This window comes from Phascolarctos cinereus, unplaced genomic scaffold, assembly GCF_003287225.1.
Source record: "Phascolarctos cinereus isolate Bilbo 61053 unplaced genomic scaffold, phaCin_HiC Scaffold_7;HRSCAF=346, whole genome shotgun sequence".
Taxonomy (NCBI): Eukaryota; Metazoa; Chordata; class Mammalia; order Diprotodontia; family Phascolarctidae; genus Phascolarctos; species Phascolarctos cinereus.
In genome coordinates this window covers 97,100,869-97,245,047 of record NW_027556180.1, presented here as the reverse complement: position 1 = coordinate 97,245,047, position 144,179 = coordinate 97,100,869, and positions in this window count along the sequence as shown.

The following is a 144,179-nucleotide window of genomic DNA, read 5'->3' as shown; positions in this document are numbered from 1 at the left end:
CAATCCCCTATTAGAATGTTCTCCTTCTCATAAGGAGTTATTAGAAGTTAGAGTTCCACTAACTTCTGTTTTTCTCAGCAAGATTAGTATTATCCATGAAATCTTTCCATACCAACATCTATTTTTGCCCACTTATATTTAGAGTATTAATTAATTTAGGTTTGCAAAGCATGTATTATTTCATTTGAGCCTTATACCCCCCTGAGGTAGTTGTTATTAAAGTCCCCATTTTAGAGAAGAAGAAACTGAGGTTTGGAGAGTTAGCTTAGGGTCATACTTGGTGTCTGGAGTAGGAATTGAACTCAGGTCTTTCTGACCACAAATTTATGACTTTGTCCACTATGCCATCTAACTCATATGTGTGGCTCTGATGGCTGTGTATTAGAGGTCAAATACCTTTATGATGAAATAAGTCATATTCAAACATTATCCATGATAGTAATTTTAAACTTAAGCTCATGGTAGATGTTTCATATACTAGCTTGTATAATCATATTTTTGTATTATCTCTTTGAGTTAATTGTAATGGATTTCAATTCATATAATGATTTTTGCCTCTCCCACTAGATTTCTGATACACAGTTTTTTTTTTTATTAAAGACAAAAAAAAAAGAAGAAAGATTGTTTAATGTTTCAGTTGATCTTGAGTGCCCAGTACAACAGCAGGTACACAATGATGACTGATGTTGTTAAACAATATTTTTTTCAATATGTTCAGTTGACAAGGAGCCTATCATTTCTAAACTCAGAAAAATTAAAGAGAGAAAAGAGGAGGATTCACATTCACAAGACGAAGGAAAAGAACAAAGACTTCTAAAAGTGCTTGGTCCTTGTCATTCCAATGCTAATGAATGGGTGGGGCTGATAAGGTGATAATATTACTCTCCACTTACACTTCATCCCTAGGTTGACTGAGGAAGGATCAAGGCAGTTTAAGTCACCTCCATAGTGGATTAGGTTTCATTCCTTTCTAATCAAAAGAAATTTCGTCCCTGGTTTCACGCTTTTCCCTGAACAAATGCAACTCAGTCCGAAAGACAGTCATTAAGAAGTATAAGGTATTTTAGACACATATGATTTCTTAGTCAGTTTCTATGATTTAGTTTTTGTTGGTTGGTTGGTTAGCTGATTGTTTGGCTTTTCATTTGGATCTGCAATTCCATATGCACGTAGAACTTCAAAAAAGGAATTTCCTTTCAGGGATGCAGAAAAGCAATGAGTAGAGTCTTCATATAATACAAATTACTATCAGGAGACTTGCCAGACATCCAGAAATATAGGAACTATGCATCTGAAGTAGGACTTGAATACAGGTTTTCCATCTAAATCTGAAGCCAACTTCCTATATGTTCTCTTACTAGAGAACACGAAGTATTAGTACTAATACTATTATTGTTAGTAATAGCTTTAAGATATGGACTCTTTATTAACAATAGCAAGCTTGATATAATTGAAAATGCTATCCAATTTTCCAAACAGAACACACATGATTATTCTTCTTCTTGTTCAGTCATTTCAGTCATGTATAACCCTTCATGATACCATTTGGTGTTTTCTTGGCAAAGATGCTGGAATGCATTGCCATTTTCTTCTTCAGTTCCTTTTACAGATGAGAGAACTGAGACAAATAGGGTTAAGTGACTTGCCCAGGGTAACATAGCTGTTAAATGTCAAAAGTCAGATTTGAACTCAGGTCTTTCTGACTCCAGGCCCAGTGTTCCATTCATCCTCCCACTTAGCTACCCTATTCCCAGCAGCTCTCTTCCCCTCATCCTTAAGCCCCACTCACTTTCATATATGGTCACTTTCCCTAATTTTGGAGTTTTACTTAATTTATTAGCTCCCTTTTCTTTTTCCCTCTTTTATCAAGTTACTTAATCATTCCCCTCCTTTCTCCCTCTTAGTTAAGTTTTCAAGTAAAATTTTCTTATTTTCTTCCCCCTTTAAATTATTTTGTACTTTACTTTTTAAAATTTCAGTTTCTGTTCCTACTTAATGAACGTATATAATAATATACATATACTCATTAAAAAGAACAGAAATATATATACCTATATATTCATTGAAAAGGAACAGAAATACATATACATATATTTCTTTCATTCTATTCATTAGTTGCCTTATCTTTAAGTCTATGAATATTTGATTCATTGCTCTTATATTTATTTATTCCTTCTTTTCTCTCTGTATTTCTTATAGAATTACATTTTCTAAGGTAAATATTGTAGGATCACTTTTCTAAAGAGTTTCTATGTTATTGCATTGTAGATATCTTTCCCTCAGCTTGCTTTTTCCATTGTCCCTGACACTTAGTAATATCCATTTCTGCAGGTGTTAGAGAGAATATTATACCACAATATTAATTTTCTTTTATCTCTGGGCAGTTTATCATTAACTTTTATCTTCTCTATATTCATTTTTTCTCCATTTACCAAATCTACTCCTCACCTTTTCTTTTGTAGGTTTTCTTTTTTCTGTGAGGCTATAGGAATTATTTCCCCTTCCATGTTAAACTTTGACTTGATTAGAGAATCTCATACATCTATAATTTTCTTGCTTCCTTCTCCTATTTTATGCATCTTCCCATTGTATAGTTTAGTTCTACTAACACATTGATTTACTTATAGGCACCATGTTATGAGGTTTAGTCCATGATGATTCAGGATGGTTTCTCTACCACCACTTATTTTTTCTTTAATTTCTACTTTCACCTTTATCACTGTGTGTATTTTTAGAAAACAAAAAATCTTTAATTTTTTTCTTTGTTGTTGTTGTCATTGTTCTTAGTTGATTGATTTTCGTCCTTCCCTTTCATTTCTGTTTTCTGAAGTATTGAATGCTGCAAACAACACTTTGTAAGATATTATGTCCATTTTTTTTTAATAATGGTTACAATCCATTTTAATGGATATATCTCCTTTGGTTGCATCTTGAGTTCTTTTACTCTTTGGAAAACATTATTTTCCCTGTTACAATTTTTGATGTGTGCAAAAGTCATGTGATTTATAAATTTCCCTCTTTTTATATTTAAAATCTTTCTCATGGTCATTTGAATACTTTGTTGTTTGTCATTGGAATTATTATATTTAATGACTCTGTCTCATAGCTTTCAGCATAGGTTTTCTTTATTTGTATATTTTTCTGGAGGTGATCTGTAGATTCTTTCATTTGGCAATTTTCTGTGTTTTTTGTGTTCAGAAGCTCTAAATAGTTTTCTTTTTTTATTTTTTGAATTATGGTATTCAGATTTTCTGACTTGTCCCATCAGACCTACAGTTCTAGAGTTCTAATTATTAAGTTTTATCTTCACATATTGTCTTCAAGATAAATATATTTTGCTTTTATCCAGATTGTTTTCTTTTAGTATTATTTATTTATGCTTTTCTTCTTCCAGATTGTGCTTTTCTTAAGTGTATTGGCATTCCCAAATGGTTATTCTTTCTCTTTTTACCCACTTTGTTTAGAATTGGCACTTGATATTCATAGTTTTTTTTTTCTCTTCTGCCAATTATTTCTGCTGTATAGCCTAGAAAGCCTACTTTCAATATATTAGTTAATCCACTAAAACGTTCGGGAACATCATGTTTTTGTTTCATGCTTTCTTCGGAATCAGTTAAGTGCATTGTCTCACGAAGTGTTGATTTTTTTTTTGTTCTGCAATTCTCAATTCATAAATACCTGGCCTCATTTGATCTGAAGGCCAAATTCCTTTCACTTGTTAAAATCTTCCCAGTTGTTTTATCTGTTTATGCTCAAGGTATTTAATTGTATTTTCTTCCCCTGAGAGCATTGGTAATTTCAATATTGTTTTTTAAATTTCCCTGTTGCTTAGTTTTAGACTCCTTCCTTCTTAATTTTGCTTTCCTTATGAATTGGACCTCAAAGCCAACTCATACTTCCCCCAAACTGGGCAGTTTCACCTCTGTCTCTTAGTTAAATGACTTGAGAATGGATGAAAGAGGATATAACTGACATCAGCTGGCTGTTTTGCTCTTTATTTCAGGCTTTATTTCAGGTAGTGAACTTCTATACAGCTATACAGCTATGTCCTACTCTATTTACCTCTCTTCTTCACAACTAGCTCAAGTCCTATGCATCAGAGTATGTCCACACTGTAGTTGTAGTCAGAGCACGCTTCTGCTTTCTGTGGAAGAAGATTGGAGGGAAGAGTCAGTTAGAATAGATTTCTTTTGTAAATATCTCATTGTGTGATGTTTGATTGGGTAGGGGATGCTGGATGATCACATAAGGTGATATTCTCTATTGTTAGATCTTCAAAATGTTTGCTTTTCAAGGTTCTTGTTGTCCCAGACCATGGACACTTTGGAAATTGTTTAATGTGTAAGTATTTCCTATTTTGGAGAGGTGAGAAAGGTCACATGAATTTGAATAATACATAGTCCTCTATCTTATTGGTCATATGACTGAGAAGTCTTGGTAAAGATTTTATAAAGATTTTTTTCACTTTCCATATATTATATGTTCTAAGATTTTTTAAATACTTTTATGCCATTCCTCTTTCTGATATGCCTTAAAATTTTTCCCTCTGTGCCTTTAAAATTATATCCCCTTTAGCACAATCAAAAAATTATTCAGATCTATATACTTTTCTTAACTTCAAGGTCAAGCATGGTAGTTCCATCATCATTAATGAGAATAAGTCACCAGAGAAAAATGGACAATGTAGTAATTACCCTATCAATTCCATAAGCTGATTATACTAGTCAATTTGGCAGACTGATAAGAAGCAACATGGTGAGTTTCTATCCACAAACTCCCCCAAACAGATAGAAAATACTGCAGATGGAATTCTGATGGGGACATTTAGAAAATGTCACATTGAATCCTTTTTTTTCTGGCCCAGAACAGCATAGGTAAACAGATAGGGAGATGTTTGGACACTTAGGGATGGGGCAGGACCAGGATGACACTTCAGAACACTTCAGCAGCCAGGGAGAAGCTACATACCAGAGCAAGAGATAACACAAGACCCAGACCAGGGCACTGTGAGATCAATAGGTGCCATCTGGCAGCTTTGTTACCTATTACTCAGTTGCAAGTTACACAACAAGGGCTGACTGAGAAGGGGACCTACTATGATAAGTGGAGGCCAAGTTTTCAAGCAAGGGGTGCTGGAAATGGGGGAGAGATGTACTAAGAAAGGAAACCAGCAGCAGCATCAATATGGCTCAGAACCCATGTGAGGCAAAGTCTTATCTCCAGAGTCTAGCAAAGTTTGCAGAGGGATAACCAAGGCAGGATTCCCAAACAAAAAGAGAGTTTATAATTCTTTCTGAGCCAAGAGAGATTGCCAGCTTGCTGATAGGGGCAGAATCTAGCAAAAGTTCCTCTTGCTTAAATCCATACCTATGTCAGGAACTTGCTAACACCAGGATAGCAGCAATCTGATTTGCTATATATCACACTCCTGGGAAAGGGAAAATTAGTCATCCTAGAAAAAAAACACAACACAACATAATACCTAATGAAATCATCCACATGTCCAGCACAGACTTCTCCAAATTACCTGCCTAGCCCACCCCTGACTTCAGGAATGAAGTAATAAAGTAGCTTGGAAGAGTGGGGAAAAAAAAAGATCCCACCATAACGAGCTATTATGATGGTAGAAATGCTTAAAACAAAATCCTAGTAGAAGAGAATGACTGCAAAACATCTGCAAGCCACTCCATAGAGAAATATGCAAGTTGGGCACAACTGAAATAGAACTCCTGGGACAGATCATCAAAAGTTTTAAAAGAGTTTAAAATGTTTATCATCATCAAAATCATTAATGGAATGAGAGTGTTTGAGGAAAAAAGAATGCAAAACTTGTGAGAACTGCGGAATAAAGAATCAGAAGAGGAATTAATAGTTTGACACAAAAAGTACAAAATTTTGCCAAGCAACAAACTTCCTGAAAATCAGAACAGGCAAAATATTAGCCAATTATTTCATGAGGCAATAAAAAATAAAATTAAGACAAAATAAAAAAAGTGCTAGAATTAACAGGTATCTCATAACAAAAATCACTAACCTGGAAAATAGATAAGGAGAAAAAAATTGAAAATTATTGGACTATCTAAATACCGTAGCTTAAAAAAGAAGGTATTCTTATTTCAAGAAATCTTAAAAGAAAACTCTTCAGATCTCTTAGAATCGGAGGGCAAAATAGAAATAGAAAGAATTTACCTGTCACCTGAAGAAAAAAAATGTTTCTACAAACGTCATAGCCAAAAATCCAGATTTACTAGGCCAAAAATAATAAGAAAGAAATAATTCAAGTACCAAGGAAACACTGGATTACATAATTTAGTAGGCGTCAGTATAATAAAAAAAATAACTTGCAATATGAAATTTGAAAAGACAAAGGATATGGGTTTATAGAATATATTTATTATCTATCTATCTATCTATCTATCTATCTATCTATCTATCTATCTATCATCTATCTATCAATCTACCTATCTCTAATAACTTTAGACATGGCTAATGGTAAATTTTGTTTTGTGTGACTATACATATTTATAGCAAAAGTTTTGCTTCTCTTACTTTCTCAACGGGGCTGTGGGATAATGATGGGAAATGGGATAGAATTATATTTGTTCAAAAACATAATAAAATTTGTTCTTTAGATTTCCAGGTCATTTTACTTGACAAAGAAATCCATTGTTTTTGTTTGTTTTTAGCTAAGTCAATTTCTAGATGCTGCAGCCCTTTTCTTGTATTTTAAGATTTACATCATTTACATGTATGATTTAAACTTCTCTAAGAAAAAATATGAGATTCAATTTCTAGAGTTTTGTCTGTTTCACATTTTTAAGAGTCAATAGTATTATTAAGAAAGTTTGGTTGGAGCTGCTGTGATCATATGCTGTATGACTTTCTTATGTTTACTGAAGTAATTTGGCATTGATATTAATCATTGTTATCTAAATTACATTTGATGTCACTACACATAGACAAGTTATTGTTATTATTATCATTTTTTGCGGGGGTGAGGCGATTGGGTTAAGTGACTTGCTCAGGGTCACACAGCTAGTGAGTATCATATGTCTAACGCTGGATTTGAACTCAAGTCCTCCTGACTCCAGGGCCTGTGTTCTATTCACTTTACCATCTAGCTGCCCCAACAAGTTATTTTTAAATAACTCATCCATTGCTTATACAATCATTACTTATCTCATAAAATATGAAGAATAGGATTTCAATTATACTCTATGCTCACAATATCTAGTACCTTCAAATTCATTTCTTAAGCTTTTGGTCTGTACAATGAATAAAGTATTAGGCCCAAAGTCAGAAAAAAAAAAAACTTTCATTCAAATCAGGCCTCAAACACTTACTAGCTTTGTAACCTTGAGTATATCACTTAAACAATGTTTGCCTCAGTTTCCTCACCTATAAAATGGAGATAATATTGTGCTTACCTCACATGGTTGCTGTGATGATTAATTGAAAGATATTTATGAAGTGCTTAGTGCAATTCCTGGCATATAATGGATGTTATATAATTATAATTATTAGTAGTAGTAGTTTCTATTGTATGGAGACATGAAGCTTATGAGTAACCTAAGGTTTTTGGTCATTTTCATTTCTGGATCTTGATTGATATTTCTCATGTAATACTGTATTGTCTTGTTCTGTGCTCATTTTTTTCACTGAAGTCAATATATATAACAATTTGTTGTGAATGTCTTGTTTTCCATGTTTTTACTTCTTCATCCTCTTCTACCACGCTTTCTTTTTTTAAAATTTTAGTTAATTTATTTTAAACTTAGATACGAAAACTTAGATACACAATAAGAAAAGAAAAAAGAAACGTACAAACTTAAATACAAAATTAGGAAAAAAGTATTGTCCTGTCCACAACAGAACATAAGAGAGGATACAAAATATATAGCAATAAATTTCCATTTCAAGAAAGCCTAGTCTAAATATTACACATTGACTTTAGAGCTGTCCATCTTTTTTTTTCTTCCTTGTAAATTTTCTTTTGTTCTCTGCTCTTCACTTTTTACTTTATTCTTTTTTCCTCCCTTTCTCCCTTGACCCCCTAAGAAGGTTACAATTAAGAATGGAGATATATATATATATATATATATATATATATATACACACACACACACACACACACACACACACACACACACACACGTACATATATATGTGTATGTTTATACACACATATACATATACTGACATATGTATGTATATATATGTATATATACATATATTTAGATATCTATAATCATATTCACATATAAACATATACAGTCATATTCATCTATGTAAGACCATACCATACTTGCTTGTTCTCTGTTTGTTTGAGGGTAGATAACATCTTCCTTAATAATTCCCAATTTTTACATGATTTTCTAAGTCCACCAAGTAATCGTTTCCTACCCCACACCAATATTCCAATCTTGTACTGCCTAATTATTTTAGATAGTCTAAAACAATATTAATTAATATTGGTTTCATATTGTGTAGTTTCCCTTTTTTTCCTCTTTTGATTAAATCCCTTTTAGCTTTAACTTTGTCTGAGATCATGATTACTAACCCTGCTTTTTTTTTCCCCTAATAAATTGTACTCCTAGATCTTTATTTTGTTTGTGTGTATCTCTTATTTTCCATCCCTCCTGGCTCCTCAACTTTACTTCTATGCTATACATTTTTCTCTTATTACTCAACCTACCCCCAAGATTCCTGCCACATCCTGTCCCTACACCCTTAGCCTCTTGTTTCTATCTGAATTCAGAAGACAGCCTTTTATTTTATTTTATTTTATTCCCTCTATCCCATTCCTGTTAATGTACACACCTTTCTGTACCTCCCAATCTTTTCCCTCACCTTCTTATTTCTTTATAAATTTGGAAGACTTTTATTCCTTTCTAAACGTATATATTGTGCTCTCCTTAACCCCAATCTGTTGTGAGTAGGTTTCCCTCTTAAAAAATCCCTCTCTTATCTTCTTCCCCCTCCCTATCCCCTTGGTCTTTTCTTTCTCTCTGGATTTAGAAGACTTTATACCCTTCTAGAAATACACACACACACACACATGCATATATATATATATATATATATATATATATATATATATGCATTGTTCCTTCTTTAACCTATTCCTAAAAAAATAGGGTTACTGAATTACCAGCCCTCCTCCCTCATTTAATTCTTCTATGTGAATTCTTCCTTTTGTACCTCATTTTTATAAGATAATTACTCTTTTTACCTTTTCCTATATAATTATTTTAATATTATCACATCATACTCAGGTCTACTCCAATCTTTCAAACTACGCAATTACTAATAACAATCTTAGATATATGTTTTATATTTCCTCAAATAAAAAGTAAACAATCTGTCCTTAACAAGGCCCTTGAAATTAGTGTTTGATATGTACCTTATATTTCTCTTGGATCTTGTATGTGGGCAGATGGGAGTGGGGTATCAGATAAATCTATCCAAAACCTATATTGCCTTATGGAAAGGAAGTAGGTGGTTTCTTCTACAATATCCATCTCTGTACATTTGAACTGCTATAATTCATCCAGGTATTTAAAGCCCTTAGACGTATGCTCAGTTTGTGTGTATGTGTGTAATTAAATTTACCATTTCTTTCTTGCCGATATCAGATGTTTCCTCAAAAAAGAATAACAGGGGATAGAATTTACTTGTTTATATATTAACACCTCATCTTGTATAACTATATTCCATGATTGCATTAATTGAGTAGGGGATCACAGCCTACTCCTTAGACTCCTTAGACTCCGTAGGCGTTCATATGCAGCCTTTGGTTATCTTCATGGTAGTATGTCTTTTAATGGACATTTTGATAACCAAAAGGCAAAATGTCCAGTTTTCTATGAAATGTTTCTTTTCTTTGTGTGCAAGATGAAAAATTACTTTAACTCCTTTATTCATTCATCTGAGATGAGCCTGGTACTTTTTTTTTCCCTATTAGCTATAATGTTATTATATTGTTTTACTTTCATTAATAATGAGAATATGAAAATGAATATGTATATGATTCTTATTCTTTGGACAAAACATTTATAGAGTACTGACCTTTTTTTTTGGCTAGGCAATGCATGAAAGTGACTTGCCTAGGGTCACACAATTCGTAAGTGCTATGTGCCTGAGGCCAGATTTGAACTCAGGTCCTCCTGAATCCAAGGCTGGTGCTCTATCCACTGCATGACCTAACCACTCCCAGAGTGCTGACATTTAAATTAATGTTTGTAAATGGTCTAAAACTGATTCTTATCACATTACATTTCCTTTTCTTGCTAGTTATTTGCATTTTTATGAGCATTGAAAGTTCAATAAGTTTAAGGGATATTTTTCTCATTTTTAAGTACTTCATAAGCCTTGTGGCTATTTCCCTTACCCCTCTCCTTATAGCTATTTAGATTTTGTCTTTATAATTCTGACTAGTAGCTTACTCTGCTGATGACTTGTAGCCTACCATTCTTAGGTAGATTAGTCCTTGATAATATTATTATTCTGATCCTTCACAGTGGTATGATGGTAGCACTATGTTCACAAAGGTTATAATAGCTAAATACAATGTCTGGTAATTACTAGACTAGAAAGTCTCCAGGTATGTACTCAATAGTAAACATGGCTGTTACTGTGTACAGTGTTCTCCTGGTTCTGCTTATTTTACTCCACATCAGACCATACAAGTCTTTCCAGGGTTTTCTGAAGTCAGCCTGTTCACCATTTCTTCCCCTTTACCTTTACTACCTCTTCTCTCCCTTCTGTCCCCCCTCCCTTCTACTGCCTATACGGCATGTTAGATTTCTATATCTAACTGATTATGTTATTCCCTTCTTGAGCCAAATCTGATGACAGTAAGTTTTAAACAATGCTCATCTCCCTCCTTTCTTTCCCTCTGCTGTAATAGGTTTTTGTGCTTTTTCTTGTAATGTAATTTACCCATATCTGTCTCCTCCTTTCCTTTTCTCTCAGTACAGATTAATCCACTTACTTGGATCCATTCAAAGCACTTCATTAGATTTTTTTCATCATTACATCAAAGTCAATTTATACCCACTCCCTTTATGTATACCCCTTTAACACAGCGTAATAACAATATAGTTCTCAAGAGTTGCAAGTGTCATCTTCCCTTGTAGGGATGTAAACAGTTTGACCTAATTAATAACATGCTGTTCCTCTCTGTCCTGTTTGTCTTTTTATGTCTCTCTTGAGTCTCGTATTTGAAGATCAAATTTTCTGTTGGGCTCTGGTCTTTTTATCAGGAAGGTATGGAAGTCCCCTATTTCATTGAATATCTGTCTCCTCCCTTGAAAGATCATGCTCATTTTTGCTGGGTTGTTGATCCTTGGTTGTAATCCAAGTTCCTTTGCCTTACAGAATATCATGTGGCATGCCCTATGCTCTTTTAATGTAGAAGCTGCAAGGTCTTGTGTAATCCTGATTGCAGTTCCATGATATTTAAATTGTTTCTTTCTGGCTGCTTGCAGTATTTTCTCTTTGACCTGGTAATTTTGGAATTTGGCTACTATATCCCTTGGTGTTTTCAATTTGGGATCTCTTTCAAGAGATGATCTGTGGATTCTTTCTATGGCTATTTTACCCTCTGGTTCTAAGACCTCAGGGCAGTTTTCCTTTCTGATTTCCTGAAAGATACTGCCCAGGCTCTTTTTTTCATTGTGATTTTCAGGTAGTTCAAATGACCTCTCCTGGATCAATTTTCCAGGTCAGTTGTTTTACCAGTGTTTTACATTTTTATCTATTTTTTCATTCTTTTGTTTTTGTCTGACTGATTCTTACCCTCTGATAGAGTCATTAGCTTCCATTGCCAAATTCTAATTTTTAACAAATTGTTTTCTTCTATTAGATGTTGTACCTCCTTCCCCATTTGGCCAATTGTATTTTTTAAGGTGTTTTTTTTTCTTCAGTACACTTTTTTTTTCCAGTTGGCCAATAATATTTTTTAAGGACATGTTTTCTACAGTTAATTTTTGTCCTTCCTTTTCCAAGCTATTGACTTTCTCTTGCATACCTCTCATTTCTTTTCCCATTTTTCTTCTACCTCTCTCATTTGACTTTTAAAAACCTTCTTGAGCTCTTCTAAGAAAGCTTTTTGGGCTTCAGACCAGTTTGTATTCCCTTTTGATGTTATGCATGTGGTTTTGTCAACAATGTTGTTCTCCGAATTTCTGCCTTGATCTTCACTCCTCCCATAAGAAGAATCTTTCATTTCTTTTTGCTCCTGGTGTGTGCTTATTTCCTGGCCTTCAAAGAGGCCAAGCTCTCCTAATGGGAAGCAGAGGGTACTGACCCAAGTTTTTTGTGGATCCTAGGGCCTGGTCACTATCTTTGTGTGCTGGGGCCTCCAATGCTGCAGTTGGAGGCTGTAGGATTCTGGCAGCTTACCTGGTATTGGGCTGGAATCAGCAATATTGGAACTCTAAGGATAGGATTGAGTAGTCTGGCCCCTGGAAGTTGCTTGCTTTTCCTTTCCTTTCACTTTCTTCAGCTCCTTTCTGATGAATGTCTAGGATATTTATCCACCTGGGGCCCCTTGAAGTGCTGCTTCCCTTAGTTTTACTGAGGTACTCAGAGAGCCGGTTGCTGTAGAATGCTCAGGCACCTGGTGGTTTTCCAAACTACTGCTTTCCACTGGTTTTCCACCCTTACTGAGGCATTTGGGGGTCCAGGTGTTGGTGTTTGCCTGCTTCACCAACTGGACTTCAGGATCTCTTCCTGGTATGCTGAGGTGGAGCTTTCTGCTAGCTTGCTGGGATTGCCTCCTGTTCTGTCCTGCTCCCCTTCCCCCAAGGTAAGAGGGGACTTTCCTGTTAATTCCGCAAGCTACCTCAAGCTACTGGACTGCTGCACCCCATATGTCTTGTGGTTCAGCTGTTACAGGGTTTTTCTTGGGGTGATATTTTCTGGGCTTTCAGAAGTTAATAAGGGAGGGAAGAATGACTCACCTCTTACTCCACCCGTAAACTGTATTTCCGGTTGAGCTAATATCTAGCCAAATTTTAGATTATTAAAATTCTGAACAATACTGAACACAGAACTCTAGTTTCAGGCTTACAAGATTATGTTATAATGGAATTAAACTTTTCTCATTTCAGATAAAATCTTGTTACTAATTTAGCCTCAGATCAGATTAGCTTTTTGTAGATTATCAATGCTTGCTTTTGTCTTGTTGCTTATATCCTACTAAAACCTCCAGACCACACACACACACACACACACACACACACACACACACACACACACACATATATATATAATACATAAATAAAATGGATATATTACATATATATCCATTTTAACAAAAACAATGAGCATTTATGTTCAAATATCCTCATTTTAAAATCTAAAGCCACTATAAAGTATAAATTAAAAAATATTGATTGCTAAAAGGAAAAAGGGAACAGTTGTATAACTGACTATATGGTGCCAATAATGACCATTGTTTGTAACTAGAGTTATATTTCTCCAAATTGGCTTTATTTGCATTGTAACAATTGTGTTTATTTTTCATTTGGCTATATTTTCTTCATTCTTTGTTATTTCCTGTAACACTTTTTAAGTTTGAGTTTTCACAACCACCGTTACTTACAAATTATTCCACTAAATTTATATTCAATAATTTGTCAAACTATTCTGTAAGTTTTTGCACATGGCTCATTGATTATTACTAGTTTTATTTTTTATTAGTATTATTATTTTGTTGTTAGTAGTTTTTATTATTACAAATAATGTTGCTATGAATAGTTTTGTACATATGGAACATTTTTGCTATCAGTAACATTATTGCCATACAATGTCAATCATAGGATTTCTGGGTTAAAGGGTATGCACTATTTAGTAACAATTTGACATAATATCAAATTCTTTTCCAGAGCAAATGAGTTAATTCACTCATCTACCAGCACCAGAGGATTAGTGTGCCAGTTTTCTTGCAACTCCTCAAATGATTAATTTTCCCATATTTTTGCATGTTTGCTTGGCAACCTGGAATAATATAGTACATTACAGTTGTTTTAATTTTCATTGCTCTTATTGGATATTTTGGAAACTTTTGGGGGGATTCATTATGAACATTTGAACTTCTGCTTTTGAAAACTGTATATTTGCCAGGTTACTTGGAAAATGATGATTTCTTACAAATTGATAGCAATTTATTGCACATTTTGGATGCTAGTTTTTTAATCTAGGTTATACATTTGCCCCCAATTTATATCTGGAGATTTTACTCCTTCCATTTATGGAATTCTATCCTGAGCTTCTGATATCCTGTTAATTGACTGGCTCAATTGGCCCACTATTCACTTCTTAATTTGTAGCCATATTTTCAACCAATTCACCTGCATACCCTTGCCCTAATCTAGTAATCATTCCTGTTCACAGACAGGATCACAGACTGGTTGCTCTTCTTTTCAAGATCTGCCAATGGCATTTCTGACCCTGGCTTAGTAGATGGGAACATCAAGAGAGTAAGGAGAGACACAACCTGAATAAATTCTTGAATCCTTGAATTGACTGAATTTCAAGGGTTTTTTTTTTTTTTGGCTAGGCAGTGGGGTTAAGTGACTTGCCCAGGGTCACACAGCTAGTAAGTGTAATAAGTGTTATGTGTCTGAGGCCGGATTTGAACTCAGGTCCTCCTGACTTCAGGGCCAATGCTCTATCCACTGTGCCACCTAGCTACCCCTTGAATTTCAAGTTTTTGAAAGGGCTTGAGTCCTTCCCCTGAAACTTTCTGGCTTTGTACCCAGTTAAATTCATTTTCACTGGACTTAAGTTTCCTCATCTGTAAATTTGGATGATTATATGAAACAAGGTAGGTAAGGCATGTAACAATCATTAAGTTACTGTATAAATATCTAATCTAATATATTTGCTGCAAATTGTCATATTTCTTAGCCTGTCATTCAAGGCCCTCCCCATTATAGAGCCATCAAACTTTTTTTAGTCCCTTCTCATACTTCTGCTAAAAATCTTATTCTATACTACAGGTAAATTGGATAACTCATTGTTCCTTGAAAATATGCTTCATTCCTTATTGTCTTTAATGCAAAGGGCTTCCTTGTAGTGATCCAAAGCTCAGTGAAGTCATCGTCATGTCATCTACAAACATAACAATCCTCAGTGAAGTGTTTTTTTCTCTTTCCAATAACTGATGATCTTTACCCTAGGAACTGAAAAATAGAGTGTATAACTTTTTTACGTTTTTATTATAATTTTTTGTGAATGTGGTGAACTTTCCTACTATACCACAAGTCTTATTAAGAATCATTTTGTCATGCCATTTTTTTAAATGCTAGCACAGTTGTCTGTCCATTGTAAATTCTTGACTGATATTTGTCAAATAAATGAATGAGTGAATAACTGGAGCAGCTTGAGGAATAGAAAAATATACAGTATTATTACTGTGGTTCATGGCTGAGGAAATGAATTGAAAGGACAGAGTATTAGAAAATTCATGAAGTTGCCAAACTGATGGTAGTGATTGGAAGGGAGATGGAAACTGTCTGATAGTTGCTAACATCTTTGAGGGAAATGATATGTCTATGGATAACAACCAAAAATATCTATATTAAAGGATATATTTCAGGTGGTCAATAAACATGTCATCTCTGTATCTGAGTCAGAGATAAACATATTGAATAAAATTTAGCCAGGCAGAGTCCTATGTTGGACCAGCAAATACTTCCTTCAATCTGGTATGGATTCATGAATTAATCCTATTTAAATCATATCTTTCACCCATTCCTCAACCTATGTAACTTGACTCCATATAACTATAACACTGAATCTTGGCCATGATCATATCATGAAAGACTTCTACCAAATAAATTACACGAATATTTGAAAAATCTACTAGTCCAGTAATACTATCATAGGAATCATATTTTCTAATCCATTGGAATAAAATTTAAAAATGAGCCTGTTATATATCATCTTAAAAACAGACTATGTGAATATCATTGGGCTTTTTTCCCTAAAAAGTTGTTGGCTTATGCATTAATTTCCAGGATATTATAGCAATCTACACTAAAGTTATGAAGAATAAAGTTTTTGGCACACTTCAGAAAGTGAAAGGACACTATAATCTCTAGGCATGTAACTGTCTTTGAATTTGAAAAATCTGGCAAGATTCAAAAGTGAGGAAATAAACATATGTTCAGGGGAAATTATATAACCACACTATTCACGTAATCATATTGAATTCCAGTTGACTGGATGTTGCATAGGATAAGTTTCTTCAACAAACTAGAATATTATGATAGTAAAATATCTTTTATCCCTTACTTTAAAGAAAGATAATTTCCTTACTTTCCAACTTTATAGAACAATGATTCTTAGAAGTGAGTAATATAGAAATTTATCAAAAGACAAAATGATTCATGAAAAAAACAACTACTTGATTATCATAGAATCACATAGAGTTGGAACTGATGACATCTAAAATACCATCTATTTTAATTTCCTTATATATAAAACATAAATTGTAAACCTCTATTGGTAAAATTCAAATACTTTTATCAATTTATTCAATACTATTACTAATAACTGTTATTTATGTGATACTTTAAGGATTGCAAAGCACTTTCATCATGCTCCATATATGGGCCATATTTCAAATATTGAACATCCCAGTTTTATATATGAGTTAACAAAAGATCTGAAATGTTAAGTGGCAGACCCACAGAGTGTCAGAAAAGTAGTTATGAGAAGTGTCAAGATGAGAGTATTGGAGTAATTTGCCATTTCTTTCTCCAGTGTGTCCCATTTGGAACAGATGAGAAACTGAGGCAAGTGGAGATTAAGTGGCTTGTGCAGGATCATCAGTTGGTAAGTATCTGAGGCAAAGTATAAACTCAGATCTCCCTGACTCCAAGCCCATTGTTCTATTTACTGTACCTTCTAGCTGCCCTAACCCATGCTTCCATGCTTTTTTTTTTATTTCTAATTTATTTATTTTTAGTTTTCAACATTCACTTCCACAAGATTTTGAGTTTCACATTTTCATCTTGTCCCCCCCACCCCAAGATGGCATGCATTCTGAATATCCCTTCCCCTAGTTTGCCCTCTCTTTTATCTCTCCCTCCTTCTCTTATCCCCTTCCCCTTCTACTTTCCCATAGGGCAGGATAGATTTCTGTACCCCATTTCATATATTTCTTATTTCCCAGTTGCATGTGAAAATATTTTTTTAATATGTACTTTTGAAACTTTGAGTTCCAAATTTTCTCCCTTCCTCCCTCCATACCCACCCTCATTGAAAAGGCAAGCAACTCAATATAGGTTATACATGTGCAGTTATGCAAAACACTTCCAAAATAGTCACATTGTGAAAAACTAACTGTTGCGACCCTATCCCACCCTCCCCGATTTAGACTATTATTTCTTTTGACCCTGTCCCTCTTCAGAAGTGTTTGCTTCTAATTATCCCCTTTCCCAATCTGCCCTCCTTTCTATCATTCCCTTGCCTCTCTTGTCCCCTTCTCCCCCATTTTCCTGTAGAGTAACACAGATTTCCGTAACCAAATGAGTGTGTATGTTATTCCATCCTTAAGCCAAATCCTATGAGAATAAGATTCATTCATTCCCTCTCACCTTCCAGTTTCCCCTCCACTGTAAGAGACTTTTTTCTGTTTTTTTTTTGTGAGATAATTTACCCTGTTCTACCTCTCCCTTTCTCCTTCTCCCAGTATAATCCTCTCTCACCCCTTAATTTTATTCTCCAGATATGAGCCCTTCATCTTCAACTCATCCTGTTTCCTCTATCTATCTACATATGCATACATATAATTTTTTTTCCTCCAACTACTCTAATACTGGCAAAGGTCTCATGAGTTATAAATATCATCTTTCCATGCAGGAATGTAAACAGTTCAACTTCAATAAGGCTGTTATGATTTATCTTTCCTATTTACCTCTTCATGTTCCACTTGACTCTTGTATTTGAAAGTTAAATTTTCTATTCAGCTCTGGTCTTTTCATCAAGAATATTTGAAAGTCCTCTATTTCACTGAATGACCATTTTTTCCCCTGAAGGGTTATACTCAGTTTTGCTGGGTAGGTGATTCTTGCTTCTAATCCTACCTGCTTTGCCCTCCAGGATGTTATATTCCATGTCCTGTGGTCCCTTAATGCAGAAGCTGCTAAATCTTGTGTTATCCTGATTGTGTTTCCACAATACTTGAATTGTTTCTTTCTGGCTCCCTGCAATATTTTCTCCTTGACCTGGGAACTCTGGAATTTGGCTACAATATTCCTAGGAGTTCTCCTTGGGGATCTCTTTCAGGAGGAGATCAGTGAATTCTTTAATCTTCTATTTTGCCCTCTGGTTCTAAAATCAGGGCAGTTTTCCTTGATAATTTCTTGAAAGATGATGTCCAGGCTTTTTTTTGATCATGGCTTTCAGATAGTCCAGTAACTTTAAAATTATCTCTCCTGGATCTATTTTCCAGGTCAGTTATTTTTCCAATGAGATATTTCACATTGTTTTCTATTTTTTCATTCTTTTGGATTTGTTTTACAGTGTCTTGATTTCTCATAAAATCATTAGCTTCTACTTGCTCCATTCTAATTTTTAAGAAAGTATTTTCTTCAGTAAACTTTTGTACTTCCCTTTCCATTTGGCCAATTTTGCTTTTTAGGGCATTCTTCCCTGCATTGGCTTTTTGGACCTCTTTTGCCATTTGGGTTAGGCTATTTTTTGAGGTGTTATTTTCTTCAGCCTTTTTTTGGGGTCTCCTTTAGCAAGCTGTTGACTTGTTTTTCATGATTTTCTTGCATCACTCTCATTTCTCTTCCCAGTTTTTCCTCTACTTCTTACTTGCTTCTTAAAATCCTTTTTGAGCTCTTCCAAGGCCTGGGCTGAGTCATTTTTTTCTTGGATGCTTTGGATGTAGGAACTTTGACTTTTTTATACTCTTTTGATTGTATGTTTTCATCTTCTTTTTTACTAAAAAAAGATTCTATGGTCTGACACTTCTTGCAAGGTTTGCTCATGATTCCAACCAATTACTTGAGTTATAAACTCTTTATTAAGGTAGTGGTCTGCTTCCAATATGGAGAATGTACTGTCCCAAGCTTTGGAGGTTTGTACAGCTGTTTTCAGAGATACTTCTGGGGACCTGTAAATTTTCAGTTCTTGCAAGGTGGTATAATAAGGGGTGAGGTGTTTACTCCTTTCCTGGCCTGTGCTCTGGTCTATGAGTGACCACAAACACTCTTTTCTACTTGGAACTGTGAGGAAGATTTTCTTTCCACAGCCACTACAAGTTCCACTAGGCCAGCGCTCCTCCTTTCCCTGGGACCTCCCCTCAAAACTGTGATCTAGATCCAAGCAAAGGCAAAGCAAGACATTTCTGCCTCAGCACTGGCAAAGAGATCCCTGCTATCCCCCTCTAATCAGCCACTGGATTCCCCCTCAGTCTGTGGGCCGAAAGCTCAGGAGGCAGCCACTGCCCCAGGGCCATGCTTGTGGGGAACTAAGGCTGAGACTTAGCTTCTCTCTCACCGCAGAAACAGACTTTTGTTACTGACTTTATAAGTTGTCTTTGGCATTCGCGGGTTGAGTGGTCTGGAAACCACCACAGCTGCCTGCAATTCAGTCCTCTGAAGCCTGCTCCAGGTTCTCTGAGGCCTGTGCTGCCTGAACGCCCATGCCAAACTGCACTTTTCTCCCAGCCCAGCATGATATACCTTTCTGATCAACCATCCCAGCTGTCTTGGGCTGGAAATTTGTTTCACTGTGTCTTTTTGTTGATTCTGCTGCTTTAGAATTTGTTTAGAGCCATTTTTTATGGGTATTTGGAAAGGTTTGGGGAAGAGCTCAAGCAAGTCATTGCTTTCATTCTGCCATCTTCGTTCCACCCCAATTCCCATGCTTTTTAACATGATGTTTTCAGCAATGTTGTCGGATACCTTTAAGGAGATGAAAATCAATATTTACGTCCATTACCATACTGAGGGTAAATTATTCAACTTGAAAAGGCTATAAGCAAAAAATTAAATTCGAGGAGAATTGGTATTTGATCTTTTTGTTTGCAGATGATTGTGTACTCAATGCAGCCTCTGTAGCTGAGATGCAGTAGAGTATGGATTGATTCTCTGTCATTTGTACTAATTTTGACCTGACCTTTAACACCAAAAAAAACCCAAAACAAAACACAGGTTCTTCAGCAGCCAGCACCATACCATCCATGAATGAAGCCGTTGGTTACAGAAAATGAAGAAATTTTGAATACTGTGAATAAGTTCATTTACCTTGGCAGTATACTTTCCAGAGATGTCCTCATAGATGATGAGGTTGACTCACACATTGCTAAGGCTAGCTCAGCATTTGGGAAGCTCCAAAGGAAAGTGTGGGAGAAGAGAGATATTAGATTGCCTATGATACCGAAGTTCTATTGAGATATTGTTGATTTCATTGTTGTATGCCTGTGAAACCTGGACAGTCTGCTAGTACCACGCCAAGAAACTGAATCACTTCCTTATTTCCTTGGGAAGATTGTAAAGATCACATGGTAAATTAATGTATCAGGCACGGAGGTCCTTTCTTAATTTGAACTGCCAAGCATTAAAACTCTTCTTCAGAAAGTGCAAGTCCAATAATATGGGCATGTTTTTCTAATGCCAAAAGTATCTTTGCCTAAAAGACTATCTTATGGAAAACTCACACAAAGCAATTGCTCACATGTAAGCAAGCAGAAGTGATATAAGGAAACTCTCTGAAGAACTTTGGAATAGATTGTGGTACATGGAAGACACTGGCACAGAGCCACTCAGCATGGCATGCCCACATCAAATAAGGTACTGTGTTCTATGTACAAAGCAGAATTGCAGTAGCTCAAAGGAAACATGGCATATGCAAATGTAGAGACATCTTCACTTCAAATGTTCATGTGGAATATTGTACCAAACCTATGATAGAGCCTTCTGAGCTCATATTGATCTGATCAGCCATACTTGTACACCCTGTACCTTGACCCAAACATCATGATTTCATTTTGATCTTCTTTAAGTACAAAGGACAACAACCAACCAACCAAGATCAGAAGGACCCATCTCTTGATTCAAGGTACATAGCTCTTTCCATTATGCTACCTGGGAACTTATGTCTTAATGTGCTTTTTTTTCTTCTCCTCCAAATGCATTCCAAAATTTAGTGTAATTTTGAAGTAGTGAAATTTAAGGTATGTAACAAATCAAAAGCAGATTGGGCTTATTTTCTTTTTCATTTTTGCTTTGTACAAATAACATTTTATCTCCTAATTCCAGAGCTTTGCATAAGATTTCCCTCATATACTTGTTATATACTCTTTCTTTACCTAAACTGCCTGGTCCCCTTTCCAAGGACAAATTGACCATAATATAAAATGTTTATGACCATTCTCTGCTCCTTTCTCATTTATCTACTTTTGAATACTTCTTAACTAACTAATTAATTTGTCTCCTTCCTTGTGCTGATTTTGAAATTAGACTAATCGTCCTTTTTTCACCTTTAATAGGTGTTTTTAGGAAAATTGGCAGTTAACATATTTTCCAAACTGAATTATACTCATTGGATATAATGTTACATTCTATAAAAAGCAGTACCAAGGATATTTTGTAAATGTCTCTCCTTTGCTTCATTCATCATTCCTTCCCAATATTCCTTCATTGCCTGTGTTTTCCTTTACATGAAAGTTTCTGGGTTCTCAACCTTTGGAAGCTGAACAATGTGGCATTTAGCTATCAAATCCATTTTTCTTATAAACTAGATCAATTCCTTTTGCTGCTCCCCAGATCCTTTCTTGATGGGAAAGGTGATGTGTTTGATTCTTATACATGCATTTCTGCAAAGGAGAGTCACAGAATGAATCTAAAACTTCAGGTCCAGCAGCTCAATACTGTACTATACTGGAGGATTCATTCTCCAGAAATATGAAATGGATTGCATAAAAAGGCACTTTTCATACTTCTTCTTTAACTCACACTTTCCTAATTTATATTTTACAATTGCATAATTCCATTAAGAAATATAATGTACACAATATTTATTGGACCCAGTCCCTCAATTCTAGGCCAAGTTCTAACTGCCTAGAATGGGCATTCATTCTAGGTCTAGGCTAACAGTCTACAATAGGATGATACATATTCCTAACAAATCTTCCCATCATTACTCTTTCTCTCCACAGATATGTCCTTCAAACTGCTACCAGGTTAATTTCAATTATTCAGTGATCTTGTAGTATTACTTATTTTCTCAGGAATCTTCAATGGTTCCATGTTCCTTACAGTTTTAAGTTCAAACCCCTTAACCTAGAATTCAAGGTATTTAAGAATGTGCATCTTTACCTTTGCACCTTTATTTATCACATGGCATTAACTTCAAAATATATTATGCCTCTCTAACTTTTCACCTGTGTTCTGTTATGTAAACTTGGAGAGCCCCCAGTCACTTCAATATTAGAACTGGGAATCAGAAACACATGTTGATAGGGATTATGAAATTAAAATTAGTAACTAATAAACTAGTAAATTAAAATTCTGAGAATAAAACCACTATCAAAAGTGTTTCTTTACAATTGAGTTAGGAAAAGATGAAAATACGGGACGTGGCAATGATGTCTGGGTGTGTATATGGATGGCCAAAAGTAAAGTTACACTATTATGTTTCCTAAAACTTATGTGTGTTAATAAAATAAATTGGTATTATTATCATTGTTAAAATATTATCTCACTGTTACTGATGATTTGCATTTATATGTCATGTTCTTTTCCAAAAGTATCTCTCACTCCTGTATCCAGGAAGATACTCAATGTAAAAATAATAATAAAAGAAGTAAAAAAACACATTGAATACATTGTTCTCTTGTTTCTAATTATTTCACTCTGCATTAGTTCATAAAAGTTTTCTAACTCTTCTCTGAATTCTTCATTCAGCCTTTCTCATGGCCCAGTAATATTGTATTACATTTTTGATGCATATTTGTTTAGCCATTCCACAAATGATAACTCACTTTCTTTGCCAATTTTCCACCACCACAAGAGATGTCATGAATATTTTTATGTTTATGGGATCTTTCCCTCTTTAAAATCCTTGTGGTATAGAGCTAACAGTGGGATATGTGGTTCAAAGGATATTGGCATTTTAGCCATTTTATTAACATAACATCAAATTGATTTCCATAATGATTGTACCAATGATTGTCCCATCAACCATGTATTTATATGCCTGTCTACTACCAACCCCTCCAATATTAGCATTTCCATTGTTTTTTCACTTTTGCTAATTTGCTGAATAGAAGGAAAAACTAGAGTTATTTTGATTTTCTTTTATTTATTAATGATTTAGAATAATCGGAGTGTTGAGATTCTCTTTTTAAGAACTATTTTCTTCATTTTTTTTTTACATTTTATAGTCTTTAAGTTCTTTAATATTCCACTGTAGGATTAAGGTTGAGTGGTGCATAGCAGGAAGAGTACTGGTTTTGGCATCAGGAAATTCAAGATTTTATCCTGTCTCAGACACTGGCTAGATTTGGCAGAGGTCAGACTTGAACCCAAGCCATCCTGGATTTGAGGCTTGCTCTTTCTCTACTAAATCAGACAGCTACTCTATGAAATAAGAGACAAAAAAGATAAATTAGATTTTTTTCCAGTGTACCTTAAATGGCATAACGAGGACCAATGTCTGAGTACTGTAAAGAAGTTAATTTAAGCTTGATATTAAGTTAAAAAATAAATATTCTTAAAAATTAGAACTTCCCTAAGCATAATGGGCTATCTAAGGATTTAGTTACTCCTTATTAGAGGTTTTCCATCAAAAGCTGAATGACTATGCACTCAGGGAAATTCAACAAGCATTTGTTAAGCAGTTTTTATGTAATAGGCATTATGCTAATGTCTGCACTTACTGTTTATGTATTACAGGCCATTCTGATTTACAGGTTAGATAAGATATATTCTGATTTCCAATTCTGAAATTCTATGAATAAGTATTAATGTGCTATTTAGCGCAAGGAACTCCTATTAAGTTTAAATATTTGATCAGAAATTCTTAGTTATTAATACTATAGTATAATGAATAACTGTAGAAAAATAATAGTAGAGAAAACAATGGCCCTGGAGTCAGGATGACCTGAGTTCAAATCCAGCCTCAGAAAATTACCAGCTGTGTGAAAGTGGACAAGTCACTGAACTCCAATTATCTCCAAAATAAATAAAATTTTGGTTGTTAAAAAAAAAGGTTTTTTGTACCACAGGTCAGTTCAAATGTGATGAACTTAATGAAGAAAATTCTCTTCTAACCTCACATGTTTGTGAACAAATATGGTCCAATTTCATTTTTTAAAATAAGTTGTAATCAGGTGAAGTAAACAGTATGTATTAATATATACTGGTTTCAGGTAGACTATTTAAAACCTATCTTTTAGTTTTAGTTTTGCATTCTAATTAGGATTTTTTGTTTAAAGCATAATTCATTATCTTGTGCTAGAATGTTGTATCTCTGAACAATGAGAAAATCATCAGAAAGTACCTTCTTTCCTTAATCCTCTAAAACTCTAAAAAAAGGAAAATCAAATCACTAATATAAAAAACGAAAAGGGTCACTACACCACCAATGATGCTAAAATTAAAGTATTTACCTAAAACTTGATGTTTCTTATACTTTATTTAAAAAGTATTATTACCCCAACATAATATGGAAATTTGTGACCAAAAGGTCACGGCCATATTATTTTAATAACTATAGGACTATTATCATTAGATTTTATATCATTAGAATAATAATCTTTATAATTTGCATGTTTTGCATATGTATTTATGAGAATGAACAGGACAGACAATTTATATAAGGTTAATTTACATAGCTAATGGACCTATTCAATTAAATGTCAATAACTGATCAAATAATTTTAGAGCAAATTGTGTTTGTAAGTTACTGATAAACATTATTTTTGTTCCCTGAAGGGGTTAAAAAAAAACTAAGCTAAAACAACTGGTGAAGAATTCAAAGTAGTACTTTTTATATGTAAATGGTTTGATGATTGAAAAGGCAGGAAAATAATTTTGGTTGAATAAAAACTAATGAAGTCAGTGTGTAAAGAAACAGGTTTTAGATAAGTGGTGAGTAGTTTCTTTGACAAAAGGGGAAGAAAATGACCTGCAACAAAAATGACAAGTTTTAAGAGGTAAACAGATTATGTATTATATTGGGCCTGGAAATAGGAAGGCCTTAATTCAAATACAGTCTCAGGCATTTACTAGATATGTGTCCCTGTACAAGTCATTTAACCTCTGCATACCTCAATTTCCTTATTGCTAAAGTGGAAATATTAATAACACTTAAATCCCAGGCTTGTCATGAGGATTAAAGGAGATAATTGTAAAATTCCTGGCACATAGTAGGCTCTTAATAAATTATTGTTTGCTTTAGTCATTCCTTAATAGCCTGAAAGATATTATCTACTGTCATTTTTATATAAAAATATTTTAATATTTGAAGAGGGACAGAAAAGGAAATTTTATGTACTAAAACTTATAAAATTCAGAAGACATGTTTTTTGCAGATGAAGATTGTGAAGAAGACTACTAAGAAAGCTCAGGATTGACTGAAGCTGCGTGAGATTGTGGTCCCTAAGCTCATTTTCATGTAACTATTCTTTTTTTTGTATTTAGTAGTACTTTTTTTCCCCCAATTACACATAAAGATAGTTTTCAACAATCATTTTTGTGAGATTTTGCATTCCAAATTTTTCTCCCTCCTTCCATTTTCTCTCATGTAGCTTACAGTCTAATGGGAGAGATATGATAACACTGACCAAAACAAGTTATATATAGGACAAATTGGAGAAAATAAATAGAACAAATACACTATTATTAATGAGTATTGGAAAGGATTCTCATAGATAACTGGCTTTTGTCAAGAATTCAAGGAAGCCATAGAAGCCAGGATGTAGAGATAAGAGTTTAGGGGAGTATTCCAGGCATGAGGATTATCCAATGAAAATGCCTGGGGACAGAGTGTCTTATGCAAGGAAGAGAGATATCACTGTATCAAAGATTCTATGGTGGGATATCAGTGGAGGAAGTAAGGTGTAAGATGTCTGGAAATTTAGGAGGGGAAGGGGTCAGGCTATAAAGGGCTTTGGATGCCACACAAAATATTTTCTATTTATTCATGGAAGTGACAAGGAACCAGTAGAGCTTATTGAATGGGGGAATGACATGGTAAAAACCATTCTTTATTTAGGAAGAATAATTTGACAGCTAATTGGGTGATAAGCTGGAGTGGAAAGAGACTAGAGGTATGGAGATCAATAAGCAGGTGTCCAGGCATGATGTGATGAAATCTGTATTACACCAACGACAGTGTCAGTGGAGAAAAGAGGACATATTGCAAAAATGCAAGGAGTATTAAGTGGAGAAGATTAGGTAACGGATTGAATATGGGGGAGGGGTGGATTGATACCTATGCTATAAGCCTATGTAGCTGTGAGTAAATGGCTCTATCCTTCCCAAAAATATAAGGAAAATGGGAGAATCTAGGGAAAAAGCAATGCATACAACTTGGGATATGTTTAGTTTAAGATATCTTCAGGGCATGTAATTTGAGATATTTAAAAAGCAGTTGGAGTTACAAAACTAGGGAGAGACATTAGGGATGGATAAGTAGATCTAACAGTCATCTGCATAGAGATGATAATCCAAACTATGGGAGATGATGAGATAAACAAGTGAAATAGTATAGCGGAAAAGAGAAGCCCCGGGAAGATGTTTTGGGTCACCCTTTCTGTAAATGGGTATGGCGTGGGTGAAAAACTAGCAAAAGAGACAGATAAGGAATAGTCAAGCAGGTAAGAGGGGAACCAGAAGAGAGGAGTGTCATGAAAAACTAAAGAAATGAGAGAAGATGATGAACAATTTCAAAGGCTGCAAGGAGGTCAAGAAAGATGAGGATGACAACAGACTAGTATATTTGCCAATTAAGAGGCTATTAATAACTTTGGAGAGAATGCTTCTGTTAAGTGATAAAGTTAGAAATCAGATCTTAAAAATTTATTGGATCACAGATTCCATAGGGGTAAGGTATAAGAAGACTAAACAGGTAGGAGGGGGGTTAGCCTACAAAGGGCTTTGAAATCACAGAGAAATTTTTCATATTTGATCTTAGAAATGATAGGAAGCTAATGAAATTTATTAGATAGTGGAGTAGTGGGAGGATGAGAACATGCCATATACTGTGCTTTAGGAATATCAATTTGACAGCTGAAGAGAGAATAGACTGGAATGGGCAGAGAATTGAAGCAGGGAGAACAACCAGAAGGCTATTGAAATGGTATACATATTAGGTGATGAAGGAAGCAGCTAGTATTTAAGAGAAAAAATAAAGATTAGTGAATGTAGGGACATTGAATGTGATATTTTTTTGAAAAAAATGGAAAGCAATATGATCACATGTACATGAAATGGAGTTTTTGTTGGCAAAGAGAAATGATCTGAATGTTTTGAGATAATGAGGATAAGAAAAAAAATAAGGTAAATATAAAAAAATTCCTAGGAATATTAGAGACAAATTCCAGAGCTCCCAGGTCAAAGAGGAAATACTTCAAGTAGTTAGAAAGAAACTATTTAACTATATTGTGGAGCCATAGTTGGTCCCATTCAGAACTTAGCAGCTACCACACTAAAGGAGTGGATGACTTTAAATATGATATCCTAGATGGCAAAAGAACCAAGATTGCAACCAAGAACACCCTACATAACTAAACTGAGTATAATGCTTCAAGGTGTGTGGGGCAGAGAGAATGGATTGGTAAAGAGGACTTTTGAGCATTCTTGATAAAAATACCAGAGCTATAATAATTTTTTTGACTTTCAAATGCAAGACTCAAGACAAGAATAAAAGGGTAAACATGAAATAAATCATAAGGGAATCAATAATTTTGGAGTGTTTATATTTCTCTATGAGGTGATATATGTAACTTCTAATAACTTCATGATTACTAGGATAGTTGGAAGTACTGTACAGACAGAGGACACGGGAGTGAGAAATGACTGAGCAACAGAGAGATGCACTAGGAGAAGAGGTAAAGGAGAAGGAGAATAGAGTAAAATTATGTCATTTAATAGACAAACAAAAAAAAAAGCCTTTACTATGGAGGGGATAATGGGAATGGACCAAGAATAGTAGAACCTAATTCTCATCTAAATTTTATCAAAGAGGTAAGAATACACACACACACACACACACACACACACACACACACACACACACACACACAAGCACACACACACAACACTCACAGTAACTCAATTGGACGTACAAATTTAACTTAACCATAAAACAATTAGGACAGAAAAGAGATAGGAAAAAGGAGAGAGGTAATATAAACTAGGTTGGATAAAAGATGTCAGTGGTCAGAAGAAAAACATACTTGAGAAGGGACAGGATAAAGAGAGAGAGAGAGAGAGAGAGAGAGAGAGAGAGAGAGAGAGAGAGAGAGAAGAATGAAAAGAAGAAAATAGAATGGAGAGAAATGCACAGTTAGTAATCATAATTGTGAATGTAACTGGAAGAAATTTACCCATAAAATGGAATTGGATAGCAGAATGGATTAGAAAGCAGAAACCAACAATATGTTGTTTACAAGAAACTTGGAAAAGAAAGACACAGGAAGTTAAAATAAGGAGCTGGAGCAGAATCTATTATTCTTTAGTTGAGATAAAAAAGGCAGGGGTAGCAATCATGCTCACAGACAAAGCAAAAGCAAAAATAGACCTAATTAAAAAATATAAGGCAGAAAAATTACATATTATACTATAGAAAATGAGTAGTATTAATACCAAACATATATGCATCAAGGATCTTTGCATCCAAATTCATAAAGAAACAATTACATAAATTATAGGAAGAAATAGAAAGCGAAAGTTTATTAGTGGGAGAACTCAACTTTCTCCTCTCAGAGCTAGATAAATCTAACCAGAAATAAATAATAAAGAAGTTTAGGAAATGAATAGAATATTAGAAGTTATTCCTCCAAACCTCTCAAGAAAATTGTAGGAGAATACAAAGCGGTATAACTTTTTTTTTTCTCAGTTCTATATGGATTCTTCATAAAGAATGACAGTGCATTAGGGCATTAAAAGAAAAACTCTCAAACAAATGTGGAAAAGCAGAAACATTAAATATACACTTCTCAGACTATATATAATCAAATTATATTCAATAAAGGAGCATGAAAGCATAAATTAAAATTAATAGGCAACACAATTATCTAATCCTGAAAAATGAGTGGGGCAAAGAAAAGCACATAAACAAATGGTAATGTCATTAAAGAGAATGACAATGAGACAACAAAACAAAATTTGTAGTAGCCAAAGCAGTACTTAGAGAAAAATGTATATTTCTAAACATGTGTGTGTTTCTGCATGTATGAGAGGAGAGTGATTGACAGAAAGAAAGAGAGAGGCAGATGGAGAGAGACAGAGAGAAACAGAGACAGGGATAGTGAAACAGAGAGAGAGAGACATAGAGACACACACAATGAGCAGATTAATGAATCAATGATTTTGGCATGCAATTAAAAAAAACTTAGACAAAGAACAAACTAAAAATCCCCAATTGTAAATGAAAATGAAAATCTTGAAAATTAAAGAAGTGACCAATATAGTTGAAAGTAAAAAAAATAATAACTAATAAGTGAAAGTAGGAGCTGTTTTTTTTAATGAAAAACTCAAAACAGAACACTGGTTAGTCTAATTTAAAAAAAGAAAATGAAATCAATAATATCAAAAATTAAAAGGGTGACTATACCATCAATGACAATTAAATTAAAGCAATTGCTGGGAGTTATTTTGCCCGGTTATATTCCACAAAAGTAATAAGCTAAGTGAAATGGATAAACATTTACAAAAGCATAAGTTTCTCATGTCAACAGAAGAGGAAATAGAATACTTAAATAATCCTGTCTTGGAAAAATAAATTGAACAAAGAATTAATGAGCTCCTTAAGAAAAAATCCCCAGGACCAGATATATTTACAAGTGAATTTTATCAAACATTTAAAAACAATTGATCCCAAAGCTATAAAAGCTATCTGAAAACAAAATTAGGAAACAAGGAATCCTACTACTTTTTAATAACAGTTTTATATTTTTCTTATTTTAAAAAGGGAGAACAAAAACAGCGAAAGAAAAATGTAAGTCAATTTGGCTAAGAAATATTGATACAAACCACTTAAATAAAATTCTATCAAGGAGATTACACTGATATATCTGAAATATCGTACATTGTGACCAGGTAGGATTTATACTACCAATACAGGACTGATTTAATATCAAGAAAAATAGAAGAATAATTGATCAATTAAATCAATTGTTTTAGAAAAAGACATGGAAAGACTTGTATAAACTAACGAAGAGCAAAATGAGCAGAATCAAGAGAACATTGCATACAATAATAGAAATATTGTTTTAAGAATGACTTTGAGAAGATAAGTTATTTTGACTATTATAAGTAGCCAAATTAATGTAAAAGATAGATGAAGGAAGACACTATCTGCATCCAGAGAAAGAACTGATAATAAAATTGTGTATAGAATGATTTTACATATATACCTATTTGTATCTAATGGTAGCATCTCTAGGGAAATGCAAATTAAGATAACTATGAGATATAACCTCACACCTATAAGATTGGCTAACATGACAGAGAAGGAAAAATTATAAATATTATAGGGGATATGTAAAAATAGGTACAGTAAGGCACTATTAGTGGAGTTTTGAATTGGTCTTGCCTTTCTGGAGAACAATTTGAACTATGCCCAAAGGGCTATACAATTATACATACTCTTTGAACTAGCAATAGGTCCATATGCCAAATATGTTAAATAAAAGAGAAAATGATGTACTTTTACAAAAGAAAAAGTATAGCAGCTCCTTTTGTGGTGGCAAAGAATTAGAAATTAGGGGTATATCTGTCAATTGGGGGTTGACTGAACAAGTTATACTGTATGATAGAATGCTATAGTCCTATCAGAAATGATGAGCAGGATGCTTTCAGAAAAATTTGGAAAGACTTGTTTGAATTAATGTAAAATAAAGTGAGAAAAACCAGGAAAACACTGTACACAGCAACAGCAAGATCATCAGGATGATTAACTATTAAAGACTTAGCTACTATTATCAAGACAATGATTTAAGACAATTCTAAAGGACCCATCTTAAAAAAAATGCTTTCCATTTCCAGAGAGAGAAGTGTTGATCTCTGAATGCAGATTGAGGCATAACTTTTTTTCCATTTTCTTTATTTTTTGCCATGTTTTCTTTTGCAACATCACTAATTTGTAAATATGTTTTGCATGACTTCACATGTATAAATGATATCATATTCCTTGTCGTCTAAAGGCATGGGAAAGGATGGAGAGGAGGGAATAGAATTTGGAACTTAGAATTTATATATATATGTACATATATATATAAAACATTGTTTTTAAAATATAATTGAGTAATATTTAATGAAATAAAGTATTAAAAAGCAAAAAGGGGGAATTTTCCATAATAATTAAACCACTTTGGATTAGAATAAAAAATCTGGTTCATTTATAATGTTGCAAAATGAAGAGTAATATGTGTTCTTTGTATACCAATAAGCATACTATGAATTTTTCCCACTTGAATATTATTTGTCTTAGGTCACTTTGGCCAAAAAGTTATTTGTAGATATGTGGAATAGTCTGTTTTAGTTTTGATAGAGATCTCAATTGAATTCATTAAACATTTTGTGAGCCCACCTTGGGCTAATGATGTTGAGTACACAAAGAAAAATGTTAAATTTTCCTTCAAGAAGCTAATATATCACTGAAAAAAAATTGAGTTTTTATTTCCCTGTAAAGACATTGAAACTGATTAGCTGAAAAGGGGTTTAATGTCAGGGTGTCCCTAATCTAAATTTTTTAATTATATCTCAAATTCTTATCTTCAAGTACATGAAACTAAGCTAAGAGGGTAAGAATTAGTAATGAAAATAGACTCTTCTTGTCCTATCCTTGCCTTTTCCACTAGTCAGAACCTTATCCATTCTTGGTCATCCTCCCATGGGATGAGATTGAAGACCTTACAAAGAGTGCATTGAATTCTCCTGGACCATCTAGTGAAGAAGGGTTAGAGTCAGAATGTTAACCACTTAGTGAGGAACCAAAGCCTTGAACTTATTATACAAAGCCAGTACTGGTTCACTGTTGCCCTGAAGGACCAGAGCAGAGGATGGATTCTGGACCAGAAGTAGAGGTCTATGGCAATATCAGTCAAAATCTGAGTTATGAGTAAAAACATGGTCTGATGACAAACTAAAAAGTTTAGTTCTGAGAGAATTCATGTCAATTCTTTTTCTCATATGTGCCTATATTCATGTCCAGCCAATGGAGATATAAAAAGGGGGAAAAATTAAGGAGTCAATACATTGGAAATTTCAGAATGAAGTTGAAATTGGTTAGCTAAATGATTAGTTTTGAATCATCACTAGGTTTTATTTGTATCAACCCTCTTTCACTAATGGTACACAAAATCAACAACTATTTTTTCTGCCTCTTTTCCAATTAATGTTCCCTTTCATGATAATTTTGTTTCTGCCCTTTTTTGCACGTATTTTTCCCTTTCTAGATTTTTTTTTATGTCTATATGAACACTCCTTTCAACTATTTTCTGGATTGTTATTGTTATTATCTGTTGCCATTGTTATTGTCATGCTTCACAAGCAATATATTTTCACTCAACATGTGTTATTTTTTTCAATAAAGATAGGAGGGAAAAGCTGTGTTTCAGCATTCTAATCATACAATTTTCTTTATCTAACAGCAACTAATTCTGCATGCTCCTCTACTGTTGATAAGCTTAGCTCACTCAAATGTTGTTTTACCTAAAAGCTATTATCTCTCATAGCCTAGAAGAATTTGAATTTTTAAAGCATTGTGATGGGGTCAAGCAAAGAATGTAAAAGCTGCCTTCTACCAGATCAGGCCCAGCAGGTATTGTTTTTATGCCTTAAAATAATAATGCAAAGGAGAAGTTTCAACAATTTAGAAAGTTACAAGCTATTGCTTAGAAGAATGATCCAATTGCTAGGTAATATCAAACATTGTAAACTCTTGAACTACCACAGACACCTGCAATCAGGGTACTTTTGAAACAAGAAAATGAGTGTTTGTATTACCAAGACATAATTTGGTATCTCGGTTAAAAGTAATAACTATAGACCTGGAGGGATGATTTTGTAGAAGGCAATTTTGTTTTTTTTCCAAAAGTGTAATTTTTCTTAGCATAAACTATACTTTGCCCGAAGTACAAACTAGGAAAATCACAATAATATAAAAGAGTCATTTAAAAAAACTTGAAAGAAGGAATGATGATTTGGTTAATAGTAAAAAATAAAGCTAACAAAGATAGACTTTTCCAACATTTTGTTAGTTTTCTTTAAGAAGAATACTGCTTTTGTCCCATTACAAAGCTGCATCATTTAGAGAAACAGATAATTGAACTGAAAGGACCTGGGTGACTTAAAAATGCTGCCAACCACAGAATTTACATTTTCTGTTAACTGATTGCAAAGTAAAAATGTTTATTTTTAAAAAAAAACACTTTGGTTTGAAGAAGTCATAAAAGGGAATGGTTGTGGAGGGTAGATTTTTCCCTTTTGTCATTATTGTTGGAACTATATGCTTTGAGAATATTAATATTGTAAAACACTACCACACTGGAAAACAGAGTCATACCTAAGGAATTGCACTATGTTGTTTTTTTTTTCCTCTGGGGCACCAAAATTCAGAGGGAACAGCATTTGTGCTCCTTTGTCAGCATCCAAATAATTGCATCTAATACTCGGTAAATAAAACTAATTAGTTAAAATAGAAGCTAACAGATGATTTCCTTCTTCCCCTAGATAAGGTCCTGAGCCCAGAAAATGGAGTTTCAATAAGAAGCAATTTGAGCAGTCCAACAGCTAAACAAGGAATGGATTAATAACCACAACTTTTCAATTTAGATAGGGAAGTTGATTCAAATTTAAAAAAAGCCACTCCTGGTTTTTTTGGAACATTACAATGATTGCTTATAATATATACTTATATACACATACATACATACATACACAAACACACACATATGATATGTAGGTATTCATGTAGTATATGTATGTATGTATACAAATACATATACATATATATATATATATATATATGTAAATGAATGAAACTAATGATTTGGTAAATCTCAGAATTCCATTATTATTAATAATAAAAGTAATTATTAGATTAATTATAATAATGATGATGATGAACTTTCATATAGCATTATTATGTTTGCTAAGTATTTTCTACACCTTATTTTACCTGACACTCATAGAACATTGTGAGGTAGATATGAGAGGAAGGAAGGAAGGAAGCAACGAAGGAAGGAAGGGAATCAGAGATGGAAGAAAGAAAGAAAGAAAGAAAGAAAGAAAGAAAGAAAGAAAGAAAGAAAGAAAGAAAGAAAGAAAGAAAGAAAGAAAGAGAGAGAGAAAGAAAGAAAGAAAGAGAGAGAGAGAGAGAGAAAGAAAGAAAGAGAGAGAGAGAGAGAGAAAGAAAGAAAGAAAGAAAGAAAGAAAGAAAAGAAAGGAAGGAAGGAAGGAAGGAAGGAAGGAAGGAAGAAAGAAAGAAAGAAGAAAGAAAGAAAGAAAGAAAGAAAGAAAGAAAGAAGAAAGAAGAAAGAAAGAAAGAAAGAAAGAAGAAGAAGGAAGGAAGGAAGGAAGGAAGGAAGGAAGGAAGGAAGGAAGGAAGAAAGGAAGGAAGGAAGAAAGGAAGGAAAGAAGGAAGGAAGGAAGGAAGGAAGGAAGGAAGGAAGGAAGGAAGGAAGGAAGAAAGGAAGGAAGGAAGGAAGAAAGGAAGAAAGAAGAAAGAAGAAAGAAAGAAAGAAAGAAAGAAAGAAAGAAAGAAAGAAAGAAAGAAAGAAAGAGAGAGAGAGAGAGAAAGGAAGGAAGAAAGGAAGAAAGGAAGGAAGGAAGGAAGGAAGGAAGAAAGAAAGGAAGAAAGAAAGAAAGAAAGAAAGAAAGAAAGAAAGAAAGAAAGAAAGAAAGAAAAAAAGAAAGAAAGAAAGAAAGAAAGAAAGGAAGGAAGGAAGAAGGAAGGAAAGGAAGGAAGGAAGGAAGAAAGAAAGAAAGAAAGAAAGAAAGAAAGAAAGAAAGAAAGAAAGAAAGAAAGAAAGAAAGAAAGAAGGAAGGAAACAAGTAATTACTAAGCATTAACTATGTGTGCCAGGCACTGTGTTAAGGGTGATTTTAAAGAAGAGTAAATTGAGACCTAGAGAAGCCAAGTACCTTGCCTAAGGTCACACAGCTGACAATTTCAGCATCAAGACTTAAAACTCATGTCTTCTTGACTTTAAACCTAGCTTCCCATCTCCTACATAAAAGTATTTGACCATTCCTCTTATGTGAGAAAATTCTTGGCTATTATTGATGTCCACAGCTGACATTAGGAAGAAGCTCATTTTTATAATTAATTTGTGGAGAGCCAGATCACATCTGACCAGTGCATTCATCATCTCATCCACATCATATCTTCTGCATTGATGACTGTGTGCTCTGAAAAATTTGACCCTTGTTCTATTCACACAGAAAACAGTGAATGGGCCCATCCACCACAATGACAATGCACTAGGAAACAAACCTCAAGTGTTATATGAGCCAAAGCTGTACTAGGCTTCCTAGCCTCAACCTTCTGGGCTTTGAAAGCCATCTGGCCCTCTGATATGCCCTTAAGCTTTCTAAGCCCTTCTGTCCTCCCTGAATTTGAACTTTCTTTTATGTGTTATAACTTTGTTAGAATATGAACTCTTTGAGAGTAGGTATAATTTCACTTTTTTTTTCTCGTGTATGCCAATTTCTCAAACTCAAGAGACACCAGCTTCTTTTCTTATATAGGTGTCAAAAGGAATATGTTTGAATTCTTGCCATGCTACTGTTATGACCTTAGGCAAGTCACTTAAGCTCTTTATGTCTCAATTTGTTTATTTGTGAAATGAGTAGTTTGGACAAAATTATGTCTCAGAATTTTTTCTAAATCTTAATCTCTAACTCTATGATCCCTACTACAGGATAATCCCTAAATGACTATCCAGGCCTAAAGTATGACTTTACAATCCCTGTAAAGTCACTTACTTGCCACTGAATTCAACTTTGTTCCAGAGATCCAGAATGGTATAGATTAGAATATGTCACAGATCTTCCATTGTCAGACACAGGCACTGCTTGCACTTTCTTCTGCCTCTGTGCTCTAGAGTAATCTATATCCATTATTGTTCTGACAATAATATACTGATCAAGTTAACTGCATTTTACAAATCTAATTATGTTTACTTGTTTAATGAAAATTATAGCATTCTATACATTTTTTGTTTTAAAGTTAAATTCGTTTATCCTATTGTCCTGAACTTTAAAATACCAAATAAATTTGACTTTCTTACATGCATTAGTTTTTTGTTTGTTTGCTAGTTTTTAAAGAGAGATGGAGAGAGAGAGGATTGTTCCTGAAACTGCAAATCACTATTTTATGCTGTCTGGTTTTATTTTTAAATATATACTACTATTATTATTATTAATTTAAATCGATAATAAATTCAACATGTAATTTCCAGCCAAAACTGTCCTGATTTTTTAAATTGTTGGTTTTGTAGTTATGGGTTTCTTTCTGTTCTTTATGATGCATTTAAAAAAAAGAGAGATTCAATAGCTTTTCTTTTTTGCCTTTTTTTCTTCCTTCACTCCCCCTCTCTCTTTCTTTCTGCTTTCTTCTTCCTCCTTTCCTTTCCTTCCTTTTTTTGTTTTCTTCCTTATTTCTTCCATCTTCTCCCTTAATCTCCTTTCCAAACTAACCTATTAAAAAAAAAAACCTTGAAAATATACAGTCAAGGATAACAAATGCATATATGGCTGTGTCCACAACTGTGAATCTTACTTTGCAGCTTAAGTTTATCACATGTCTTTCAGGACATGGGTAGAATGTTTAATCATTGTTCCTCTAGAATTGTACTTGATCATTGAATTGATCAGAGTCTTTATATTGAGTTTTATTTACTTATAACTGTTATTTATGAATTGTGTTTTTTTAACCATGTAATTATCTTTTGATCAATTGTTCTCTTAATTCTGTTCACTTTAATATTGATTAGCTCATGAGTTCCCCCAGTTTTCTCCAAGACCATCCACTTCATCATTTCTTACATTTCAACAATATTCCATTACATTCATATGCCACAATTTATTCAGCTATTTCCCAATTGGATGACCTCTTAGTTTAGTTCTTGGATACCACAAAAGTTATAAATATTATATATTATAAATATTTTGTACAAATGGGTACTTCTTACTTTCTTTGATAACTGTGGATCATAAATCTGGTAGTGTTTTCACCAAATTAAAAATTATGAACAATAAATTTTGGTGCAGAATTCTGAATTGTTTTCCAGGATGGCTAGACCAATCCAAAACTTTCCCAACTGGGCATTTGTGTGTTTCTTTTCAGTCAGGCCATCCAAAATTCATGATTTTCCATTTTTGTTATTTTTGCCAATTGGATGGATGAGAGGGAGTATTTCAGAGTCACATTAGTTTTCATCCTCCAATTATTAGTGATCTGAACAGAATTTTTTTTGCACATCTTTTGAAAGCTTGGATTTCTTCCCTTGAAATGTGCCTATTCATATTCTTGACTCTTTTTTATATTAAAAGTTACTCAGGACATGATATATTTTGCATATAAATCTTTATAAATGATACTTGCTAAAAAAAAGATTTACCAATAAAGTGTTTCCCTTTTAAATTTGCTTCAATAGATTTTGTTCATGAAGGAAAAAAAAGCTTTTAAAATTTAAAGTAACAGAAATTGTCTATTATATTTTTCATGATCTTCTCTATCCCTTGTTTGAAAATGATCTCTTCCTTTTGTCATTGTTCAGTTGTTTTTCAGCACTGTTTAACTCTTCATGACCCTGTTTGGGGTTTGTTGGCAGAGATAATGGAGTGGCTTGCTATTTCCTCCTCCACCTCTTTTTTTCAGATGAGGAAACTGAGGCAACCAAGGTTGGGTGACTTGCCCAGGGTCACACAGCTAGTAAGTATCTGAGTCCAGATTTTAACTCAGGAAAATGAGTCTTCCTGACTGCAAACACTTCCCTCTTGCTTATTGTGCCACCTAACTGTCTCCTCTTCTCCTATCCATGTGTAATAAGTATTGGCAGAGGCACAGAGTTCATTAGCTTGTTCACTTGATGCAATCTCCTCATGTGAGAGAGGCTAGAGAGACTGCTTGTGAGCAAGTCATGAAATGCCAGGGTCTTAGAATTACAGTCAAGTGTGTATAGACATTCTATAACTGGTAACCACCTGGTTGTAAGAAACCATTTTTATTATTAATGCAATAGAGGCGAACCCCATTTACCTCTGCTTTGTTCTACTGGTTTTACTCCTTCCCAGTGAGAAATAATGCTATGATGGCAGAGGCATTGGAGCCTTCTCCCTGTTAGGGCCACATTACCCCAAGAAATAAACGGACCTTAGTCCTTGTCTCTGATTTTATTCTTTTCTGCTCTATGTGAAGGTAATAGAACCTATGATCCTGGAATTTCGAAGTGACAACAGAGCTAGTTTCTGGGCTTTTTGATGTCTAGGTTTTGCAACTAAATAAGCATTAGTGCCCAGACAAGCAAAAATTGATCTTTCAGAAATGCTTTTGGAACTTAGCCTAGGATTAGCTGAGATGCCATCTCATCAGGCAGTCATGCTTCATCTGAACATAAACTTTGTGAGATCAATGTTTGCAGGATCTAAGATTAGTACAAGTCCCCTCTCCCCAGAGATTAAAATACAGGAGAGGATACTGAGTCCACAAGATGTTGGAAGAAAATATTTGCACTTTGGTTGTTACTGTGGGGTCAAATTAAAGATATCTTTCTAAAAGTTTATAGACCTAAAATGGTTCAATGGAGGTAGAGTGCTACCTACTGGTACCTAATAGTGAAAGGAACATAGCCAGTTGGAGCTTGAGCCAATAGCAATAAAAAAGAAACACACACACACACACACACACACACACACACACACACACACACAATCAGAGTTCTCCTAGAAGCCTAAAGGCAGATATATACATCTTAGCTATGGGAATCTGAGCCAGAGACAACATTCATTATACATAGATCCAAAAATTAATTCTTTCTTGACTGTCTAATTTGTTTAGGATATAAACATTTATAGTAAAGTAGATATATTTAGAGAAAGATTTTGGCTTACACTTAATTTCTACAAAGTTCTTTCCAATTTTCCAGCAGTTTTTGTTAAATAATGATGCCTTAATTCCATCAGATAGAGATTTAAGTTATATCAAACACTCCTGGGTTTGTTACTTTCAATGTTTTGTTAATGCAATCTATTTCATTGATTAAATTCTGTTTTTAAACCACTATGTAATGGTTTTGATGATTACTATTTATTATTATATGAAATTTAGAACTGCTAGTCCCCCCTTAATTCCCCATTTCCCCCCTTATTTACCTTTAGTCTTGAATATTTTTCCCTCCAGATGAATTTTATTATTATATTGTTTGAATGCTATGCAATTAAATAAGTAAAGTAATTTAGTTAGTATTTTTCATTGTTATTATTTTGAAATGGCTTACACATGAAATATCAGTACTTCTTTCATCATTTTGGTGTATCTCTGTAAAGTGTTTTCTAGTGGTATTTATAGAGTTCTTGTGTGGGTCACAATGGATAGACTTTTAAGAATTTAATATATTCTTTAGTTACTTTCCACATATTATCTCTTTCTATCTTTTCTTGTTTGTCTTTGTTGGCAATATTTGGAAATGCCTAAGATTTACATGCTTTTTTGTATCCTAAAATTTTGTCGAAGTTTAGTTCATTTTATTTGACTCTTTTGTGTTTTCTAGATAGGTCATCCTGTCATTGATATATTATCTCATTACTCTTTGCTAATGTTTATTCTCTCACTTTCTTTTCTTTATAGTTAAATCTAGGCTTTTAAGGGCTATGATAAACAATAATGATGATAATGGACAAATTTGCTTTAATATTTGCTCTGCTTTTATTGTAAAGACCTTTAGTCTTTCTCCATTAATACTACTGTTGCTCTGGTTTTAAATAGATGTCACTTACTCTATCAAGGAAATAAAGTATTCAGACTCTTTTCCCCAGATTGTTTTTTGCTCATTTATATTTCATGCTTTTTAAACATTTTTTAAAATTTTAAAATTCTCTCATCTTTTCATTGTTTTCTATAACCTATTTTTTAAATAACCTGTTCTAATTTACAGAGAATTCAACTCTTAGGTAGAGGTTTATCAAAATGTAATTTGGTAACCATTAAGATGCAAAGAAATAGATGCCTTAAGTCAGGGGTGTTGTGAGGCCCAAATGAGATAATGGGTATAAAACATTTTGTAAACTTCAAAGTGGTGTGTGAATGCTGCTTCTTCTTCTTGTTCTTCTTCTTGTTCTTGTTCTTGTAGTTCTTGTTGTTCTTGTTCTTGTTCTTGTTCTTGTTGTTCTTGTTCTTCTTCTTGTTCTTGTTCTTCTTGTTCTTGTTCTTGTTCTTCTTCTTGTTCTTGTTCTTCTTGTTTTTCTTGTTGTTGTTGTTGTTGTTGTTGTTGTTGTTGTTGTTGTTGTTGTTCTTCTTCTTCTTCTTCTTTCTTCTTCTTCTTCTTCTTCTTCTTCTTCTTCTTCTTCTTCTTCTTCTTCAATTATATAATCCCCAGATCAACAGTCTGGCAATGACTTCATTTCTGATCCATCTACTACATTACTACTGGGGAAAGAAATATTTATAGAGTAATGCAAGGGTGTTGTTAAATGATTAACAACAAAACTTGCCCCTCAAAATTTTTTGCACATATTTTAAAGTTTATTCTGCATTATTAACACTTTCTTAAGCCTAGATAATTAATAAAAGCAATTGTTCTGTGATTTTTAGTGATTATTGTTTTCTTAAGTATTTTCCCCCTAAATCATATGGAAATGTAACAATCTGTTTTCATAAGGTGATTAAAGTTAGCTTTGGTACACTGCTGGGTTTAGTATATTACATCTTAAATTTTTAGTGGGGAACCACCTGATTAAAGTTGCTGAGATGTCCCAGAATTCAGTTATTGCCTGACAAACAAGCATACCTTGTCGAAACAAGACTACATAAAAGTAAAGGCAGAAATTCAAAGTGGATTTGGACACACTCCTCTGAGATTATTCAAGCTTAAAGTAATACAGAATGCTCCCCAGTAAGCAAGTATCACTGAACACCATAGCTCAAACCTGATAATTCTCCTTGTCATTTTTTTCTCCCTGCATGTAATTTCCTTTGACATTACATTTTTCTATCTCATTTCATTTCTTCCAGGTATTTAGTCTTTATATGCAGGGCATTTTCTCTGATGTTCTGCTTGTACTGTTTGTAGAGATACTCTCTTCTTTTGAGTTTATTTTATTGGGTTCTCTCAGTCCAAAGTATTTTATTATTTGATGGCTTTTCTTTGCTTAAACTTCTAGCTTTATTTTCTGGAGTGGGAATCTGTACTTGGGTCAGTCTCTGCTCCCTCTGATACTCTTGGATGACATGGGAAGGCCCTAGTTGGTCTTGGATGCAGCGGCTAAGAATAGACTGCCTTTTAACAAGAACTCCTGAGTCTTACCTCTCTCTTGCTCAACTTTAATTTTAGCTTTTGCTCCTTCTCTGTCTCCTCTTCTCTCAGTTCTGAACCCTTATGTGATCCTTACAGGTTTCAAATAGATTTTGATTGCACTGACAGCAGAATTTCTGTTAGACCCCAAGTGCTTTACTTCCCTGATGCTGCCTTTACCATTTCTCTCTCATTTGGATAAGGGTTGCTGGAGTTGCTGGTGTGGATCTGCCTCGGCCTATCTGCTATTCTGCTATATAACTAGGGTGCTCCTCAGATTCCATCTCCAGCTATGCCCTTTGGGAAGTGGCAGAACATACCGGATTAGTCTGGCACTCTTTTTGTGCCTTAGGCAGGGTTAACTAGGACTGTGTTCTGCATCTGCCTACCCTGGCTTATCTCTGCCTTCCTAGAAGTTATTGTCTTTATTGTTGGTAGGATACAGGAGGTTATAGAGGTTTCACTTTGTCATTCTTTATCATTGTTTCTCTTCTTACATTTTGTGAATCATCTGGCCCCTTCTAGGTCCTAACATGATTCATTTCCCCAAAGTTTCCCATTTTGTATAATTCACCCAATCCCACAGAGCAGGCACCATGATTTTGATATTTTTCTGATTGCCATGCTTCAATTGAACTATGCTGATTCATATGCAACAAATACCTCTTATAGGCCTAGTTACTATTGAATTCCTGGACCAATTTCATCCCACTTCCTTACATTGATTCAAAATTGTATGTGAGAAACATTCTAATAATGCTACACAGAAATAGCAATAAGAAAAAAGTTCTTTTTTATTGTAATGCCTATAAAAATAGGTAATATTGTGTCCTGATTTCAAATATGGTTTCAGATGTTTTTATGTCACCTATAATTTTCGCATGAATGGCAGTGTTATTTAAAATGTTTCTTACTAAATTAAATTGTATCAATTAAGGTATTTACTGATTTGCTCTTGTATTTTGTCCATGAAATATTTCTCATAATGTCCAGCCAGAATGCTTGGACTCCATTTAACCTAGTATATCACTTTTTATACATAGAGATTCCTAGATGGAAGAATTACCCATATTCATCATTGATAGCATCCAGATTTTCCAGGAGAAAAGTCTAGAAGTCAGTACCAGAAATGGATCATGAAAAATTGTTGCCTCCTATAATCTTAGACAGAGGCTTTGAGAGAAAATACTCACCGTTTTTTTATATCTGCCTTGTAGTTCCTTCAAAACTTTTTTGGTCACTTTTAAAAACTATTTCTATACAAATCCTTCAATGTCATTCAACTATCCTTCAAAACAATTTTTCAGGATTTTAATTTATTTATTTAATTTATTTAATTTATTTTATTTAATTTAATTTATTACTACCTTCTTTTCAATTAAACACCTAATTGTTGCAAATATAGCAAATACTCTTTGGACTTTGTCTCCCAGAGAAAGGTCAACTACTTATTCATTCAATTTTCCAGTGGTACTTTCAAGATTTTGAGTGTGTCTTCTGTCAGAATATTGATCTATGTAATCATGGTTGTTTTTTCCCCACTGTTAGGGGCCAGTGAGTGATTAGTGTTTTGTTTCCACTCAAACACTTTACAAAAATAAGGTTTTGAAAAATAATATTTATTTTGAAGATTATAAATAATAAAGTAAAAACACCCTTCTCTCAAAACCTCAGAGGCACTCTGTTCGCAATCACAAAATCCCCAATCTCTGGGAAGAATGAACTTAGATTTAGGGTAGTTCCCAAAAAAATTGGCACAAACAAGTTCATATCCAAATGCTGCATAATTGCCACATGATTCCATGTCTCATTTACCACTGAACTGGTTCCCAAAGGTCAGTCTCAAAAGGCCTTCCTTCTCAGGACATTCATGCTGAGCTGTCCACAGTGGACCATCTCCAAAACTTACAAGGTCAGGGTTTCCAATCCCTTCACCTAAAATGAAAAAGAGCAATTACTGAAGCATGCAATGAATTCAGGCTTCTATTGACAGACTACAGACTCCCTCACTGGAAAGGGCACAATGCTTCTCCCCTTATGACATTTTCTCTCACAGGATACCATCATTGAAGACATAAAAGAGATTCACCAAAAAGAGTCATACAGGTAATTGGCTAAGGCCAGCTGAGACTTATTGAATGGCTGCTAAGCCAATCAAAACAAAAAAAAGTCTTGTAATTTTAAGGTTAGTGGCCCAGAAAAGTTACAGAATGTTTATTCATGCTCCAATATCTTTCCAAAGCACTCTCCAAAGGAGGTTTCATTTTATCAACATCTTTTGGTGTCCTTTTGTGCAATATCTCATCTAATTAATATAGAAGTTAAATATGCAGCTTAGGGGCAGCTAGGTGACAGAGTGGATAGAGCATTGGCCCTGGAGTCAGGGGGACCTAAGTTCAAATCCTACCTCAGACACATAACATTTACTAGCTATGTGACCCTGGGCAAGTCACTTAACCCATTGCCTAGCCAAAAAAGAAAATGTGCAGCTTGATTCTTGGAAAAGAACAAATCATTAAGGATATTATTTGGATCTTGAGTTATTAAATGAGAATCTAAAAGACAGAAAGATTCTTCTTCTCCATGATATTTTAAATGTTTGACAGTAGTTATGTAGTCATACCCACCAATGCTTTAAATACCTGAGGATATGGTTCCTTTAGGTCTTGTCACTTGAACTAATCAATTAGATCAAGGTGATCCCTAATAACTTCTCACTTATGTTAAGCACCAACTATATAGTTTTGTCTTGTTCTTTCTAGCTGAGGACACTTCACTTTTGCAGAGAAAAGAGAAATAAAATAAGAGGTGAACACCACTTTCTTATCATCATTATTTGTTATCATAATTTCTTTCTCCCTAAGTACTAACCCTTCTCTTTTCCTTCATAAAAAATTTAAAAAAGAACTTTTTTGCTGTCTTTCCCTCTCCTTGTTAGTCCCATTTCATTCTAAATTTTAACATTGTTGGCACCATTTTGTTATACTATGCCATGCATAATTTTATATTTAGTCTACATTTCTTGGCCAAATTTTTGTCTTCTATAACTGCACTCTATTATTTGTTGCTCATTGCCTTCCTTACATTAACATATTGTTTCCCCTAGGCAATAGCCCCTTCATAAGCTCAGAATTCTTTTTGACTTCTCATTCTCTCTCCACATAGCTAATTCATACTTAGAAATGATTTAGCACTTTTAAATTTGTAAAGCACTTTATATATGTTATCTCCTTTTTTCCTTACCACAGGTAGTTGAAACAATTCATCACATTTTACAAATAAGGAAACTGAAGCTAAATTGCCTAAGGGCACATTGATAGTGAGTTTCTGGGGTAATTGTCCACCCTTGTAGATTCTATTTTCACAACTTGTGACTCTTCTGTCTTCCTGTTTCTACTCACATAGCCACCAGCCACCTCCCTAGGTCAGGCACTTATCTCTTCTCATCTAAACAGTTACAATAACCTCTTAAGTAGTCTTCTGGCCCTAGGTTCTTTTCTTTTTTTTTTTCCTTTTGGTGAGGCCGTTGGAGTGAAGTGACTTGCATAAGTCACATAGGTAGTGAGTGTTATGTGTCTGAGGCTAGATTTGAACTCAGGTCCTCCTGACTGCAAGACCAGTACACTAACCATTGTGCCACCTAACTGCCCCAATGACCCCTAGTTCTTTACAACTCCAATGCATCTTCCACCCAGTTGCCAAAGTTATTTACCTATATCCAGATTTGAACGTGTCACTCTCTTATTCCATAAACTCACATGGTTTCCTATTCTTTCTATCACTAAATCTAAGCTCTTTGACATTTTTGCTGTTGTTGTTGAGTAATTTCAGTCATGTCTGACTCTTCATGACATTGGGGTTTTCTTGGCAAAGTTACTGGAGCTGTTTTCCATTTCTTTCTCCAGCTCATTTTACACATGAAGAAACCGAAGCAAACAGAGTTAAATGACTTATTCAGGGTGACAAAGATAATAAATGTCTGAGGCCAAATTTGAACTCAGGAAGATGAATCTTCCACATTACAGGAATGACACTCTATCCAATGTGTCACCTACTTGCCCTACTTGACATTTAAATTCCCTCAAAGTTTGTCATCAATATCTTTTTCTAGCCATTACTGTCCTTCACATATTCTGTGGTCTGACCAAATTCATCTTACTGTTTCTCACACATGGGATTCCATCTCTTCTCTGTGTTATTTACATTGGCTATCTACCATGATATACATACACTCTCTTTACTTCAGTCTTTTAGGACTTCTTGTTCCTTTCAAAATTCAAATCCAGAGGTACCATCTTCTTTTTTGATTTTCCTGATACTCCAGCTATAAGTTTCTTCTCCTCTCTACCCACCCAAAAAAATAGCCATTTTTATTTTATATAAACTTCATATATTTTCTCTATTGTGTAAACAGGATAGTCCAAAAGTCATAGTACAGTTTTAAACTTTAAGACTTCAAAAACTGTACTCTTTCACTACCGTGACTTTGTTAGACTTTAGTAGCTTAGAAACTGCACTATGATTTTTGGAAAAATTTTTGGAATATGTGTACAAGATGTCTTCACTAATGCAATGTAAGCATTTTGAGGACAGGCAATTATTTGTGCCTCTTTATTTCCAGTCCCTAGTATAGTTTCTGGTACATAGTAAGTAAGTGTTTACCAAACTTTCATCGATTGTTTGCTAGACTTCTATTTGTAGATTATATCATATTATGATTTAAATTTTAGTTATTAGTAATATTTGTTTGATATACTTTTTAACTGAAAACTCACAATGCAGCACATAGTCTGAGGATGTGAATTTGAAAGGAAAGAGACTCTAAGTGTCAGCTCATCAGTCTCTGTCATTGCTATAACATTGTTCTCTTCAGGTGAGGATGAAAGCGAAGACTATTTCCTTTTTCCATTACAGGACTTAGACTATTTATAGACTGACTGTCATAATAAATTTTGGATATCTTATTCTGATTCTAATGTCTGAATTAAATTATATTTTCTTCATTAAAAATGTGTGTGTGTGTGTGTGTGTGTGTGTGTGTGTGTGAGAGAGAGAGAGAGAGAGAGACAGAGAGAGAGAGAGAGAGAGAAAGAGAGAACTAGTTACAGAAGTTATTAAATCCAGGATTCAGAGCTCATTCAATTTTTGCTTTGACCTTTTATTTTACCAACGTTACTACTATTTTCTTTGAGGATGATGATGCTCTTCGTATTGTCAAAATCTGATGCCTTCTCCAGAATTTAAGACCAAACCTTAAGTGGATATGAATGTCTCTTTAAAAAAAGAGCATTTTTTTAATCATAAAATTTTTAAAAACATCCTTTTTTCATATTTTTGTTTGCAAAATGACGTATTTCCTCAGATCTTAACAAAGAAACAACACTTTAAAAACACTGAAGTTTTCAGTGTTGCAATAAATACTAATTAATACTTGGGACAGCCAAGATAATATAGTAGAGCTAGCATTACAGCCCAACTCTTCCAATATTCTATTTGAAAGAACTTTAAATAACAACTCAAATAGGATTTTGGGGTATACAACTAACAAAAAGATTGGGGTGAAACATTTTTCTAGCTCAAGGCAACTTGAAAAGTCAAAAGTCAAAAATCACATCACATCAAGATGTGTTACTGGTAGTACACACAACAGAACAGCAGGGGCCACTGGAGGTGGTCATTACAGCAGCTGTGTTAGCTTTGAGAACGCTCAGCCCAGAGTTAATCAAAGGATTGGAATATTGATCAGAAAGATTAAACTATTGGTCATAGGGTTCCCCTGTGCTAGCACTAGGTTCAGGACCTGGCATTGTTTGACAACTCCAGTATACATACTCACCTGAGGGTCACAGTTAAAGATTGAAGACAAGCCCTACTGCTTACAGTCTCTGAAGAGCGGGGGTTCTGAGGTATAGCACTTAGTGCTGTAAGGGAGAGAGACACTATCAGGTAAGGACCAGATAAGAACAAATGCAGAGATCACACTTTTCCTCTCTGAAAGAACAACACCACCCTGGAAGTACCAAAAACTTCCAAATCCCCCAAACTAGCTCAGAAATAGCAAAATCAAAAAGGCTGAAGCTTGAGAGTGAGACCTTCTGCAGGTGAGCAGAGTCCAAAATCAAGTTCATAGTGAAGAAATAGACTGAAAAAATGTGCAAAAATTATTTTGGCTATACAAATCTATTATAGTGACAGGGAAGTTCAAACTCAGACAAACAAAACAATGTGAAAACAGCTGCAAACAAAGCCTGAAAGAAAAAAAAAAGATTGGGTGCAAGTCCAAAAAAGAATTCCTGGAAGAGCTAAAAGAAGAGACAAAAAAAATTAGTTGAAAAATCAAGTTAGTGTGGTAAGGAGAAAATTTAGAAAATACTTTAGAGTGATGCAAGAAAATTATGAAAAGAGAATTAACAGATTAGAAAAAGAGGCATAAAAAGTACTGAAGAAAATAACACTCTAAAAATCAAAATCGACCAAACACTAAAAGAGGTAAAAAACATCACTGGATAAAAAAAAACAAAAACAAAAAAACCCCAACAACTCCTTGATAAAAGTGTTATAAAACTTTGCTGGTGAAATTACTTCTTAAAAAGCAAACTTGGCCATATTGGGTGGGGAGGAGGTACAAATGCTGACCAAAGAAAATAATTCCTTAAAAATTGGAATTCATCAAATGGAAGTTAATAACTTCATAGAACATCATGAAACAACAAAACAACATCAAAATAATGAAAAAATGGGAAAAAATGGGAAATATCTCACTGGAAATCAACTGATCTGGAAAATAAATTGAGAAGCTTTCATTTCAGAACTATTGGACTACCTGAAAACACAGAAACAACAAAAAAGAACCTATATATCATATTTCAAGAAAACTATCCTGGTATCTCAGAACCAAAGGATAAAATAGAAATTGAAAAAAAAAATTGATCACCTTTTAAACGAGATTCCAAGATGAAAACTCCCAGGAATTTTACAGCCAAATTCCAGAGTTTCCAGGTCAAAGAAATAGTACTGAAAGAACCCAGAAAAAAGATCATTTAAATATTGTGGAGCTACAGTCAGGATCAAGCATAATTTAGCAGCTTCCACTTTAAAAGAGCAGAGGGCTTAGAATATGATATTCCAAAATGCAAAGGAGTTAGAATTACATCCAAGAATAACTTATCCAGCAAAAGTGAACATAATATTTCAAAGACAAAATTGATATTTAATTAAATAGGGGACTTTCAAGTATTCCTGAAAAAAAGTACAAAGAAGAATAGAAAATTTGTCGCAAAACACAAGACTCGAGAAAAAAAAGTAAATGGTAATAGAAAGGAGTATAAGTTGTTCTCACATGTAGATGACATTTTTAAAAAATTGACTATATACTAGTACTAAAAACTTCATAAAAATTACAGAAATATACAAATATTAAATGCATCCTTTTTGGGAACATAATGAAATAAAATTTATTCACTATAGGGACTTGGTAGCATAGCTCAAAATTTAATTGGAAATTAAATAATCTATTCCTAAAACAACAACCACTGCAACAATAACTGGGTAAAAGAACAAATCATGGAAACCATGAATAATATCATCAAAAATAATGACAACAATAAAATAACAAAATTCATCATAAGTCATCAGTGTAGTAATGAGGCAAAAATTTATATCTCTAAATATGTACTTCAATAAAAATTAAAGATTATGTCTATGAATTGGTCAAGCAACTAAAAAAAACTGGAAAAAAGAACAAATTAGCCTCAATTAAACACCAAAATGGAAACCTTGAACATCAAGACAGTTTAATAAAATTAAGTTTAAAAAGAATTAATAGATAAAGCCAAAAGATGCTTTTCTGAAATAAATGACAATGATTTTTTTTATTTTTCATTTTTAAAAAGTTTGATTTTAAAAGAAAATGAAATTACCAATATAAAAAATGAAAAGGATAAAAGTATCACCAATGAATGCAAAGTTAAAGCAATCATTAAGAACCATTTTGTCAAATTTTATGACAGTAAAACTTAAAATATAAGTCAAATGGAAAAATATTTACAAAAATATGAATTGCCCTTATTAACAGAAGAGTAAATAGAATACTTAAATAATATTCTCTTAGAAATAGAAATTGAATAAGCCATAAAAGAGCACACTAAGAACAAATCCTTAGTACCAATTTTATTTACAAGGCAATTCTACAAACATTTAAGGAATAACCAATCTCAATACCATATCAACTATGTGAAAAAATAGGTAAAGAAGGGGTCCTACCATATTCCTTTTATGAAATTGATATGATTTTGATATGTAAACCAGGGAAAGTCAAATCAGAGAAAGAAAACTGTAAGCCAATTTGGCCGCTGAATGTGGATGTGAAAATTTTAAAGAAAATACTAATAAAGAGATTACAACAATATATCACATGAATCATATGCTATGAACAGGGGGGATTTATACCAGGGATGAAGGGTTGTTTCAATATTAGGGGAAAAAATTAAGCCTGATTGACCATATTAATAACAAAAACAATGAAAATCATATGATTATCTCAATAGATGCAGGAAATTTTTTTTTGACAAAATAAAACACCCATTCCAATTAAAAACATTAGAAAACATATGAATAAATAGAACTTTTTAAAAATGATAAGTAGAAATTATCTAAAATTAAGAGTAAGTATTATTTCTAATGGAGATGCACTTGAAGTCATCCCTATAAGATCAGGGTTGATTCAAGGTTTTCCATTATCATCCCTATTATTGTATTCAATATTGTGTTACATATGTTGGCTATAGCAATAAGACAAGAAAAAATAATGAAATAAAAAAATGAAGTAATGAAATCATCACTCTTGGCAGATAATGTGATGGAATATTTAGAGAATCAACTAAAAAAACCTAATTGAAATAATTAACAAATTCAACAAAGCTGAATAAACCCACAAAAATCTTCAGCATTTCTCTATAGCCAACAAAACCTAGAAGAAAAAAATGACAGACAAATTCCATTGAAAATAACTTCAGACAATATAAAATACTTAGTAATGTACCTGACAATATAAATTCAAGAACTATGTAAGCAGAATTGCAAAACACTTTTCATAAAATTGATACACATACATACACACACATATACACTTACATACATATACATACACATACACATACACACACAATTAAAATGGCCTTTCATTATTAGATTTCAAACTTTATTACACGCCAAAAACAATCTTGCAATTGATAAGAAATAGAGTGATGGATAATTAGAATAGATTAGGAACACAATAAACAGTATTAAATGATCATAGTAATCTAGTGTTTGATAAACCCAAAGATCCAAGGTTTGTGGGCAAAAACTCACTATTAAAATAAAAAAAAAACTTCTTGGAAAACAATTTGGAAGAAATTAGGCAGAAATCAATATCTCAAATCATATACCAAGAAGAAATGAACATGAGTAAATTATTTAGACATAAAGATTGATATAAGTAAATTAGGGTAGCATGGAAAAATGTATCTGTCAAATCTATGGATAAGGGAAGAGTTCATGGTTAAATTAGAGATAGCTTTCTATCAAGGGAAGTAAAATGGATTATTTTGATTATATTTCTGGTAGTTTACACAGATAGCACAGTTGATAGAGAACTGTGCTTGGAATTAGAAGAATTCATCTTTTTGAGTTCAAATCCAGCCTCAGACATTTACTAGCTATCTGACTATGGGCTAGTCATTTTACCCCAATTGCCTCAGTTCCTCATCTATAAAATGAGCTGGAGAAGGAAATGGCAAACCACTCTCATATCTTTTTCAAAAGAACCCTAAAAGGAATCATGCAGAGTAAGATGTAGACTGAATAATGACTGAAAAACAACAACAAAAACAAAATATTTGCATAAACAAAAGCATTATGGCCAAAATTAGAAAGAAAGCAGGTAGTTAAGGAAAATTATTTAAGTTTCTTAAATAAAGGACTCATTTCTCAAAAAAATTTACCAAATTTACATAAAAAAGAGACATTCTCCAATTGATAAATGGTCAAAGAATGTAAACAGGTAGTTTTCAGAAAAAGAAATCAAAACTATTACAGTAATATAAAAATATTTGAAATTACTTGATTAAAGATATGCAAATTAAAATTATTCTGAAGTATCATCTCATGCCTGTCAGATTGGCTAACATGACATAAAAGGAAAATTATAAATTTTGGAGAGGTTGTATAAAATAAGTACAATAATGCACTGTTGGTGGAGTTGTGAATTAGTCCAACTATTCTGGAGAACAATTTGGGACTATGCCCAAAGGAATATAGAACTGTGCATATTCTTTGACCCAGCAATGTTACTACTAAGTCATTATGTAAAGAGATCAAGGGAAAGGGACCAATTTGTTCCAATATATTTGTAGCATGTCCTTTTGTGCTGACAAATTATTGGAAGTTGAAGGGATACCCACCTATTTGGGAAATGGGTGAGCAAGTAGTGATATACAAATGTGATAGAATACTATTGCGTTATCAGAAATGATGAACGGGATAGTTTCAAAGCAACCTGGGAGGACATATAAGTTAATGCAAAGCAAAGTGAGCAGAACCAGGAGAACAATGTACACAGTAACTGCAATACTGTAACAATCACTAACTATAAAATTTTAACTACTATAGTCAATACAAAATGCCAAGACAATTCCAAAGGACTTAGGAAGAAAAATACTATCAACATCCAGAAAGAGAACTGAACTCTGAGTACAGATTGAAGCATACTTCTTTATTTACTCTTTCTCCCTTTGTAAAGCTAATATGAAAGTATGCTTTGCATGATTTTGTATGCATAATTAATATTATATCACACACCTTCTTGATATGTGTGTGTGTGGGGAGAGGCAAGAGGAAGTAAGAGATTCATTTTAAAACCAATGTTAGGATAAAGTAAAATTATTTTTAAAAAGAAATTAATACTATTCTTAATGGTTAGCCTTTTAAAAGTACTAGAAGACAAAATCTAGAACAAGGATTGTCCCCACTCAAATGGAAACTATAGGCTAATAGGATCACAGATTAAGAGCTTTAAGGATTCTGAGAGGTCATCTAGTGCAATGTCTTTATTGTGCCCATGACGAAAATTGTGCCTACAGCAGTGAAAAAGACTTTTTCAAGGTCACACAGATAGCAAATGGTAGCACTGGGATTTAAATCCAAGTATTCATATTTTAATCCAATCTTCTTTCCTTTTATTATGCTGCCTCTCAAAAGCAAACCCTTTTATTCCCATTCTCTATGGAACTGAAGAAAATTTCATGCACAAATTGATATTTATTAAATACTACTTTCTAAGAATGGTGATTTATATGTTGTACCTGAAGAATGATAAAACCATAGGAAAATTCAACAAACCAACATATACTTAGACTGTTGTTAAAAAAAAAAATTAGTTTTTTTTTTTTTTAAAGAACTGCTTGTTGTATATTAAGTCTTCTTTCTAAAGCCCCAATGTATTTTACTTTTGCATTTTCTGGTCTGACTCTACACACTGTCTTTCCCCAAAACTAATTTCCCTCTACACCTTTTTTTGCAAGACCTATTCTCTTAAATCCATACCTACCCTATTCCTCTGTCCCTCACATTTATTATACCTTGTCCCTTCCCTAATGGATGAAGGAAACTTTCTGTTGCACTCCCCATCAGTTCTGTCCTCTGCCTCATTTTTACCCCATTTATTTTTTGCCTCTACACCTGCAATAACTAGATATTCCTGATCACATTTCCCAATCCTAAATTTATGTCATGTGATCAGAAAAGGACTTTTTTTTTTGCAAAATCTTAGTTTAAAATGTACTAACCTAGTTGTTTTTTTTTTTTTTGGCACTGGGACTATTTCAGAAGACCTGGGTTAACATAATATCCACAATCCAATAAATGTTCTGTCTTCTCTTTGTGTGTGTGTAACTGTGTGTTTGTGTTTAATTTAATAAAAGGGAAGGTACAAAAGAAAGGGAATGAGGTCAATTTTTGGAAAGAAATCATAAATCATTCAATATTATGTATTTAAAATATGTATTTATGTATTTAAAATATGTATTTAAAATAACCTGCTGCCTATATTACTTTTATTTTTTCATGTATATATTTTATGTTGCAAAGGTATAGCAATAGATAGTTGACCTTCGTCTCTTGAGAATAACTTATTTCTATAGATATTTGCACTTAGGATAGAAAGTAGATTTTATTCTGAGTTAGTAGCATACGGAGATATTGGTGCAAGATGACAGATTAATTGTTTGGTTGCATCACCTAGTAACTAAGAAAAAAGTGTCTCGTTTTCATTTCAATGGGATAAATATGCATTGATGAAGAAGAATAGGGTGATGTGTCTCTTCAGGTGAGAAGAAGGAGAAAAGAGGAGACAGTGTTCCAAAATGCGTTCTCAGCCCCATTACAGTCTACTCTTGGTGTAGATTTACACCACTCTGAGCAAATACTTTTTGTAATCAAAATCTGTTTTTAGTATATACCTACTTCAAAGAAGAATCCATATTTCTGCTATCTTAAGACATAGCCCAGAAATCTAAATTCTGTTCTCAGATGCCAATTTCTTAATGAGCTGAATCAGATAGACATCTCTCAGGATGAATGATGGATATTACAGGGTACTACTTGGGACTAGAATTTTGCTTGACTGTCAAATAATTTTGCTATGGTTTTCTCCTTTCACTCAGATCTTTCCAACATATATCACTTGGGAAAGTCTAAATCTTCTAGCACAGTGATGAGCACATAGAAGGAGTTTAATAAATTCTGTGTTTAATGACCAAATTAATTTGAACAGAACTTTGCATATTGGAGTATGAGATATGTCTTTACTTAACATACAACATTGTTGTTCACAGTTTTACTAAGAAACTTTTCACTTAATGTGTAATCTTATTTCAACTTTTACCTAAAGACAACAATGTTTTATTTGCTCTTTCTATGCCACCCATTTCCATGGTTATTTTGCTCTTCAAAAATAGGTCAAGATTAAAGTTATTAAAAAATCATTGTATCATTTTGGAACTGTCCGATTGTAGCCATATAAACACACTAAACTTAATTCTGATGAGAGCTAGTTGACAAATATCAGTTTAAAAGATCTCTCCCAATATATGATTTCATTTAAAATAATGTAATCAAGTTTTAAATGATGAAGTGATATGCTAGGTCATGGAATCATATTTGATTTTATTTTGTCATTGAAAAACCAAATAAATCACCACCGTAAAATTCCCTCTTTTTCATATGAGTATTCTAAGATAGAGATTGATCTTCCTATGCTTCAATTTTAAACTATCAATACTTTCATCTGTTATCTCTCAAGTGGACTATATAAATGCTTTGTAAACTGGTCTTTCAGTCTGCCTTTGAGATTCACAAATGAATTCAAAATACAGAAACTTAAATGGATTAATTAACCTATTACCCTCCATTATTTACAAACACTATTGTGAGTACTACTAAAACATTCTATTGATTTTAAAATGTTTATTCTAGATTTTTAATCCAGTGTTCATCCACAATATCTAGGAGAATTACCAAAACTGCCTTTTTTGCTTTTCTCTGAGAAGACTGGGCCAGTAATGAATTATTTGATTTATTTTTCCTTACTCTTTCTAAACAAAAACAATTTCACACTTACATGATTGTTTTTACAATTTTCATTCAGAATTACTTGTATTTAAACTCCAACCCAAGATTTATACTAAACCATTTAAATGTAGCTAGATGGGGAGATATAACAAATGTAAATTCATCATTTAATAAAATTGAATTCATTGAATTTTTCAGCTATGTCAAAAGTCCCCATTTCTGTTAATAATAAGTGATTCTACAAATTATCTAATTTCAAAACTTCAGTCAGCTCTAACTGCTTTCTCTTGATTCTCTTATTCTTCCAAAGTACAAGTCAATTCATACTTTTTTTAACTTTAGACAAATGCTAAAACTTAAATACATAATTAGAAAAGAAAAAGAAACATTGAAAACTTAAATATAAAATAAGAATAAAAAACCAAAAAAAGTCATGTGTACAGCAGAACATAGGAGAGGATTCAAATTATATAGTGATAACTTTTCATTTCATGAAGGCTTACATATCAAATACTGTTCATTATGTTGAAAGCTGTCCATCTTTTCTTGCCTCCTTATAGGTTTCCTTTAGTTCTCTGCCGTATTTTGTTCTTTTTTTACTTTGTTCTTTTCCCCCCTTGCCTCCCCCCTATCTACTACAGTTAGGCAATGGATATATTTACATATAGGTATTGATATATACATACACTTTATATATATACACATACATACATACATTATATATACACACACACACACACACACACACACACACACACACATATATATATATACTTTCCCTAAGAGATTCTACTCCTAATCTATGTTTTTATGTCTGTGCCTCTCTCTTTATTTTTCCTTTGTCTCCTAACTCCTCCACTTTACTTCTATTTGCTACCTTACTCTACCTACCCCCACTTCAGCAATCCTTCCCTTATCCTCCCATTCCCCTAAATCTAAAACCCCTTCTATATCCCCCTTTTAACCTTTTCCTACACACTCCCTTCTAAAGATCCCTTTATCCTCTCCCCTCTCCTTATCTCCTTAAAGTTGTATTTCTTTCTAAATTTAGAAGATTTTTATACTCTTCTAAATGTATACATATTTTTCCCTCTTAAACCTATTCCCAATGAGAGCAGATTTCCAGAACTAACAGCCCCCCTCCTTCATCTAATCCCTTTGTGCTGGTTCTTCCTCTTGAACCTCATTTGTAAAAGATAATTACTTATTTAGCTATATTTGAATGGTTTTACTTTTTAAAGTCATATCATGCTCAGGTCTACCCCAGTCTTTCTTATAAGGTACCTAATTACTAATATCAATCTTAGACATATGTTTTACGTTTTTCATACATAAAAGGTAAGTATTCTACACTTATTTAGTCCCTTGTAATTGGTCAATTGGATGCATTTTATATTTCTCTTGGCTGTTGTATGTTAAATCTTCTTTTGAGTTCAGTTTTTTTTTTATTTTTAAACAAAGACATGCAAGTCTGACCATTGACCAAATATTCATTTTTTTTCATTCAGAATTATGCCTGGATATGATATTTTAAGCTGGAAGCCCAATTCATTTGCTCTTGGATACACAGTGTTCCAAGACCTACAATCTTGTAATGTCATCACTGCTAGGTCTTGTGTGATTCTAATTATGGCACCACCATATGTAAATTGTTTTTTTCTTGTTGCTTGTAATATTTTGTCCTTGATATGGGGGGTTTTGAAATTTGACTATGATATTCCTATGAGTTTTCCTCATAGGATCTCTTTCAGATGGTGATTGGTGGATTTTTTCTATTTCTGCTTTTCTCTCTTGTTCTAATGGTTCAGGACAATTTTCTTTAATTATTTCTTGTATTGAATCAAGATTCTTTTTCTTTTATCAGAACTTTCAGGTAGTCAAATTATTCATATGTTTTCTCTTTTCCATCTGTTCTCTAGATCCATTTTTTTAGTGAGATGTTTCACATTCTCTTCTATTCTTTCATTCTTTATATTTTTTTTGACTTATTTATTTCTTATAACTTCATTGGTTTGCCCTTGCCCAATTCTGATTTTCAAGGAGTCATTTTCTTCCTTAAGACACTGGATCTCCTTTTCTAATTGATTGGCTTTCTTTTCGTAATCTTCTTGTTTTACTTATATTTCCACAGTCTCTCTCATTTGATTTTTAAAGTTCTTCAATGAGTTCTTTTTTGGGCAGATGACCATTTGGCATTACTCTTTGGGGTAGAAGAGAGTCTCTTTGTTTCAGTATCCTCCTCTGAAGATGAATTCCAATCTTCTCTATCCTCATAATATCTCTCTATGGTTGAATACTTTCTCCTTTGTTGTGCTTTTTTTTTGGTAATAATTTAGTTTTTATAGGCACTTCTAATCCTGGGGTATAGGGGATGGGGCCTCTAATCCTCTTCAGTTCACCCTTCTGACCTTGAACTCAAATCAAGACCTCCACCCTCCTGTACGTGTCCAGAGTAGAGGCATCCCCAACCCACTGCTTCTGTACTCACCAAGTGTGTGCTGGTTCCTTCTCACCTAGGCTACTCTCCAAAGCACAGCTGGATCCATCATTCCTTGTCTGAAAAGATTCCCTCTATCTTCTCTAGGTCAGATGCCCAACTCCCCTCACTGTCCCAGGGGTAAAAGTTCCTGTGTCTGGGGCTGAGGTAGCCTCCCAAACCAACTAACCTCCAACTTGCCCCTTGTTTTTTAAGCAGCTTGCCACTTGTTTTTGAAGGGAACTGCAGTCTGGAGGTACTTACTCTTCACAGGGAGAAAATCTTGTCCAGGAATTTTCTTCAGATCTTCTCCAATTGTCCCAGAAGGACTCCTCTTTTGCCCCTACTCTTATTTGTTTTTACAACTCTATGTTCACCTAAAGGCACTATTTTATCTCTTTTATGGAGGAAAAGCTTGAGAGCTTGTCCTTTTCTGACCTACTCTGACATCTTCCCAGAATCCTCCTCTGTCGTGTCACATGTTTGTTGTTATTATTCAGTTGTCTCAGTCATGTTGGACTCTATGTGACCCCATTTGTGGTTTTCTTGGCAAAGATACTGGAATGGTTTGCCATTTCCTTCTTCAGCTCTTTTTACAGGTGAGGAATCTGAGACAAACAGGGTTAAGTGACTTTCCCACACAGCTAGTGTCAGAGGCCAGATGTGAACTCAAGAAGATGGATCTTCCAGACTCCATGCCCAGCACTTTATCCACTGTGCCACCCAGCTGCCCTTAGTTCAAAATACTCTTTGTTAACAACAATGATAAAGGAATAAAATCCTTCAATGGCACTATGATCTATTGAGTAAAATTCAAACCCAACTGGATATTCAAGGAACTTTAAGATTAGGATCTAACCTACCTTTTTCAACCAATAGACAATAGTATTATCTCCATTATGATAGTGCTCTGTGCCTTCTGAACTCTATACCTTTTGCAATTATTATTAGGTAGCATTTATAAAGCACTTTGCAAATATTACCTCATTTTATCCTTACTGCAATTGTAAGATGTAGTTGCTACTTTTATTCCCATTGTACAGATAAGAAACTGAATCAGAGGTTGTGACTTACTCAAGGTCAAAGACAGTATTTGAATTTATATTTGAACTCATCTTCCTGATTCCAGTCTCAGTGTTGTATCCACTCTATCACCCAGTTGCAATCTTATTCTATCCCTTCAAATTATAATGCATACTCCCCAATTCCATGGGAATCATAGGATCATAAGAATAGAGAATGAGAGCTGCCAAGTCCCTCAGTGGTTTTTTAATCTAACCTTTCCATTTTGCCATTAAGAAAACTGAGACAGAAATGTTAATTGACTATCTCAATATTATAGAAGTGGTAGAACAAGGATTTGAACTTAAGTCACCTGGCTTTAAATCTAGCATTTTTGCCCCTAGTATGTATTACCTTGCATGTGGTAGATGTTACATAAATATTTCTTGAATTAATGAATTTTAAACTCCTTTTATTATTGTTTCTTCTTTAGTTTTATTTTTTTTCTGCCCTTAACCATAGAAGTCATGAAAAGTCATGACTAGTTTTCTGGCTATTCTTCTTTTACTATATTAATTCTCATTAAAAAAATCTTTCATACTTATGGCATCTATTACCTCCATATTTATCACATAGAATCACAGAATGTTAAATTCATTACCACGTTTGTTAGGAACCAAGAGATCATCTGATCTGTCTGCTTTAGATGAGTAAAGTGAGTTATTAGATCTAGAGTGATAAGGTTACTTACCTCCACATTCCCTTAGGGGATTGTCAGGACTAGAAACTTGGTTTTCTGATTTCTAACCTAACCCAGTCTTCTTTTTATTATAAAATTGTGTCTTCTATTAGTTTCTAAATCTACTTCTTATCTCTAATGCTTCATACAGCTCTCAACACCTTGTTGCCTAAAGGTTATCTCTTGTGGGATGCCCTATGTGAGCTCAAATACGATATTCAAAAAAGATTTAAATATAATTACATCAAATTAACCTATGCTGAATGATTGAATTGGCTAGGATCATATCTTGGAGCTGCTTTTTGCTCTACTTTTCTATTGTCCCCATATTCAGCAGGGCCTCAAGTTCAGCTGTTTTGCCAACTTCCACATCTCTTGGATTTAGCCTTTGTCCTCTGCATTAACAGGAGGAATCCTAGTACAAGTCTTCATCATCTAATGAATGAAGGACAGCTGTTGCTTCTTAGCTGATTCTCTTGTACCATTGTTTGGCGCACATATTTGTTTGCCCAAATAGTTTATCATATTTTCTTACTGATTCATTCATTACTGTCTTCCAAAATAATGTTTCTTAAGATATGTAGCAACTTATGGCCTAGCAAATAAATGTGAAATATCATGAAACATTGTCTGTTATTTGATAGCTTGCACCAGGAACAATCATATTTCAAATTTCCATTTCTGAAAAAGGATATTGCAAAAATAATTCACAAAATGATATGCAGCTTTCATTAATTTAATTTGATATTTACAAACAAACACAAAACATAAACCCTCTGGGCACATTTACAAAAAAAACCCAATTCATTTAAAAACTTAAATTATCATCAAAATGACAAATGTTCTTTTCAAATGCATCCTGATAGAAAGCTCCCTGATTACATAGCATTACAATCTAATATCTTCTTACCAATCTCAACATGGCTAAAGAAAATAAAAGCATTCAGTTTGAATGTTCCTTTGCAAGTAAACATTTGGATTAACAGATGGACTTTGTATCATGCTATCAAGGTCAAAAACTTTAAGGGTCTGAAGGAGAAACAAAAGGAAGGATTTTGAGAATGAAAGATCTCCTTCAAAAGCTTCCCTCCTTCTAGACCTCAGGTTTTCATATCTAGAGTTTCTCCTCTGTTGTTGAATTCATATATAGAAAGAGAAAAAATCTTTGGGTCAGAAGGAGTTTAAAATAGCAAATAGGTGAGAGTGATTTTTACAGTTATAATCCAATATATTTAAAACTTAGAAGCAAACAGGAGCTGCTGGGGGTTAGAATTACTGAGCAAAACTTTCTAGTATTATAGACTTCCAATTTGAACAGATATATGAATATGGTGAATTACCTATGAAAAAGAGAATCAGCTTTTTTTTTAAAAGGCAATTGGGGTTAAGTGACTTGCCCAGGGTCACACAGCTAGTAAGTGTCAAGTATTTGGTCTGAGGCTAGATTTGAGCTTAGGTCCTCCTGACTTCAGGACCAGTGCTCTATCCATTGTGCCACCTAGCTGCCCCAGAGAATCATCCTTTCTTCAAGTTTGCTATGAATTGACTGATCCTCCAATTTAGGACGATAGGGCTTAGAGTCAAGTTGAAATTTATTTTTGTCAATTTTAGTGACATACTTTTTCAGGCCAATCATATAATCTTTGTATTTTAACTACTGTAGTCTTAAAAATTATATGTATATATATATATATATATATATATACATATATATATATACATATATATGTATATATATGTATATATATGTATATATATATATATATGTGTGTGTGTGTGTGTGTGTATGTATGTACACATACATACATACATATGTATATATTTGAATTAGTATCTATTCTATCAATCATGTCTCAATATACGTGAATATAACCACATATATTTATATCTACCTATCGTTGCAAATGCCTTCTTCTAAGGCCTCATCATGGCATAAAGATGACCTTGACTTCTCAAAGACAGTGGTAGCAAAGTACAAGCTTTGCTAGGTTTAACCAAGCTGAAAGTACTTTAGGTATAGGTCAGACAACAGACTATTGCCTCTTGTCCAAGGACTGTACTAACTACATATAGAGAGATGCAGCATTAAGGGACAGAGTAAATTATATTTTGGTTTTTTTCCCCCCTCTCTTATTGGTCATAGTAACAGGTAAAGATGAAACATACCCTTAGCTCAACTTACTCACCATTCTGACTATACATTATAAAAGTAAACATATAATTTTGACCACCAGATATGTTATATATGCATATACACATATATATGCACACAATATATATGTGTACACACGTGTATGGCAATGTATGTATTTGTGTATATGTACACATGTATTTATATGTATTTGTATATCCGTATATACTATGCATATACATATATGTAAATTTTCAAAATTTACCTGAATATGTATGTGCTCATATTATATGAAATATATGCATGTATATGTTATATACAATATGAGTATGCATATATATGTATATGTGTATATATACATACACACACATACACATACACATGCATACATATATCCTAATGTTTAGATAGCTGGACTTAGAGTCAGCAATGCCTACGTTTTGAATACTTACTGACACTTGAGCTCTGTAGTCCTAGATAAGTCACTTAACTTAGCTCTCTTTATCTCATTTACCTCATCTGAAAAATTTAGATAATAATAACACCTACCTCACAAGATTGCTGTGAGGATCAAATGAGATAATATATGTAAGCACCTTTATAGACTTTAATGTACATTATAAATGTTAGTTTTGATTTTAATGTTTAAATGTAGGAGCACATTTATTTATGTTATTTTTAAATACAAGTCAAATTTAAGGAAAAAACAGCGTGTTCTTTTCTTTAAAAATAATTTAAAATGATTTTGTGATGGAAGAATGGAAACCACAATAAATGGGTAATAGTTATATTTTGTTGTTGTTGTTGTTGTTTTAGTCTATGTCTTTTTTTCTGGAGATTTGGAATTATTTGCTTTCCTTTGAGATCGCCCTTATTACTTTTGTATTCCCATTTTTGCGCCCTGTGGCCAGACTTGACAGTATCTCCTCAAAGACCAGATACTGTGGTCTTTCTCTGCCAAAACTCTGCAACTTCTGCCTGGCAGTATGATGCTTTCTACAACCTCTTAAAATTTGTTAATATGTCAGATTTGCTACAAAATAAACTCTTGCCTTTTTCTTTCTGATTTAATCCACTGGAATGATACCTCCATTGCCATCAATGTTTTATGTTTGAATACCTGCAATAGTGATAGCTTCATCTTTTCCTTGGAAATATTGTTGGTTATTCACCAGCTTTAGAGAAGTCTTCATACTGAGGCTTCCGTGACTATGGTTGTGTCATAGCACGTGGTTGTGTCATTTCTCATAAGGTTACTTCAAAAACTTCACATCTTCAACACCAATATTTCATAAATTTCACTGATTTTCATAATTGTATGCACCTGTGAGGAAAAACTGTGGAATCTGCCTTGTCTTACATGTTACTTAACATTTACCTTAATTTTTATGTTGAGCTTCATGAATTGATCTTAGCTAAAACATCTCCATTTTTTTTTTCTGGAGAGGGTAGAAGAGACCAATGATTCCATCGATATAGGGAACTTCTGATATGTAAATTTCCTTTAGCAATGCAGATAGGCAGGTATTCTGCAAAGTTTAGTCTGAGAGAGTTGCCTGGAGCACTGACAGTTTTAACCAGTTTACACTTCCAGGATGACATAACCAGTAAGTGTCAAAGAGAAGATTTGAGTTCATGTCGTTCTGAATCTTAGTGGATAGTGCACTATCCGCTATACCACATGGCCTCTAAATGTCAGCAAATATTAGCCTAAAATGTACCTGCCAGAGTAAGTTGGCAAAAGAATTATATATATCAGCATTATTTTTAGACCTACTTTATCCATAAGAGGATGGTATTGTTGGTAGCCTTTATTCTTCCTGACACAATGATTTACCAAAACCAACAATAATACCAATAGCAATTATATCCTCACTCTTGTGCAAGGACTGCAAGTATTTTAAAATTTACCATTATGCATGTAAAAACTCAGAAGAAATTATTATATAATTTTTCCCATCAAAAGTTCTAGTCCCAACTTAGCCAGTGGAAAAGCTCCTACCATATAAATTATAAATATGACTCAACACACCTTGGCATGGACTTTATATATTAAAATCTATCTAGTTTAATCTTTACTGGATATTTCTTTAAAAAATATATTAATTTGTTTATTTTTAGTTTTCAAAATTGATTTCCATAAGATTTTGAGTTCCAAATTTTCTCCCCATCTCTCCCCTCCCCCCCAAGATGGCATGCATTAGGAAAGCCCTTTCCCCAATCAACTCTCCCTTCTATCACCCCCTCCCCCTTCTCTTATTCCTTCCCCTTTTATTTTCTGGTAGGGCAGGATAGATTTCCATACACCATTGCCTTTATAGCTTATTTCCCAGTTGCATATGAAAACCATTTTTAACATTTGTTTTTAAAACTTTGGGTTCCAGATTTTCTCCTTTCCTCCCTCCCCACCCACCTTCATTGAGAAGGCAAGCAACTTGATACAGTTTACACATGTGTAGTCATGCAAAACACTTCCATGGTAGTCATGTTGTGAAAAACTAACTAAATTTCCCTTCATCCTATCCTGTCCCCTGTTTATTTTATTTTCTCTTTTAACCCTGTCCATCCTCTGAAGTGCTTGCTTCTGATTACCCCCTCCCTTCTATCATTCCCCAGCTCTTTTATCTCCTTTCCTCCTATTTTACTGTAAGGTAAGATAGATTTCCATACCTAATTGAGTGTGTATGTTATTCCCTTCTTAAGCCAAATCTGAGGAAAACAAGATTCACTCATTCTCTCTCAGCTTTCCACACTTCACCTTCACTATAAAGGCTTTTACTTGTCTTCTTTTTTGTGAGATAATTTTCCTCTCCCTTTCCCCTTCTCCCGGTATAATTCTCTCTCACCCCTTCATTTTATTCTCTAGATATCACCCCTTCATCTTCAACTCACTCTGTGCCCTCTATCTGTCTATCTATCTATCTATCTATCTACCTATCTATCTATCTATCTATCTATCTATCTATCTATCTATCCATCTATCTATCTATCTATCTATCTACATACATATAATTTTTCCTTCCAACTATCCTAATACTGACAAAGGTGGCATGAGTTACAATAATTATCTTTCCATTCAGGATTGCAAATAGTTCAACTTTAATAAGTCCCTTTTGATTTCTCTTTCCTCTTTATTTTTTCATGCTTCTCTTGAGTCTGGTATTTGAAAGTTAAATTTTCTATTCAGCTCTGGTCTTTTCATCAAGAATGTTTGAAAGCCCTCTATTTCACTGAATGACCAATTTTTCCCCTGAAGGATTATACTCAGTTTTGCTGGGTAGGTGATTCTTGGTTGTAATCTTATCTCTTTTGCCCTCCAGAATATTATATTCCATACCCTGTGGTACATCCTTAATATAGAAGCTGCTAAATCTTGTGTTATCCTGATTGTGTTTCCACAATACTTGAATTGTTTCTTTCTGGCTCCCTGCACTATTTTCTCCTTGACCTGGGAACTCTGGAATTTGGCTACAATATTCCTAGGAGGTTTTCTTTGGGGATTTCTTTTAGGAGGTGATCAGTGGATTCTTCCAATTTCTATTTTGCCCTCTCGTTCTAAAATATCAGGGAAGTTTTCCTTCAGAATTTCTTGAAAGATGATGTCTACGCTCTTTTTTTTTTATCATGGCTTTCAGATAGTCCAATAATTTTTAAATTCTCTCTCCTGGATCTATTTTCCAGGTCAGCTGTTTTTCCAAAGTGACATTTCATGTTGTCTTTTATCTTTTCATTCTTTTAGTTTTGTTTTAAAATGTTTTGATTTCTCATAAAGTCACAAACTTCCAATTGCACCATTCTAACTTTGAAAGAAGTATTTTTCTTCAGTGAACTTTTGGGCTTCCCTTTACATTTGGGCAATTCTGCTTTTTAGAGCATTCTCCTCATTGGCTTTCTGGACCTCTTTTGCCATTTGGATTAGACTATTTTTTAAAGTGTTCAGAATTTTTTTTCAGTCTCCTTTAGCAAGCTTTTGACTTGTTTCTCATGATTTTCTTTCTTTCTTTCTTTCTTTCTTTCTTTCTTTCTTTCTTCTTTCTTTCTTTCTTTCTTTCTTTCTTTCTTTCTTTCTTTCTTTCTTTCTTTCTTTCTTTCTTTCTTTCTTTCTTTCACTTTCTAGGCAATTGGGGTTAAGTGACTTGCCCAGGGTCACACAGCTAATAAGTATCAAGTGTTTGGTCTGAGGCCAGATTTGAACTTGACTTCAGGGCCAGTGCTCTATCCACTGTGCCACCTAGCTGCCCCTGTCGTGATTTTCTTGCATCACTCTCATTTTTCTTCCTGGTTCCCCCCCCCTTCTCTTATTTGCCTCTGAAAATCTTTTTTGAGCTCTTTCATGGCCTGGGACTAATTCATATTTTTATTGGAGGCTTTGGATGTAGGAGCTTTGACTTTGTTGTCTTCTTCTGGTTGTATGTTTTGATCTTCTTTGCCACCAAAGTAAGATTCTGTGGTCTGACTTTTTTTACGCTGTTTGCTCATGATCCCAGCCAATTACTTGAGTTTTAAACTCTTTCTTAAGGTAGGGTATCTGCTTCCCATTTGGAGAATGTACTGTCCCAAGCTTCAGGGATTTTATGCAGCTGTTTTCAGAGATACTTCTAGGACTTGAAAATTTTCCATTCTTCCAAGGTGGTATGAAAAGGGGTGAGGTGTTTACTCCTTTCCTGGCCTGTGCTTTGGTCTATGAGTGACCACAAGCACTCTTTTCTTCCTAGGAACTGTGAGGAGGATTCCTTCTTCACTGCCACTATAAACTCCACCAAGCCAGCACTCCTCCTTGCCCCAGGACTGCCACCCAGAACTATCACCCAGATCCAAGCCCAGGCAAAGCAAGAGAATCCTGCTCAGCATCAGCAAAGAGATCCCTCCAATCCCCCTATGATCAGTCAGTCAATTCCTCCTCAGTCTGTGGCTCTGGAAACAGCCAATGCCCCATAGCTGTTCTGTGACTGGGGCCAGACCAAACTCCTCTCTCTCTCTCTCTCTCTCACTGCAGTCAAATAGAGATTTCCTAGTGACCTTCTAAATTTTCTTTGGTGTTTATGGGTTGAGAAGTCTGGAAACTGTCGCAGGTCCCCTGTATTCAATCCCCAGAGGACTGCTCCAAGTTTGCTGAGGCTCTGTCTTTGCCTGTATGGTGCATGCTGAATTGTGCTCCTGTTCCAGCCCAGTGCAATATACCTTTCCAATCAATCATCAAGGTTGTTTTGGGCTGGAAACCTGTTTTGCTCTTTCTTTTTTGGGTTTTGCCACTCTAGAATTGGTTTAGAGCCATTTTTACAGGTATTTGGAGAGGTTTCAGGGAGAGATCAAGCAAATAACTGCCTTTATTCCACCATCTTGGTTCCACTTTACTGGATATTTCATAAAAGGAAGCTCGGACTTGTACTTAGAGCAACAGCCTAGAACCTAATGCACCTAATATGGCCCTAGTTTTATGTAGTGCTCCTTAGTTCTGATATCAGTCCTACACATACTGTTTTTTTGAGAAAAGATCAGGTTTTTTTTAATATAAAGCCTAACTTTTTTTGCAGAAGCTTAATAAACAAGGGAAAGAAATTATTGGAATTTTAAAGAAGTCAATGCACATTGTTATTACAATATGATGAGCTTTAGATTTCTTTTAAAATGGACTCAATTTTATATATGAATGTGCTGAAAATTGTCTTGGAAATATGTTATTACTATCTTATCTCTTGAGTTACGGGGGGGGAAAAGTCTCTCAAGCATGTGGAAGAAAAAGATGTACATGTTCCCCTGAGGGTAGGGACAATGACTTATTCTTCTCTCTGTCTGCTACAATCCTTAGCACCATGCCTTGATCATAGTAAATTTTGAAAAAAAATTTTTTAGTCTTATGTGGATAGTTGGTTCAATTTTATATATTTCATACATTCATACACTATTAATTTTTATGTATAAAATAATTTGTCATAATCTCTCACCTGGCTATTCTACCTTGAGACTTCTCTGACTGATTTCTCCATTATACCCCAAGAAGATTATTATTGGGATAACTTCATCATCCTGGAGCATCTCATCAGCCTTGCTACTCTACCTCATCACCACCTTCTGCATCTCTGATTGGAGATTCAAGGAGAGGCCTCAACTCAGACATTTCCATATCTCTCACCTGGCTTCACTACCTTGGGAAGTCTTTAATAACTTCTCCACCATAATACTCCTAGTCAGGTACTTTCCTAGCCTCCCTCATCTCATCCCCTCTGCTTTTCAGCATCCTTTTGTATTTTCTCTTCCATGAATAGTTTGTTACCTTCTTGAGGTCAAAGTCTATCTTTTTTTTTCATTTTTTGTGTCCCCAACAATCAACATAGTCTCTTGTACAAATGAGGTGCTCAATAAATACTTAGTGACTATTGGCTAATTTCATCAGCATTGGGAATATCCAATAATCTTCCTGCTAAAAGGAGAATGACTACTCTTCTGCAACTTAAAAAATTGCTTGCCCACTCAGTGGTTAATTGACTTGCAGAGGATCATAAGTCATAAAGCTGGTCTGGAAGAGACTCCAAAAGTTTTTGAGTCTTCCTGATGCCAAATCTGACTTTCTATCTATTGTGCAACATTTCTTCTTAATAATGACACATTTAGAAACATTAAGGAGAATAAATGACATTTAAATAATGCTTTAACGTTTCCAAAGACTGCCTTTTTTTAAAGCATCTCACTTGAGTCTTATTAAACTCTTATGAGGTAGAGACTACAGATATTATCACCAAATTACAGATGAGGGAGCTGAGGATTCTGAGAGTTTAAGCTACTCACCCATTGTCACACAGTTAATAAGGAGGTAGCATCATACAAAGGAAGGAGCACTGGAAGTGCAATCAGGGTACCAGGGTTCAAATCTTGACTCCCACACATTACTTTTATGTCCTTTAGTCAGATATTTAGATTCCTTATTCTCCATTTCCTCATCTATAAAATCATGGCATGAGACTAAACAGTCTCTGAGGTCCCTTCCAGATGGATACCTGTGATCCTATGATCCTGAATATGGAAGGTGCAATTTTCTGCTGGTTCTTGCCAACATCAAACCCTATATACAATCTACAAGCATCATACTGTATCTTCAACATGTTCATGACTAGTTATCAAGTTAACAAGGCTTGATTTTAAATACAGTATTATGCACATCATTTCTAACTCAAAAACAGGTGCTTCCCCTCCATCCTGTTTCTCATTTTCCATATGAAGCAATTTGTATACTGCCATTATGAAAGCAATATTTTAAACAGAATTTTTACATGTTGATTTGAGTAAAGGTTTAGGTGATCCAAAGAAAACCACTTATTTATATTGTACAATGACAGGGAAAGATAACTAACATTTCACACATATACATACATAGATGCATTTGTTATGTGTATATGTACATATATGTGTATAAAATGTATTATATATCCATATATATACATACACACATGAATATCCTATATAGCCTTGGAAGGAATTTTTTTTTTAAAAAACTACTTGGTATAGTGATATGAAAAAAGGATCATTGCGCCAAGCCTTCCCCTTAATTATGTCTACAGCTGATAGAGAAGAGGAAAACAAACAAAGGGGAATTTGAAGGCACACAAGTATGTTTAGTATTTGCCCATGAGCACCAGGTAGATCAAATGGTTTAAGTAATATTATAATCTTAATACCCACCAAATGGTATGCAAATCAGCAGGGCTTGCATTTGTAAGAAAGGAAGAATGCATATCTGAGGTGGAGCCCAATATGGACAAAAGATTCAAAGCAGAAATAGAAGTCAAACTTCTTTGCTCCCTAATTATGGAAATAAGATGAAACAGATTTACAAACCACATAACTTGCAGCTTAGTTGTCTTGTCAGTGGAGTGCCAAAGTATTTGGCAGAAACTATTTTCTCCAGTTTTTTCTAGTCTATTTTTAAAAGCCTCAGGAAGCAAAGCCTCACTTAAAAAATACCATAAATTCATTGGCATAAAACATTTGTTGACCCACATTTCACATCTCTTAAATATGTTCCATAATACATAGTTAAACATCCCCATCAGCAGTTAAATTATTAATGGATAAGTGTAATTTCATTTTTATGCAAAGCAAAAAAATACTTAGCTATGTTTAGATAGTGTACTGCTCTGCTCCATTATGAAAATGATTTTTTTTTTTGCATCACTAGTGACAAGGGATCTCTCTATTCACAAGTGATTGAAAACTTGATTAATGAACCCGTCAGCCCTTTATGTCAACATGAACTTTGACAATCAGGAGAGTGCTCACACAGAATGAGAGGCCTCCAAGGGTGCTATCCTGAATGATAATGACACAGAATGCTGATTGGTTCATTTAAAACCTTTACTCAATTTTCTCAGTTAAGGAATGTGCCATGTAGATTAGCATACTTGGATTTGTACTTTTCCAAGTAGAAGAATGGCAGCATATTTAGAATTATAAAATTTAATAGTAGGTAACTTAGACACCAGAGCTTAGGAGTTTAGAATTCAGAGCAAGAAATCATCTAGTTCATCACCTTAACTTAAAACATGGGGAAATGGATAACCAAAAAACAAAGCAATTTACTTTGAAGCAATCTAGCAATACACAAAACAACCAAACAAATGAAAATAAGAGTGGCTCTGTGATGTATTGGACTAGATGCTAACTAAGGTTCCTTCTTTTAAAGGTTAATATATTTCTGATACAACATGGATTTGAGAGTGTTGATTATCTATGTTGTATCCAGAAAACAGCTCAAACTCAGCTGAGTCTCTTCCCTATTCAGGGGTGGCTCCAAGAAGCTGTAGCATGCACAGCAGCCACACTTGAGTAAACCACCTCAGGAACACAGGCTAAATCAGTTTGAAGGCAACTGATAGGCTTTAAACCTCTTAGGGAGTTAGAGTGATATCTCCCTCAAGCATATGAACACTTTTTCTGGCAGAATGGGTGGAAGAGAACAATTTGTTCCAACAGCCATGAAAATGGCTGAAGCAGGCACCAGGGGAGCACTTAGACACACCAAAGTCATCCATTGCATCCCAGGATATTGCTAGTTGTCCTGACTTTTTTCTTACCACTTGACTGTGGAAGAGAGTGAGGCTGAAGATTTGTGCAATTCTGCCTTACTAATATTCAATTCATGTGCAAGTCAAGACATCACTCAGTCATGATGTCATTGGTTTTGAAAATGAAGAACAAACAACTAATATGACTTGCTTCATTTTAAATAAGATATATATCTACATACATACACACATATACATATACACATAAGTATATGTATATTTGTGTACATATATGTGTGTGTGTGTGTATGTGTGTGTGTGTATACATAAAATGAAGAAACAGCCTTATTCAGGAATTTTGACTTGAAATTCTTCTTCTACCATATCTTATCGCAATATCCTGGTCCATTTTTATTATACATTATGAACTTATAGTCAGTGATTCAGCGAAATTGTCCTTATTTCTTTTCCTTACTTATAACAGTCAGCCTCCCATTTCCACCTCCCATTCCTATGCTTTACTTCTTAGAATACCTCCTCCATGTATAGCTCCTTCTTCTTCTACATAAAGCCTTTCCAGGTCTCCCTCAACTACTATTGCCCTCACTCCCAAACTACTTTTCCTACTTAACTTCCTTGGATTTCTTGATACCATTGCTGTGTGGAACAGCCACCCACATCATAGGGTTTCACATCTGTCTCATAGGGCCTCTGGATGCTTACTTACTTGTTTCTAGGATAAACTACAAACTTCTCTGCTTGCCAGTTAAAGATTTTTACATTCAGGCTTCAATGTAGTTTTGTCGGATTATTTCACATTCCTTCTTATTCATTTAAGCTAGACTGGAGCCAAATTATTCATCTTAGCTTTTGTGTGTGGACACTGCGTTTGAAGTTAATAGACCTAGATTTAAATACTAGCTCTGTTTCATGCCATTCATATAGTCTTAGACAAGTTACTCAACATTTCATCTCCTCAATTTTCTCATTTGTAAAAATGAGAAGATGGGACCAGATAATGGCCAAAGTCCATTTCTAGGTTATATTTATGACTGTGATTTTTTTTGTTTCTATGGCTTTATTCAGACCATCCCCCTTTCCTGGTGTGCTCTCATTCCTCACTTCTTTCTCTTATAATATTCAACTCCATTTAGACAATTCATGTGACAAGGTCTTTCCTGATCAGTATTTGTTTTTGTTCCCTCAAACATTTACTTACTTTGAATACACCTTTTTTTAATTTACCTTTCTGTATAGATATTGGATTCCCTTAATAGCACATAAACTGCTTGACGGGAAGAACTATTTTCAATTATCTCTAACAACTAATGTCTTGCCTTGTATATAATAAACGCTTAATAAATATTCATTGATGTGCATACTAAAATGAATCTTTCCTCCTACTACTTCCTGACAAGTCATGCTAGACAGTAGTGTTTCAGGACTCCTCTTCCATGGACAGCAAAACTAAACTCAGTGTTATGCATGTTAATGAATGCGTCTCAGTTGAGTGCTTGTTTAAGGCTAGAAGAAGGAACTATAAACTAAAAGGTACTTTTCAATATTGTACAGTTATAAAATACGGATAAAATGGATGTTTTCATGACGATGTAGCTTTTAAATCATAGCTAACTCAAAGTCAACTAATTTCTTCAACAGGGAAGAACAATTAGAAAAAAAGCACTAATTAGCAAATGTAAATATTCTACATTTCAACTGCTGAGGCTAATTGTTGTTCATTTAAAATTAAAATAAAAGTCATGCCTCTGATCACAGATCAGAAAGTCCAGCTGCTTCAACCAAATATTTGCTTGGCTAGCTAGCAGAGTAATGGAGGCCTCTTGGGAGGGTAGGTGTCTTTTTAAAAATGGAAAAAGTGCACAAGTGCAGAGCAAAGAGAAGTCCAGAAAGAGGGGCAGGTGAATTACTTTCAGTTCAACATGCATTTAGTAAGTGTCTACCTTCTGTGATGTAGCAGGCAAGGATAGGTGAACACTAAAAATTAAATAGTACAAAAGTGAATTTCTGAACAGTTCTTGAGAATTCCTTGAGTTCTTTTAAACTTTCATTAAATTTTTAAAGAAGAAAACCTGTAAACACCTTTAATTAAGGTTTTAAAGATATGTTTACTGATGAAAGCTCAAACATTACTCAGTCTACTGCTGAGATGCTTTTAGTATTTCACAAATATTTTGTTGTCTTATATTTTTTCTTTTTATATCTTCCTGATACATGGTTGTTAGAAATATACAGAAATGCTGATTACTTATATGAAGTTTATTTTAAACCCTTCAATTTAGCTGGTTATTATTTTTTTTAAATTTTGACTCTATAAAGTTTCCTAAATAAATCATTAGCCATCAGAAAAAAAAATATATATATATAATTTTGCTTCCACTTTGCCTATTCTTTTTCCCCTTTTTCCTTTTTTTCCAATTTTATTTTTACTATAATGAGCTTAGTGGACAAAGAACTACTGTTCAAGAAATATCTATGACACCATCTCTCTTTCTACTTAGCCAATCAGTCTCTGTTCCTCATCTTGAATCTATCCATCCACTAAATTGAGTAGGCAATGAAGATGGTCAGTGACCTAGGACAAGAATGGAGAAGAAGGTGCAGTGAGATAGTGCAGTGGATAGTGAATTAGCCCTGGAGTTGGAAAGACCTGAGTTCAAATCTGGCCTCAGACACTTACTAGCTGTGTGACCTCAGGCAAGTCAGTTAACCCTAACTGCCACAAAAAAGAAAAGAAAAGGAAAGGAAACATTGGGCTAGAAGGAATTTAGAAAATTGCATACATTTTCACCAACTCTATTCTTCTCCTTTATTTAGAAATTGATGTTTTAAGTATCTAGTCTGGCTAAAAAAATACATAGTGAGTAGAAATAAGTTACAAAATATTCCTGATAATTACACGAATAGAAAAAATATTGTAATATATAGCATCCAAAGAATCAATGATCTTAGGAGACCCTCAGATTTTGAAGAAGTCTCTGAGGAGGTCTTTAAATTCTAAAATCTACCGTAAAAAAATTGACTTACCATTGAATGAATAGATTTTAAGAAATCATATAAAAAATATTTAATTTTAGGGAAAAAAGGAGATATAAGCAAAAAACATGTACAGTTTTGAGTTATACAATAATTTTTTACTTACCAATAAATAAGAATTATAAAAATCAACTTTATTTCAAACCTAGATTAGATAAAATGAATAAACTATTGAAATACACACAATGAGCAACTTGTAATCTTTAGTCCTTGAAAAATCTTTATTTATTACAGTATCCTCATATAATAACTAAGGATAGATGTGCAAAAGCACATAGCAAATATCAAAAGCACCATAGATACATCAAAATATTTTAAAAAGGGAATAAGCATACTTAGATTGGAATTACAAACAACTCTTTATTCCCTTGAAAGCAAAAATTCATCTAACAAAGCAATTATATGAAAATATTATAATAAAAAAGCTGTAATCTGGAACAACCATCATAAACAAATCCAAAAATATTTGGTAGAAATTGTAAAAAGAAAAAAAAAACAATTATTTCAGGACATACATGAAAGTATATGAGACAGATACTATCATGGTAGGAACCAAAGAAGGATATTTAAATCTATTGATGAATAACCAGCAAAAACATGCATTAAATATCACTGGAGCAAAAACAACTTGAGAAAGCTATTCAGGTATGGTGAATGACATCAAAACATTAAAACCTAAGTGTAGATTTAGTAAATAATTTGAATGTGATGTTATACAATTAATACTAATTTTAAAAAATAAACGTAAATAAAGCAAAAAAAAATAAGAAATTCTAAATTCCATAAATCTACAAATGAAAGCAAAAGGTAAAAGGTTATGATGACATAGAGATTCAAATCAGCATAAAAATACATCATTAATTTAAAAAAGAAAGAAAAAACTATTACTATATAATTCTAAGAAAAATAGAAATAGGTAGGTGGCACAGTGGATAGAGCACTGGCCCTGGAGTCAGAAGTACTTAAGTTGAAATCTGGCCTCAGGCACTTGACACTTACTAGCTATAGACCCTGGGCAAGTCACTTCACCCCATTGCAACACAAAAAAGAAAAACAAAAATAGGAGACAAGATAGAACCTCCAAAGAAATAAGATGTGGAAAGTTTCTTGTTATTTACGTGAACTCAAGAAATACAAGACAGTGAAAGTATAAGTTAGATCAAGCAAAGAATGGAAAATTTGTGTATTATTAATATAATAAATTAAAGAATGATTATGTCAAGCAAAATAACTAAATCATCAGCCTCTGAATTTTTTTGTAAAGTGACAGGGTCAGATTAAGATCCATACTTATTGGCTCAGATGCTATATAGTAGTGCACATATCACTGGCAAAGCACTTTAACAGCTTCCTCTCAGCCATAAGTCTAATAGCAAGTTCTTGACAGAAAACATCATATATCTATCACCAAAAGATGACCAGGCTAGTAGTACAAAAATAGGTCAACCATATCTCTGCATACTTTATTAAAAATTAGGGATTATTTCACTAAAAAAGTCTATAACTATTTAGAAGAAAACAATATATTATATAACAAAAAGGATATACCAAAAAGTCCCAGTGGTATAAAGAACAACCTATTTTTGTTTTGGTAATTATTTTACAAGTTGTCTGAAAGTATTATCAACTATATGTTGGTTTTATGTTTATTGCAAAACTAATGACTTAATTTCACACCCAGAGGTTTTTTATGTATTGTAAATATATAAAATGAGTTTAAATAAAATAGGAACACAAGAATATTTGTTTTCCCCTGGAAAATCTCTCCTGTACTAAAAATGTGCCACCAACAAGATAATGTCAAGATTAATTTGTATGAAAGGCAACATTTTTTGTGGAGACAGATTAACACCATTATGATTGTGCCTAGCCTTGAATTGATTAACACCTGTCTTAAATATAAGTAGCTGTATCTTCCAAATTAAGGAGGGAACTGAACTAAACCACTTATTAATCACATGATGCATATTGAAAACATTAAATTGTATGGCTCCATCAAGAAACAAATTAAATAGCCCTTTCATCTCATGCAATCTTTCTCCAATGATAATGAAATTACATTTGGATATGATTAGTTTAGAATTGTTAATGCATGCAAGTAAGAATAGATATTAAAGGCTATAGGATTATATATGGAGGCCACATATTGATGACAATGAAATGGTTGTGGATGAATATATTAAGAGAATTATTTGCATTCTGAAAACAAATCTGAATTGGAGGAACATGTCTAAAGTAATTAATTTTATGTACACTTTTTGAACTGTAAAATTATGATGACTGTATTGGAAAAGAATCCTACAAACTATTGCAGAACCCGTGGTGCTATTCCCCTAATGTAGCTATAGAAAGATTAACATTTCCTTATCAAAAAATAATAAAAATAGGTTTGGTAGTTGTCCTTAAAGAACATGAAAAACAAGTAAAAAACCTACAGCAATACTTTTTGGAATAAGCAGTTATTCCTTAAAATCAATAGTAAAAAAATAATATTAGGTACATTCCAGTGAATTTTTCAGTAGTAAAAGATTTTGTCTTACCTAGATATAGAAATAATGGAATGACTAAAATGCAAGATTGGAATCCAGAGGCTCTCCATGGGTGATAGTCATAAGAAATAGCAACAATATATCAATAAAGAAACATGGAACAAATGATTGATGGGTGTTGATTTGGTTGTGGAAACAAAGCAAATAAAGAAGGCAATTCAGGACCAGGTCATCTTCATCAGAAATTACAAGATGATGATCCATAAGGATGTTAAATTTAGTTATTGGTATAAGTTATGCAAAGAAATGATGCAAATAGTGTAACATTATTTCAGGCTATTGACATGTAGCAGTCACTAAATGCAGAAGGAAACATGACCCTTAGGCACAGTTATACATCAGAAGCTTTCTCTCATTCATGGACAAAAAGACTATAAAACACAATAAAGCCCTATAACAGAAATATAAAACTCAAAATAACAGAGTCAAATTAACTTCCAAATTTTAATGCCAACAGGACATTTTCCCTGTTTGAATTGTTGTCCACAGTATATTAATCATTCCATTGGGTCATTAAAAACAAAACAAACACTTTAAGGACAGTAGATTTTTTTTTAAAAACATAATTTTTATTTATTTCATTAATATTTCTCAGTTGCATGCCAAAAATGATTTAAACATGCGTTTTTTAAAATTTTGAGTTTAAAATTTTATCCCACCCTCAGAGATCTTTTGCAAAAATATTTAGTATTAATAATACCTTATTGTCATATTTGAAATCATAATTGCTACCTCTGCTTTTTTTCAGCTGAAATTTAAAATATTATCTGTCTTCCCATTATTTTAACTCTATGTGTCTCTTTGTTTCAAGTGTGTTTATTTTGAACAACATATTGAAAACGGATAAAGGATTTAAATATAAAGGCTGATATTACAATTAAACTAGGGAGGCATGGAAAATACATCTGACAGATTAATGTTCTTAAAAGAACAATTAAAAGAGCTCCAAAAAAAAAAGTAGACAATAAAATTATGCTAGTGGAAGACCTTATTTTTCCCCTCTCAGTGCTAGATAATTTGAAGCATGATATAAATTTAAAAAAGAAACTAAGGAAATGAATAGAATTTTTAGAAAAATAAGATGTGATAAATCTCTGGAGAAAATTGAATGGAAATTCAAAGGAGTATAACTTTTCCACAGTTGCACATGGCATCTTCACAAAAACTAGCCATGTATTAGGACATTAAAAAATCTCACAAACAAATGTAGGAAAGCAGACATATTAAATTCACATTTTTCTAAGGATAATACAATAAAAATCACATTCACTAAAGGACTATGAAAGGCTGTATTAAAATTATATTGAAATTAATAATCTGACCCTAAAGAATGAGTAGATCAGAGGGCAGAGTCAAAATTGAAGAGCAAGGCAGAAACTTGCTTGAACTCTTCCTTATTTGCCTCCAAAAACAAACAAAAAAAAACAAACAACAAAACATAAAAAAAAAAATTCTAAAGCATCTAAACCAACAAAAGGGCAGGGCAAAACAATTTTCCAGTGCAAGACAAATTAGAAGGTCAGCAAGAAAGGTCTGTCTGAGTGGGGTAAAAGAAATTGGAGTCCAGCTAAGGTAGTACTTGGGCCAGCCAGAAGCAGGAGGTGCCCAGCAAGCCAGCAGGAAGACCTTGAGCCATGTTGTAGGTCAGTGGTGAGAACCTGTGACCCTGACACAGCAGCCTCCTGGATAGGTCTCATATCCCTAGTACAGCAGACTAGCAGAAACTCTATACTTCCTGGTACAAGAAGACCAGAATAAAAATATGACCAAAAAAGTTACTGTGGTAACAGGGAAGATTAAAACACAAACTCAGAAAGGACAACAATGTCAAAAAGCCTATGTGTGATGCCACAAAAGAAATAAATTAGTCACAGGGTACAAAAGAACAACGGGAAGAGTTTGAAAAAGATTTTAAAATTCAAATAAGAGAGGTAGAAGAAAAATTGGGGAAAAATGAGAGTGACGTAATAAAATTATGAAAACAGTAAACAACTTGGTAAAGAAAGTACAAAAATGGGAAAAAAAAGACATTCAAAAATTCAATAAAGAAAACAAATTTTAAAAAAGAAGAAAAGGAAAAGGAGATAAAAAAATTAATTAACAAAACAACTCCTTAAAGTGGGGTTGGTTAAATGGAAAAGCGAATAAAAGTTCACTGAAAAAATGATTCCGTAAAAATTAGAAATGGGCAAATACAAGTTAATGACTCCATGAAACATAAAGATACCATAAAACAAAATCAAGAGAATGAAAAAAAAATAGAATAAAATAAGACATACCTCATGGGGGAAATAAAACTGACCTAGAAAATAGACCAAGGAGAGGCAATTTAAGAATTATTGCATTACCTGTATGCCTCCACCAAAGAAAGAGCCTGAACACCATATTTCAAGAAATTAAAAGGAAAACATCCGTGCTATCCTAGAAGCAGAGAGTAAAATAGAAATTAGAAGAATCCACCAATCATCTCCTGAAAGAGATCTCAAAATGAAAACTCCCAGGAATATTATATCCAAATTCCAGCACTCCCAGGTTAAGAAGAAAATACTGCAGACAGCCAGAAACAATTTAAATGTCCTGGAAACAGAGTCAGGATTACCCAGGATCAAGCAGTTTCTAGATTAAAGGACTGGAGAATATGGAATATGATATCCCAGAAGGCAAAAGAGCTAGAATTGAATTCAAGAATCACCTACCTAGCAAAACCAACCATAATCCTTCAGGGAGAAAATGGATATTCAGTGAAATAGAGGATTTTCAAGCATTCCTGATTAAAAGACCAGAGCTGAATACAAAATTTCTTTTTCTTTTTATTAAATATAAATTTATTTATTTTTAGTTTTCAACAATCACTTCCACAAGTTTTTGAGTTCCAAATTTCTCCCCCTTCCCCCCACCCCAAGATGGCATGCATTCTGAATATGCCTTCCCCTAGTCTGCCTTCTTCTATCTCTCCCCCTCCTTCTCTTATCCCCTTCCCCTTCTATTTTCCTGTAGGCAGGATAGACTTCTGTACCCCATTTCCTGTATTTCTTATTTCCCAGTTGCATGTGAAAACATTTTTTTAAACATGTGTTTTTAAAACTTTGAGTTGCAAATTTTCTCCCTTCCTCCCTCCCCACCCACCTTCATTGAAAAGGCAAGCAACTCAATATATGTTGTACATGTGCAGTTATGCAAAACACTTCCATAGAAGACATGTTGTGAAAAACTAACTCTATTTCCCTTAATCCTATCCTGCCTCCCATTTATTCTATTCTTTCTTTTGACCCTGTCCCTCCTCAGAAGTATTTGCTTCTGATTACCCTCTTTCCCAATCTGCCCTCCTCTCTATCATCCCCCTGCTCTCTTGTCCCTTCTCCCCCTATTTTCCTGTAGGGTAAGACAGATTTCCATACCCAATTGAATGTGTATGTTATTCTCCTTAAGCCAAATCCTATGAGAATAAGATTCACTCATTCCCTCTCACCTTCCCTGTTTCCCCTCCACTGTAGAGACTTTTCTTTTCTGTTTTTTTTTGTGAGATAATTTACCCCATTCTACCTCTCCCTTTCTTCTCCGAGTATATCCTCTCTCATCCCTTAATTTTATTCTCCAGATATGACCCCTTAATCTTCAACTCACCCTGTGCCCTCTATCTATCTATCTATATACATACATATATTTTTTTCCTTCAACTACCCTAATACTGACAAAGTCTCATGAGTTAAATATCATCTTTCCATGCAGGAATGTAAACAGTTCAATCTTAATAAGTCTCTTATGATTTCTCTTTCTGTTTCTCTTCCTGTTCCTCTTCGTTCCACTGAGTCCTGTATTTGAAAGTCAAATTTTCTATTTAGCTCTGCTTTTCATCAGGAATGCTTGAAAGTCCTCTATTTCACTGAATGACCATTTTTTCCCCTGAAGGATTATACTCAGTTTTGCTGGGTAGGTGATTCTTGGTTGTAATCCTATCTCCTTTGCCCTCTGGAATATTATATTCCATGCCCTGCGGTCCTTTAATGTAGAAGCTGCTAAATCTTGTGTTATCCTGATTGTGTTTCCACAGTACTTGAATTGTTTCCTTCTGGCAGCTTGTAATATTTTCTCCTTGACCTGGGAACTCTGGAATTTGGCTAATATTCCTAGGAGTTTTCCTTTGGGGATCTCTTTCAGGAGGAGATCTGTGGATTCTTTCAATTTCTATTTTGCCCTCTGGTTCTAATATATCAGGGCAGTTTTCCTTGATAATTTCTTGAAAGATGATGTCTAGGCTCTTTTTTTGATCATGGCTTTCAGATAGTCCAATAATTTTTAAATTCTCTCTCCTGGATCTATTTTCCAGGTCAGTTGTTTTTCCAATGAGATATTTCACATTGTTTTCTAATTTTTCATTCTTTTGGATTTGTTTTACAGTGTCTTGATTTCTCATAAAGTCACTAACTTCCAATTGCTCTATCTTAATTTTTAAGGAAGTATTTTCTTCAGTAATCTTTTGGACTTCCTTTTCCATTTGGCCAATTTTTCTTTTTAGGGCATTTTTCTCCTCATTGGCTTTTTGGACCTCTTTTGCCATTTGGGTTAGGCTATTTTTTAAGGTGTTATTTTCTTCAGTATTTTTTTGGGTCTCTTTAGCAAGCTGTTGACTTGTTTTTCATGATTTTCTTGCATCACTCTCATTTCTCTTCCCAGTTTTTCCTCTGCTTCCCTTACTTGCTTCTCAAAATCCCTTTTGAACTCTTCCAAGGCCTGGGACTGATTCATATTTTTCTTGGAGGCTTTGGATGTAGGAGCTTTGACTTTGTTGTCTTCTTCTGGTTGTATATTTTGATATTCTTTTTCACCAAAGTAAGATAATATAGTCTGACTCTTTTTGTGCTGTTTGCTCATGATCCTGGCCAATTACTTGACTTTTAAACTCTTTGTTAAAGTAAGAGTATGCTTCCAATGTGGAGAGTGTACTGTCCCAAGCTTCAGGGGTTTGTATAGCTGTTTTCAGAGATACTTGTAGGGACCTGTAAATTTTCAGTTCTCCCAAGGTGGTATGATAAGGGTGAGGTTTTTACTCCTTTTTAGGCCTGTGACCACAAGTACTCCTTTCTGTCCTGTACCTGTGAGGAGGGTTCCTCTCTACAGCCAATACAAGCTCCAACATGCCAGCGTGCCTCTTCTCTCCAACACCACCGCAAAGCAAGAGATTCCTGCCTCAGCACTGGGAAAGAGATCCCTGCAGTCCCTCTCTGATCAGCCACTGGATCGCCCCTCAGTCTGTGGGCTGGAAGCTCGGGAAGCAGCTGCCCCACCCCCAGCCATGCTTTTGGGGAATGAAGCTGAAACCCTGCCTTCCTCTCTGAGCACCAACAGAAACAGACTTTTCCCACTGACCTTGTAAGTTGTCTTTGGCATTCGTGGATTGAGGAGTCTGGAAACCTCCACAGCTGCCTGTGATTCAGTCCTCTGAGGCCTGCTTCAGGTTTGCTGCAGCCTGTGTGCCCACGCTGCGCTGTGCTGTGCTCCCAGCCTGGCGCTATACGCCTTTCTGATCAATCATCCAGGTTGTCTTGGGCTGGAAATTTGTTTCACTCTGTCTTTTTGTGGGTCCTGCTGCTTCAGAATTTGTTTAGAGTCATTTTTTATGAGTATTTGGAGGGATTTGGGGGAGAGCTCAAGCAAGTCACTGCTTTCACTCTGCCATCTTGGCTCTGCCCCCCACAAAATTTGATTTTCAAACATGAGACTCAAGAGAAGTATAAGAAAGTAAAAAGGCAAGAGGGAAAATAACATTCCATAAGGTTAAACTGCCCACATCCCTACATAGGATGTTACTCATACATAATAAGAATTTTATAATTAATAGAGCAGTTAGAGGCAGTATACACAGACATAGAGTGCTGAGTACGTATTGACTTTGATGGGCTGATATCCCTCCCCAGAAAAAAAAAAAGAAGAAGAAGAAGTAAGTGGTGAGAAAGTGGACTGAATTGAGAAAAGAGGAAAGGGGGAAGTAGGATAGGTTAAATTATTTCATACCAAGAAGAGTGAAAAAACTGTTTCAGTGAAGGGAAAGATGGGGAGAGGTGGGCATTTCTTGAACTCTTCTCTCATCAGAATTGACTCAAAAAAGGAATGACATGTACCCTGATTTGGCTATAGAAATCTATCTTACCCTCTGGGGAAATAGAAAAGGAGTGGGATAAGAAATGTGGAGAAAATGATAGAAGAGAATGGATTAGGGGAAATGATGGTCAGAAGCAAAACACTACTGAGGAGGGACAGGATTAATGTAGAGAGGGAGAGATGGAGAGGGAGAGACAGAGAAACAGAGAGAGAGAGGGAGAGACAGAAAGAGAGGCATATAGACAGAGACAGAGAGACACACACACACAGAGAGAGACATAGAGAGAGAGAGAGAGAGAGAGAGAGAGAGAGAGAGAGAGAGAGAGAGAGAGAGAGAGAGAGAGAGAGAATTGGGGGGAAATTGGATGGAGAAAAATATGCAGTAATTGTGAATGTGAATGGGTTGAACTCATAAAATTGAATTGGATAGCAATATGAATTTAAAAAAAAACAGAATCCTATAATATGTTGTAATCTTACATTAAGAAACATGAAGTACAGAGACATAGAGAGTAAGGTAAGGGGCTGAAGCAGAATGTATTATGTTTCAGCTGAAGCAAAACCAAAAAAAAAGCAGTAAAAATCACTACCTCATAAAAAAAAGAAAAGCAAAAATAGATCTAATTAAAAGAGATAAGGAAGGAAATTAAAATTTGATAAAAAGTATTGTAGACAATGAAGTAGTATTAATACTAAAGATATATATGTATATATATGTATGTATATATGTATGTATGTATATATGTATATATGTATGTATGTCAAGTGTTATAGCATCCAAATTCTTAAGGAAGTAAGTTACAGGAGAAAACAGACAGTCAAATTATACTAATGAGGGACCTCATCTTTCCCTTCTGAGAACTAGATAATCTAAAAAAAAAAAAACAATGAAGAAGTTAAGGAAGTAAATAAAATCTTTGAAAAGTTAGATATTGTAGACTTCTGGAGAAAATTGATTGGGGATAGGAAAGAATATATCTTTTTTCTCACTGGCACATAGTAATGACACAAAAATTGACCATTTATTAGTGCAGAAAACTTTATAATCAAATGCAGAAAGGCAAAAATGTTACATGAATCTTTTTCCGATCAAAATTCAATAAATATAGATTAAAATTAATTGGAGATAAATAATCTAATACTGAAGTATGAGAGTGTTAAAGAAGAAAGCACAGACGTTATCATTAATTTCATTAAAGAGAAAGACAACAACACAAAATACCACAATTTATGGGATGTAGCTGAAACAGTCCTTAGATGAAAATTTATATCTCTAAACACTTATATCAATAAAACAGAGAAAGAGCAAGTCAATGAATTGGTCATGCAACTAAAATAACTAGAAAAAATAATTTAACCCCCCCCAACTAAACATCAAATTGAAAATCCTGAAAATCAAAGGTGAGATTAATAAAACTGAAGATAAAAAAAAAGCCATTTAACTAATGAATAAAACCTGGGTATGAAAGGAAAAAATGGGTAAAATAAGTAAACTATTTTTTAATTTGATTTAATAAAAAAGAAAAACAAATTACCATTATCAAAAATGAAAGGGATGAATTCACCACCAATAAAGAGGAAATTAAAGCAATTATTAGCAATTATTTTGCCCAATTATATGTGAATAAATCTGACAATCTAAGTGAAATGTATAAATAATTGCAAAAAATATATATTGTCAAGATGAACAGAAGAAGAAAATATTTAATTCCATCTTAGAAAAAATAATGAATATATTAAAATTTTAAAATTTTAAAATATTATGAATAAAATAAAATTAAAATTAAAAATGTAAGAAATGTACACATAAAACCATTGCGACCAAGATTAAAAGAAAAGCAGAAAGTTAGGAAAAATGTTTATGTCTAATATCTCTGATAAAGGCCTCATTTCTCAAATATATAGAACCAATTCAAATTTTTAAGAATACAATTTGTTCCCCAGTTGGTAAATGGTAAAAAGTTATGAAAAGGTAGTTTTCAGATAAAGAAGTCAAAGATATCTGTAGTCAAATAAAAATACTCTAAATCACTATTGATTAGAGAAATACGAATTAAAATACCTTTTGAGATACCACCTTACCTATGAGAAATTATCTAATATGACAGAAAAAAATAATATGTTTTGGGAGGAATGTAGAAAAATTGGGGTACTAATGCACTGTTGGTGGAATTATGAACTGATCCAACCATTCTGGAGAGAATTTTGTAACTATGCCCATATTACCCAGCAATACCACTCAAAAATGTATATCATAAAGAAATTTTTTTTAAAAGGGAAAAGGACCTATTTGTATCAAAATATTTAAAGCATCTCATTTTGTGGTGGCAAAAAAAAAAAAAAACAAACGGAAGTTGAGGAGATGTCTTTCAATAGGAGAATGGCTGAACAAGGTAACAAGTTGGATCAATTAACAGCTTTGGCAAAGTTTGTATGCTATTGTGCTATAAGAGATGACAAACTGGCTGATTTCAGAAAAACTTGGAAAGCCTTGCACAAACTGATGCAAAATGAAATGAGCAGAGAATAGTATAGTGGAATCAATATTGTGTGATGATCAACTGTGAATGACAGTTATTCTCAGAAATATAAAATCCAAGACAATTCCAAAAGAATTATAAGGGGAAGGGGGGATGATGGAGTCTGAATACAAATCAAAGATACTATTTTTCACTTCCTTCCTTCCTTCCTTCCTTCCTTCCTTCCTTCCTTCCTTCCTTTCTTTTTCCTTTCTTTCTTCCTTCCTTCCTTTCTTTCTTCCTTTCTTCCTTTCTTTCTTTCTTTCTTTCTTTCTTTCTTTCTTTCTTTCTTTCTTTCTTCTTTCTTTCTTTCTTTCTTTCTTTCTTTCTTTCTTTCTCTCTCTCTCTCTCTCTCTCTCTCTCTCTCTCTCTCTCTTTCTTTCTTTCTTTCTTTCATCTGTGTCTTTAACAACATGACTAATGTGGAAACATGTTTTGCATGATTCCATATATACAACCTATATCAAATTGCTTACATCTCATGGACAGGTAACTGGAGGGAGGGAGACAGAAAGAGAATCTGGAACTCATTTTTTAAAATTTTAAAAATTGTGTTTATATGTAATTGGGAAAATAATACATTATTTTAAAAAATGAATAGGTCAAAGGACAAATCATAAAAACAATCTATAGTTTCATCGAAGGAATTGACAACAATTAAACAACATACTGAAATTTGGGGGACATAGACAAAGCAGTACTTAGGAGGAAATTTATACCTCTAAATGCATACATTAATGGAGAGAAAGAATAGATAATTATATCGGACATACCTGGAGGCCACGGATTTCCCACCGTTGATCTAGTACCTGCAGACTTCTTTCTTTGACTTCTGGTCTGCACAGTGAATAAAGTATTAGGCTTGAAGTTAAAAAAAAATTCAAATCAGGCCTCAAATACTTACTAAATTTATAACCCTGAATATTCAGTTTCCTCACCTATAAAATGGAGTTAATAATTGTAGTTGCTGTGATGATTAATTGAAAAAACTATGTTTATGAAATGCTTAGCACAATTCCTGGCATATAGTGGGTGCTATGTTATTATTAATATTATCCTTTCAACACCACCCTATAATTTAGGTAAAACAGAACTATTATTCCTATTATATGCTTGTAATTGCATAGGTAATATTTGTTAGAAGCTGAATTTTAACACAGTTCTCATTTGAGTTAAGTAATCAAGAATCACAATTGTCCTGGGCTGCCACTTATCTGATTCCCATCTATATCAGATCTAGTTCCTACATAGTTCATTTATTGTAGAAATGGAATGGTTGTGCTGAGCAAAATACCTGACTTCTCTGGCACCCCGTTCCACTTCCCTAGCTAAGTCACCGTAAATATTGACAAATTCTTTTTCTTCTTAGTTCACTTAAGAAAATGTTTACTTTTCATTCAAAATATTTTACTGGGAAACACAGAAATGACAACAAGTGCACTAGCTTAGAAATAGTTGATTTTATAAAATACAAATTCATTATCCTAAAGTAACTAAAATATGTTCACAGACTTCCTTGATCTAACTCATGTCACCCAAGTGTTATTCCTTTTTCCTGTCCTAAATTGTGTCTGAGTTAGATACTATACCAACCTGCTAAAAGTGCTAGGCAAGGTAAATTCCAATTGACATCTTTTCTAGAGTTATCTTTATTTTCAGTTCATTGCAGAACATTCTTCTTCTCCTATTCTCACTACATTCTCACAGTTTGTTTCTTTGGGTCCTGGAATGAACTTGAATTTCACTCTTCAAGAATCCTAGTTTCCTTGATTGCAGTACAGACCGTTGGTTAAGGAATGTTCTCTCTTCAGGCTCCAAATATTGCTTTTTTTTTTTTATTAAGCTCTCCGCTGTTGATCTTAAAATCATATCTTTACCTCTTCTGGAAGTTTCTGACCTCAGAAAATGAAATTCCTACCCTCACCCTTGGATTTGCAGATGAGAAAAGCATTTATTCCCCTGTCTTATTCGTCCAATAAGAATGACTACTTACAGCCTGAATTGGTCTCCTCAACTATGCATTTTTATATTGTTACCAAGAAAGACTGATTGACTGACCTTGGCTCCCTACTTAGTGTAAATTCAAATGTACAAGGTTCTAAATTATACGTAGCTACACATACACATGTATACACACATTTATATATATATATATGTGTGTGTGTGTGTGTGTGTGTGTGTGTATACATATATTTATATACACACATACACATATCAGAAAACTTTTTTTCATTCTGCAAATCATTGTGATTCAATATAACTATTGATGCCTGTGAGAGGTACTATTTATCATCTATATCAGGTGTTTGTGTGGTATGTGTGTGTGAGTGTATACATACATGTATATATGGGTGTGTATTCATAGATACTAATAATATTTAAATTATAATGATATGTTAATTATATCATGTTATGTTATAATATATAACTATGATATACATATATTATAGTCTGATGTCACCAGTATACATATATATATGTGTGTGTGTGTGTGTGTGTATGTATGTATATATGTGTGTGTATATACATATGCATATGCATATACATATACATGCACACACACATATACACATATACCAAGCACTCAATGATGGTTACACAAATGATCCTTAACTAGTTTCCCATGAATTTCTCTGTAGGTAAAAGGGATTAGTTTCTCACTGTCATCTGTGCATTAAGAAATCAACAGCAACTTATTTTTTGCCATACTGGGAGAGATTATCTTGGGCATTAGAAGGGTGAGGGGCAGAGGTGGCTAAAGGGAATATTAGAAAAAATGCTACTCAAACATTCCTTCTGTCTCACTGGATGAGAACTTCCATAAGCCCTTTATGCTTTCCTAGATCTATACCCTTCTGCACTTCAACAGAATACAGTGGGCACAACTGAATTATTTTAATAACCATAACTATATATACATATATATATTAGTATGAAACATAATAATAAATCATTTTAATTAATTAGTTAAAAGAGGTGTTAACTCTTTTTTTTTAATTTCAAGGACCCATGTGGATCCCTTTTCAGAATAATGTTTTAAAATATATTAAGTAAATTAAATGGGATTACAAAGGGAATGACTTATATTGAAGTAGATTTACCAAAAATGAAATAAAATAGAGGAAGTTCACAGATTCTAGGTTGAGAAGTCCTGATCTAAGAATTTACATGGTAATTTAGTTGGAACAGTTAGTCCTAAAAGCATAATTTTTAAATACATGAATTATGTTAAAAAATTCCTACCTCCTCTTTCTTGGTCTTTCTTATGCTATCCTTAAGCGTAGAATAATCTCCTACTGTCTACTAACTTCACAGGTTCATATGCAGCTGCCAGGATTGACTTCTTTAGGAACTGTTTCAAAGTAAACATATCCAGTGTTATACAGGAAAATATATTTTAAAAACCTGACTTTTCCCCCTTTAATTATCTATTTAATGTATTTTTCCTAATTACATGTAAAAACCATTTTAACATTCTTTTTTTTATTATTATTTTTAAGTTCTAAATTCTCTCCGTCCTTTCCTCTTCTTTCATTGAGAAGGCAAGCAATTGGAAGTAGGTAATACATGGGCAGTCACGCAAAAAATACTTCCCTATTAATCATGTTCTTAAAGAAAACTGAACCCTCCTCTTGAAAAAAAAAAGAGAAAGAAAGAAAAGGAAAGGAAAAAAATGTCTTAATCTGCCTTCAGGCTCCATCAGTTCTTTCACTGGAGATAGAGGTTTTCATCACAAAGTCCTTCAGAATTGTCTGGGATCAATGTATTCCTCTGAATAGCTGTCATTCACAGTTGATCATAGTACAATATTGCTGTTTCTATGTACAATATTCTCCTGGTTTTTCCTGTTTCACTTTGTATCAGTCCATGTAAGTCTTTCCAGGTTTTTTTTTTTTCTGAAACCATTCTGCTTATCTTTTCTCATAGGACAATAGTATTCCATCACAATCATAAACTACAATTTGTTTAGCCATTTCCTATTTGATGGGCATCACCTCAATTTCCAATTCTCTGACACCACTGAAATAGCTGCTATAATACTTCTGTACATAAAGGTTCTTTTCCTTTTTGAAAAAAAATCTCCTCAAAATCTACACTTGATATGCATTTAAATTTAATCTGTATCATTAACATTTTATCTATCAAATTTAAAAGACTAGACAATCATGAAAATGATAAATCAAGCCCCAATTTGTACTGTTTGCTGATTTGTAATGTGTAAATGCTCATGCTGAGAATTTAACAATTGGCTTTCATGAGCTAGTTCAAGCTGGTTACAACACATAGCTTATTATATTCTTTGCTTTTTTAAAACAAAACAGTATTTCATCTCAGTCTCTCGGGGGCTTATAATGTTACTTCCTAGTAAATATCTGAAAAAAAATCAATTCACAATAATATGTGAATGCATAAGGAACTCCTTTTAAAATTATTTGCACCCAAGAAGTAATTGGTAATGCTAAGAATTTCAGGCTCTGCGCTGGCAGGACTGGAATATATAGATGTTCATTGGACAACTACTACCTCAGCTGTGAGGGCTGCTAAACCTCTTACAGGACTGCTCATCTACATTTGGTGTCCACCTGCCACCCAGCTCCCTCCCGTGGATCCAATAAACTGTAACTTGTGCATTGCTCACATCCCAGTAAACCATCTCAGCAGATGGACTAAACCAGGTAAAAAGTAACTGACAGGCCTCAAACCTGTTGGTGAATTAAAGGGGTTTCTACTCCAAGCATGTAAAGAGTTCCCTGGAAGAATAGGCAGATGGGCCATGAAGGAGGTTGAAGCAGTTGCTATGGAGCCCTTAGGGCTTGATCAGGCATCTAAAACATCCAGGTCATCCACTACATTCAGAGCCGAGACCAGTAATCTTCACTTTTGTTTTGTCATTGGCCTTCTATGACTCTAGAAGAAAGAGTGAGGCTGATGACTTCATGAAATTCTGCCTCGTTAAAATCCAATGTATGGGAGAGTCAAAAGACATCATCCATTTTATTTTCCTATTTTATTATTTTACTATTCAACTATTTTATTATCTATTATTTTACCATCTTACTATTTTACGCACCGCAGTGTACTGTAATGACAAGCTAGTGATAAAGAAGCAGATGTGGATACATTGGGAGCTGTGGTCACAACCCTGCTCACAGGTGGCCCAGGCCACAGGGTCATCTTCTTACTGAACTGAAGCAGCAAAGGGATTTAGCACCCCCCATGGGTGTCTGAAAAGCCTTTTTAAGGACCTCACTGTTCACCTACTGGCATGAGGAGGAGGTTGGAAAAGGTGCTCTAAAATTGCTTTACCTAATCCTGTAACCTTGGCCTTCTTCCCGTGGTAGGTAGGCATCGCAACCTGTAGTTGAAATACAAAAATGTGCAAAAACTTCTGCGAAGATGATTTCACACACCATTGATACATGGAATGTGTGCACACTTATAGACAACATAAAATCTAGTAGATTTGAAAGACAAACAGCTTTTTTTTTTGTGAGAGAATTCAGCATCCAAATTGAAGTCCTAAATTTAACAAGGGTCAGCTTACGGAAGTTGGAAGTGGATGCAAATGTTTCTCAAGTGGCCTTAGTGAGCTCCAGGAAGCTGGCAATCAAATCACAATCAAATCTCATCTAGTCAACAAGCTTGTCAGCCTTCCAAAATGACTAAGACAACAGTAAGTTATGACAATGCAACTACCACTTGCAGAAAAGCGCCATGCCACCATCATTAGTGCACATGCTACCCCCATGATGAACACTGATGAGATCAAAGAAAGACCCTGATCTGAATGTGCTGAAAGGGGTTAAGCTTGTAATTCAAGGTGACTTTTAACTCTAGGGTATTATCAGACATGGCAAGGAGTCTTTGGAAGACATGGAGTCAGAAACAGCAACAATAATGGTCACTTGCTATTGTGTGTCTCATGACTTTCTCATCACTAACACTGTTTCCTCTTTGCCTAAATGCAACAAAACTTCATTCATGCATTCTCAAAACAAGCATTACATTTAATAGACTATGCCATTGTAAGGAGAAGAGACTGACACGATATGAAAGTAACATATATGAAGTGATGTGTGGCACAGAGTGCTGGACTGATAATAGACTTATTTTCTCCAAGCTAAACATTTAGATTAAACAAAAACAAAGGCCCTAAGGCATGACAATGATCAGAAGACTAAACGTCCACCAATTAGAGTTCTTCTCCCTATGTGAACAGTATTTTTTTTTTAATAATTGAAGGGAAAACTGAGCCAGTACATTATTTGTAACAGTGGAACAGAAGAGGAGTGGGAAGGTTTCAGATATTTGGTGTATAGCACCTAATGAACTAATCTGAGCCAGAACATTCACAAACTTACCTTGGCAGTATACTTTCCAGGGATGTATACACAGATGATGAAGTTGATGCACACCTTGCCAGAACTAGCTTAGCATTTGGGAGGCTCCAAAAGAACATGTGGAAGAGGTATTAGGCTGCCTATCAAACTGAAGATATACAGAAATATTGTGCTGATTTCATTGTTTTTTTTTTTTAGAACCTAAATAGTCTACCAGTGCTGTGCTAGGGAACTGAACTGCTTCCATTTGAACTGTCTTAGCAAGATTCTGAAGATCACCTAGCAACATAGGGTACCAGATACTGAGGTTCTTTCTTAAGGTGAACTGCCAAATATTCAAACACTACTTTAGAGAGTTCAACTCCAACGGACTGGTCATGTTGTCGAATACCAGACATACATTTGAGGAAAAGACAAGGCAAGTGCTCACACAAAGGTCAAAGGCAGCAAAGCAAGGAAACTCTCAAGGTCTCCCTGAAGAACTTTGGTAATATTTGTAAACATGGGAGACAATAGCACAGGATCATCTAGAATGACATGCTCACATCAAAGAAGGTGCATGAACAAAGAAGAATTGCAGTAGCTCTAAACAAATATGAGATGCTTGGATTTAGAGAAATCTTTTCCCCAAATGGTCTTACAGACGATTTGTGCCCAAATTGTGGCAGAGCCTGTGTAGCTCAAATTGGCATAATTAGTGACAGCTGAACACACTGTACATTGACCTCAACATTTTGATGGCATTTTGGGCCAATTTGAGCATAAAGACAAATAACAAAGGGAAACCTTTCTCATAAACTTCAAATCTGTCCACCTTTGTGGCCATGTCTCTTCCATGGCATCAGGACCATTTTGGATTTAGGATCTAATGATTTAGAACAATAGAGAACCTTGATTCCTATCTGGTGAGACCACACTTCTGTAGAGCTTGCCTGTGTTGGGTGCTGAAACTGTGATCTCTTCAAATTTATGGAAAGAGTAATATTTTGCTATGATAAAATATAAATTATTGAAATTTGGATGGCAAAATCGATCCGAGTCCCCAGTTGTGCAGCTTATCATACAGCTGAGCTATTACAACAAACTAGAATAACTGGGTCTGTATACTGACAGCAAGCAAACTAGGACTGAAACATTCTAAGCATATTCCTAGACTCTCACCTTTGAAGGGAATATAGAACATGGATGCCCCTTGTGTATATTTGTACTTGTTTAGGTATTCAAGCCTCTGGGCAAAAAAAATAATAATAACAAATATCAAAACTAGTTAGAGACATGCACGCAATAAGAAGTGAGAGATTATGTATGCAGATAATAGGCTGCTAGCACTCAGTGACAAATTCTATGTCTATTTAAAAAAAGGCAATGCTGGTATATGATTTTTATTTTCTCAGAGGATTAAAAAGTAAAACAGGTACAAAAAACAACAAAAACAGAATCCTATGATATTGCAAAACATTTCCAGTTGAAATACTTCAATCAGGAAATGTCTTAATGTAGCTAGTTCTTAACTACATTTTTTTTGTGGGGGTGGTGGTGGGGGGGTTGCAGGAATGTGTATTAGCTAAGTATGACATCTGTAATTCTAAATACATGCCTGAAAGTAATTACTGCAGAGACTAGACCTGTGATACATATGAATACAAATACATAAAGTTAGATCTATGAATGAGACTATGTGCCTAGGTAAATCTAAATCTATAAGCAATATTTAAGTTGCTAACTCATGTATTCATTAGATAATTGAATAGGTCTATGATCTCTTGGATACTGAATCTTAATAGTGTAGATTGAAAACCACCCATACTTTCTTAGTCTGTAAATATTTGTCTATGTTCTTTCACCACATGCTGAATGCTTTCTCCTATTTTTCTTGGCATTGTGTGGAAGCATTGAGTACTTACAACTACATGCCTGGCCTACCCAAATCCTTTTCTTACTACGATCTCACAAATAACACTTTATGCCACTTCTGCATCAACAATTCTGGATTGTTGATATTTACAACCTATTTATGGAGAACATGTGTTTCTACATTGGCCTTTGGGTGAACTTTACCTCCAATTTTTGAAAGACTCTATTATTACTCATCTCATAGCCATATAGTATTAGCAGAAGACTATTTGTTTTGATGTCAAAGGACACCTACGTCAGAAAGAATCTTAATGTTATTGAAAGTACTGCATAATTTTCCAAAACAATTCATCCTGCATTCATTTTCCATGTCATTGTCTGTTTTTAGTGTCTATCCAAGATGCATATACTAACAGAATATCTCCATGCCCTGTCTATCACTTCTGTATCTTTAACCACAGTTCAAAAAATATAAATCCCATTCTAGATACCAGCTCTTAATTCCCTGTATCTTACTTTCTCTTATGCATCTGTTGGTTTTAATGCCACAACATGAAAATGAATTAGATTTAAGCAAGGGAGTGCTGTGCAGAATCACCAGCTCCACTTTCTCCTCCAGAGCCCTCTGGGACAAGTAGTCAGGTATTGATCAGGATGACTGGAGATAGCCCTGGATGTAGTGGAGACCTTGGCCTTTTTAACTTCAGGTCTTTAACAGGTCTCAGTTTGACTGAGACAACTCCCATTCAGTGATTAATAAGAATTGAGGCAGAGATTGGCCTCTTTACCTAGTATTAGATAGATAGAGAGACAGATAGATACAAATTTTAAAAGATGGATCTGGTAGGGAAAAACCCTCAGGGCTTCTGGCCAAAACCAGACAATTCCTATTTATATTCATTTTTAACCAATCAGGGACAAAACAATGACCAAATAAGGTCTGGTCTAGGACCTATTGTTGGCCAACCAATGAGATACAGAGTAATTTGGCTTTAAGGTTGATCTTCAAAAAAAAAAAAATTACTTTCCTGATACCATCATACTTTTTGAGAAGGAAGGACAAGCAACAACCACTGTGAGTAGAAAAGGAGCTGGCCACTGGGGAGCAAACTAGAACTGGCCAATTAGGCAACAAGTCTTCCTTCCTTCCTTCCTTCCTTCCTTCCTTCCTTCCTTCCTTCCTTCCTTCCTTCCTTCCTTTCTTTCCCTCTGATCACATAGTGCATTACCCTTACCTGCCAATGTTCTGCCCAAAAGGAATGAAAATTTTAATCTATGAAACTTTCTTTTCTTTTTTAAAGACTAGCCTTAATCCCAAATCATTTTGCCTCTCATTGATTGACCAACAATTGGTCCCAAGCCAAGCCCTAGTAGATCATTGCTTCAGCCCTGATTGGCTCAAAATGAATGTAAATACAAATTGTTGCTGTTTTGGCCAGAAGCTGAGTGTCTTTCCCTCCCATATTGATGTATATACATGCCTACATACACATACATATTTATATACATATATGTGTGTGTGTGTGTGTGTGTTTGTATATATATATATGTATGTGTGTGTGTATATATGTCTGTATCTATATCTATATCGACTAGGTAAAGAGGCCATTTTCTGCCTTGTTTCTTATTAAGCCTTAATCAGTGAAAGGGAGTTGCCTCAGTCAAACTGAGCTGTTAAAGATCTTAGTTTGAAAAGGCCAAAGTTCCCCACTGCATCCTAGGCAATCTCCAGTTATCCTGGTCTATATTTGGTCAGTAGATCCAGATGGCTCTGAAGGGAAAAGTGAGTCTGGTGACTTTGCACAACTTTCCCTCACTTAAATCTGATTCACTTGCATATCATGACAACACCTTCCTGATACAATGGTCCTTTGAGAACAAAGGACAAACAACAACAACAATCTTGTCTTTAATAGGTAGCAGTGCTGAAAATGCCATCTGTGCATATGTTTTTGATTATTTTGACCAAACTTTGTAATCATCCAAAATATTTTCTGGATAATGGAGTCAGAGGGAGAGGGAGAGAGAGACAGAGACAGAGACAGAGACAAAGAGAAGGAGACAGAGACAGAGAGACACAGAGAGAGACAGAGACAGAGAAGAGGGGGATTGTATTATTGCTGTCTCTATATGAGTGGCTCCACAGTTAAACTAACTTAAATTTCAGGGCAACTTGGACAGTCAAATTTACTTCTCTTTATTTGAGTTGATCTCTACCACAATCCACTTGTAAAGATTTATATAAAATGATCATATCAGAACCAGTAATATAATTCTAATCATTTCCAAGAACAATGTTCTAAGTCTGAAAACTGTGCATTCTATTATTATATCTGCTGGCACAAAGCATTGTTATCTCATGCCATATAATCCTTTATTGAGGAAACAGCAGATGTTAAGCCTTTAGAAAAATAATATTTTAGGGGAGATTTGAGGTGGGAAAGCATGATAACTATTTTCAAATATTTAAGAGTTTTTTGTGAGAAGAGGGATTAGCTTTGTCCCACTTGGATCCACCAGGTAGAATTTGGAGCAACCTATGAGAATTCCAGCATTTCAGATTTAATGTTTTATAAGGGAAAACTTCCTAAAGCTAATCTAAAAATAGAATAGACTGCTTTGAAAAGTCATGGGATCTGCCCTACTAAAGGTTTTCATAATGACACTGGAGAACCATATCAGGAATGTTGTAAAGGAGATTCCTGGTCATATTCAAGTTGAGTCAATTGGTCTGTGAGTTTCCTTCCAACCCAGACAGCCTGTGGCTGTGATTCCATAAATGATATTTCCCTCTTGTTCCTTCTACTATCGTTCCTCTGCTTGACTTTAACTTATCAGATTTCAGAACTACTGTAAATTCTCTATAAATTTGTTACTGCTTACCTTTCTCCACTGTTCTCAAGCAATATTTTATAATTAGTAAATTCCAGACTTTGCTCAGGAAAAGAAACTTGAGTAATGCACAATTACCTAATACCTTTTAATCACCCCACTCCATTTTTATACTCTCAGTTCACTGAATATGTCCACATCCACTATCTATAAGAGTTTTGAATACAATCTATTTGCTGTACGTTTTCCACCTCTTACATTTTAAAAAAACTCTCTCCTGTTACATGAATCACATCTATCAAAGTCTGATAATTATTCATTTACCTGGTGCTATGCAACTCTAATAAAAAAGACTTTATGTTTAATAGATGTCATGGAAAAAATATCTAGGGATATCTTCCATGTTAGGAGACACATGGAAGAGTTAGAATGTAGAAAGAAGAATAATTGAGAAACCCAGAATTTCACAAGACAATACTCAAGAAAGTATCAATGAATAAAAACTGAGGACTCAAACATAAAGATAAAAATACATACTGTGTATTCCCTAAATAAAAAAAAACCCAGAGAAACAAGGAAGCAAATTTGACCATATATAGAGATTTGGTGGGATGATATATATGACTAGATAATAACTCTGGTAGATTATACCTTATTCAAAAAAGAAGAGAGTATTTAAAGAGAGAAGCAGAGTAGTATTTATATATATATATATATATATTATACATATAACATATATACATATATTTGTGTGTGTGTGTGTGTATAATATATATATATATATACATATTATGTATATATGTATATATACACTTCCTACTGAAGTAATATATCTTTTCCCAATGCCCATCTCCTTGGATTCAGATCTCTTTTTGTTCCCCTAAAATTCATCTCTTGTCTCATTGTTGACATTTGAAATTGCATAAGGAGAACTCCACTATAATCAAAGAAATTTCTGTCTATTAGAAACTTTGAATTTGTGCTAAAGAGAATACAGATTATTAAAGGAAGGAGAAATTACTGCATGAATTTGGCTAAAAGAAGCTTCAGAATAAGGGATAAAAATTGAACTTCACCTATTAATAAAGAGTACTTTCGTTTAGGATGTAAGAGGGGGTGGTTTGTGTGTAAATTGGATTTAAATGATGTAGAGGTGCATGAAGTCATCAGCTTCACTCTCTCTTTCAGAGTCATCAAAGTGTAGTGGCAAGACAAAAATCAGGACAAGTGTCAATGGCCTAGATGCAATGGGTGACCTTGATGTCTTTGATATATGAGCCAACTGTAACCACTCCACAAAGCCTGCTTCAGTGACCTTCATGACCATTGGAACAAATTCTCTCCACCCTCTCCACAGGGGAATGTCTTCACATCCTTTACATAGATATCACTCTTATTCACCTATGGGTTTGAAGACTGATGGTAACCCTCAACCTGGCCTAACCATCTGCTGAGATTGTTTTACTCGGTTGTGGCCACTGTGCATGCCATAGCTTCTTAGTGTTTCAGCAGCCCTGAAAAAATCTCAGCAAGCCCTCACAGCAGAGTTAGTCCTCCCTGACTAGCCCATATGTAGCTCATTGATGGAAAACATTCTTCACATGTATGAGACTCGGAATTCAATCCTGCACATCTCCCCATGTAAAAGAGCTATAAATACTGTTGAATGTATTTAGAATTTATTTTGCTTAGGTGTAATCCCTTTCTTAATATATCCTCCATCTAATTCCTCCTACCTTCTCCCTTTTCTTTTCCATTTCCCTGTTGAATGAAATGTGTTCCTTTAGACAGTTCTCTGTGATTATTCTTGTCTAAGAGATATAGGTAATATTAGTTTCAGATTTCTTCAAATATGATGCTTAGGCTTCTTTTTTATGGTTATATTGTTCAAATAGCCCAGTGCATCTTAAGTTTATTCTCCTCATTCTGATTTCTATGACAGTTGTTCTTTTTGCTATGAAGTACTTTATAATTTCCTCTATTTTGTTTAGTCTTTTTGTTTGTTTGTTTTACTATTTTTATCATGAAGCAATTGGCTTCCATTTGGTCCATTATAATTTTCATGCCATTTATTCCTTGGGCAAGATTTTGTAGATCTTGTGCCAAGCTATTAATGCCTTTTATAGTTCTTTTAGTACTTCCAAAGTGGTCTGATTGAGGGCAAATTTTTCTCGGGTATCTGAAGTATTGATCCAATTGCAGCATCGGGAGCCAAGTTCCCTATTTAGAAAACAGACAACTGTAGAGCAAGGCAAACTACAAGCATAGCTGAAATTTCAGAACAACCAAATATCAGGACAGCCTTCATGGCTTCAGCCAGCTTAAGGGATTTTTAATTAATTCTGTTGGTAATAGGGGCCCTTTGAAGGAACATAGTTTGAGGTTTCTGCTATGCCTATTCTCGTCAGAGAAGTAGTACAGAAATAGAGGTAACAGGACAGTGTTTTCTTTGCTTTCCTTAAGGAAGAATGTTTTGTTTTGCTTTGTTTTTTTTCCCTTGAAATGGGACATTTTCCTTTTGGAAATATTATGGAAAAGGCATTTTTTTTTTCTATTGTATAGTCTTAACTTAAAATACTTAACATCCTCTGTCTGATTAAGCTTCTAGGATTCCATATTGTCAATATGAATAGGGAGATGTAATAATAAATCATTTCATAGGAAAGAACATTTATGACATTGAGGTTTCCCCAGTATTCTTTCAAAACGGATCCAACTTTATGCATTATTTCCCATAGAGGATCCATTTATTTGTAAGTTCCTGAAATCCCTATCTGAGAGCCACAGGATCTTCAGGGCATGCTTCCCAGAGCCCTGTCTTTAGGCTAGCATATTTCTAAAGATAGCTGGAATAAAATGCTGTTTCCTTGGTTCCTGCTACATTTAGGCTATTTTTTTTAGTTACTGTGCATTTTATGATCCAAATAACTAGGTGACACAGTGGATGCTTTGGAGCTGAGTTCGTGTCGAAGGTGGCACTTCAGCTGAGTCTTGAAGAAACTCTGAATTCTAGAGTAGAGGTGAGGAGGGAGAACATACCAAGCATGGGAGGTAGCCAGCGCAAAAGCCCAGAAGTGAGAGAGAGATGGAATACCATTGGGAAAAAAAGGCAACTTAGATTATATTGTTGTATTTGAAAAATTAAGGCAAACTGGGGCAGCGGATATAGTCCTGACCCTGGAGTCAAGGGGACCTGCCTGAGTTTAAATCCAGCCTCAGACACTTACTAATCGCATGGCCCTGGGCAAATCATTTGACCCTAATTGCCTTCGGAAAAAAAAAAAAGGAAAAAAAAAAGAAAATTAAGGCAAACAGAGACAAGGTTCTAAGCATGGTCAATTTACTAGTTAGGCTAGCAGTAACCAATGAATTGGGCCAATGGTCTCTCTCAATGAAAAAAAGACACTAAAGCAGGGCTGACTAACCTCATATATTTTTAGGAAATACAAGAGAACAAAGAACAGAGTTGGGTAGGTGGGGAAGACAATGCGATTGTTTACAGGGTAGGCAGCACTATGGGGTTGGGGACAACATAACTGATTATATCAGGGAAAGCAGGCTAGTACCCATGTGGGGTTAGTGACCACCTCTCTGTTTCATTAAGGAATGCTTGGTTGATTTAATGGGACCCATCCTGAGGCATAGCAGACTCCCTGGCTCCAAATTGTTTTTCCTTACAATGTTGTTATTGTACAAATTTTTCTCCTGTTTTTGTTTACTTTGTATAGGTTCATAAGTTTTCCCAAGTTTCTCTGAAATTATCCTTTTTGTCATTTCTTATGATGCAATAATATTCATACTTTTTTCATCATACTCATGTACCATAATTTGTTGAGCCTTTCATCGACTGATGTCTCCACTTTGCTTTCAGTTGTTTGCCTTTATAAAAAGTGCTGCTATGAATATTTTTGTACACACATAGAAAAAAATTAATATGCATTTTATATATATTTAAGAAAATTTGTGTTCTTAATATTCTTTTAATCTAAAATTTATTTTTGAATGAAATAATTTGAAAAATAATAGAAACAGTTTACATTTTGTTAACAATGTTTTTAATTCTGCTATTTTAATACTTCTCTGTTTAAAATGAGAATATCAAAATTTTTATCTCTTAATAGCTTTTTTCTCACAATAACAGGTTTATGCTTTTGCTTTCATAAGATAATAATGGTCATTTTTCAACTGTAATATTTAAATTAGATAAAGAAATGTTTTTGCAAGTATATAGAGTGAAAATGTAGATAACGAATAATTCTAGGTCATGATGAGATCCATTTATACCTGATCATATAAATAAGTACCAAATATTGATATTTATAGAAAAGAGCATCAATGAATTTATATTTACTGAATCCAGATGCTTTATAAATATTGGATTAAGCCCAATTTTCTACATATATGGGTAGTCATTAGTGGTTCAATACCCTCTAGAATCTTTTACAATATCCATTTATTTGATATGGCCTCTTGAATAAATTGTCATATCTATATGATGCCAAAATAGCCATTTAATTCAGTAAAGAAAAAGTCCAATCCTTACATTTGTCACAACAATGACAAAAAATAACATTTGATTGATTGAATTATTTACCTTTTAATTGGTGGTTATGGTATATAGATATGTTCTGTATTTCTTTAGACTTATCCTTTCAACAATTGAAATGTTCTATTATTTGCCTCTGGCAATTACATTGACATTTATTTTTGTAAAAAGTTTTGGTAAAGAGATCATAAAAATCTTTGGTCATTAAAATACTTTAAAAAAACTGTACTGATTAATTTTCAGTAATATTTTTGAAAATAAAGTACTTTCAGGTATAAGTTGAATAAAAATTTAAATGGTGAAAAAAATTTGAAATTGCCCACTTAATATCTATATTTCATTATGCACCCTCTTACTTTCTAAAATGGCTTTTCTATTTTCCCTTAACTATATTCCTCAGGTATAAGTAGAGAATCATCAGGACTTAACATATGGCCTGCTTCACTTACCCTTCAATCTACCCCACTACTACTGACCTACATAATATAAGTACCCAGTATCCTGCCATCCACCCCACTGTTACATCTTTAGAGGATCTCTGAATTAGATGAATTTTATTTTCTATGTTTTTGCCCCTTTTTACAACCTGAGCTCATTGATAGCAATGACTCTCACTTTTTCTATTTCTATTTACTGTGCTTTGCATATAGCAAGCATTGAATAAATGATTTTCCCTGTCTCTGTGTGTCTTTTTGTTTGTCTCTGTCTCTCTCTTCTTCTCCCTCCCTCCTTATATCACTCTTCTTAACTCCATCCTTCCCTTTGTTATATGGTAAACAGTCACTATTTAGAACAATTGTTAGATCCAGTATACTAGGCAATTCAAGCTATATGTACTCAGTCTAATGAGCAAAGAAATCCTAAGTACTGAGGCTTGGGGCTGGGGAATAAAAGAGAAGGTTTTCTTTGCTTAAATTTTACTTTCATCTACTGTTTTGTTGTGATAGCCTGGGAATATCCATAATACAGTATCAAACCTCATAGATAAGTAAACACACAGATGTATGGATGATTTTCTTTGTTTAATTGTTACAATAAATTAAGAAATGAGAAAATATGGAACAGTATCTCATTAAAGCCTCAAAGCATGGAAATTCAGAGGCAAGTATAGAATTATGCATATGCAGTGCCACCCTAGGAATTAAATGAGCAACTATTTGCATTGAAATATCTTGATTCAGTTGGATCCATCATAATCTGATTCAAACTTAATTGTTTGCATTTTTATTTTTCTCCAAGCATTCATATTTTGTTTCAAGAGCCTCACTTGGCTATAATTATTTCAAAGGTTGTACTACAATATAAAAGAGTTTTAAGGAGTGAAAGTGAAATACAGTACTGCTTTTGATGATTTCATCATTCTTCAAGGTGACAAATTCAAATATCTCAGGAGGGACTTTCTGGGAAGTGGCTGGCCACAGACTAATATATTATTAATGGAAACTGAAATAAGGGAAAATCTGTAGGGACCAAAGGACTTGGATATAAGGTTGTCAAGATTAGGTCTTCTACATTGAAAAAATTAGCATTAGTATGCATTATAGAAAGTCAAAGATGTCATCCTTTATAATCGTATAAATGCAGTTCATTTGAACAATTTATTGAAAATTGCATGGGTCTTGTCCAACTCATCAGCAGGAAAAAGAAACTCTCAAATATCTTACTGACTAGAGTAGACTTTATTTTTCAACTGCACATAATATCAAGTAAAACCATATGCACAAGTACGATATGCCATTTTTCCTCCTGAGACTATAGTTTATTTTAAAAAAAAATCACACACATACTTTTTCCCCAAGTCATTTCCAAATACTGCCTTCTGTCTATGAAGGCTTCCAACTCTCCAAAAAGGAAAGAAGACAGGGTTTTATGGGTCTCTACATCTCTGCATTGAAACATTTGGAAACATTCCAATTTTGCTTCCACATAATCATTACTTCAACATTTTTGCTCCATAATAATCACATTTTAAACAAAAACCTATAAACTGGGAAAGGGTAATTAAACTAACTGCAATCATGTATGGAGAGAGATAGGAACATAGCTAGATAGAATACTACTTCTAAGAGACCCTGGATATTAAATATGAGGGGGATTAACTGTCCCTTCTTACTTTCTGGTTTTCTCCTTAAACGGATCATGCCTTTCATCTTGAGGGGAATCAAAGCTCTAGCCTATGGGTAAGATAAGAAACTAACTAGTATTTTCCCACTCCAATACATTCATTCTATAGACATCCATCAAACAAATCTTCCTAAAATAGAAATTGTGTCTACTGTGTGCTTTCAGACAGAGAATAAGATGTTACCTTGGGTTGAACTTCAAGAAAAGCAAATCATCCTCTCTTCTGGTTTGATCTCCTGGCTCTTTATGAATTCTGCTAGTTCTTTTATTGGCTACTTCTTCAATTTCTGAATTTCCTATTTGAGTTGCTGACAATGCTTTTCAACTCAGGGCTTGGCTTTGTGGTCTCTCCATTTTAGAACTTTGATAATTTCATTTGATCAGTAATCTTACTCCCTTTCTCTTCTGGCTTTGTATTCAGACATCACCCTGCTTTCTCCAGACTTTGCTGCATTTATTTAAGTCTTTGTTGTTTAGTCATTTTCAGGTGTGTCTGACTCTTCAAGACCTCTCTTTGGAGTTTTCTTGGCAAATGTACTGGAGCTGTTTTTTTTTTTTATTTTACCTTTTCCTTCTTAAGCTCATTTTACAGATGAGGAAACTGAGCAAACATGGTTAAGTGGCTTGCCCAAGGTCTGAAATAATTGAGTCTGAATTTGAATTTATCTTCCTGACTCCAGGCCTGGTTGGAACAAAATTGTTCAAAATTCCTCCTGTTTGTAAAATAGGCTTACTAATTCCTAGTTAATCTCTGACACAGATCTCATTCCTCTGGTTTCCTTGGTTTATAGGAAAAGGACACTAATCTTAAAATCAGAGTTATTATTTTCTTTATTTTGCCTTACCTACAAATACAATTCTTTATCTTCCTTTTTACCAATGTATACACTACTCCTGCTCCTACAAGTCCAATCACCTCACTTTGCCCCCCAAAAAGAAAAAAAAGTAAGTCTGAATATAAGCCATTGCCATTGCTAACATCCTTCCCCCTCCACTTATTCAAGTTATGAATACTTCAACATGACAATGATTATGATGATGATCATAAATATATATGTGTATATACATATACATATAGAAATACACACACATATGTGTATGTGTTTGTGTGTGTGTAACATTTTGAATCCACAGAGGGAAATTATTGAACTTATCCACACTATCTTTTTCCAAAAGACAGATATATTCTGTCAACCTAAATGTTTATCTTTTATTTTCAACCAAGAAAATGTAGTTTAACATTTAAGTAGAGTGACATAGTCAGTTCTATTACTTAGGAATATGAAACCTTATACGTAAAATTATGTGGTTGTGCTAAATGGCCCCTGAGGACACTTCCAACTCTAGTTCAATGATCCTATGGTCCTTATATTATATTAACAACAGTTTTTATAGACAAATGATATAATCAAAGAAAACAATCCTGATGGGTGCACATTTCTGAAAGAGAATGGACTTGTGTTATCTCAGAAACAAGCTTACAGTCTTGGTAGATAAACATTTCTAAAAGGGAGTCAAAGTACATGCAGCTGCTCATTCTTATGCTGGGATTGCCACGTATTGCAGGCACCCTTAGGAGAAGACTGGCACATACAACTAGGAAAGGGGGATGGAAAATCACGGGTTCACTCAAATTAACTTGGGGGTATTGCTTAAAATCTGCACACCTGCATCTCTTAGTTTGTGTTGGGATCAAATAACACAAAAGTAATTTGTAAGTATAAGGTGGATCCTTACATAAGTGGCTATTGGCATCATCTTCACCATCTCACTTATTAAGATATTTGCTGTTGTTAAGATAGCTACTGTGAAAAGTAGTGTGGACAATCCATAAATGATCTGGGACTAGTGTTTTGTATTTATAAGTATAATAATCTATCTAATACTGTCCTTCTTCATTCACATTCAAGTCATGATCTAGTATTACAGCCATTTTGTAGAGTTATAATACTATGATAGTCTATGTAATTTCAATTTTACTTTTTTTTTGAATATCACATATAAAAGGGTTAAACGGTCAAAGGATAAAATGTGGAAATGCTAATATTATGAATAGAAATTTTTGACTTATATGAAAGGTCAAACATATGATTTCTTTGTTATAAGTAAAAAAGGATTTTTATTTTGTTTCAGGTTATTAAAATTAGATTTCCTTTGCACATATATGGAAGCAGAACCATTCCAAAAATCATTTAGCCAGTCTATTCTTTAAACTATATTTTTTTCTTGTCTATTGTCTTTATGTGTATACATGGTTTACTACTCTTTCTACAATCCCTAGTTGTTCAGGGTTCTTTGGAAATGGTGTGTATAATGTGTTTGTGTAGAGGAGAAGGAATAAATAAAAGCCTAAATCAGAAAAAAAAAAATTTTAAGCCAAAGATGCTGTCTATAAATACATATTTTTAGAGACCATGGATCATGTAGTGTGCCCTTCAAAAAACTGCAGCATGATTTATGCTTTCACGTATTTTCAATAATACATAGAGCATGATCTGTGCCTTAGATACATTCACAATAGCTCATTGAACATGGTCCAGTAATCATCTCCAATGAAACATGCTTTGTGTTGTGCTTCAACATCATGAGCAATCATAACTTTCATCAGTTTGGCAGAAGGCAGTCATCACTCAAAAAGAGATAGCAGTGTGCCACACTGTGGGTGCGATGATTGTTTTATTCCAGTGTTCTTTTATTGTACAGGGTGAGTCTCTCAAGATTTTTCTGAAATTGCAGAAAACAGATCTCAATTTCATTTATGGCATTTGGAGAGTTGGCCCCAGTTTATATTTAGTGATCAAGTCAGTCACTTTGTTGTGTTTAGTTGTTTTCAGTTGCATCCAACTCTTCATGACCCTATTTGGGGTTTTCTTAACAAAGATACTTACCAGCTCATTTTATAGATGAGGAAACTGATGCAAACAGGATTAGGTGACTTGCTCAGAATTATGCAGTTTGTAAGTGTCTGAGGCTAGACTCAAACTCAGAAGATGAGTTTTCCTGACTCCAGGTCTGGAACTTTATCCACTGTGCCACCTATAATTTAAATTGTATTTTCATCTCTGTCTAGGAGGTGATGGATTAGCCAAAGGTTCCAAAGCCCATGAGACTGGATCATTTCATTGACAAGGACATGACTTTATCTTGGTATACTAGATTATTATTGTTTACTAGGACAGTGCTGAAAAAAGTATTTTTTCAATTCAACAAAAAGAACACTGTGGGCTAAGTCAAAACAAATTATAGGTACCTAACTTACCTGATTAAACAAACAGAAGAATCTGTTACTCTATTTAAGGAACCTGGAGAAAGGTTCCTTGCTCAAAAGAAAAGTTATCCTTTAAATCAATTAACTTCCTCTAAACTTCAGTATCCTTCCTCAGTTATGAGATGAGTATAAAACGTGCACTTCCACAATAGTTATTTCTAGGTAAGAACTTTGTAAACATCATTTCAATGATTTAACTATCATTAATTAGGCGTCTGTCATAGAAGCATTGTGGCCTGAATTAAAAAAAAAAAAAAAGAATGATGTGAGTTTTACCTCTGTCTTATATTGGCTGGTGAACCCTGATGAGGCATTTAAATTATCAATGACTCAGACAATTCTTTAGGATAGTAAGGTACATATTGGGTGTTTTACTTTGTCATAGAGTTTCCTCACTGGAATTTCCCTAAACTAATAGAATCAGAGGAGTAGTCCAAAAAAAAAAAAGTGTCAGGCATTTTGCTAGCTTATAGCAATAATAAGGTGGTAAAAAAAAAATAGCTTCTATCCTCAAGATTGATTGATTAAAAAAAAAATTATTAGGCATTTATTATGAGTCAGACACTGTGCTAAGACCTGAGGACACAATGTAAGCAACTAATACAATCAAGGAACTATGCTCTACTGATATGCAAGTTTTATGTAAAAGTAAATAATAATTTTTAGTAATTTTTATTATCCTAAAACTCTTTAGATGAACTAATTTAATTATACATCTTTTTTTTTTTAATTGGAGGTGTGCATAGTAATCAAGGTCAAGTGACTTAGCCAGGGTCACACAGCTAGTAAGTGTCTTAAGTCAGATTAGAACTTAAGTCCCCCTGACTTCAGGGCCAGTGCTCTATTCACTGTGTCATCTAACCACCCCATACGTATTTTTTCTATGTGTCCAAAGTTTTATAATTTATTTATATTTCATACATAACTCTTACTAAATAAGATTATATGTAATATAAAGGCAGTATACTAGGAGGTTATGATGTTAGCATAAATTTATACCTAAAACCAAGTTTCAATGAATCTAAATTATGAGACTTGAAATAAGAAATTTTAGTCCCTTGTGTACATAGTTAGAATTTTTGTTTAATTTAATTGAATTAAAAATGGAGAGAGATTAACTACAACACAAATGAATGAGTGCATTATGTATAACAAGACAGGAAAGTGAAGCATGTTCTTTTATCACTACAAATAAAGGTCCCCTTTTTGTCATGTTGGGGAGGGGGAAGGAAGTAGGGAGATGTCCACAAATTGAGGAATGGCTGAATGTGTGGTAACATATGAATGTGATGAAATACTGTTATGCTGCAAGAAATAAGGAAATAGATGATTTTAAAAAGACATGGAAAGAATTATATGAACTGATGCAGAGTGAAGTGAGCTGAACCAGAAAAACACTTGATACAAAAATGAACAATTTTGAAGTTTTATAAAATTATTATTAAAATTATCAGAACCAGAATAGTTTATACAATAACAATATTATAACAACAAACATTTTTGAAAGTTACAAGAGATATGATCAATACAATGACCATTCATGATCTCAGAGCATAAAAGATGAAACACACTATTACAGAAAGGTGGTGGATTTATGTTGCTGAATTACATACATACACATATTTGTACACACACACACACATATACATGCATGTATAATATCTTATAATATTGTATTAATACAGAATCATATTTGCATATGTAATTCATATATGCACACATATGCAACCGTATAATTTTATATTAGCATATTATAGTCCTGCAATTTAAACCCATATATATATGTATATATACATATATATACATATATATGTATATATACATATATATATGTATATATACATATATATATGTATATATACATATATATGTATATATACATATATATATATGTATATATATATATATATATATATATATATATATTAGACTAAATGTCCTTGATAATATATTTATATATACACATATACAGGCGTATATATAACACATACACACACATATATATAAACATACATACACATATGTAGTTTTACATATAGAGATTGAAGGAATATGTTTTGTTTGACTATGTATATTAGTTAGAAGAATTTTTCTTTCTTTTTTTTCCCCCAATGATTTCACGGTGTAGGAGTAAAGGGAAATATAGCTGTATTTTTTTTTTTTTATGGAGAGCTGGGAGTTTTGATATTTAAGAGAAATATCATGCACTTTCAGATGAATTAACTACAGCTTTATTTGTTATTGAGTTTTCACAAAATAGGAATATTGTATAACTGTAATGTTAAAAACAAAAACAGATAATAATAATAATAATAATAATAATAATAATAATAATAATAATAATAATGAAAACAATGTGAAATAAGGGTGGAGGGAGATGGTTTCCTGCTTCACTTAACTTTTTTATATTTTTTTTGTTTCTACCATGATTTACTTACTTTTTTTGTCCTTTTCTTTTTTTATAATTAATTTATTTTTAGTTTTTGACATTCATTTCCATATGATTATGAGTTTTAAATTTTCTCTCCCTTCCACTCCTCCCCTTCCAAGATGGCATGCAATCTGATATAGGCTCAACTTATACATTCATATTAAGCATATTTTCCCATTAATCATGATGTAAAGAATAATTAGAACTAATGGAAGGAACTTTTTGACTTTATCTTGGCATAGGGTGTAAGATGTTAGTCTGTGCCCAGTTTCTGCCATTTTATTTTCCAGTTTTCCCATCAGATTTTGTTAAATAGTGATTTCTTATCCCAGAAGCTGGAGTCCTAGGATTTATCAAATAGCAGATTAGCATAGTCATTGACTGTTATGTCTTGCATACCTAAACTATTCCACTGATCCACCACTCTATTTCTTAGCCAGTAACAAGTAGTTTTGATGGTTGCTGCTTTATAATACAATCTAAGATCTGTTACAGCTAGGCCACCTTCCTTTGCATTTCTTTTCATTAGTCCCCTTGATATTCTGAACTTTTTGTTCTTCCAGATGAATTTTGTTATTGTTTGTTCTAGCTCTATAGAATAATTTTTTGGTAGTTTGATTGGTATGGCTCTGAATAAATAAATTAATTTGGGTAGAATTATCATTTTTATTATATCAACTTGGCCTATCCATGAGCAACTAATATTTTTCCAGTCATTTAGATCTGATATTATTTGTGTGAAAAGTGTTTTGTAATTGTGTTCATATAGTTCCTGGTTTTGTTTTGACAGATAGAATCCCAACTATTTTATAATGTCTACAGTAATTTTAAATGGAATTTCTCTTTCTATCTCTTGCTGCTGGGCTTTGTTAGTAAAACATAGAAACACCAATTATTTGCATGGGTTTATTTTATATTCTTCAACTTTACTAAATTTGTTTATTATTTTAAGTAATTTTTACTTGATTCTCTAGAATTCTCTAAGTATACCATTGTATCATCTGCAAAGAGTGGTAGCTTTGCTTCTTCTTTGCCTATTCTAATTCCTTCAATTTCTTTTTCTTCTCTTATTGCTAAAGCTAACATTTCTAGCACAATATTGGATAACAGCGATGATAAAGGACATCCTTGTTTCACCCTGATCTTATTGGAAATGCTTCTAGCTTATCTCCATTACATATAATGCTTGTTGGTGGCTTTTGATAAATGGTATCTATAATTTTAAGGAAGACTCCATTTTTTCATATGCTCTGTAGTGTTTTTAATAGGAATGGGTGTCACATTTTGTCAAATCACCATTTACTTTTTAAAGAATGAGTACATTAGGTTTAAAGGGATTTTTGTCTCCTCAGCCTGTAAATAAATTTTGTGTATGTGTGTGCTTGCATATGTGTTTACATGTGTGTATGTGTATTGGAGGTGGGGTGAAGGTAGATCTTCTGTAATGGATTTTACACAGTTAATAAGATTTGAAATAAAATTTTCTAATCTCAAGTCATGTACTTATCTAGCAACAAGTACATTCAGTTTGTACCTTGAAGAATGGGGTCAAAATATATACAATATTATACTGCCAAGGTAGCTTTTGTTGGATGTCTGACTGTATGACTACTAGCTATGCACTAGTAGAACATCAGCATATTTACTGTAAACATATGTTTTAATGGGAGTTTAAGCAATTGTAAACATTTTTAAGCTTTTAAAATAATTTTCCCCCAATTAAAATAATGGTTCATGTAAAAAATTTTAGAAAACATCTGCTTACCATTTTCATAATTGGTTCTCATATCTCAGGAGATCTCAACTTTATTGCACTGGAATCAGTGTCAACACTCAAGAGTTCTTGTTAAAAATCCTTTCATACACTCCTTTCTCAATTGTTTATAAATATATTATAGTGAAAGGTTAAAGTTTACATGTAGGGTAATACCATTATGGAAACTTTTGAATTCCATCCAGATCATACTTCTTACAACCTTTTTGTCAAAGCACAAAGTGCATCTGCCTAAATGTAACATCAAAGGTAAAGGGTCAGAGAATGAGACTAATGGTAAATGAAAAGAAAGGAATGGAATTAGAATGAAAAGAGAATATGTTAGTAATATTTATCAACATCATGGAATTATGTATATATTGCTGTTTTGTTGTTTTTTAGTTGTTTCAGTTATGTCTGACTCTTCATAACCCCATTTGGGGGTTTTCTTGGAAAAGATACCTGAGCAGTTTGCCATTTCCTTCTCCTGCTTATTTTATAGATGAAGAACTGAGGCAAAAATAATTAAATGACTTATCCAGTGTCACAGAGCTTGACAGTGTTTGTGACCAGATTTGTATTCATTCAGGAGAATGATTCTTTCTGACTCTGAGCCTGGAACTCTATTCACTGTGTCACCTAGCTGCCCCTGGGCATGTATTAGCCACCATATAAATTGTTGAAAAGTACAAATAACCTTGTCCTTCTGAGAAGCGAACACGAAAGTGTTCTTGTTGGTGTAATTCTCCAAAGAGAAAATGTGTAGTCTCTCAAAGTATTACTTTCCAATCAAAAGAAGAGCACTTAAAATTACTCCAAAGTATAATTGCAAATATATGATTTCAACCTGGCATCTATCTTCTATTATTAAAGCTGTTCTGTTAGTTAAGATAGAAATGAAACACTGAACTTTGTGCCAAGGTAAGGGAATAGAAAACCAGCCCCAAACTCAATACTGTTTAGTCCAATTTAGAAGGTTATTTGAGGCAGGTAATTCAGGTACTGAAAAAACTGTCTTGCACTTAACTACCAAAAAAATCTAATTTAATGCAGTTGATACCTTCATTTCATTTGGGAAAGCTGTTTCATCTTCATTTTAGTTCAGAGAGCAGTTATATGAACTGACTGTGTTTACTTGCTCTGGTTTTATATTTACTTTTTGAAAAGAACTGATTTTCATCATTTTACTATTCATGTTGCCATTCAATTACATATAAAAGAAAAGTTTAAAGTCCTAAAAGGACATTGTCATTCCAGGATTTAAGGTGAGCTATACACAATAAAAAATAATAGCAAAGAGTGCTAAAATAATTAATGTAATTTTAAAAAAAGAATATTTTTTTTTCCATTTTGGTACTTCAAGTGAATTAAGAATATTTGTTAAGCATCTACTGTGATCAGACTTCTCTACCCGTGGCTTACTGGAACTATCAAGTCATTCTGAAATGGTTTTCTTAAAAAAAAAAAAATATATATATATATATATATATATACATATATATATATGTGTGTGTGTGTGTATATGTATATGTATATGTATATGTATATGTATATGTATACTATATATGTATATATACACATATATATGTGTGTATATATATATGTGTGTGTATGTGTGTATATACATATACATATACATATACATATACATATACATATACATATACATATACATATACATATACATATACATATACATATACATATACATATACATATACATATACATATACATATACATATACATATACATATACATATACATATACATATATATCTATGTAGCCCTTTTAATTATAGCAATTCATTGGTACAATGCTGATGTACATGACTACTAAAGCCTGGCACAAAACCAAAGGAGGGAGATATTTCATTAATCAGAAGTAAGGAAGAGGGACATAGAAATTATGGGCATTGTTTCACCATAATGCAAGTATGAGAAATGCAGTGGTTCTTTGGGAACAATCATTTTAGGCCTACTCAAACCTAAACAACAAAAACAACTCACATTTTTGTAATTTTTAAAAAAGTGTTTTAATTAACAGCTGTAAAGAAGGGGCCAGCAGTGCCCTTCCCCCAACCCTGATCTTGACACCCTCAAAGTAGGCAGACCAAATAACTAGCATGGAGATCTGTTTAATCTCTTCACAAGTTAAATTAACTGGATGGCCAATCATTGTAATTCGGTTGTCAGTGAAGAATTTTTGCTGATGCTACCTAGTTGCTGGCTGTCTAAAAAGGTACAAAGGAATTAGTTCATTGTGTCCAGTTGTCAGCAGTTGTTTGAACCTAGTCAGTAGCATTTTTTTTTACCAGTTTATGCAATTTATTTTACCCCAAGGACTTTAGTACTTGAATCCTTAATAATTTCAAACATGGATCTGTAGATGGATATTTATTGATCTTTAATATATTTGGCTTTGGCAGTTACTAAGTTAGACCAGTTCTGAGGTATAGCAAGATGGCAATTGAGGCATATAGAGAAAATAATAATGCTATGAGACATCTTTATTATTCTTTTTTATTACTGTTTTTTTAATTCTCCTCTCTCCTCACTCTAAGCCTTCTCTCCCATAACCATCATATATGTATTATAACATATCTAGGAAGAACACTATAGTTTGGGGGAAAGATCCTTTTTGTTTTACATAAGGTAATGAAGAAACAACCTCATTATATGAGACTGATGGATTTAAAGCTAAAAAATAATGTAAGAACCACAGAAAGACTAGAGCCAATGTAAAACAAACATTATTTGTGATTGTCTAGTCTGATTACGTGAACTCTCATCATAATGCCAATTGACTCAGTTTTTTGATACTCAACTCTTTCTTAGCTTCCATAGTTACCTTTCCTCTGACAAAAAGGCTACAGGGAGAAGCAATAAACTCCCCTCAAACCATCTTCTAAAAAGGGCTCAGAACTTTTCAGGTAATTCTTCATTTTCTATCAGTGGCTCTTCTTGGTTTCAACTCCATGGATATCATGGCATCATAGCAGATACCTGATAGTTGGCCCCTTCACCCTCTTTTCAGCTTGTTTTATGTATTACCTTCCCTTATTAGATCATAAATTTCTTGAGGACAGTATTCTCATTTGCATCTCCAGTGCCTGACACGTAGTAGACACTTAATACATGCTTATTGACAAGTATTGATTATTCTTGACCCCTCTAAAGCATTTGACACCGTTATCAACATTTCCTTTGGCATACTCTCTCCTCTATAGATTTTTATGCTGTCATTCACCTGTGGAACACCTCCTACCTATATACCTATACCTATTCATGCTAATTTGCTGTTTCTCCAAAAAAAAGGTAAACAGATGAAAGTTCAGACAACGCTGTAAACTTTCAATACAAATCAAACTGGAAAGAAACTTGGCAAAAAATAGGATTAAGAAAATATTTCCACTATCTACTAATAAGAATTATACATGTTACCTAATATTAATAGTTGCTTCTTAAAAAATATGAGACTAAAAGTATTTTTAAGAAATATGGCTAAAAGGAAAATATGAATCAGTCCCAGGCCACAGAAGAGCTCAAAAGGATTTTGAGAAGTAAGTAAGAGAAGTAGCAGAAAAATTGGGAAGAGAAATGAGAGTGATGCAAGAAAATCATGGAAAACAAGTCAACAGCTTAGTAAAGGAGACCCAAAAAATACTGAAGGAAATAATACCTTGAAAAACAGACTAACCCAAATGGCAAAAGAGGTTCAAAAAGCCAATGAGAAGAATGCCTTAAAAAGTAGAATTGGCCAAATGGAAAAGAAGGTCCAAAAGTTTACTGAAGAAAATAATTCCTTAAAAATTATAATGGAGCAAATGGAAGCTAATGATTCTATGTGAAATCAAGAAATTATAAAACAAAACCAAAAGAGTGAAAAAAAAGAAGACAATATGAAATGCCTCATTGGAAAAACTATGCGCACACATACATATACATATACATATACATACATACATACATACATACATACATACATACATACATACATATACATATATGTATACATATATACATACATATATAGATACATATATACATGCATACATACATACATATATATATATATATATATACACATACACAGAAAGAGAAAGAGAATAAAGGGGAGGCAGAATAGAATTGAGGGAAATACAGTTATTCTTTCACAATGTGACTATTATGGATGTATTTTGCATGACTATACATGTATAACCTATGTCAAATTGGTTGCCTTCTCAATGAAAGTGGGTAGGAAGAGAAAATAGGACAGAATTTGCAACTCAAAGTTTTAGAAACAAATATTAAAAGTTGTTTTTACATGCAACTGGGAAATCAGATATACAGGCAAAGGGATATAGAAATTTATCCTGCCCTACAGAAAAATAAAAGGGGAAGGGGATAAAAGAAAGGATGAAAGAAGGGAGGTCAGTTTAGGGGAAAGGGTATTTAAAATGCATACCATCTTGGGGTGGGTAGAGGGGAAAGATGAGAAGAAAATTTGGAACTCAAAATCTTGTGGAAATGAATGTTGAAAATGAAAAGTTAATTAATTAATTAATTGAAAACACACATACAAAATAACTTTAGTGTGAGAATATATTTTATCAGATATTGACTTAATAACATTATTCAAATTTTATCTAACTGATATAAAATGTAAGAAGAACAATTCTGAACACATTTTTAAAATGCTCTATTTCACCAATAGAGAGATGGAAATTAAAACAACTTTGAGGTTTAATATTGTGTTGCACAAATTGGAAAAAGATGAACAATATGTGTATAATCAATTTCAGAAGGGTAATAAAAATGGACCTACTATTAATGAAGTATTTTGATGAAATTACCAACTGGTCCAATCATTTTGAATGTAAATTATGCAAGGAAAGTAACTAAAATAACTATGACATTTGTCCTAGTGATCTCACTTTTGGACTTCTAGCCTAAGGAAGACAAAAATAGGAAGGAATATACAATATATCTCAAATATTCCTAATAGCACTCTTTTTTTTGTAATAAAGTACTTGCAGTAAAGTGTGAATAATTTGGGGAATGACACTATTAAAAATTTATGCAGTGAATGATATAGGTTACTATTTAGTAGAAAATAATCAGTATGCAGAATTAAGAGAAAAATATGAAAACATTTGTGCATGGGTATTTCAGATGAATATATTAGCCTTCTTTCACTTTAAGCAAAATGAAATGTGAAGTAAAAGTACATTATACACCACACTGTAACTATATAAAAGAAAGATCACTAAAAGGAAGAATAGCTCTGAATATGTCTTAAAGGAGTTCTTGGAGACAGATAATAAAATAAATTTGTGTAGAGAGATATATTATTGTATATATTACTATTGCTTAATCATTGTCATATGGGAGGCTTCATTCTAGAAGAGGAAGGTTACCTCTTTGCAGAAAATTATTTTATTTTAATGTGAATATGAAAGGCATTGGTATACACACACACACACAACATATATACACATATGTGTACATATTTATATATACATACACATGCATACACATAATACACACATTATATACATATATGCATGTGTGTATATGTGTGTATTATGTGTATGCACGTGTATGTATAAATATACACATATGTGTATATATGTTGTGTGTATGTGTGTGTATATATATATATATGTGTGTTACATATAGATATAGATACATAGATAGTTTGTTTTTAGAAGAGGTAATTCCATATTTACTTTGCTCGCTTCCTTTGGGGTAACAAGATTAATATGTCAGAGAAAGCTGCAAAATATTTGATAGAATTAATTGAAACAAATAGTTTTTAAGCATCCTCAATGTGAGAAGAATTATGGTAGGTACTGAAGCCATAAACACAAATATGACACAGTCTGCCATCTCAAAAATCTTTCATTCCAGAGGAATAAATAAAACATACAGTCTTGGCTCAGTTTTAAGTGTTAAGACTTTTGGAATCTCTTATATGTCTGGATTTCAGGTATTTTCTAGTAATATTTACCTAGTTTTAAAATGTTTTGGCATTTATCAAAGCCTGTAAGTTTTTCATGATATACTTATAGACCAAATGGAGATATATAAATTAGACAATGCAGTCAGGCAGATTTGGACTTTGTGGAAAGATGTGACCTGAAGAGTAGCTATGAATCATTTGTATATCAATTTAGAGGGCAGCTAGGGGGCCAAGTGGTTAGAGTGCTGGTCCTGGGGTCAGGAAGACTTAACTTCCAGAGTTCAAATTTGGCCTCAGATACTTATTAGCTATAAACTCTGGGGAAGTAACTTACTACTATTTGCCTAGATTTCCTCACCTGTAAAATGAGTTGAAGAAGGAAATTGCTAATCAGTCAATCATCTTTGCCAAGAAAACCCCAAATGGGGTCATGAAGAGTCAGACACAACAGAAAAAATGAGTGAACAACAATTGAAGTCAATTTAGAAAGAGATCTCTATGGGCGCATGCCATAAGTATCTCATTGTCTCTGGGCCATTTCATATTGCAATGAAAGACTTCAAAGAAGCCCTAAGTGGCATGCTTTTCAGACTCACTCATGACATGAACACATGAGGAAAAATTGTCATGCTCAATGGTAGAATCAGAACAAAAAACAATACCAAAAGAGGAAAATGATGTGCTGAGAAAACTTAATGGAATATAGCAGTTGTCTTTATGAATGTGAAATACTATCTTGTGGAAGTACTACTAAATTTGTTTTGCATGTTCCTATAAAATACAACTAAGAATAGTGGAGTTAAAGTACAAATAGGCAATTTAGGTTTAATGAAATGGAGGAAGATAATCTTATTAAAAATTAGAATTATCCCAACGTAGAATTGACTGACTTGGTAGATAATGGGTTGTCCTTACTAAAACTCTTCTAGTTTCTGTTTTCAGTTCAGACCTCAGTTCTTGTAATAATGACATTTTTTTACATTTAATTTTTATTTTATTTTTTTCTCAGTTGCATGAAAACAGAAATTGTAACATTCATTGTTTTTAATGTTGGATTCCAAATTCTATCACTCCATCTTTTTTGCCCATCCTTCTTGAGAAGGCAAGTAGTTTGGTGTAGATTCTACATGTGTAGTCATGCAAAACAATGCCGTGTAAAACCATGTTGCAAAAGAAAACATGTGTGTGTGTGTGTGTGTGTGTGTGTGTGTGTGTGTGTGTGTGTGTACTATATTTTCATTTTGGAATCTCTTTCAAGAGATGATTAGTGGATTCTTTCAATTTCTATTTTACCATTTGGTTCTAGGATATACTTTTTCCTTCATAGTTACTTAAAATATGATGTTCAGACCCCACCTCCCATTTTTATTGTGACTTTTAGTTAGTCAAATAATTATTAAATTATCTTTCCTTTATCTATTTTCCAGGTCTATCTTTTTTAAAATGAGATATTTTGTGTTTTCTTCTATGTTTTTCTTCCTTTGGTTTTGTTTTCATTGTTTCTTGATGGTTCATTAGCTTCTATTTGCCTGAAAATACATTTGACAAATTATTTTCTTTAGTGAGTTTTTATGGCTTTTGCTTTTTCTCCCCCTTTGACCAATTTTACTTTTAAAAAGTTTTTTTGGTGAATTTTTGTACCTCTTTTTTTTTTAAATTTGGCCAATTTTGCTTCTTAAGGCATTCTTCTCTTCAGTGGAATTTTGTTTCTTTTTTTTACTAAGCTGTAGATTCTCTTTTCATAATTTTCTTATGTTGTTCTCATTTATTCCCCCAATTCTTCTGCTACCAATCTCATTTGATTATTTAAAATCTTTTTTGAGCTCTTCTGGAAAGTCTCATTGGGCTTGTATCTAATTTACATTTTTCTTTGGGGCTTTCCTGTAACTACTTTGACATAATTTTGTTCTTATGGATTTGGTCTTGATTTTTCTTGTAACCCTAGTAATTTGTTATGGCAAGTTTTTTTTTCTGTTTTTATTTGCTCATTTTTCCAGCTTTTTTCTTGACTTCGAACTTTATGTTCAAATTGGGATCTACTGTCTCTAGCTTCCGGACTTTTTTTACTGCTGCTTTCAGAGGTAGTCTTTAGAGTCTCTAGGTTTCTGGTGCTTCCAAGGTGCCATGATCTAAAGAGACCTGTGGTCACTGTTCTCCTGGCTTGTACTCTTTATCCAGGTAGAGATCTTCTATGGCAACCATTGGAGCTGGCACTCCTGCTGGCCCTGAGACTGTGACCTTGTCACTTGATCCTCTATGGCTGCAAATTGCTAGTGTTCCCCTCTGTTTTAGAATTGAGACCAGGATCCTTAGTACCCCATGAGCAACCACACTCACTCTTCTCTGCCCTGGAACTGACTAGACCTTCTGTTCCTCTGTGGCCAAAAATACTATTGCTCCTTTTGGCCATGGAACTGTGACCCAGAACTTAGTATGGGCAATGCAACTAGGTGCAACACCGGCACAGGGTTCCTTCCTTCTGACCATTTGTCTGACATGTAATGTCCGTGAAGTTTGGTGGCTAAGAATTCCAGATGTTGCTGCTGCTGCTAATGCAGGCATTTCTAAAGCTAGCTGCTAGTGCTGCAAAGTCTGTGCTGGCTCCAGTCCCAAGCACCATACTGGAAAGACAGATATTTCCTGCCAATCTCCTAAGTTTTCCTGAGCTGAAAATGTGTTTCACATGAACCTTTTTTTGGTCCTTTTGCTCTAGAATTCAATTTAAGGTATTATTTTAGAATTGTTTGGGGGTAATTTAAGAGAACTAAACTAAGTGCTTCTCTACTCTGCCATCTTTGCTCCACACTCCAACAATCATTTTTCAATAACTTGTATCTAGACTTTCCAAAGACTTACCAAAATGCAGAATATAAATTTTCCACTTCAATTTAATTCAAACAATAAGTGGTTTCTGTGTCAGCTGCTAATGAAAGACTGTACATAATTCAGTGCAGTCCATGACCTTATGCTTATAAATATTTCTAATATCTCATATTAACATTGGGTCAGATAGATTTTTTTATAACCAACTGAATGTGCATGTTATTCCCTCTTTGAGCCACATCCAATTAGAGAAAAGTTTAAACAATGCTTGCCTCCCTTCTTTCTTTCCTTCTACTGTAACAGGTCTTTGTGCCTCTTCATGTGATGTAATTTAGCCTTTTCTACATTCTCCTTTCCTCTTCTCTTAGTACAATCTTTTTTTTAATCCTTCAATTATTTTTTTATCATCATGTAAAAGTTAACTTATACCAATGTCATCTGTCTATGTACATCGTTTTCTAAGTGCCATACTAAAGAAACAGCTTTTAAGAATTACACATATCATGTTTCCATGTAGAGATGTAAACATTTCAACCTCATTGAATGAAGTTTTTTTTTTCATTCTTGTTTACCTTTTTACGCTTCTCTTGAGTCTTGTATTTGAAGATCAAATTTGTGTTCAACTCTGGTTTTTTTTTCGTCAGGAATGATTGAAAGTCCCCTATTTCATGGAATGTCATCTTTTACTCTGAAAGATTATGCTCAATTTTGCTGGGTGGTTGATTTTTGGTTTTAACCTAAGCTCCTTTGCCTTCTGGAATATGATATTTTAAGAACTTCAATCCTTTTAATGTAGAAATTTACTCTATAGGGAAGGAGAAGGAGAAAGAGGAAAGAAAGGGGAGTGGAGGTTGAGAGAAGCAAGAATCAGAAGGAAAACACTAGGGAGGAGGGAAAGTGAGAAAGGAGAGAGAAAAGTATAAGCAGAGTGGAGAGAAATAGGATGGAAAGGAAGACACAGTTAGTAGTCATAACTGTGAATGTGAATAGGATAAACTCTCCCATAAAACAGAAGTGGATAGCAGAGTGAATTAAAAACCATAATCCTACAATATGTCATTTATAAGAAATGCATTTGAAGCAGAGGGAAGCATGCAGAGTGATGATAAAAGGCTGGAGCAGAATACTTTATGCTTCAGCTGAAATAAAAAGGGGTAGTCCTCCAGATCTCAGACAAAGAAAAATAGATATGATTAAAACAGATAAGGAAGAAAACTACATCTTGCTAAAAGGTACCATAGACAATGAAACAATTTCAATAGTAAACATCTATGCACCAAGTGGTATAGGATCCAAATTCTTAGAGAAGTTCACAGAGTTATAGGAAGAAATAGATGGCAAAACTATAGTAGTGGGTAATCTCAACCTCCCCCTTTCAGAACTAGATAAACCTAAAAACAAAATAAACAATAAAGAATTTAAGAAGGAGAATAAAGTTATAGAAAATTTAGATATGGTAGGCCTTTGGAGGAAATTGAATGCAGATAGAAAGGAATATACTTTTTTTTCTCAGTAGTACATGGCACCTAAACAAAAATTGACCACATAATAGGGCATAAGTCACAATCCAATGTAGAAAGGCAGAAATATTAAATACATCCTTTTCAGATTATGATTCAATAAAAAATACATGTAATAAAGATCCATAGAAAGATAGGGTAAAATTAGTTGGAAATTAAATAATTTAATCATAAAGAATGAGTATTTCAAACAACAAATCATAGAAACAATCAATAACTTCATCAAAGAGAGTGACAATAATGGGACACCATACCAAAACAAATGGGATGCAGCCAAAGCTGTTCTTAGGGGAAATTTTATATCTCTAAATGCTTACATAAATGAAACAGAGGAAGAGGAGCTTAACGAATTGGGCATGCAGCTTAAAAAGCTAGAAAAAGAACAAATTAAAAATCCCCAATTAAATACTAAATTAGAAATTCTGAAAATCAAAGAAGATATTGTGAAATTGAGAAAATTATTTGACTAAAAAATAAAACTAAGAGCCAGTTCTTTGAAAAAAAAATAAATAGATAAACCTTTGGCTAATTTGATTAAAAAGAAAAAGAAAGAAGAAAACCAAATTACCATTGTCAAAAATGAAAAGTGTGAATTCCCCACCAATGAAAAGGAAATTAAAACAATAATTAAGAGCTATTTTGCCTAACTGTATGCCAATAAATCTGGCAATCTAAGTGAAATGGATAAATATTTACAAAAATGTAAATTTCCCAGATGAACAGAAGAGGAAAGAAAATACTTAAATAATTCTACTTAGGAAATATAAATTGAACAAGCCATCAATAAACGCCCTAAGAAAACATTGCCAGGGCCATATGGATTTAATATTGAAATTTGGAGCTCAAAATCTTATTAAAATAAGTATTGAAAGCTATAAATAATTTTAATGGCTCAGTAGCTTCTATAGGTAGAAGAACTCACGCATTATATGAGAAAACAATTGTAAGTTACCAGAAATCAAAATTATTTCTCCAAATTTGAATATGTTCTTTACCTAAAAAAAATCATTTAATTATAATTTATAATGGCTTCATTAACTAGAAAACTGTTAAATCAACTTTAATGACAAAATAATAGAAAACAAATTTCCCTTAGTACCCAATATAGTTCTAAAAGTTTTTATTTTTCTTTTTAACTATGAAATTAAACTGGAATTAATATGTGTGTGATGAGGAGAAAAGGGAATTATTGTCTCCAGAAAAATTCAATAGCCCACATAATGGACATTTTCCCCCTCCGGTACTATATTTGCTTTCACTTTACAAATAGGAAACTGCTATTTTCAATGCCACTTTAAGAAGTACCCTTTTTCAGAAGATGGGATCAAAATACTTACTCAGCTAAACTGTACTAAAATGCCGTGATCAGAAATGAGGCTGCAAGTCATATTTTGAGCATTCCTTTTAAAACCAATGGGTTAGGAGCATTATAAAAGTACCCCATGACACAATTTCATGGAACTCTCAAGCAATTTATTTTATCCATCTAAAGTTGGATAAAGATAATGTAAGTTTCTATAATACACTTTTGAATTATTGCAGTTTCAGGGATGTTCAAAAGGTTTCAGAAGTACTGCTGATTGCCTCAGGCTCAATGTGTTTTGCCATCAGCTGCCCCACATGCACTTCAAACTTTTCTGGTTAAAGCTTTGGAACTGCCCTGAAAATGTTGATGTTCAAAATTGCTTTGACGTGGGAACTTCTATAAAATCATTTAATTTTTTTTTTGCTTTTTCTTTCTATCTTTACAATCATATGATTATAAGTTCTAAAGCAAACATACCCCATTTCCCAGAATCAACTCCCATGGTATTGTTCTTGGTCTAGCTTCCTCATTCATCTCTTAAATTCACTTCTAGAAGACCTTATTAAGTGTTCATTCTTAGGTACGGAAAAGCCAAAGACAACATTGAGACAATTCCTTTCCCAAGGTGCTTACAATATGTCTGACGATGTGAGGAGGAAATCTTGTTAGACTTAAGAAGCTAACTATGCTTTGAGAGTTAAGTACAGGCATAAATCCCCTCCCTATAAAGTTTTTTTTTAAGTCTTTCGCATCTCAAACAATTAGGAAACACTTTTAGGAAATTGGCACTTGTCCTGGCAAAAAAGGTAGAGAAAAATGCCATATACACACATATACCCACAAAATGGAAAAGAAAATAGTCCAAATGAATGGGAAAACTCTTTAAGAGGAAAGTATAGAAATATTTACTAAGCATCTAATATATACTGGACATTTTGTTTCATGTTACAGTTAGGGTAAAAACTAAAAAAAAAATAAAATCCCTGCCTCCTCTCAAGGAATTTTCTTCTCTTCTCTTTTCTTCTTCTTCTTCTTCTTCTTCTTCTTCTTCTTCTTCTTCTTCTTCTTCTTCTTCTTCTTCTTCTTCTTCTTCTTCTTCTTCTTCTTCTTCTTCTTCTTCTTCTTTTTTTTTCTCTTCTTCTTCTTTTTTCTTTTTCTTCTTCTTCTTCTTCTTCTTCTTCTTCTCTTCTTCTTCTCTTCTTCTTCTTCTTCTTCTTCTCTCTCTCTCTCTCTCTCTCTCTCTCTCTCTCTCTCTCTCTCCCCACACACACACACATCCACATCTAATGTACATTTACATGGGGAAATAAGGCCTAGAAACAAGAAGTTTCTCAGCCCAATATCACACCATGATTATGCATCACTACTGCATCTACACAACTGATAAAATGACTTGTTGCAGGTCTAGAATGTGAAAATAATACCACATAACAACACTGTGCCCATACAGATGGAGAAAAAAAGCAATTCCTCATACTGGTAGGAGTTGAAGGCTCCAACGCAGCAACTGAACTAAAAGTAGAAATGCCTCGATTTTAGTTATGGCCCCTCATAACATACATGATAAATTCCCTTGGTCAATAGTTGGTCCCTAATTCCCTACGCTGACATGGGAAGCAGACTAGTTGCATTCTCCAGTTGCCAAACTCACATGAGTTTAGCCAGCTGGAGCCTGAGTCAACCGATCTCCTTAAAGAGACACAGGACACAGGTAGAGAAAGAAAACCCTCTGTTTTGCCACATATATTCCCGGAATTTGGCAAGAAGCCCCCCCCCCCCTTTCTCTTCTATGGTCAAAGCCAAGGGAAATAATACACTGCTCCTAAAGAATGACTGTGACTGGTTTTTTTGAAAACAGAAATGTTCAAAAGAAATACTGTAGTTAATATTCAACTTGTTTTCAATTCCTTCCTTGTGAATAGTATTACCTTTGTTTCCTGGCTTTCAGACTGAGGATGAACCACTTCTAGTCTGGTGGTCATTGAAGTTTTGTTATCTCCTCAATAGCTTTCTGGTCCTAGGGCATATCACCTACCAACTCATCCACAAGATTCTGCCATGGATGGAAGGTGCAGAAGAAACACTTTACTCTACTTCTGGGTAAGCAGAGGAAGGATAAACTCTCAGTTTCTTTCTAGTCTTTTAGACTACTCTACTGGGTCATCTCCAGTCATCCTAATGAATATCTGGCCACTGGACCCAGATGTCTCTGTGACATCTGGAGAAAGTGAGGCTGGTGATCTTGCACAGCCTTCCCTCCCTCAAATCAAAGTCAACTGCAAATCGTGTCATCGTCTTCCTGATGTCATAGTCCTCTTCGAGAATGAAGGACTAACACAACTTGTGAGTAATCCAAGCTGCCTGAATTGGGACCTAGTTGACTAGTTCCAGTTGGATAATTCAGCTTTTACTTTCCTCTTTTCTACTCTCCTTTCTTCTCCTCTGCTTTCCTCTTCCTTCCTCTCCTCTCTTTTCTTCCCTGAGGGTGTTCTGCTTAAAGGCAGGCAAATTTTGATGGCTGAAAACTGCCTAGATAACTTGAGGTTTACTACTAGATTTCTTTCTCAAAGACCAAGCCTTAAACCCAATTCACTCTGGAGCTCATAGACTGTATAACAATAGGTTCCTGTCCAAACACCACTTAATGGTCATTTTTGGGTCCTCCTAGCTCAGAGTGAATGTAAATAGTACCTGTTTCTTTTTTGGCCAGCAACCCTAAGAGTCTTCTCTTAGTTTTTTTTTCTTTTTCTTTTTCTTTTTCTTTTATTGAACAGACTATCTCCTGATTCACTTTTTAAAGAGGCCTATTCACTGAATGGGCATTACCTCACTCAAAAGTGAGAACCTGAAAAGACCTTCGCTTGAAAGGGCTGAGGTCTCCCATTGAATCCTGGGCCATCTCTAGCCATTCTGATGAATATCTAGCCACTGGACCCAGATATCTCTGTGACATCTGGAGAAAGTGAGGCTGGTAAACTTGCACAGCCCTCCCTCACTCAAATCAAAGTCAACTGTAAGTCATGTCACCATCTCCCTGATGTCATGGTCCTCTTTGAAAATGAAGGACAAACACAACAACAACACCTTAAAAACATAATTAGGCTAGGCCCTGGTCCTTTATGGCTGGATTGAAAAGCCATCTAGCCTGACTCCTATCTCTTCTCCAAAGACCACAATTCTATTAGATTTGCACCAAATCATGCCAAGATCATATCAGTTGGAAATATAAAGCCTTCTGCTCATGACTACTACATGGTATGCTTCTACATGTCTTTTATTTTACAGCAAGAAGAAAAGACCAATTTGGCTCTGCCAATGCCTAGAGTTATAACTTGAACCTTCTGAGTACTTCTCTTCATCACTGGGCCTCAGGATTACTCTACACTAATTCTGATGCTGTTAACACAATCACATGTCTTTCTACTCTCCTGTTCTTGTGATACTGAGTCTTATCTGCTGAAATACAAATTCACATCCCCAACCCTGTCTGTCTATATTATACCATTTCTTCTGTTCCTTCTACCTCCTGCCAGTCTCTGAGATCTGATTCTTTCTTGAAAATACTATCTTCCTCTTCACTTTTCCCAGTTCTAACTATCCTTTCTCTCACACCCTGAATCACTCATCATGGTATTGGAGTTGGAGCATTCTTTGCTCCCCTCACATAACTACTTTCAGACTCTCGTTCTACCACCATTACTCAGCATCTTCTCTTACTTTGAGATTCCTACATTTCAAATGTACTACACAAACCAGATTCTGGTGGCTATTATCTAATTAACTTCCCCTCCCCCAAGCTCCAGGATATATATATATATATATTTTTTCCTTTCTCAGTAAGTTCAGAGATGACATCATCTTAACTCTGTCAATAAAAGGGAAATCAATATTTTTTCTTCATATGTCTTCTCTTCCTAGTTCCTTAGTCTACTCCACTTTCAGGACCTATTCCACTCCTCCAACTCAGCTGCACATTAGGATCATCATGCTTTCAATCTCACCAACACCTACAGCTATTCAACTCACTTATTCAAAAATTCTGAATTTCCCTTTCTGATAATAATCTTTCATTTTTCCATTTTTTTGCAAGCCTTATACCTCATAAACGTACCTTTCCCCCCCACTGTTCCAATTGCTGCACTCCACTGAGGCCATTTCCTCTGCTCTAGCTACAGTATTTTATTTTTACAATCTACCCCTTGGCAAAACAGTTCAACTATACATCTTGGTTCTTTTATTCCCTTGCCTTATTGAAGTTTATGACTTAAATCCCAAGCATGAATTACTGCTGCCATCCACCTCAATCCTTCCTTCTAAGGTACTGCTTTACAGAACTCCATATCCCAAGCTGTGCTAAATAGGCCTACTGAAATTTATGCTACCTAGTCTCCACTGAACTTTCACTGCAACTCCTCCTTAGGTGATATCCTATCCCATTCACCATAATGGCTGTTTCAAATCTTTTCTTTTCTCTAAAAGCATCTCATGCTACTCTGTCTGCTCACTCTCTTTGTTGAGGACCTCATCTTCAATTTCACTAAAAATATTGCTCTAATTTGCCAAGATTTCACTCTTGCCCTCTTTTCTCATCTTAGATACTTCTGATATCATTCTCAATTCTCCCCTTTAGTCTTTGATGAATTAGCCATTCTGTTCCTTAAGTTATGTTCCCTCCTTATGCCCTTGATCTTATTTTCTCCCACCTTCAACAGAATAATTACCTACCACATTACCCATTATTATTTTATATTGTTTCTCTCTATATATGCTGATTTCATCCCTTCTGCCTACAAATGTACCTGTCTACTTCATCCTTAAAAACCCTCAGCAGATATTAGCATAACTGGTAGGTATTTCTGTGTAATTCCTCCTGATATTGGTATATCCCTTTCCTCTTCTCTCACTCTCTTCCAATTCCTTCTCAGTCTGGTTTTTAACATCATCATCCAGCTAAAACTGTACTACACAATGACAGCAATGATCTCTTAACTGACAAATACTAAGTAGTCTTGTCAACCCATATCCTTTTGTATTTCTCTGCAAGATATGACACTATTTCCTCCTCTTAGAGTCTTTCCTCTTTGTGAGTTTTTATTACTCTCCTCTCTCTTGACTCCTCTCATACCTTTCTGACTTCTTTATTAATTTCCTTTGCTGGATTTTCATCTGCGCCAATCCATTAATCATGGGTTTTCCACAAAATCTCTGTCCTGGACCCTCTTTTACTTTCTCTGTGTACTCTCAAACTTGGTGATCTCATTAGCACCTATGATTTCAATGATCATTTTTATGACTTAACATCTTCCTATTCCAACCTAGTGTCTTTCTTGAGTTCCACACTTTATACACTTCCTTTGGGTCAAATTGATCTATGTACTCTCACCTAGGAAGTTTGACACCTACTCAGTCTCTGTTTTGACTTACTCCAACTTACTTTCATCCTAAGAAGTCTAGGTTCACAGAGATAGACCACCACTAAACAGTTACAATACAGTTCTCTCTCTTTCTTTAATTCCTAGGGATAATCTCTTGAGAGAAAATATATCCTCCTCATATACTATTCTAGCTATTGGCCACTATCGAATTCATTTTCTATTGGTGCAACAAATCAACTACATGGAAACACATTTATTGATATGCACACAGTGCAGGATATTTACTCAATGAGCCACTCATAGTGATGATACTTTTAGATGTCAAACACATTAAAAACACAAAATAAATTAATAACTATGACACCTTAAAATGTCATAACTCCTCAAATTCCCCCTACCAAATCACTGGTCCTTTTAAATCATTCTTTAAATTCTAAATGCTAATATAATTTCTCTCTCTTTTTTTTTTTAATTTTACCTCTTTTGGTCACAGAACAGTCTTGGATCCTAATTTATTAGAGCTAATGTATAATGTAAAATGAATGCATCACAATTCACATATAAACTGAGATCATACTTTCCCACTAATTGCCTCAATATCTTTAGTAAAGAATGAGGACCAATTTATTATACCATGGTAAGGAAGATCTGAGGGCAAGGGTGGGGGAAACAAATAAAAAACAACAACAACAACAAAGGATGTATAAGGTAACACAACTCTGGAATGTAAACTTCATTCTTGTTAGTCTATTCAGGAATATACATCACCCAAAAATGCTTCTTTACTTACCCGTTGGTAAATACTTACATTTTTCAGCTGGGGCAAAATAGTTTCTTTACTCTAAAATAGAATTTAGAAAGTCAATTTATCACCACCCTTAAAATAGACTTAGAAAGTGTTACTTATTAATGTGAGCAACAGAGATTTTTTTTAAGTCACAGAATCAGCCCAATTTTTACTCATCTTCTTGTTATCTCATTCAATGTTATCTATAATATAGGTGATATCTCTATCTCTTTATAATAATTATGAATCTTTATTCAGAAAAAAATATCTTTTCTTCTCCCCTTCGTATCACTAAATTTCTCCATATGAAAATGATCTTGAAGAGTAAGTGTGCCTTGTGCCTTGAACTTCTTTATTCTTCACAAGAAACTCTGAGAATACTTGTATTTCTATAAGACTCAGCTCAAGCATCACCTTCTTCAGAAGGATTCTCCCAGTGTCCAGAGAGTCCAGAGTTTTCCTCTATAAGCCTTACTTGTATCTACTCTATTTTATCTTCTTTAAAATGAGTTATATGTGAATTCTATTCTATTGAAATATAAGCTACATGAAGGGCTTCTAAAAATTCAAGCTGGTACCCTCTTCCCATTTAAGCTGCCATGAACCTCTCTTTCTTCAGTTGTGAGTTTACCTGACACTTTTTTATGTGAAACATAAGATAGCAAAATTAAAGCTCATCTTATTCAATGCTTCCCATTTTTTTAATTAAAAAAATGAGCTCCATAGAAGTTGTCGCTTGACCAAGTTTGTTCACAATTCTTCGAACTCCTTTCTATTCCACCATACTGCCTCAATGTTACTTATTCAATATTTATGATAAAGTTATTATTCTACCCAGCAATGAACAAGTCTGTGAATGCCTCTAATTGCCAGAAATGCAAGTGAAGATATATCAAAGTGAAAACAGACAATGTGAGAGAAAAAAAAATTAATTCTTTTTTATTTTATTTTTACATTCCCAAAATATTTATAAGCAAAAACTGCAGAAATAATAATTACTGCAAAATCCTTTGGGTTCTTTCCTCTCTATTATTTTTATAAATCTCTGCAAATTTTGCAGGCAATCTGTCCAGAATACTACCCTCAAGATAGTTCTGTCTTGCCATAACAGCATAATTATAATATTTTGGTCAAAGTACTTTTAAAATAGTAACTCATTAATCTTCCTTACAACATTCTTGTGAATTATGTGCTCAATATCCTGTTCAGTTCATTTTAGCATGAGGAAATTTTATTGTCACCTAGCTTTGAAAACAGAAGAACGATGAAATTCTATAAGTCTCCATTCCCTGATTATATCTTCTTTCATCTTCCACTATACTTGTTTCTCCATATTTTTAAACAATGCAGCAGAAAGCCTTGGTCAGTATTCAACTGAAAAGAATGCTAAATATATGACTGAAAGTTATTTTCAACTTTCTTCATTACCTTTTTACCTGTCCAGCCAAGGATATATATGAATGGAGATTACATATATACATACACACACACACACATATACATATACATATATATGTTCTCTTCTTGCTCAGTGAAACTGTTTTTTTTTTCCCTTTTTTGAGGCAATTAAGGTTAAGTGACTTGTCCAGGGTTACACAGCCAAGAAGTGTCAAGGGTCTGAGGCCAGATTTGAACTCAGGTCCTCCTGACTCCAAGGTCAGAGCTCTATCCACTGTGCCACCTAGTTGCCCCTCAGTGAAACTATCAATCCAAGCATGCATTGAAGAAGAACAAATTAATAAAATCTGTCCTCAATTTTTAACCTACTCAGTTTTTCACCTCTATACTTGGGAGAATGATTAAACTGCCACAATCATTCTAGAAAAAGTCAAATAGAAAAACTCTATGATTGGACATACAATGAATGAATTGATGAATGATGAATGAATGATAATTTTTTTAATTACCTACTATATTCATAGTATTATTCTAAATCTAAGGATCAAAGAGAAAAAATAAGAAGTATTTTCCTTTTCTTAAGGTACTCACATTCTAACAGAATAGACAATACAATTAATCTATGACCAAGAAATTATTAAGGTGGATGCTAAGATATGAAGACAGAAATGAAATTGGCTGATATGAAGTAATTTTGGGAGGAGAACATCAGTGGTTTTTAGTCCACAGGGTGTGTGCTGAGAGCAATGGAAAAAAGAGGAATTATTCTCTCTCTCACTCTCTCTCTGTATACATATCTCTGTGTGTATGCATGTGTGTATATGTACATATGCATGTTAACAAATTGAACTGTTATAACTAGTCATTTCTTTCAACAGGTGAATTTCAAAAGCTCTGCAAGTTTGTAAAGCTTTGCATATACATTTTATTTATTTAATCCATAGAATAAGCATGTGAAATAGATGCTATTGCAACTCTTATTTAACAAATGTGAAATTGGGGTTCAAAGAGGTTAAGTGATTTATCCTAAGTCACAGACTAGTAAGTTCAAGTAGCTGGAATGGAACTCAAGTTTTCCTGACTTCAAGTACAGCTCTCTGTCCTCTACACCATGACAAATATCCATGGACTGATTATAGTGATATGGCCTTTCAAACTATTGAAGGAAACATTTAAGTTAGATATAAAGAACAATTTTGAGACAAGATTCTCAGATCTACTTAACATCTATACTCAAATATCCATTTGTCTATGTGATATCTCAACCCAGATGTGCTATAGATATGTACAAGACTATATTCATTATTTTCTCCCAAACCCTCCCCTCTTCCATACTTCTCTGTTGCTGTCTAGAGCAACCCCATCTTCCAGGTCATCCAGGTTCAAAACCTAAGTATCATCCTCAATCTCTCATTGCTTCTCACCACTATCCCCGTATCCACTGTGTTAAGTCCTATTTTACCTTTCCAACATATCTTGCATATGTCCATTTCTCTCCTCCGACATTTTCCTTAGCAAAGTACAGTCCCTCGCTACTTTAAACCTGGACTATTGCAATTATCTGTTAGATGATCTTCTTGCCTCAAGGCTCTCCCCACTCCACTCCCTGACTTTCTTCAAGTCCCACCTAAAAATTAACTTGTACAAGAATCTTTTCCCAATCCCTTTAATTCTATTGCCTTTTCTCTACTGATTATTTATTACTTGTTCAGTACATAGTACGATTGTGCAAAGCTGTTTACATGTTGTCTCCTCCATTAGATTGTGAGCTGTTTGAAAGCAAGAACTTTCTTTGACCTTTCTTTCTATCCCCAATGCTTACCACAGTCTCTGGCACATAGTAGGCAGTTAATAAAGGATTATTGACTGATTTATTCACTCAAGTCCATCCTACAATCAGCAGATGTTTTAATATTTCTAAAATGCAAATCTGTTCACGTCACTTCTACCCCCTTTTCGATAAACTCCATTGACTATCACCTCAAAAATCAAATATAAAATCCTCCATTTGACATCTAAAACCCTTTCAACCTAATCCCTTCCTACTTTTCCATTCTTCTTTATTCTTTATTACTTCCTTATTCTTTCCTCCATCTGATATTCTGGAATTCAATGACACTGGAATGATTGTTAGTCCTTTCATAACACTGAATCTCCAGACTTTGGACACATTCACTGGCCATTTCCCATTCCTAGAATACTTTCTCTCTATCTTCAAATATGCCTTCTGGGTTCCTTCATGTCCCAGGTAAAAATCTCATCTTTATCCCCTCTCCCCTATATTGTTTATCTCCAGTTTATCTTGTAAATATATTGCTCAAACATACTAGCTCTTATATTAGCTTTCCCATTACGGTATGAATTCCTTGAAAGTAGACAGTGTCTTAGCATTCTTTGTTATCTTCTTTCCTTAACACAATGTCTGGCACATATCAGATACCTAATAAATGTTTTTTGACTGATTGGCTACCAGAAAGGATGGGAGATCCCCCTCTTTCCTACTCTTTTTCTTTAATGATTTTTTTTTTGGCTACACAGTGGGGTTAAGTGACTTGCCCAGGATCACACAGTTAGTAAGTGTTATATGTCTGAGGCCAGATTTGAACTAAGGTACTCCTGAATCCAAGGTCGGTGCTCTATCCACTGCACCACCTAGCTGTCCCCATAATTCTTAAAAATCTATATAGCTAAAAAACAAAACAAAACAAAACAGATATATCTAGTATAATAAGGAAATTAGCCAAAAAGGTGGAAGCTTTAATGACATGACAAAATCTTTTACAATCCTTACATTCCATGACTGGTAGAAGATTTGTTCCTTCTTTTCAATAACAGCTATCAGGAAGTCATGAAAAGGAATGAAATTTATAGGCCCTATTAAATAATTCATAAGTCAAATGCCAGAAGTGTGTAAACCTTCAGAAAACTAAGGTCTTTAAGTGGGTACTTGATGATTTATTAGTTATAATAATAATTAGTATTAATTATACAGTTTTTTAAAAAGTTTTCAAAGCCCTTTACTTGTATTGTCTCATTTGATGTTGACACAAACTCTATGATATAGGTACCATTACTATAACTATTTTACAGATGAAGAAAATGAGGGTACTTGGTTAAGTGATTGGCCCAGTCACGTGGCCATTAAGTATCTGAGGTGGGATTCAAACTCAGTTCTTCCTGATTCCAAGTCCAGAACATTGTCTGTATTACTCACTAGCTTTGGTACAGAGAGGGGGTATAGAGATGATTTGTTTCAGGTATGGTATGAATTATGTGACCACTGAGGTCCTTCTCTGCTCTAAAATTCTTTGATTCTGTAATTGATTTATTTCTTTACTTTGATGCATCTTTGAATAGCATAACAACAATGACTTTTCAAGACCCGAGAGAAAACAATCCATAATTATTTCATAACATCTCATTCAGATTAAAATTCTTAGTGAAAATACATCCTGGAAGAATGAAGGTATATTTCACATTTGATGCAGGGGCCAGTAAAGAGAAATTCTTCTTGAACATTACATGCCAAAATCTTTATCACAACCAGTTAACTTACTATACCAAAGACTGATAATTATCATGTTATTAAATAGCGTCTACTGAAATCTGTTTCTGCTTACAACACATTTTTTTCCTCTTCTTGAGATTTAGATAAGAAATTGTGATCATCTGATAAGACACACTTACATTTGTCATTTGACTATAAAATCATTTTAGAAAGCATATTTTTAGGAAACAAAGCAATGGGTCTTTTGAACATTAAACAACTGAACACTGCATTGTTAAAAACTACTTGCTGCCTGATAGCATAACACATCTTTACCTCTGTACTCTCTCTCTCTCTCTCTCTCTTTCTCTCTCTGAATATGTGTGTGTGTGTGTGTGTGTGTGTGTATTTAATGAGTGCTTTTGCCTTCACATTTTGGATAGTCAATCCCTTTACACAATTTGACTTGCTAAGGTGTATCAGCTGTCTTGTTTCTGGCACACAAAATACAATATGATTAGTCTTCCTTAATCAAGTGAATGTGATGACTAATAAAATATGCCCAATGATCAACCTCTAGAGAGGTGTATTAATTCATGTTTACACTTAAGTCTTACATATGGAGAGAACCCACTTATCCTTCCCTGCACACTGGTTGCTTTGTTAAATGGTTCTGTAGTTTGCAACTGTGGTAGACATCCATCTTGCTTCAGGAAATGCTACTTCAGGTCCCTGGATATCTTAAAAGATTACAAGCACAGGAATGAGTATGTGAAAGATCTGCATAATTAAAGCAAAAATAATCAGTGCAGCAAATGCATAGAATTCTTTTCTACTCAGGCTGTTTGCTTATTGACTTGAAAGATCCTTTTCAAAAGCAATGGAACAAATAGGGCAAAGAATGAAATTTACTAGTATTATATTTCCCTTGATTTAAGCTCCTTTTTAACTTGAAACAATATTCATAATATCATCTAAACATAAGAAGATTTCAGACAGGCAATCACAAATGCCAGAGCTAAGTTACACAAGTAGAATGTTTTTAAGGAAAAAAATAATTTACCCATCTTTGATAGTTTGTCATAACATGACAATTTTACAAATGTGGTACATTTAAATTTGAAGGCTGTAGGATATAAATCAGTTCAAATTAAAGAAAAAGTAGAGAGCATAAATCTTGAACTCTGTAGACAGAAATGTATCACAACGATAATGCCCTTGGGATGCCTCATAATGAGAGATACACTGTACTTCTTATTGTCACATCCACATCCTGAATGTAAGATATGTTATACCCTCAGTCTGCAACATAGACAACAACCAAGCCCTGAGTCCTTGTATTTTTCCTAAGTAAAAAATTTAAATTTCACAGAACCTAAGGGAAGTAAAAACCATACATTGCCAATTTGCCCATTGGTCTTCGATGCAGTTGTTTTGTGCTATTTTGTGCCATTCTGAGGTGAGGATACAAAGTGGCATTGTACTTCTAGAAATTCAGCCCTGTAGCCTGGCTTCTGGGAATTTCTCTATTTTACTTTCTGTTTGTTGCTCTGCACTGACCAGTGAGTACTGATGGAAAGTCAATAATATAATCTTGTTCATATGCATATAGAGGAAGACTATTTTAGCCTCTGAGATCTCAGGCAAGATTCTTATTTTTTGTTTTCATTTTATTCTGAAACTGAACAGTAAACATAACTTGTACTCCACATAGATGATAATGCAGAAGTGGTTGAATATATACAAAACTGGGTATCTATATTATACATAAAGTTTGCTTTTATCTTAAAACACAAAATAAATTGGACACATAACTTTCAAAGCTATCCTGCTTGTCTGAAACCCCTTGTGGATATATGTGTATACACATAGATACGTATATATATATATATGGGTGGATCTATATTTATCTATCTGTACACACATACACACATGCACACATATGTGTGTTTGTTTATATATATATATATATATATATATATATATATATATATATATATATATATATATATATAATGCAATTTCAAGAAGAAAAAATTCCAATTCAGTCATGTGTCATTTTGCATCATTAGTCCATCACCTGTATGTCAGGACTCCTGTGGAGTTATGTCATTAATCATTTCATTAATTAGAGTTATTGTTTTTCAGAGTTTATTTTTCTTTACAATGATGTTTTTATGGTATGCCATGTTCTCATGGTTCTGTTCACTTCCACTCTCCATCAGTTCATATAAGTATTCCCACTTTCTTTGAAATTGTTCTTTCCTTTCCAAAGTCCTTCAAGAAGAGGCTGTTTGTACACTTGTTGAACATGATAGAATAAGAACACCTTTTCACATGTATGTTGAATGTCCCCTGATTTTCTTCCAAATCCTTAGATTCTATGATCCTGTGATTGCAATTTGTAAGGAAGGAAAGTAGATAAGGATAAGAATTTGGGGTCAGTAGCATAGATACCCTAGCTTAAGCAGAGGAATAAGTGAGCCCTCCTAGAGAGAAGATATAAAATAACAGAAAAGCATAGATCTCTGAGAAATGTCCACATTTAGGTAGCTGGAAAAGGAAGAGTAATGAATGAGCAAAGGAAAAAAGAAAATGCAGAGGCAGAAGAAAAAGCAAATTATTCCATGCGACACAAAAACAAAGGCTGAGTCATATAATGTACAATATCATCAAAAATATTAGTTGTTGTAATGCGATTAAGGAGGATGAAAATTGATTAGAGAGATCTATGTCTGTATATGTCTATATATAGCTATAATATATAGATATATAATGTAATTATGTAAACATTAGATATCCTTATATATTATATATCTATATATCTTGTCTTATATGTCTCTGTGTATATGTTTACATGTGTATGTATATACACACATATATACATATACACATACATATACATACAATGAAATATATTTAGCTTTTTCTCAATCATCCTCCTTAATTACATTCTTTCTCCCCAGTATTTGACACTAGTTATAATTTAATTTTGTTTGATCATACCTATGTTTCTGAGTTAATTTATAAACAAAGTTTAATTGCACTCTTCTAAAATATTTTACTATTCTTATTCTGAAATGCTTCTAAAATTATAATTATTTATATATATGTAAATGTATAGCATTTCTACAATTTTTTATAGTAGTGTTTCTAAGTTTCTCTTATTGATATTTTACTTATCAGAAAATATGCTCTTTAAATACTGGACACTGAATAGTCAAGGTAATAGATTCATAATTATCTTCCATGTATGATTATTATTCTCCTATTGCTATGGGATCTTTCTATCTGTCTTACTAGAGATAAATCACTACAAATCTCTGAATCTCGGTTTCCTTTTCTTTAAAATGTGAATAATAATCCTTGTAATAACCACTTAATTGGGTTGTTATGAAAATCAAATGAAGCAATGGATATAATGTATTTTACAGACTTTAAAAAATAATAGAAATGCCACACATAATAATTATCATGATTAAAATAATTGCTACAAATAATAATTGTTATAATTGCTGCAACTACTAGTTGACAACAAATGAAAATGGTGCTGTCTTGAAATTTATCTTTTTTTAACTTTCTTTTACTTGTTTACTTTTTTTACTTACAATTCTAGCTCAAGATGCCACAATTTTTTTTTAATATTAAACTAAAAATAATTCTATGACCAGAATCAGAAATGAGATTTTTTTAGTCCCACATAGTACAATACTCTGTGGTTTCCTGGAGGCTGAAAAAAATAATCCACATCCTATATTTTGATTTCATATGTTGACTTAAGTAGAATGAGTTTTCTTCAATTCAAATATTAAATATGGTCTCAAATAGTACAGTGGAAGAGGTATAAGGATTACCTTTCCCTAAAGTTTATAAGAGTATTCTAACTATTACATCTCTCCCCACTCTAATCCCTACACAACTCAGCTGCCAAAGGAATTTTTCTAAAGTTACAATTTTTCCATATCATCCCCAAGTTCAATGATCTGAAGTAGCTGCCTATTAATTCCACAAATAAATATTAAATATAATCATTTCTATTTGACACTTAAAGCTCTTCACAATTTGGTCCTCTAACTGAGTTAGATGGAAATACATCTACCAGCCATTAAATAAACAATAAGTGCTTATGATGTGATAGTTGCCATGCTAAGTTTTGGGATGCAGAGAAATGAAAAAAAAAAAAGCGATCTCTGCCATCAGGGTATAGAATCAGGATTCCTCCAAATCAAGAAAACCTGAGCCCAAATGATGACTCTTTCTCAAACTAACTGTGAACCTGTGCAAGTCATTTAACCTATGTGTGATTCAGACAACTCTGTTCTTCTGTGAGTGGATAAATCTATGGGAAAATTCATTGGTCTAGTCATAAATGTACAAAAAAAAGTAATTACTGATCATTTATAAAAGAAAAGTGAGGAGAAATTCCCCTGCCTTTCTCCCAATAGGAAAGTTTTATCAGTAACATATTAAAGAAAATCTTTACAGATTATAAAAGTAAATATGTATATTATATGTATATGTATATGTATATATATTATATATATTTATATTTATAACCAAATCCATTTTTTATTATGTCTAGTTACATATGTTGGCAAAAGTGTGAATAGGAATGGATAGAGGAAATAATTAAGTGACATATACTCATATTAGGTATCTGCTTAAATGCGGAAAGTAATTTTTTCAAACTTGAAAATTGTTGTTTAAATGCAACATTACTGTTAAATGATTTTGGTAAAAATGTTTACCACATTCAGAAATGTTTACTAGGAGACCTGGTTAACCTGCTTGTGTATTTCACTTGTATCTTGTTTCAATGTTAAATAATACAAAGGTGACTATGTCTGATCTGGGATTATATTGTTTGTTTTCAGAACCTGTCGAGATATTTTAGAAATTTTAGAGACCCAAGATAGCAACTTTGAAGTTGGATGAATAATAATCCTTGAATAAAATCAATATGACTCAGATTTATTTTTTATACAAATCATATACATTTCAAAATATACCAGAAGGAAAAAAAGAAAACCTGTAATATATATGTATAATCCATGGCCTCAAGGGTATATGAATAGCTGGCTTCCTTTTTACTACACATAAGCTTTTGAATCAAATCATACTGATTTTTCATACAAACACGTGTTACATGTGGCCCGCATAACTTATTCTTAACAGTAAAACCTTAATATCTACTTTAAATAAATGTTCCTGGATGTGTTGGTAGTTTGGGTAAACTTTGAGAACCAAGTATGTTTCATATGATTATTTCAGGTGTATCTATAGAAAGATGCTTGACTAACAGTATTATCTTCAGTAAAGCCACATAAGCTTATATTTTCCTATTAGTGTGAAAATGACCACATGTTTCATTTCAGTTTGTAAACTTCATATCAATCTGGGATCAAAAAGGTGACTTAAAAAATAGAGCACCTGACAATTCCTAGATTTTTCCCTGTAAGTCATCCATAAAATAGGAAAGTCAGATAATTCAGTCATTTAGACTTTCAGTCTCCTGAGCTAAGAGCTGGGGAACGAGAGCCAAATTGGCAAAGCCTTATGAATTCTTCCATAGGTATAAATAGAATGTGTTTACATTCATTAAAGTAACTCTAAGAAGCTACCCACCATGATTATTTTTTCAATTCCTATTCACGCCTAAGAGTGTGAGCATGATGATACATCTGATGACAGTAACATCAGTAGCCTAAAGGAGTACTAATGAGATGTGCTATACTTGTGAATTTTTATTTTTATTTAAATACTTTCAGCCTGCAGACTGATTTTATTTTGGCCTATCCTAAATTCTTCTAGGTCACCAATATTAAGAGGAAATCAACAAGTATTAATTGAGTGCTTTCTATCTGCCTAACACTACCCTAGGTGTGATTTTTATTTATGTTGTCTATTTTGTGATAAAGAATGAACTTAAGTTCCTGTCTGCAAAGACAGGAAAAACAATGAGGTAGGCTGAAATTTATTTTTGACATATCACCAAGAAACATCTGTGCTTTTAGTTTAAAGTATAGAGTGCTGTGCTTGACTTATAGGAGACCTGAGCTTAAATCTTACCTGTGACCCTTTCTAGTTATGAGACCCTACCCCATATGGGACACTAGGTAGCTCAGGGGATAGAGCAGCTAGCCTGAAGTCAGAAAGACCTGAGTTCAAATTCAGCCTCACACACTTACTAGTTAAATGACCTTGGGCAAGTCATTTAACCTTGTTTGCCTCAGTTTCCTCATCTATAAAATGAGCTGGAGAAGGAAATGTCAAACCACTCCAGTATCTTTGCCAGGAAAACATCAAATGGAGTCACAAAAAGTTGTACATGACTGAAAAGACTCAACAACATTCCATGCCCTACTCCCCTACATACAATTGCATGTTTTTCACATAATTAAGTTGATAAGTTCCATGTGGTTTTTGTTGCTGCTACTTTTGAATTGTTGTTGCTGCTGCTAGTGCTACTACTTCTGTTGCTGTTGATTTTATTGGTGCTGATTTCATTTCCCAGCTCATTAAAGTTCTGAATGAAAAAACAAAACAAAACAAAACAAAAACCTCTAGCAATGTTGTTGGGTATCTGTTCTCCAACATAAAATCTTAGAGATTGCTCTATGGGCACTGAAAGATTAAGTGATTTAACAAGTCATATAAATAGTATAAGTTAGAGGTAGAATTTGAACCCATGTCCATAACACCCATGCTGTCTTTTTAAAATGAATTATATGCTTTAAGAATAGAAAATTAAAATATATACCTTGATCTTATTTAATGACCCCAACTCAGTTTTAGTTGAAATTTATTCTTTAGCTCTATCACAGACATCCTCATATTCCTTTATAAGTATCTTAATTATTCATATATGGGTAACATCTAAGTGGTGCAAGGGATAGAGCACCAGCCCTGGATTCAGGAGGACCTGAGTTCAAATCTGGCTCAGACACATAACACTTACTAGCTGCGTGACCCTGGGCAAGTCACTTAACCCCCATCGCCCAATTTAAAAAAAAAAAGCAAATATGTCATATATGGATAACATCTAAAACTTGATGATATAGTAAGATCTCTTGGTATACACTATTTTTAACAAATAAAAGTGTATACAAATGTACCTATATAGATATATAATGAGTATGTATATATATTAAATATATATGTATGCACACACACATTTCTTTTAGTTGTCTACATATTTTAAATATCAGACCCTTATTAGAGATACTTTGTATCCAGGGTTTTGTTATTTTTCCCAATGGAGTACTTCTTTTATTTTCCTAGGTTAATTAATTTTGTTTATGCAAAAGCGTTTGCAACTTCTTCTAATCAAAACAAGTTTTTCATCTTTTATAATTGGCTCGATGACTTGATTTTTTAAAAATGTACACCCTCACCATAAATTTGAAAGGCATAGAACTTGTATCTCTTCTGTGTTTTGTAGTCTGATCTTTAATCTTCAGGATATATATCCATTCAAATTTCCTGTGCAATATGGCATAAAATATTTGTCTAAGCAAACTTTGTCTTATTGTTTTCCCTTTTCCTCCAAAATTTTGTCAAATCAATCTTTCCTATGTAATTTATGTTGGGTTTTTTTGGCTCATTTTTTTTTTCAACACTGGGATGAGGGGAAGGGAGGGTAAAAAAGGAAAAAAAGAGAAAGTTACATGATAACTTCATTGTATTTTTAAAAAGAATAGCAAGTTGTACACAGTACATTTGTAGTTTCATATGCAATTATCTTTTTTATTATCTGTTATACAAATTTTTGTTTTATTCCATAAATTAAAAATAAAACAAATTTTAAAATACTTTTCCCTTCCTGCCTGTGTCTGCATAGGGAGACTTGTTCAGGGAAAGGTTGTGGCTTAGCTGGATTTACTCAGAAATGCGATGCATTGGGAGAAGGGAGAAGGGTTATAATACCAGCTACATAGTAGGCACTTAATAAATATTAGTTGAAGGAATGACTAATAACTGCTTGATAACATAGTTTAAAGTATGAAAGTTCCATCCTACCTTCATTCTTACTTTTTCCCATTGTTTTCCTTGACATTCTCCTTTGATCTTTCAAATAATTCCTCCCCACTATACCCCGAACTTAGTAAAGTATCCATTTGATAGTTTGCATAATATATAACTAAAAATTGTAAATTAATTTCAATAATGGTCACTTTGTTAAATTGGCATGGATCATTAATACAGTATTGAATATTCCTCTGGTCATTTAAATTCTTTATCATAATTTATTTATTTATTTTTTTAGACAATTGGAGTTAAGTGACTTGCCCAGGGTCACACAGCTAGTAAATGTCAAGTGTTTGGTCTGAGGTCGGATTTGAATTCAAGTCCTCCTGACTTCAGGGCCAGTGCTCTATCCACTGTGCCACTTAGCTGCCCCTAAGTTCTTTGTTTTTAAGAATTGTTTCTAATATGTATACAGGTATTTAGTATAATTTGGCTTATTACTCCTCAGATGTTTAATGCAATTAATACTAATTTGGAAAGAAATTTCTCTTTCCATTTTTGAATCATGGGCTAAATTATTGTTATATGAAAATAGTGTTGATATTTGTGGTTTTATTGTTTGGTATTCAACTTTATTAGTTTAATATGGATATATTAATTATCTCAGTTTCTATGCTTATAACTTAGAATTGTTAAAATAAACAATCATTCATCAATAAACAGGGATTTTTGTTGTCTCTTTGTCATCATATCTTTAATTTCCTTCTCTTGTTAATATTTGTAACATTTCTAGAACTATATCAAGTATGAAGGGCAAGTTAGTTACTTTAAACTTATATTTGTTGGGAAAGTTTCTAGGGTTTCATTATTGCCTTTAGTGCTAGCTTTTAATTTTAGATCTAAGCTTTTATCATATTAAGAAATATATTACTCTCTGCTTACCCTTGATGGGGTTTTAATATTTTTTCAATTTTTTTTTCTGCATCTACTGATTTATTCATATGATTTGAGAATTTTTTAATATGATTAAGTATTTTATTTTTTTTCCTAACGTTAAGGTCTGGGACCATCTGTACGGTGTAAACTATCTAAAGAGTATAATACTCAGTAAAATACAGTAGTCCAACTTGGGGTGAGCAACTTGGGGTGCAGTGGATAGAGCACCAGACCTGAAGTCAGAAAGGCTTCTCCTCCTGAATGCAAATCTGGCCTCATGCACTAACTAGCTGTGTGACTCTGGGCAAGTCACTTAACCCTCTTTGCCTCAGTTTCCTCATTTGAAAAATGAGCTGGAGAAGGAAATGAGAAACTATTCCGCTATTTTTTTTTCCAAGAAAACCTCAAATGGGCTCAGAAAGAGTTGAACACTCTGGAAAAATGACTAAACAATAAGATCTAACCATATATGGTTAAAAATTAAATGGCTTGCTAATATCAACTGGGCCTTATACTGGGGAAAGCTGAAAGGTGGTGAAGAGAGATGACTTTCCTCCTCTGTACTGGAGTATAGGGTGAAATTGGTATTATAACATAATACCATTATTCCTCAGTTTCCCATTGGTGGCATGTAAAACAATGACCTGACACAAAGTAATGCTATTTATATTGGAAAATTGTTTTTATTAAATGTGTAGCAAAAAGTGATGAATATTTTAAACAATATACATAAATTTAAATGCATTTTCAAAGCAGCAAATATCTATTTCATCCACTCTTTCAGCTGTGGTATTATAAAGCCAATCTGATTTCCCAACTGAATGAACATCCTCACACCCTTTTACTCCTACAATGAAGCACTAAATAGAATAGATTGCAATTGATAGTTACACTTCACAGTTGTCAGGAGGGGAGGGGACTGAGCATGGATATAGCCCTGGATTTGGAGAAGAAAATGACAATCTACTCCAGTATCTTTGCCAAGAAAACGCCAAATGGGATAACAAAAAGTGGGACACAACTGAAAAATGACTGAACAAGCCCTGGATTAGTCACTTTAACAGAATGCTAAGATCATTTCTGGGTAGTTAATTCCTGAAAAAAAGAAGCTAGAATAATTTTCTTCATTATGATTTTTAACAGATATATATTAAATATCCCAAAGGAAAATGAAAAAAAAAATCCTGAGCTACGAGTGGGAGAGAATTATCAGAAATATTCTGATAGACTTCCATCAGAATGAAAAATTGTTTTCCTAAAACTTCCTAACAGATAGGAAGAAAACAGTGATTTTTTTTTTCAGGAAGAAATCAGACAATCTAGTCCAATTTCCTCATTTTACTGATGAAGCAACAGAGGTTCAGGGAAGTAAAATGACTTCCCCAAAATCACACTGTTGGGAAATAACAGGGCAAAGATTAAAATTGACGTCGTCTGACCTGACAACCCATGATCCATTTGCTGTATCATGGTGGCTCACATCATCTCATTAAATTTAGGACTGAGAGGAACTTTAGAGATGACTTGCCCTGATTTTGTTATTTTACAGATAACGACACTTTTACCAAGAGAAATGATGAGTCTCACACAAGATCACACAAGCGGTAAGAGACCTAGCTAGGATTCAAACCCATGTCTTCCGACCCTAAATCCAGGGCTTCATTCACTATCTCATCCTATTTCTCCCTTCTTCAATAGATAGGCTCCTCCCCACCCCAAATCCCTCCTTATTACTGTCCACCCCTTTTAATTTTACTTTGTATGTAATCTAACTCAATTAGAATGTAAGATCCTTGAGGGTAGCTACTGTCTGGCATGCTCCTATTTGTATTTCTAACAGTTAATACTATTCCTGACACACAATTAGCGGTTCATAATGACTCTATCTCTCTGTCTGTCCGTCTGTCTGTCTCCCTCTCCCTCTGTCTCTGTCTATCTGTCTGTCTGTCTCTCTCTCTCTCTCTTTCTCTCGCTCACTATCTCTCTCTCTCTCTCTCTCATTTGCTAAGTCTACATCAATACTCTTAAGTGAGCTGGTAACTTAGCAACTGCATAATTAATTCAGCAGGCCCATCAGAAAAATCCAAGATTCAAATATTTATGGTGGCAAAAGCAGCATGAGACCTTCAAAGAGATGCGTATGTTCAAATACCCTATTATGAAAGTGAGCTTTCCTGGTGTTATCAGAGAAGACTTACAAAAACCGGAGCACTGTATCAGCTCCTTTAACTATTTAAGATAATAAACTGAAAGGTTGTGTAACCTACATAATCCTGCGCAACTACAAACCTATAATTTCCAGATGTATAGTAATGAAATGTGAATTCTTATTAATATTTTACTGCATAGCATATTTCTCATCATAATAAAATACATTCAACATTATAAAGTTTTTAATGTTTATTTTATTGTAGAATTTTATTGCATTTTACTATTGGGAAACTTGAAATTTTATTACAGTAATGGTAGTCAGATAATCATTTCTTCGTCTTCAAGAACCAATTAATTTTTCTCTTATAATTTGTATATTTGCCTGTTGCCCAAGAATGCATATTTTTAGCTTTAAGAAATATTAAGAAATTGTAAGTCCTAA